This window comes from Lytechinus variegatus, chromosome 5, assembly GCF_018143015.1.
Source record: "Lytechinus variegatus isolate NC3 chromosome 5, Lvar_3.0, whole genome shotgun sequence".
NCBI classification, from domain to species: domain Eukaryota; kingdom Metazoa; phylum Echinodermata; class Echinoidea; order Temnopleuroida; family Toxopneustidae; genus Lytechinus; species Lytechinus variegatus.
In genome coordinates, this window is record NC_054744.1 from 13,982,647 (window position 1) to 14,097,006 (window position 114,360).

The following is a 114,360-nucleotide window of genomic DNA, read 5'->3' on the forward strand; positions in this document are numbered from 1 at the left end:
GGAGCATCAAGAAAATGCAACTCCTAAAAACGTCATTAATTTTGAACTTAAAATCGATATACAGTTCTGTTAAAAAAAACAAAAACAAACTTAAAAATATGAAATTCTCATGGATTCGACAGGGTATAAGGGGTTTAAAATTCGTTGGCCGAATGTCGAGTTTCAAACAGATGTCCTAATCTTTTGATTGCATCATTCTCCATGATATACACATACATGTACATAGAAATATTATGGAATAGTTAAGCCTCCACATGGTCCAAAATAATGTGCAAAGTTCATTGCTAATCACACTGAATCTACTTTTACTTTGGAAACGCACCTCTTTTAGCCACTGGCTTTTAATGAATATTCTCATTATCATAATGTATAAAAAATATTCAGTTTACTCTTTATAAAAAAAACATCATCAAACTAAACAAAAATAATAACAGATTTTCACATAATTGATGTTTTATTGTTAACCATGCATGCATGGGCAATGAGCTTTGTTACAACTGTCAAATTAAGTTATCAATTATAAACTTGCTTGTAACCACCCCCCCCCCCCCCATAATGATTTCTTGATTACAATCTTCAATATATTGGCCCGTATTCTGAAGTCGGGTTTAAAGTTGTGGTTTAAGTATGGATAGCCAATTGTTACATAAATCACTAACAGTAGAGATATATTTGAGCCCATATGGCTCTCAAATCAGTCATACTTGTCTAGAAAGTATAAATAGATGATTGTCTTTACCATTGAAGAATCAGGAAAGAGCACAGTAAACATTAAAGAAACATACAATTTAATAAAAATTTTGACACTTTTGGCTTCCCATAATTTTAGCACAGAGTTAGACCATGGTCTAAGTTAAACCTGAATTCAGAATACGGGCCATTGTGATCATCAACTGGTACTCATGAAATGAAAATCCAGAATAACTCTAAAAATATAAAAAGAAGTGTCAAACAAAATGAATAACTTTCGTAACAAATTTACTTACAAACAAGAAAGGAAAGTCACCGCGTGTGACGGCTGAATTGAAATACCCATAATCAGAAAATGGTTTCTTACATAAATTAATAATAAAGAAAAAGAAAAAAAAATAGATATAAGAATGGTAGCAATGCAGAAAAGGACATTTATTATAAACATGATATTTATTGATGTGTAACACTGTCCTTGGTGCAATTGCTCAAGTTTACTTTTTTTAAAATTGTTGTATGGGTCATGATGCATCCCTCTTGGACATTGTTTGTGGAAGTACCCCCAAAATCTAACAATATCACTGTGAATAGAACATCACAACATAATCATAACAATGTGTGTATGACGTAATTGTATCTAAAGTACAAAAATACAAATTCTCTAATGGAAAACAGTCATCTTAATCAGTCCCTATTCACAAGCCCTGTCAATGAAAATAGAGTAGTTGACTACATAATTCTGTTTCTCGCTTTAAATTGGAGTTTTCACGTCCAAGCAAATATTTTTTGAGGAATGCAGATGTAGTCAAGTTATATGCATAAAAAAATTGCCAAATTTGGGTGAAGGTTTGGAAGCGTTTGTCAGTCATTATTCAAGGAATATAGAAACCGGTAACAAAAATGTCATAGTGAAATTCAGCAAAACTTAAGAAAACAAAGTGATATTTCTGAAACCCAACGTGTTCAGCAAACTTTTTGGAATAGAAAATGTGAATGTTCATTTTAGAAGATTCTTGGCATTCGCTTCCTTCGCAAATCATGTGCATGCACCGTGAAAACTGAACCTTAGGTTGGAACTAGTCACTCGTAACTTACAAACAGCTTTTATGAAACACCCACCTGGATCCTGTAACAGGAAAGATACAATCAATCATTTAATCGAGCATAACTTTAAGTCATTATTGAACCATGTACACAAGAGTTACAATGACGGTAAATATTAATCATATCTCTTTGTGTTACGTCCCAGGTGCACGGAACAAAAGACCTACTCGAATCTGATTTTATAATACAGTATGAATTGTCACCAAAAGGGCAAGATATGGCTGACCTAAATATTCATACACCACTTTGAAATGACAAGGAAATGTGAAACAAAATAAATGCATTATAGCCACTACCATAAATTTCCACATTCATTTTTTTCAAGACGGAATACTATGTTGTGCCATGTATGTGCATGGTGTAACGAAACAGGAGCCCACAAGAAACATTCCCAATTTAGTTCTCTTTAACAGAGTTTATATGGAGACTGTAAACGGCAGCTGAATTTGACAAAATCATATCTTTTTTGTGTGTTGAACTAGTATAGAACATAGAAGAGCAAATAACAACCTAAGTACACATAAAGTAACAAATAGCAATTACTACAGAAAGTGCCAGACACAATACAAGTTCTTGTTGCATATTCATGGCACATATACATGATAAAGTACCAGACATAGACACAACATTGTATCACCCCTCAACTCTCGCTTCAATATAGCGCTTAATATATCAGAATAACATGTCTAAGCTCTTTACAGATATATTATTAACCCGGTCATTTTATTCAATTAGTCATTCCTGCACATGATGTATGCACACCCTCCACTCCCTGAGGAGTATTCCAGTCAGTCACCGGTGAGGCACGCACAGTACTGGACAGGCTACAATGACTTTCACATCCTACCGGGTACCCATTTAGCACCTGGGTCGAGAGTGGCAAAGTGTGGATTAACGCCTTGCCAAAGGATGCCAGACCGCGGTGGGATTCGAACACGGGACCCTCTGTTTACAAGGCGAGAGTCAGAACCACTACATCACAGCTCCTCCACTTGTGATTGTTGCTCAAATCTACGAGTATGCCAGTGAGTAGAGTTGTAACTGATTCAGACAATACACAAATCATTTGGCCCTCATCAAAATATAATGAAAATCATCAGTTATTTATCACACTAATTTATCAAACTAATATAGCAGTTTATGTTACTCCGGTCATCATATTCAATCAATCTTGCCAACATTAAAATACATGCAAATACTCTACTACTTCGGGAGTATCCAGGCAAGTCGCCATGACAGGGCTGGTCAAAAATGACTTTTGCATCTTTCCATATACCCAAAGAAATATGTATGTCTAAAGATACATCTCAGTGTAATGTACTTCATTGTAGCAAACTTTACCCCACCCCCATTCAATACCCTCACCAACATTCACCGAGCTCATATTTGATATCCAAGTTGAATAAACACTTATTACAAGTACATTTAAGAATTATAGTTTACAACAACATGCAGTATATAAAATGCCTAATACACTGTTTCTAAACACTGCATGTTATTGTCCCAGCTTTAGCAAGCTTCCCTGATTGGGTGCTCCAGCATTAGAGGAATTTCTTCTTCCCAGATACACATTTCATACACCCGGGTGGACAGAGGTAAATGTATTTCAACGCCTTGCCAAAGGACACAAGTGCTGTGACAGGGTTTGAATCACAAACCCTGTATTTCATAGTCTGAAGACTTATCCACTGAGCCACAACACCTCTACATATTGACTGATTAATCATTTTTGCATTCATTAACAATGCAAGCATCGATACATGTACATTGCACATGTAGTTCTATAGAACTACCTTATCCCCCCCATTGGGCAGCCAAATTCATGAATTTGTCATTCCGAACCACACTTGTGGGTTAATTACACAACTGTCATTGTTTGTTTTAACAAGATAACGACCATCAGGTTCGTAACAGACAATGCAGCTAACCTGTATACATAGTATGACAGCTACAGAACAAAAATGTGTCCAAGCCCTCAACAGTAGTTTCCTTCACCATGTTCAGGGGCCTACATGTATTTCACCAAACTAGTTATGATAACAACTTGAAATAAACAGTTTAAAGCTACTGAAATAATTAATTTTGATTGGTGGATGATGAACTTGTTATAGGAATTGTAATTATTGTTCTAACAAGTCTGTATGAACCAGGATCTTGGTCTGTGCGAAATATACCAGTGCTCACATTCTCCACCCCTGGTAGAGTGTTTGATACTATCTTTATAACACTCACACAATAGTTCTTCCACAGGTGAACTTAAGATCAAAGATAAATAGACAAACCAAATGCAATGAACCACCCCATCTCCCCCAAAAAACCCTATACAGGGGGCCGTTACATGAAGCTGTTCGTAAGATAAGAGCACTTTAAAAAACGACTGGTGAACCTTTCTTACGCGCTAAACCAACGCCAATGAATATACCATTTACCACAAGAAAGGATCCCCAGTCGTTCTTTAAGTCGCCCTTAACTTACGAACAGCTTTATGAAACACCCACAGGGCATGTTATAAAGTTATATAGGTCCATTGCACATTAGACTAGTCTACAAATGTAGACCCACATCTGCAGTGTGTGTACCATAGCTGATTCAAAGAGTCTGCATAGCAGACTAGGTCTACTGTGGCTGCAGATGTGGATTGTGTCGCGAGCCTTTTCAGGCTGGTTTGCGATGCAAACCAGCAGCAGCACACATAGGAGATCCCACCATACGAGCCATTCAGAGTCTGCGAAGACTAGTTAAAGACCATCCTGACCCCACATTCTTGATGTTTTCTTTGGACACCACATTCTTTGGATACCACAATACTTATAATTCACACATTTTACTTTTTCATAATAATTCTTGTCCTTATTATTATAATTGACTTTTTATAATCTTTAAAAATAGCATACCTTTATTTCCCTTTAAACAATTCATATCTTTGGCTAATTTCCATTTTCTAGTACATACAGCGAGGGCTGAAATAATTTGGTCACGCCCTGTGCAGATATACCAACTTATAAACATCTTAAAGCCAATAATGTCACAACCACTTTGAACAGCACCACTTCAAGGCATAACCTATTCATATATAGTTCTTGGATAATTACCCAGAAGCCACACTTTTATCACGTAGACTTTTAATATATGCCCACTTACCAAAAGTAGTTTCTGCTACTCTTTGCAACATTCATACCAAAATATTTGTCACAAACAAAAATGTTGTACAGTATGCCTGGTTTTCAAAAAATATTGATCGGCCATGAATTATTTTTCAACCCAAATTCACAATATATTTCAGATTGTTTCTTAATAGTTATCAAGATTTTTTTTCTAATGCACATACTAAAGGTCATTGTCAAATTTACTGTGAGATAAAGCTGCATTGATTTCATTTCCCTTAAAAAGGCTCTTTCTGTTAACGTAATACATGCACTTAGAAAAAAATCCTTTTCAGGATCTTATGAATTGTAGACCAAGTTTATTATACCTTTCCTGGCTAACATGGCCAAAGATTTCAATTCCAGTAGTATTTTAAACCACAAATGTTAAGCCAATGATAGAGCTCTTTGCTATAGAATCACAGGCCAGGGGGGCATTTTTCATAAAGATGATCGTAAGAGCGAATTTAAGAACGACTGGTGATCCTTTCTTGTGGTAAACGATATTCTCCATCTAATGTTCAATGGTGATTATTTAGCGAATAAGAAAGGTTCATAAGTCGTTCTTAATGTCGCTCTCAACTTACGAATAGCTTTATGAAACACCCACCTGGAATGTATAGACAATGGTCCCTCACATATAATTAAAAGTGGCAGTGATTTTTTGCCAATTTCAGACATTCACTCATACCTGACACTTCATTGATTCAGATAAATGCTCATCTTGCTTCTAAAACTGGAGTTGCACTGCAACAGTTGAATGAAGTGAACAGATTCCTTGGATCTATTATATTGTTCCACACATTGAGAGTTGAACTACTTTTTTAGCATAAAAGTCTGTACTGCTTGGCTAAAACTCTTGTAAATAATTTGGTATATTATTGCACTCATTCATCTCCATTTTCAATTGGAATGTTTAGAACACTGATGTTATCAACATTGATTACATGAGCAGATGGCCAAAGGAGCATTCTTGATCAATACCCAATAAACCCTACATTTAACCAGCCCTGCCCTACAACTCACACGACGCCCCCACCCCTCCCCCATTACCCGTCGAGCCAATGTATAAGAAACAATGATAAAATTCATGGTACCACCATCACCATTATCATTGTCATAGTATAAGAAGATTCATCAAGGATTCACCATCATCATTAGAATAAAAATATAATAACAATAATTATAATAACAATAATAATAATAAAAAAAAATAATAATAATAATGATATTATAACAACAATATAACAACAAATAAATAATAACAATAATAGTAATTATAATAATAGCAATAACATCAATACAATAATAATAATAATACCATGCAACATTTATATGGCGCTTAATACAAATGTTTCTAAGCGTTGCATACTATAACCCTGGCATTAGCACGGCTACCCTGATCGGGCGCATCAAGCATTCAAGGAATTCCTTCCTACCAGGTACCCATTTACTACACCTGGGTCAAGAGTGGCAAATGTAGATAAACGCCTTGCCAAAGGGCACTAGTGCTGCGGTGGGATTTGAACCCCGGACCTTGTGGTTCAAAGTCCGAAGACTTATCCACTGAGCCACAACACCTCTACAATAAACAATTTTACTGTGCTATAAAATGACTAAAAGTCATTTCATAGCACTATGCAAAGGAGTTACATACATATATGCATATTCATTTGAGAGATTTCTTGCATATTTTCATTTGAATGTTTTGTTTAGATTTCATACAAAAAATATATATCAAACTTGAAAAAGTTTTACTCATCAGAATAAGAGTAAGTTATCTTACAATTACAATTACATGAAGGATTTGTACATATTTTTTTAATTCACCACAAGTGAATACTTGTACATCCATAAGAAATCCTACATGTGAATCATACTAAGCTAATGAAAATTTAGCTCTTTTTTTATTTGAAAAAAAAATAACTCACAATAATCTTTTAATGGCAATAACAAATATAATGCCCGTTTTCAGCCACAAAATTTTGGTATTTAATTTAAATTTACGTGAATACATGTAAAGAATGCATTAAAAAAGGCACATTCTTCATTTTTTCCATGCCTTTTAAAAGACCATAATGACCTTCTACATGTACATCACATTATGCGAAAATAGCATACGGTACTAGTTGTTTCCAAAATAATCCTTATAGAGTTCAAATGACACTCTTCTAACATATAATAACTGGGCAACAACGAAAAAAATAAATGGTTAAAAATATCTTACTTAATATTGGTTGCTTTGGCATCACCATAACACATTTTTCTATAAGCAAGATTTTTTAAATGACAAAAAAAATATAATCTGAGGAGATAGATAAACATATCTCAGGTAAGGGAGTCAAACAAATTCAAGAAAATTTCAACTTGCCTATAGACATTTAGCTTCAAGTTCAAGATTTTTCCATGCACACTAATTTTGTTATAGTTGAAACATCAATGCAGAGCTTGAAACAATGTGGAGCTTGACCCCCCCCCACTCTCCCCCAAAAAAAAAAAAAAAATCAAACAAAAAAAACACTGACACAAAGCTCTATTTCTCACTGTATTGAACATAAAAATGCAAGAGAAAAATAACTCCGTATATCTAAAAATATAGTTTGGAGCCTTTATGGTTGACAAACCTCATTTTGAAAATGCAGTATTATCAAATATGTAAACACACTTCTCTCCAAGTCAATTACTGTTTGAAATGTTAAGGTGTAATTTCTCCAACATAACTTGCTTCTCTCTCCTTTATTGGATTAATATACATTGTTTTAAAAATATGATTTCTGTAATTCTCGATTTGTTTTTCCTGGAAAGGAACATGCATTTATTAGAGCAGAATTATCCAAAACCCTGATAACGGGGTACTGTATATCACTGTGTATATAGCAAACGACTATTATTTAAAAAAATATATATATACTGACGGAGGCATGCTTATGCTACAAATATTTATCACATCACTGGTTATTGGGCGATGTAAAATGTGTAAACTTTCTAGATTTATAGGAAAAATTATAATTTCCTTTTGTAGCAATGAGAATAAATATCATCTTTGATGATGAAGAATAGTCAATAATAGAGAGGGGAAAAAAGAAGAAAAAATGGGAATAAAATAAAGTTACTAATAATACTAGCCTCTCATGACTGATTATGATTTATAGTAAATGCATTTTATTTTTACAAAGAACTTTCCATGCATATTTAAGCTATAGACATGTATCCTTTAACAGAAATAGCCAGATTTTTTAGAAAGGAATATAGATATATCACAGAACTAAATTATTGATATCCAGGTGAAGATATACAACAAAGTAAATGTAATAGACTTTCTGTCTAAAATTTCACAAAAATTATTCTTTGACTTTGGTCACTGGGAAATATTGATTTAATATCTCATATGAGCTTTCACTGTCCATGCAATTTAAGCCTATTGAAACCATGTATCCTTATAAAGGCTTACATGAGGGGGGGGGGGAATGTGGCTTATACACAGTGATTTACAGCATCCCCATGTTTTCCCATTGCACGCGAACATATCTCACATCAACTGCTAAGAGACATCCAGGTGAACAAAGAGTCCCCGGCTAAAGGGGGACATGTAACGGACGCCGACATCGTCGAACGCCTTCTTGGGAATACCTGAACTGCAGAGGTACAAGTCTCCAACCTTACTGGTGTAGTCAAGAGGAAGACCTACTGCGACACCCCACTGGCTTGGAAATGATTGGGTGTTGGAGGGGTCTACGGAGAGGATGGGCGCCTTGTTGGTCTCAGAGAGCCACTGCAGGATACCCCTATACCAGGCTTGGTCCTGGGTGATGGTGTCATTAGGAGTATCCAAAGCACAGATCACCATGTCAGTCAGGTCAGTGCTCTTGGGAAGATCTGAAGAAGGGATATACAATATCATACACAAGAGTAAAACTTCTAGGGAGTGTTTCACACAGATTGCACGAATGACTTACAGTTGCACTTAATTCCCAGTATAAAATGCACCACCACTTTGGACAGATCATGCTAAGAGGATGCGTGCTACTGCGTATTGGGTGTTTTATATATTATTAGGGGTAAACTGCCATCCCAAAACCAACAATAAGTCAACCAAAATGAATATTGAGATTTTTGTTAAACTTGAAAAAAAAATCATTTCCTAAGCATTAAAATGAAATATAATATGTTGAAATTGACCAACAATAACCATTACAAGTACTTGATTGAATGCAGAGGAAATTAAGCAAGAGCTTTAAAAAATAAGGAATAAACAAGGTTTGAAGTTTGGGGTTCACTCAAGCATGAGTCTGAAAAAGTAGTGTCCAAGAAACTCTTGTATCTTCTCTTTTATTCAACTTCATAACTTCAAATTTTCACAAAATGAAGAAGAATTGCTCTTTCAGGTAAGTTATTTTTTAATTTTTGGATTTTGGAGACTAAATTATTATTTTGGCTATTGACAGAGAACCTTACCTGGCGACTTATTGGTGGTTTTGGGGTGGTAGGTCACAGATAAACGTCATCAGTAAAGCTTGACTCAAAGTCATACTTATCTCCTTGTGAAACACCTACCAGGTGGATGTTTCATAAAGCTATTCAAGAGATACAAATGACTTTACGCACAACTGGTGATCCTTTCTTGTGCTATGTGATATCACTGTGTAATTGATTTATGACCTAAGAACATGTTCCAGTCGTGCGTAACTTTACGAATGGTTTATGAAACACCAGAGCAACCAAGTCTCACGCATTGTGCGTGAGACTCACGCATCTAGGGTCCATCTCACGATCTCACGCATGGCACCCATTTTTCTCACACATCGGGACCCAACAGAAAAGAAAAGAGATAAAGTAGCATTATTCACTAGATTATATGCACTGGCCGACCGCCCCCGCACACCGTTGCGTCTACCCCTGTGGGCATGTGAGATGAATCGAGAGTGCAGTCAGCACACAGCTAGTAAGTGATACGATGAATCGCGTGCGTGCATCGCATGGTTTTGTAGTATGGATCGATATCATGATGAAGCCCATTTCTCACGCTCCCCTTTTCAAAACGTACAAGTGTAAGTACTAGCTGCGTGCGCGCAGAGACGCCGAGTCAAGAAAATCGCACGCATTACATTTTTTTTAACTTGGCATCTCTGGAAACACCCACCAGGTTGTTTGAATTGTGAAAGGCTCTCTGAAACTGATTAGGAAAGGATATACAGGTGTATATCATGCACCCATGCACCAGTGTTTGCTGTAAATTATTTCAATCACTCAAATGATAATGACTTGGCGAACTGCTGCAGTTACATACACTGCACCAGTAATGAATGTATGGGACTAAATACAAATTACCCATCAAATGGTCTAACCATTATAAATCAAAATATGAATTTGGCAGCATATCAAGAGTAATAGAGAGCTCATTTTCTTTATTTCCCCTATTAAAATGTAATGAAGAGAAATTCAAGCTAACAAATTGTTTTTAAAATATCTTTCTAACTTTAAAGTGAAACCATCTTTATTAGTTGAATCTCATTAGAACTCAAAGGAGTTTTCAATACTCGCAGAGATAATAGGCAAACGTATCTATTGCTGAAAGTGATAGGATAAACTATCATTTGAGGCGATATGCATGTAATTGTCTTTTCAATGTAGTATCCATTGTGAGCTGAGGATACAGAGCATCTACAGATTCATATCCCAGAGAAAGTGACTAGCTTTTCTTATCCACAAGAACTGAAACATGATAATCTACTTTATATTCTACATCAATAATACAAATGCCAAATGCCTCTGGCATTCTCAACTTTGAAAAGAGGCAAGATGATTTTTTTTCACAATGAGAGAACAAAAAACACTGTGGGAGTCTCCATGCCACAGGCATTAAGAAAGGGGGGGGTAGAGTTTAAAAACATCATGTACATGTACCTTTGTAGCTCTGTAGTTTGAGCCCATCGGTTGCATCAAAGAGGTCCATCTCCTGCCTCAGTTCTTCCAGCATCTTGACAAAGTTGGGAACAAAGAGGGTCACAGTACACCCATGATAGGTAAGATGACGGGCGCAGCTTACCCCCTGGGCACCTTCAAGGTGGGGGCCACATAGGACTACTACCGATGGTTCTGTGGCTCTCTTCTTGCTATGTATTCTGAGATGATGGGGAAAAAAGAGACAGGTAATAATCCAAAATCAAGCAGGATATGGATGTTTCTGATTATTTACAAGTTGCTTCAAGTTATTCATACCTGGCTTTTAGAGACATGTTTAGCAATTTCAGGGAATTTGCTTGGTAAATTTGATTGGCTATTTTGGTTATAGGAGAAAAGCTCTGAACTAAGTTCTGTACAGTCCTATATAAAAATCTGCTTCACAACAGTATTTTGTATTTCAGTCTTTTATTATTGAACATGTAAAGAAAATAGTGATGCGATACCACAACCAATTAAACTTTAAAAAACAACGTGGGAATCTGAGGAGCAATTGTGGAATCCCAAATGAAGAAATGCTGCATGCAACAAAGCTAGAGTGTATATCACACAACCTTTGTTAAGCAAGGTGTCATGAAAAGAGGTGTGAATTATTCAAGGACAACATACTTGCATTATAAGTGACCGAAAAGAGTCTCGCAGGTAACCTTTAACATTTGTGATGGACAATAGACGGATGGTGGATCCATTACTACAAGCCAGTTCACGGTTAGCTCATAATCAACTTTTCTCAAATAACCTTTGTGACTTTTCATTAGGATTTTGCGTAGGCTTTATTGGTAGAGTATTCAATTTCTACGAACAAAAGGCATTGTATAGACCAGGTGACTAGAATAGTACATCAGGGATAAAGTTTGGAAATCTGTTTTATTGCCTGCCTTTGGCACATTGTTTAGGCTACTGTCAAATACCAGTGATTATGAAGGCTCTATTTAGTACTATTCAGCTTGGATGTGATAAAATGAATATTTTGAAAGGAATACATGAATAATCATCAAATCACAAATGCCTATGTCAGTGAATTTGAAAGCCACCTTCATGATTTATCTCAAATGACCCTTTTCTGCTCGTGCGCAGTTTACAACAGTAAACAGGCTTATTGCTTTCACATCCAGTGGGAAAGACAAAATTAACATTCTGATTCAGGTAAGAATAGATCTGAGTTTTACCGTCTTTGTTTATCTAGTAGCTGGAGTGCTACCTGAGCTGCACACAGTCCAACTGATTCAAGTCTCCTCTCTACAGTATGGCCAACCTTCATGGCTGATGACATCAGTCTGGCCTTTAACTCAGGTGATATCCCAGGAATCTGCATGTCTGTATCTGCAAAAAAGAAGGATACAAACGATGATTTACTTGGAATTGCGCACAAATTAAGTAAAGCCCAATAATGGATACCAAATTGATTTCTCATGGCGGAAAATGCCATATTTGAATTCTTATGGTTGAAAAAAAAACTATTCAATGACTCCTTTACTTTCGTAATAGTGGAATGTTGGACGATACTGGAGTATAAGTCACATTACTGATCCTTTACGAAAGGCTACAATGTATCACTACAAATTCTAAAACAGTCTATTATTTTCACCCATTTATAGACTTGCCACTGCTCTTGTTGCAGGATCTGTATACTTTATCTCTCCAAACTGATTAATTTCTCTTCTTTCGAATAAATGCTATTGTAACCTAAGAGCGATCAATAGAATGCTGCATGGATTTTGTCTCTCTCTCTTACCTGTATGATACCACTTGCCAGTTGGGTCAGGACATGTGATCCTCTTCCCCTCTTCTGATTCCCTCCTCTCTAAAATGTTCTCATCGAAGCGAAGATTCCTAGGTCCCGGTCTCTTAGGCCGATTATCCCCCATGGCCTCCAACTCTTCATAAAAGTTCTCCTTGTCAAACAAGGCAAAGTTGGAATCAAAGTCAAAATCATCGTTGAGGAAGCTTTCCACAGGGGCACTGAAGCATTCGGCGTTGCGCGAGTTGAATCCTCCTCGGTTGTGCTTGCGGGTATTGCCTCCACTGATCTTGACAGGCGATGATCGTGTGTGGTTGCTCTCGTGGTTCCCTATATCGAAGCCCAACATATCAAGTCATACAATTAGTATCATACTTTTGCAATGTACACACTAAAATAACTTTCAAAGGGGATTCACTAATCAGGGATGCCAGTGACATATGACTTCAGGGCCTGAATTTCTTTTCTGATCAAAAATTACGCATGCAAAGTCCCTATAGCCATGAATCCAGCTCTATGGTTATGGATGCTCTCTGGCAATATGAGCAATTTTTTTGTATTTTAATTTCCAGCTAATCTGTGGTGGGATCAAAGGGAAAAATGGAAAATGCATAGCACTTATGTTAAATTTGAAAGGGACAGAAAACTGGCATCACTGACTATTGATTTATTTATTTATTAATTAAAAAAAAACAAGTGCACATCTAGTAATCAATCATGCATAAAGCATTTCCATTTATTTGAAAGCAGGATAAAAGAGCATTGTAGATTAATGACTTGCTCATGGGCATAGGTGCCACGGCCCGGGGATCGAACCCTGGACTTTCCATGTATAGCCAGGCGCCTTAGACCACTCGGCCATGGAACCTCTTATGCAACGCTTTTGGGATCACTGTGCAGTCAATCATCATGTCGATTGCATGATTAAGATTACAAAGCACTTTCAGCAGCAAATATGAGCATACTATGGATGCCGACTTTATCAGCAAACTACAGTGTAGGACATGAAAACAAATCACTGATTGAGATCCAGAGGTAAAAGTTGTTCAATATTTAAAGACATGATTTGTTGGGGGAAAAAAATCTATGACTTTTTCATTTGTTTTTAATGCGTACAAGTTCCCTGGTTTCTAAACCAGTATGACGCCATTGGCATCAAAGCAAACAAGAAAATTTCTGGCATGGTATAGCCCAACAAGAGAAAAGATGCATTCTTACCAGAATGAGTTCTTCTCCTTCCTTTGTCTCCTCCTTGTCTGTATTCTTCCTCATCTCTACCTGCATTCTCATTCCCACCTGATCTACTAAGTCCATCCACACTATGGACCCTCTGAAACCCTGGTCTACCAGGTCTGCCACTATCATCCCCTTTGCCCTGGGGCATCGAAAACGACGCAGAGCGCTTTGCTTTGAACCCAACCCTCCCTTTCTCCTGGGAGTCTGTTCCTGTGGTTTCGTTGCGGTTTGGTGAGTGGAAGGCAGAACGTTGGCTGTGATTGAGGTGGTTCTGATGTTTGTTTTTCTGTCCACCTTCTGTACTTGATTCTTTGTAGGTTCCTGTAGGGGGTTTTCTGTGGGGTGACTTGCTGTGAGCTCTTTCTGTATTTCCTGATCTCCTTACTGCAGTCAGACTGGGTTTACTAAGCTCCCCATTCAGCTTGTTGGTAGATGTGTCTGCAAATTGAGCAAAGACAGTTTTTATATCATGGTATACTCCTTTTCAATTCTTTCCCAATAAAAAAAACATACCATCAATCCGAATGATCAGATGAATAACACTTTTAATATTATCACATTAAATTAAATCTCATTAACAATAATTTATTTGCCATTTTAGTCATAAACATGTGAGTAGAAGCAAATATATTTTGACAGTTCATCATATCAATAAAACATTTGAGAATCCTACAAGTTTTTAGAATAAGTCCACAATCTGGACAATGAGAACAAATATCATTCAGTAGTCAATGAAAATCAAGGCTTTTGTAGAAGTAACCATTACAGGATCATTTTGGCGAGATGAACTGAATTCATGTAAAAACAATCAGCCTTAATCCATGAACTAACAAAAAATCTTCTAGACCTCATTTTAAACTTCAAACTGCATTTAAATTCTTACATGTACCCCACAACTGAATTCAAAACAGATAATACTGTAAAAAAAATCATTTTCTATACATAAGATTTACAAAATAACTATGTACAATGTACATACCTTTGTTGTTAGAGACAGCGTCTCCATTTACTGCTTCAGACTTTGATTTACAGCTGACTGCTTTGATGATCGCTCTATTTTTCTCTGCCTCTGCCTTCAAATCAGCACTTGTTTTCAGGATCTTTAGATCTTTGATGTCTGAAGCTCTGAAATAAGAGTGTTTATAATCAGACTATCATTCTAATATACCAGCCTCGCAAATGCGTACTGGGAGTAACCATTACATCGTTTTACATATGTACTGTACATGCGGATTCTTTGTCTAAATTAATAGTCAGCATCCTTTCTATGTAATGTTATTACCTTCCATAAAATCAAAGGACCCTTTTAGAATGGAATAATGTAAAGGACCATTTCAAAATGGATTAATTTATCAATCAGTATGCTTTATTTGTATATACTGTTGGAATTTCATCAAATGGTTGAGAAGCGATATTATATCAAAAAGAAAATACACATTTTAAGCCGGAACAGGATTTCTTTTCATTCCTGCAGTTGATACTGAATTTTACTATTGAATATCCAATTTTAGATCACATTTTCACACATGTGCTTTATGAAGTACACGTAAGTTTTAATTGATAATGAATTCAATCTTATAAACGAATAATCTTTAGATTTACCAGTTTACTCCATAAATGCTTTAGAATAGTATCATCTTCACAGTAAATGATTTCATAAATATCAAGTTCAACACACTAAAATGTTATGTCAAATGATATCAAGTAATTTTTTTTATCAACTTATATGTATAAGTTAAGTGAATCAATGGAAATAACTATTTCAAAATTTCACAAACCAATGGAGATTGCAAGCCACATTGCACAAAAATGAACATGTCTCTTCAAAATGTTAAAAGTCATTTAATATAAAGCAAAGAGACAGAAATTTAGAATAAAGCAAAGAGACAGAAATTTCAATTTTTCTTTAAGGTCTTACAACGAACCTCATTGTTACTTCAGGAACACCATACTTGACTCCATTCCTGAATGCATTCCTAAGAGAGATAGTTTGTCCTTTCTTGCACACAGAAGAAACTTCACCTTGGAATGTCCCTAGGACCGGCCCGCAGTCTAAGGACAGATAGTTCCCAATGAAGCTTTCACTAGCCATACCTTCTTCCAAGTACCAATTGACTGGGAATACTCTAGATGAATTCAAGCTCTTGTTGTCTGGTCCAGAAAATCTAGAAAATATCAAAGTAATTGAATAGAAATACTGCATTACTTTGTAGTTTCAAATATGATATTTGGAAAATGTACATATTGCCGGGTAATCTTTGTTATCCAAAGTTTTTGTGTATTAGAATCCTTACTTATAGCTGTTATTTTAATACACAATTCCCTCATTCGTCTATAACATTGATATTACAGTACATTGCTATTATTCATAATGGTCCAGACCCTTTAATATTTCATAGTTAGACACAAGTATCTTTAGTGGTATTCTTTCATCCAATTTTTTATTCCCCTGACTTGCCACAAATTAAATTCATTTCTTTCATTTTTAGTGTTTTTTTTTTATCAGTGAATAAATTATACAATTAGTAGTTTATATCTGTTCCATTCTGATAATTGCAGGTGTGTTTATGCTTCCATTGCGGAGACAGAATCAGTGTTTTCAAACGTCGTTTCAAAACACTGATCGCAAACATGGTTCTGGGAGTGCTGTTTATGCTTCATTTTTCAGAGGCAAAATCGCTATCGATCTGCAGCTGGTTTCGCACCGTAAGTTTGGTTGAGCAGGAAAGTGAGGTCAAATTGGGTGCGTCCTTTTTTTTTACTTTTGTTTCTAAGATTTGTTATGATCAACTATTATTTCAACTTCGAACAATTTTGGATCTTGGAGCTACTTGACATACATGTAGCCATAGAATTTCTACCACGGTGAGGATAATAGCAAGACAAATGAAAATAAGTTTACATAAGAAAATAATAAGACATCAATTTGTTTATGCTACATGTACTGCAGGGCATCTGGCTCAGCGATGACTCCCGATGACTCCCGATAACTCATGTTTTTAATCCTTCAACATTCATCGTGTTACCAGAGCTGCCAACCAAAAAAAGAACATTTCAGATTTTTAAAGCTGAAAATCAGTATTTCAGTGAGAAAATCAGTATTTTCAAAGAATACCATTGGACCGCACGTAAAGCTGAAACTTGAGAAATCAGTATTTTACATGAAACTATCAGTGTTCTTCTCATTTTTCAGTACTAAATACTGAAAATCAGTACTACTTGGCAGCTCGCCTCTGTGTTACCAATAGTACCATATTTAATATTCTTACATAAATTCAAGCATAAATATACCAATCAACCAAAACTAACCTAAATCACTAGCACCTAAAAATACTTATAAAACATGTCCCCCGCTGATCGTTCATTACCCTGTGATCTAAGAGAATTATTTTCATTTTATTTTCCTTTGCGACTTTGCTCATTAGATGTGTCATTTGTTTATCTTTCTAGTAAAAATCACTTGGTTTATTTTTAGGCAGTAACGTCTCAAAACCCTTTTGTTAAGTTTTAAAACATGTTCCAAACGATTGCGCATGTTGGCGACTTCCATTCCAATGCATTTGTCTTTGTGACTTTGTCAGGAAGATGTGCGCAACCGCAAATAAAATTTTAATGTATTCTTTTGTTTTCAAACATCACCAATTCGATTTCGATTTTAGAAGCAACTGCCGATCTGATTTTCGATCTAAACACATTGGATGATTTCGAGTACGGTGTTGAAATCTGGTGTTAACACCAGCAACAACACTGTACTTGAAATCAGGCTGGTGTTGGGATTGACCTCGGAAAATATGACGTATTTCCGGCAGTTCGCGTTGAAGGCTGGTGTTGAATGTCTGCTGAACCGAGCATTACAGCTGGTGTTGACGATCTACGTGCAATTTCCCTATTCACCAACACCAATCCCCAGGGATTGGGGAAATCGTGATTTCAAGTTCGGTGTTGATGAACTGTAGTCCCGGGGGGGCCACTTACATTGGCGAGTGGATACCATGCGCGACCAAAAAAACACGTAAAAAGGATGTCTTTTTCACGCTAGGAAAATTACGTGTTTTACTTTAGGGTCGAATTTGCGGGGATGATAAAACAAAATTAAAATGTTTTAAAAAGGATGTCCTTTTTGCCCCAAAACTTCGTGTTTAGAGTCCGATTTGCGCGAGGTGTAGAAGGTGGGGTCGTATACTAAACCAAATAAGGTTAAGCCGACGACCGAAGGACCCGTAACAATAAAACATTCCTGTACTTGTTTAGGGGTTCATTTCGTGGAATATTTGCCAACTGGAGTATCGTTTTGTTTCCAATACTTGTTAAGGGTAGGGTTTCACACGCCAATACTTGTTAAGGGGTGCATTTTCAGAATATGGAAATTACGTGTTTAGGGTGCTTTTCGAGACCCCATGGTCGCGCATGGTATCCACTCGTGAATGGAAGTGGCCCCCCTGGGACTGTAGTTCATGAACAGGAGGGGAACACGATGAAACACCCCCATATAATTACAGTTAAGATGAGCGCAAATCATTACAGTTTTACACATTTTAATGAAATATAATATTTATGCTTTCTGATTATTGCAGTGATTTCATTTTAACCTGTGCATTCTATGATAAGAATCTCCCGATTTCACTTTCAATCGTCGAGAATTTCTCGCGTGAAGTTGAGATGATCAGCAGCGCAGCGCAGTTGCGTGACGTCATAGGATATTGATAATGCGATCGGTATCGCTCCTCTGAACTCAGCTCGGTTTAGCAGCCTTTTCATGCTCTCAACACCAACACCAAACACCGTATACCCAGTTGTTGTGTGTCCGGACGATCAATTTTAGAAAGTCATGATTTGGAAAAAATTACAAGCAAAGTTTCATCAATTTTAGCACAAAATGTTAGGAAATATTATAAAGAACAAAATAGAAGATGATTACAAGTATTTAATTCATATTTTTAGTGTAATCCAAAGACAAAAAAGAAGGCTTCAAAAAGATACTGTCCGGACACCCGACCCCCATCCTACTTTAAATCACCCAAGGCAATGAAATGTACGGTCTACGGTGCCCTCACAAAGTCACACTCACAAGGGAAGGGACGTGTAAATCAAATGGCAACGCCACTAGCCTCTAGGAGAAAATACTTCATCAAATTTATGAATATACAACGTTAAAACTCATTCAAAGTAAACAGGATAACGAAGATGGTGGTTTCTTTTAATAAATTAAAAAAGAGTTTCCTTACCGATAATCTCTGAACTTTAAAGAAATTAGGGCGAAAGAACACTGCTGTCGTGAAATCAGTCTCCGTACGCGTACAATCGGTTCAGCTACCTGTTCGATAATCGAACGTAGAGGGCGTCATGTCTACTTTTTCTCTCGGTGCTTTTTCTGGTGAGAACCAATTAAAACAGTAGGCATGGTAGGGGAAGGCGGGGTAAGTTGTGACACTTTTTGCATGTTAGAATTGATATGACTAGTAATATTGTAGAAAAAAAGTACCTTGCCTTTTAATTTGATTCTTGGGAAATCTTTTTCACCAATATATAACTTTCTACCCCCACACTGAAAGTCATCGTGACCTTCGAAAACTTGCCCCATCTGTGGGGTAAGTTGTGCCACCGTCTGGGGTAAGTTGAGCCACAAAAACTGTGTACAAAATGTATGCGAGAAGAACCAGGATGTCAATTTTTCATTTACAGTCTTTTCACTTGCTAATTCTCTATAAATACCCCGGGGGGGGGGGCACTCAGTATATAATGCATAGTGGGAATGTGCCGCGGAGGGGACCCCCATTTTTACACTCAAATTTCCGTTCCGAGGCATCATTTTTGTCTTGTTGAGAAAAAGAACAAAGAAAGCCGCTCCAAGGCATAGCATTTTCTTCTTATCGAGAAAAAAAGAAGAGAGAAATTCGCTCCAAAGCTTCTGTTTTTCGTTACGCCGCTCCGATCGCATCGATCTGCTACAATGAGCTACAATTTTTGGTGAAAAGCGGCCGCAGAGAACCCGGCGGAGGCCGCGGTAGCTGCATCATGCACGCATGACCGTTCTATAGGGATGCATCCGCACTAGCTCACACGCTGGTTTTGGAGGGGGCGGTAAATGCACGCGAAGCGTGCCAACACTTAAAGAGCGCGCGAAGCGCGCTCCCTAGGGGGTGGGTGCAGGGAGGGGGAGTTTCCCCCTCCCGCGCGAAGCGCGAAGCTTTTGGTGTTTCATAAATTAAAATGAAAAGGAGCCGTCTCTCTTGTCTCTAGTGCCTATTTCAGCTCCAATTCATTTGACTCATTGTGATTTTGAACATTGTTTTCATGAACCTTAATTTGTTTTCAAAAAGTGATTGTGAACGCACAAAAAAGGAATACATTGGAGGAAATTAAAATAATAATACCCTCGCGCGAAGCGCGGAAGCTAAAGCGTTTTATCAGTTTTTTTGCCATGAAAAGGGTCCCGACTAAAGGGTTTTCTCAGAGATATATTGAATACTTCCCTTGGAAAGATCAGATTTGATTACAAACAATTTAGCGACAGTGCATATCTTTAACTCGCAAAACAGAGGAGAAGAAGTGTATATATGCCGGGAGAAAGATATTCAGCCCCGCGCAGAGCAATGAAACTGTGAAATTTCAAAGGGCGGACGTTTCATCAAAATAATGCAGATACGTCTAATACCACCATCGGCTCTAATTAAAATGATTTTCTAAGATTATTGAACTTCTTTATGAGGAAATAGTGCGCAGAAAGTTGAAACTTCTGTGATTTATTGAAATTAAATTAAAAAAAAAGAGAATTCCTAATTTCTTTGACTTATCCTGAAGTGCTTCATTTTGAATAATAAAGAAACTTAAGTGTCATTCAACATTTCAAACTGAGGGCGCAAAACAGGGCAGGAGATGAATGTGAAGGGAAATGACATGAAGTTTAATAGAATTTGATAAAAAAATTATATTGTACTTCTTTATCTAATACGACGCGAATTTTAGGAACCTGTTTGCCCCAGAATTATGGTTGTTTGGTAATGAGCTGAAAAGCAGGAGAAGTTGACTTTATGGAGGTGGAAATTGATATAAAATTTTACCCGCCCGGAGCCGACCCGACCAGAAGTTGCGCGATCAATTTAAAAAAAGATAACTTCATATACTTTGGCGTAGCCTTACTCTAATTCCATGCCCTAATGGATACATTTAAACTTTAACCGGTAAGAAACACATATACCTGAGGTGGAAAAACAGGGTTAGAGAAAGGGTGGGGGAAACAATGGAGAATTGCAATATTGTCATTTAACCGCGCGCAGCGCGGAAGAAAAATTCATATATAAATTTAGAGCAAGAGTGATAGAGTTTCTCTTTTAAGAAAAAAAAAAGAATTAAAAAAAAAAACCACAAAGCTACCTTTGTCCCCTTTCCTCCCTTCCCTTCTTCTTTTCTCCTCTCTTTATTCCCTTCTTTTTTTTTCTTTTTGGGGACGTTTTGGGGGGGGGCGACCGCCCCCACCGCCCCCCTGGCTACGCGCCTGCTGGTGATCCGTTCCAAGGACCCCCGTTTTCACAAACATTTGTCGTTCCGAAGCCCGTTCCGAGGACACTCCTTCAGTTTACAATAAGCCCGCTCCAAGGCCCCCGTTTTTTGTCTCGCCCGCGGCACACCCCCACCACTTTTTTGGTCGAGTGCCCCCCCCCCGGATAAATACTAACATCTTCTAAAGTAAAAGAATTGTCACGTGTATTTGTTTTTTCTGCCTGCATATCAATGGCTTTTACATTTTTTAATTTTTGTATTATACATCACCATAAGAATTACCATGGCTCAACTTGCCCCATGTTGATTTGGCTTAAATTACCCCAGTCCAAACTTATTGCGATATTTTCACATCCACACATTTCCTATGCATTCTTCTTCATGTAAAAGAGTATGACAAGAATGAGAATCCATACCTGGACTAACAATATTGTTCTTATTTCAATATATATTTAAAGACGTGTGTGGGTAAAAAGCACTTATCTATTTTACACCCTTTTTACTTTTTTGGCTGAAATTTGTATTTTTCCTCTAAAAAGTACTTTTTGTTTCAAAGTTGAATACAAAGTGGTGGGGTTAGGGGTTATGCAATGGGTCATCAATACATGACACCACCACAATGTCTGACTCATTCATTATTAGCCTGGGGGTGGTGGCTCAACTTGCCCCTATGCTCAACTTACCCCGCCTTCCCCTACTTAAAAAATTTGTTCCCTGGCAAGATTTTGCAATTGTTTCTTTTTGTTTTTGTTCTTTAAGATAGGTAAATATATGGGGTAATATTCTTATTATTTCATATACATTTTCTTCCAGTAATTGTCGGCCCAGTAAAATCAACCATGCAGCATTAGGTGTTCAACTTACCCCAGAGATAGAGCAGGTTTAACATTACGGAAAACTAGACTAATTTGTAGAAACAAAATGTAAAAGGTGGGTTATCTTAGCTGACTTTGACTTTCTACTACCGCCAGCACTCATGAACATCCGTCCCATTCCTTCTCAGCTCTTTTTATTTCAGCAAAGGGCAAATAAACATAGGGGGACAAAGGGAGCTCATAAAAAAGAAGGTATAGTCCTGGCTATATCTGTCATTACACCTGGTAGGGGGAGGGGGCCACTCACATTGACCATGCGCGACCAAAAGGTGAAAAGTGAAAAGGGTGTCAAAAACACTAAAATAATAAAAAAAGGGTATCTATTTCGCTAGGAAAGCTACGTGTTTAGGGTCAAATTTGCGGGGAGGATAAAACAAAATTAAAATGTTTTATAAACAATGTCCTTTTGGCCCCATACGTGTTTAGAGTCCGATTTGCGCGAGGTGTGGGGCCGATGTGTAAAGGTGATACCGACGACCAACGGACCAGTGACATAACAATAAAATATCGCTGTCCTTGTTTAGGGGTCCATTTTAGGGATTACTTCGCAAGAGTATCATTTTGTTTCCAATACTTGTTGAGGGTAGGGTTTCACACGCCAATAATTGTTAAGAGATGCGTTTTCATATGGAAAATAAGTGTTTAGGGTGCTTTTAGATCGAGACCCCATGGTCGCGTATGGTATCCACTCGTCAATGGAAGTTTCCCCCCCCCCCCGGGTCATTACAACCATGACAACCTGAACATGGAACTGGGCAGCAGGGTCCGTGAAACTTGCCCTAATAATGACGGAGATAACCATCGAGGGGGCGGAGTACTCACCCCGGTGATTTTTTAATGAGGTATTTTAAAGGTAAAGAGAGTAGTCGTACCAGACAATTATTATTTCATGAGTGAGTCTTTTAAATCAAGATTAATTGTCGCCATCATTATCAAAGATCTAGATTGGTAGGCCCTAGCTCCTTATCTTTGTGAGTCATGAAATCTTAGCTCAAAACCGACAATTCTGATGATCACTATTGACTATACAGTGCGTCCCAGAAAAAACGAAACTGAGATTTAGCGATCATTTATCATTACTTAATCATAGATAAAATAGACAAATGACCTACCAATTTAAAGCTTAGAATCTCCCCTTTCATCTGATATTACTTAGGTTATTTGTTATTCACGCATGAGTGAGCAAATACAATTTGAAGAAAGGATACCAAAAACTCATTTGGCGAGGAGTATCTGGGTTTTAAAAAGAAAACCACATTTTTTAAAAGTTCAATATCTCCTCTTTAATTTGATACCTAAATTACAGAAAATGGTCAAGACATAACAAAGTTCTGGTCATTTGAAATAAGGCTTGAATTTCAATAATTTCATAAAATGAAGAGGTTCTCCAGGCTTGCTTTCAAACTTACTCAACACTCCGTTTTTGTTGACGATTAGTCATGCATTAAATCTTTTGTTCACCATGCGAAAGCTTCTGTGGGAAACCGGTGAAAACACATTTATCTCATGAAATTATGGAAATACAAGCCTTATTTCAAATGACCAGAACTTTTTTATTTCTTGACCATTTTCTGTAATTGAGGTACTAAATTAAGGAGTAGATATCGAACTTTTCAGAAATGTGGTTTTCTTTTTGAAACCCAGATACCCCTCGCCAAATGAGTTTTTGGTATCCTTTATTCAAATTGTTTTTGCTCACTCATGCGTGAATAAGAAATAAACTAAGTAATATCAGATGAAAGAGGAGATTCTAAGCTTTAAATTGGTAGGTCATTTATCTATTCTATTTATGATTAAGTTATGATAAATGATCGCTAAATCTCGGTTTCGTTTATTCTGGGACGCACTGTATAACACAGAAACGCATTATGTGGACAGCGTATGAATATCGCTTGAAAAATACCCGGCATTTGATAAAATTCCATGCTTACTTTGCTCAAAGATTTGAAAGCAATTACACATTTTCTTCCGGCTGGCCATTTGGCACATATTTTTTTCTTCAATCACTTCGGTGGTAATTTTATTGCATTCGGTTTTAGTTACGTGTATTTTGACATTGTTACCAGAACTGAAATTTATCTTAAATTAGCCCCAAAACTTTTATATCTTATGTAAAGAAATAATTTAACGCAGCTTATACTTTAAAGAAAATGATTTTTTTCCCTTATTAATTCATATCTGCTTTCATTTGCCCCTATGCTGTTTACTGTGCCAGATTAAGCGGCCCTATTTTCATTAAGTCGAAATTACCGGGAACGAAACATACCCCCCTCACCTTCGGCCTGCCAAATGAAAAAAAAAAGACAAAAACAAAATGAGTGTAAATATAATTTTCCGAGAACTGGAACGTAATATTGTTCATAGATCTATATGGCATAGTTAAATTAGAATAAAAGGAGTGATAAAATTAGAACACTATGGACAAAATCAAGCACGGCAAATAAGATCAGAGGTTAGTGGAAGAAGTAATCTGAAAAAGTTTTTTTTTAATTTAGAGTTTTGTGTATGAGCAGGGGATACTTCATGGCGTACCCGGAGAATCTTGTCAGGATTTCCAAGGGGTGTAACTTAATTTCCTCATCATTATCTTATTCAAATTGGTGTTTTTTTTTTACTAGAAAACAGTTTGTTGATAAGATAATATATTTGTCTGGGGGTTGTTGGAGTTGAGGCAGGTGCTCTTTAATCTAATTGGTAACAGATTATCTGCGCTAATAACTTTCCGTTCTAATATTGTCAAACTCTTTGCTAGCTCATCTCTGTAAAAACAAATAGTTCCCCATCAACTTTAATTAGTTCATAGCGTGTTGTATAATGTAAATCTTCTTATCGAACATGATAAAGATGTAAAAATCATTATCTTTTAAAAATAAAGTTACTCATACACCGTTCTTTCAGTCATGTCATTCGTCTTTGTTTATTGTTTGTGTGCGCGCAAGGGGGTCGATTCCACATACCAGTAGAGTCAGGATGAATTCGTTTACCCTAATGATTCAAAACACCATTTAGTTGTGATGGCGTCATCTGGACGGAATGAACTCCTTTCGAGTTCAAAACTTTCAATGGTGTTTCTCATCCTTACCTCATTTCCAAGCTTCATACAATGCCGTAAGTCTCAGATGATATATCCTTAGTGTGTAAATTATATTTTCAATCAATTGCAAATTTCTGTTGCATGCATTTTTATATTCTAAAGATCATCTTTTGCTGTAGCAAATCAGTTTACGTTCCTGTATCAGGAATCAAATCTGCAATCGATTGCAAATATTGTGATTGAATTTAAGACTTGAAATTATCTTATGATTGCAATATCTTGCAACGCCTTATTGGCTTGAGTCTAATATGTATATACATATTATAATAGGCTATCTATATATGTGTATATTATACATTACAACATGTTTACGTTTTTTACTCACTTTATTCATATTACTTTCAGCCGAATATTGCAGCTAAAATGCGCTGCAAAATTATTTTGATATAACAAGCTTATGAATTTCCTCGAAATAGCTCGATCTTAATGCCAGGTCATCCATTGACCAGCAACCTCTTTTATTTTCAATTTTCAATAGAAAAAGTTTGTAAGGTATTAAATAAATAGCAGGTTTTATTTTCCTTTCTCAAAATCCCACATCAAATAGTGCTTTGTTGTAATCTAATGTGATACATAGGCGGATCCAGGGGGGGTCGAGGGGTCCGCCCCCCCCCCCTATTGGCGGAACAAAAAAGGGTGAAAAGGAAAGAGAGAAAAGGGGGAAAGGGAAAAAAGAGGGAAAAGAGAGGAGAAAAAGAAGAGGAGTGAATAAAATAAGATGAGGGGAAGACTTGGAAAAAATAAAAAGAATCTTCCATGTCACTATATAAAATTTTCGCTCGCGCTTCGCGGTCGCATTGCCTGTTAGGTGATTTTCATATCTTGTCAATAGTCAAAATTTCATCTCGGAAATCAAACTTTCATTATTTTGTGTGATCTACAAATTGATTTTGAAAAAGTGCTCTGTAAAAAGTGTTAGTGTTATGATCTGAATGTTAACACTTTCTGCTCGTAAAATTTTGATTTATGCAGGTACCTATTATTTTCATGTATTCCACTAAGTTTTGAAAATATCGCTTTTCAGGTCAGATTTTCAAAACGTATCAGCTAGCGCTGCACGCTCGCAATTTGACTGGCGAGTTATGTATGTCTCAATATTGATTATTCAACAAACTACTTAAAATCCCCTTTTCATGACAGTTTATCAAAGATGTTGGCTCGAGATTCGCATTCAGTGGTTGAAATATATTAACTGATGCATCCTATTTATAATTAAAAAAAGTGCTTGAAATGTCCAGTTTTCAGGCCATAATATCATCAGATTTTGCGCCTCATTAGGCATTAATGAATAAGATATAAATTTAAGAATCAAATTGTCCCTTTTGTTTCATCTCGCTCTTAGCAATAGGAATAGGAAGATAGTTATCATTTTCATATGCATGTCCTAAGGCCTAAGGATGTCCCTGTCCTATGTTAAAACTCAAAGTAATAATAATATGCGATCCATATCCATTTCACAATATCCTACAAAGTGCTTGAAATATAGAGCTTAGATTGACTTTTTTTCAGATCGGAATATCAAACAGTTTAACGATGTATTTAGAATGCCTAGATTCTAGGTCTAAATATGAAACATGGGTGCATGTTTATTCAGATACTCATCTTGTTCTCTATTTAAATGATTTTCCAGTTTCAGATCACAATATCAAAAAATTTCTGCTCACACTGTGTGCTAGCATTATTAATGTATGAAGATCCCCTATATTACTCATTCTTTTCATGATTTACAAAACATGAATAGAGTGTCCCGTTTTTAGGTCTAAATTTCTTTTTTTTTCAACTCGGGCTTCGCGCTTGCATTATTTGATTGTTGAAATATGTAACGTCTTCATCGCTAAGTGCATGCAGTCCATAACAGGTACCTTTTCGATCAGTTCAAAACGTACATGAAATTTTCTGCTAGCGCTCTGCGCTCGCATTATTAATGTAATTAATTATATTAATCCTTTACATGATTTACAAAACTTGAATAGAGCGTCTCGTTCAGTAGGTCTAAATTTTCCTATCGCGCTCCGCGCTCGTATAAATTATTCAGTTATATACCTATTCTGTCACAAAAAGTGCTTAGAATTTCCATTCCTTAGGTAAAAATGTCAAAAACAATTTAGCTCGCATTATTTGATTTTTAAAATATGTTACTTCTACATGGCTAACTGCAAGCAGTCTTTAACAGTACCCTTTTCCATCAGTTCATTTCTGCTCGCGCTTCACGTTCGTAATACTTATTCATTTGCATACACATCTTTTTCAGGATAACACACACTGCCTAGAATGTTCAAAATTTCAGGGAAAAAATACATTATGTTTAAAAAATTAACTCGCGCTTCGCGCTCGCATTATATAAATAAGGATTATGATATAATATATTTATGTTTACTCATAAGAATAAAGCTAAGAATTGATTATTAGTAATACCACTTAAAAAAAATCATCTTGGAGCGGCTGATCGGGGAAATATGGCTAAATATAATTCCGCGCCCCCCCCCCTATATTGGCGAAGGCTGGATCCGCCCCTGTGATGGTTTGACTTTACATGGCAGAAAATATTGGAAATCTTATATTAAAATTACGGTTGAAGGATAATGGCTAGGCTCTTTGAGGACATAACTTTGAAATTATTGGACACTAGGTAAGAAGTTAATAATTCCGTTGTGATAAAAGAGTGAAACTTGAGTGTAAATTATTTAGTGGCAATGATGGATGTCTACAATAAACTTTCGTTTAGAGTTCGATTGCTACAGTTCGGCAAATCCCCCCCCCCCAAAAAAAAAAAAGAAGATCAAACCCAAGAGTGAATGCTGCCGAACAATGTTTAGATAGAGAGGATGGCGAGAATTAAATGACCTTCCTTATAAAATCAAATCAAATAATAGCCTATATACTTTTTACAAAATCTGAATAAGAAAATTCAGTTTTGCCCTGATCTGTAAAGAATGGTGTGACATGGCGGCTTTGGGGTGCAGGGATGGGTGGAGGGCAGGTTTCGGGACGGGTGAGGGTGTCTTACCAAATATATATAAAATATTAATTGTTGTTTTCGGGGTTTTTTTTAAATACTTTACTTGGATTTGGAATTCTATTTTTGTCATATACAGTAACTTTTGCTGAGTACTGTATGCTCTGGACCCCAGGGAAAAACCGCTTTGTTATATTAAAAAAGCTGAGTAGATTGCTCCTGCCATTTCACTATACTTTTATTATGTACATACATTTACCTTGTATTGTTTTTTAACATAGTGGTATGGAAATAAATACCAATCCCAAAGGAGTATAGGGAACGCAAAAACCTAAATATCCCTTTTAGGCATATCTCAGACTTTTTTGTGATGACTCTTCGGGCCTACTTCGAAAAGTGCTTCTCGATTGAGGTTTTGTTCAAACATGCCTACTGAATACTCAAAGAATAAATTTGAAGTTTAAAGTTATTGAGTAAAGCAAACAACTTTAAAATTTTGGAAAAATTCGGCTCTCTGGCTAGGGAGTAGTGATAAAATTTGTTTGTGTGAGAAGAAATTTAAAAACTTATTGCAGTTCTTTGCTTTTATTCAAAGGAAGGCGAGAATAGCAGAAAAGGGGAGATTACTAATAATCAAATGAAATAATTGTTATTGCTGTCTTATATTAGTAGATTACGTTTTATACGTCTATTATGAAATTTATAAAACTAATAAAATTCCGAAGATGTGTCAAAGGAAATGATTTTATGAAAATCAACATTAACTCGTCATACCCTTTCCCTAAAACATGAGGTATATTACATACCACCCTCCTCCCTGAAATTAAAATTATATCGATCGTTATCATCCAAGCAAAGGTTCAAGTATTCTACTTTGAATGTCATTGGAATGTAACAATCCAGAAGTGATTCAATATGATGAAATCTATCTCAATCTTGATCGTGGTGATGCAGTGCTTGTAAAACAAGGTCACATGCACAAATTTATCCCGACCACTATGGGAAATAACGTCTAAAAGTATTTAAGGATATATTCAGTTGATTGATTAATAACTATAAACATCAAAACAGCTAACAAACTATCTTCTTTTTTGTTCTTGAAAAGCATGTGAGTGTGTGTGTATATGAGTAATAGTCTACGTGCCCCATTCCCCCTTCGAAAAGTGAGGGGGTAAAATTCGCCAATCGCAGCCCCCCCCCCCCCTATTTACGGCAGTGGCAACATCTAATGTATAGAACTCAAATTGAACTCGGACTAGGGAAGGTCTGGTTCAATTTCAACTCTATTATGGGAAATTTTATATCTAGTTTTCTAAATACATTTGAACAATTTATCTGGATTATTCGCGTCCGCCCCCCCCCCCAACTCCACTGCACTGCTTAACATGATCACAGATTTTATAAATGAACCCACTGATTGCGGGGGACAATAATACGTGTTTCATTACTCTAAATAAACTTACTTCTTATAGATATGACAACAGAATATGATAAAGGTATCTCTTTTGACATGTTTGAAGTAATACAATGTTCTCAGCGGGAGTAAAATGGGGAAGCACATGTTTTGTTTTGCTCTTTAATTCCAAGTGAAGCTAGGTGACATGGAAAGAATCATTATCTGTGTGCATTGTGCATGCAACAGAATGTGTCCATTGTGTGTAAGGGTGCGGGCGTGAGTGTGTGGGAGCAGATATGGGTGTAAGTGTAAGTGTGTGTTTGTTAAGAGAGAACATGGAGAAAGGAAGGGATGAAAGTTTGCATGTGGGCTGTTAAATTGTACGAAGCACTATCAGGGGCCGCGGAAGCGGGGGGGGGGGCTGGGGGTTCAGCCCATCCCCCCACTTTTTTTCCGAAACCGTGTACAAAAACGTAAATATGACCATTATGATTGTGATTTTCTGCATGGTCAGCACCCCAACTTTTGGCTCACCTCCACCCCTTGAAAACCGTTCCGCAGCCCCACTGCACTATAACGGTAGTGACAAAGGTAGGGGCATTAACATGACTAATAGAAGATGTTTGAATGTCATAATAGACAAAGAGATAAATGCATCGTGGGGGTTCTTGACTTTATTTGATTATCATTTCAGAAGAACATTTTTGATATAAAAAAGGAGCAAAATTGAAAATGTTTACGGTGACGTTAATTGTAGTGGTGTTGGTGTGGTGTTCGAGGCAATATTTGGCTTGGACATATTTTCTTGGGCAATATCTGGTTTGATTTCGTTGATTGTGGTGGTGGTGATGACAATGTTGATGACGATGATGAATAAGATGATGATTATCAAGATAACCATGATTTTTTTCTCAGAAGTTACCGAGCGATTAATAGATATCTTTTTAGTTGGCTTGGACATATTTTCTTGGGCAATATCTGGTTTGATTTCGTGTAAAAATCTAAAGTAGATATAAAAGTATCGATTCATCAGGTGGTTGTTACAATCTGAATTTTAATAAATTTGTTTGGATGGTCATCCACACATCCAGACCTATGATCATGGGTATCAGCATTTGTGAAGGAGGATTTCTAAGAAGATTTTCCAGGTAAACAGAAAGAGAATTTTCCAGGCAAGCAAAAGATTATTAGCTTTGATTTAAACAATGAATGCCTGTTTAACAGTTGTTTCGATAAATGGAACATTTTAGATTTAGGGTTTAAAATGGGGGAGCTGAATATGCAAAAAATCGCAGACTGTCATTTTTGCGTTTTAGAATGCGATTTTAGTGGTGCAAGGTAAAAATGGCAAAAGTAAAAATGGAAGAGATAATAACGGCGGAGGTAAAAATGGCATATGTAATAATTACATAGATAATATATTTTACATCTGCCATTTTAAGTTCTGCAATTTTTTTAACTTATAGCCATCATTACGTCTGCCATATTTATCTCTGCCAATTTTACCACTGCCATTTTTACACCGAACCATTTTAGCCCTCACCTCCCGGTTCCGCGGCTCCTGTTAAGGTAAAAAAAAATGCTTATCAATTCGCTTCGATATTGTAAACTACTATAAAAACGAAGTTTTAAATATTTCTAAGGAGACACTGCCCCACCCCCCCCCCTATTACGGTTACACAACCCCTTTATTCTAGCTTTTCTCCTTTTGTTGCTGATCTTTTACAATATTTTTGTTAATGTTTTATCTACTTCATCTTCTAATAAAATATTATACATCTTTTTTTTGCTTGTGAATATAGAGTTGTACGGAGATGTTCGCCTTGTTGATGGATACACCTCATCTGGTCGGGTTGAGATCTATTTAAACGGTCAGTGGGGTACAGTCTGTGATGACGACTGGGATGACTATGATGCACTGGTAGTTTGTCGACAGCTTGGATATTCAGGATCTGCTTTAGCAACGACCTATGCTTACTTCGGCCAAGGTACTGGCCCAATACAGCTTGACGATGTTTCCTGCGCCGGATATGAGTCTTCCTTGATTGATTGCAGTCATCGTGGTGTGGGATTCCATAACTGCTTCCATTATGAAGACGCAGGGGTTTATTGCTTGAACAGTAATTATTGAAAAAACTTTGTACCTTTTTATAAAGAGGAACTTTACGTCGTACGTTTCAGTACGATCTTATACAGTACGATAGTTTAAGGCATTGATGTTATTGGTTGTGACTCTAAGTATTTTTGATAGTGGGAAAGACGACCAAAATGTGATGAAGTGGCGTCAATCATTTGCTCAAATGGGTTTGCTTCTCTTTACATCATTCCGGCGCCAAAAGACGGAAAGTAGGCCAATGTTAAATCAGCATTGCTGAATTTGCTATCCTCACATTTTATACATTATAATTTGCCATTCATTTTTGACTTGTCACGGATAATTTGCTTTAATCGCGTTTATTTAGGTGCAACAGACTTTATCGAAATTAGTACACATATGTTCATACTATACATATTCCAGATAATCTTGATAATTATGTATCTCCATTAAAAGAGACTACTTGATTCATCAACCGGGAAGCAACATTCTCTTTGGCATGTACATGATATAGTAATTGTTTTGAACAGTAATGAAATAAGTAGACAGAACGTTACGTAAGGGGAAATTTATAAGTATTTTTATTATCGTTATTAGTGATATTGGTATTATTAGTCCTATTAATTAATCAATTTATTTATTTCTTTATTGATTTATTGATTCATATGTGATGGGAGGGGTAGGCCCTAGGCCTACAACTTTGTTTTAATGAAGGTCATGACTACTCCCCATGCAATGATTACAAGACGTCTTTACAGCCAGTTATTTCATTCATTACACTTTTGCAAAAGGCAAAGAACATTAGCTGAACAGATTAATTGCAGTTAATTTGTGATTCAAATCGGTTATTCTTTATCGTAGTGTTAAAATAACTTATCAAATAAATAAAAGTTGACAATCGCATGTAAATAGGCTGAAGGCCAAACCTAGGTGGTTCCTTACTGGCTCTGAGACAGAAACAGGCTGAAAATCTTATATCTTACTTTCTATTTCCTTTGTAGCTGGATTAGAAGGCGATATTCGCCTTGTAGGTGGATGGGCGTCCAACCAAGGTCGTGTTGAGATCTATCACCTTGGTCAGTGGGGTACTGTCTGTGATGACAGTTGGGACGACTATGATGCGAGGGTTGTTTGTCGACAGCTAGGATACACGGGCAGTGCCGAAACCAGGAGTCTTGTTACATATGGAGAAGGATCTGGGCCAATCCATCTTGATGGTGTCAGATGCTTTGGAACTGAATCCAGATTGGCTGATTGCAATCATAATGGTTGGGGTATCCATGATTGCTTACATTATGAAGATGCTGCCGTTTATTGCTTTGACGGTAATTGTAAAAAAAAAAAAATCTACTTACGTATGAAAGAAAAGAGGGACACCGTAAAAGCTGTCGAAACGAACAGTGGTTCAGTTGGTTGAAAGAATGAGATTGTATTTTATACTATTATATCCTCGATTTGGCTTTGTTTTGTGTATGTCTTATTGGTGGCGATTTTCGGCAAGGGTACGTACAATATAATCTCAATCTAGGGATCCGGTACTAATTTCTTGTATTCGTAATCATCTTATTTTCAAAACATCGTTACCAGTATCAATTTGAACACTTTATTACTGCATACTATGCCTATAAAATCTTCAACACAAAACATATTTATTGCTCTGTATTGTATAAACTTTATTAGCTAGATTGTTCTTACTATTTTTTCATTCTTCTTATGATATATAATTGCATTGATTTAATTATATTTAATGATATATTGATTGTATTGATTTGACTTGACATGTATGTTAATTTATATTTAAATTAATTTCAAATATGTATTTTTTTCCAATATTGAATTTTGTTCATGCTATTGTTTATTCAAATTGAATCAATCTATCTTGTACTTATTTGTATCATTTTTGAAGAATGAAAATAAATTTGAATTGAATTGAATGTGAATAAGAAAGGAGGACACACAAAGTATCAATGAACATTGGCTTGGAAATATTTTGTAGGTTCCAATTCATCCATGTTCCTGTTGCTATTATAATATACATAATTCTATAAACACATCAGTATAGTTCCCCCTCCCCTCAAAAAAAAATGCTCCCATCGAAAATTCCAGTGCATAGGATAAAGCTGGAATTTTAAGAGGCGGATTCTCGAAAATTAGTGACGTCCATCAGGTTCATGATTTAAAGTCTCATATTTTGTCATCTTTATAATTTGGGATTTTTCCTCTCTCTCGTGATGTAAGATCTGAGAGCACAAATCCGCCTGGTTGATGGGTCCACCCCGAATGAAGGTCGAGTTGAGATCTACTACAGCGGACAGTGGGGCACAGTCTGTGATGACGGCTGGGATGACAATGATGCGCAGATAGTTTGTCGACAACTTGGATATTCAGGCTCTGCTGTGGCCAGGGGTGAAGCTTACTACGGTCAAGGATCGGGGCCAATACTCCTTGATGATGTAAGCTGTTCAGGATATGAAAGCAGGTTGATTGATTGCAGTAATAGCGGATGGGGAATCAATAACTGTGGACATTCTGAAGACGCTGGAGTAGAATGCTCTGACGGTAAATTGAATTAAAACTTGTACCTTTTGATCAAGATGCAGGAAACGTTATAAATTTCTATGTACATTATTCCTATGAATACTGTACGGGAGACGGGAGAACAGGGATACCTATTCTCCATATTCATGATATTCCTTTAGTTGAAAATGTCTTTCTTATTGTTACGTTCTCATTTCTTCTGCTGTGTACGTGGCTATTTTGGTTGGGTGCGGTTGTACTTTTATACACTTGTAAGATTGTGAGGGTGGATGGGAGGGTGTGTGGGTGAGGGTGCACTTACCTATATAACAAAGTTTGTTAAATGAAAATTTTATTGCCGTTAAGGGACCCAGAACGTATTCGTTGTATTTCATTATCATATTTGCCTCAACGTAACCAATTGAACGCCTTAAAAAACACACACACATACGAGCACATCATGTATGTTTCCTACATCGTATAATGATCAATAAATTTCCTCAGCCACCATTGGTAATGAAATAATAAGATACATGGGAACGAATCAGTCAGTATTAATGTTGTTATGAATACTAAACTCCGGGACTAAATTGTAGATTTCCGTGAATACCTACCAGTTTTTTCCGGGCTATTTGCAGTTTGTCTATCATGAAAGGACACTTCTCAATTTCAATACGAGACACAAATATAATATGCATTCATTAAGATCAATATCATTAAAAAGATTTGATTTTTATGTCTTTTGAAAAGATATCTAGCCGTTATAAATGTCAGAGCCATAGTTTTTGCATTTTTGTGCTTATCTCTCTTTATATATAAGATGGAACGGTACAAATTCGGCTTGTGGATGGTGCTTCTTCAAATGAGGGAAGGGTTGAGGTATTTTACTTCGGCCAGTGGGGGACAATCTGTGATGACGGTTGGAGTAGCGCTGATGCGCAGGTTGTTTGTCGACAGCTTGGATACTCAGGTGATGCTTTCGCCAGGAGTGCTGCTTACTACGGACAAGGGTCAGGTCCAATACTCCTAGATGAAGTTAGTTGTTTGGGATCTGAATCGACACTGAGTGAATGTGGCCATCTCGGTTGGGGTACCAACGATTGCCAACATTCTGAAGATGCAGGAGTGTCTTGCGATTGGCTTGATTGGGGTAAGTTGAAATTACCAAACTTCACTCTCTGTAACTGAAGTGACAATCCGTTTCATAGACTCGATGGAAACTGTCCGTCGAATTTCTCCATACCATTTAAGAGAGGAGTATAAGCAATTGGTCTTGAACGGATGTACTCTCAAAACATATACCCTTTACTCTTCAACTGATTGTGAGTATAGTACTTTCAATGCTCCATTCTAATCAGTAACCTATAATGTGCATTGTAATTTGGCGAATGAAACTATCTGTATTTGAATTTTAGTATCTCCGAAGAGGTCAGTTAATAAAGTTTTCGTTCCTTTTGTGCTTTGATGGATTTTGCCCAATTTCGTTATTCCACACTGACCTGCAGGTGGCAGCTACGTCTCCAACGCGTTCGGCTTACTATGTTGTTTGGATGAGCGTGGGATCCATAGGTGCATTCTTGACCTTGATGGCTGTAATTGCAGCGATATGCTACGCTTGCAGTAAATCTACACACACTGTGGGACCAGCAAGGAATGACATCCCCATGGCGGCTACGGCTAATGATCCCTCGGTCACGGTGTCTCCATAATAGCTCGATGGTGTATCCAACTCCTGCGCCCAACTTGTCAACACCTGTTTACACCGTAAGTGCAAACATTTTAGGCAACATGGCTTCTGCATCGATGGAGCCACCCCCTGTGGTATATAATCCACCTCCTCTCTATTAGCCAACTCGTGACTTTAAACACCATTCGTGAATCTCAAACATTACAATCTTCTCAAGAACCCATCTTCCGATACGCAGTAACCTTTTTGTAAGTATACTTGCAATTGTCAAATAATTTCAAAATAACCGATACAAAGTATGAACACCCCCCTCCTCTCCCAATTAAAAATACCACCTCGAATCACCCTATTATTTTATCTAGGGCAATCGCAAGATTTGAAGACAATTCATGGTGACACTCGATTCACCGTATGGAGAGACCGGATTAAAATCCTGAGCAATTATCTCTTCTTAACCAAGAATGTGGAATCCGCCAAAAGAATTACTCACATGCACTATTTTTTCGATTTGTTTTTTAATTTGAACTTATTTTACATATTTCATGAGTGAACATAATACAATAAATATATATCAAAAGATTCAACATGATATATAAACCAGACATCGCATCATTAATCTTAATTAATTCAGCAATTAGAAATCAAAGACAATTTAAAATATGGTAAAATACGAGGGAACTTCCATAAAAAGCAACGCTGGTTCACTTAGCAGGATCCAAATTAGATTTTGATTAGAGTCATCCTCAGAACGCCTTTCACATTTCAAAGAAAAACTGCTTCCGTGTTTTCATCGCAAAGATTCGTACTAATTTACACACCCGAGTGTCAAATGTGTGATTTTCCTTCAAGATCTTCATGATCCGATCAAGGTAACGCAGTTTCCATATCCTTAAGGTACGACGCTGAACCTATAGCATCAACCTAAATATAAGAATAAATAACCCCTTCTCCGAAATGAAGATACAAACTTTGAGACTATATCAGTTTGAAAATTCAGTATTCATTGAAGATTATTTTCGTAATCTCATGATAAAATGGGGAGAATTTATGTTCAATGCATCCTTTACACATGTCAAGGTCCCTGATATAAACAAATCGTAAATGATTAAACAAAAAACAGAATCATACATTAGTGTTGAAAAATTAAATGTAAACAAAGAAATGGCTTAGCCAATAGTAGCATATTACGAGCTTAGAAAACGAGAAGTAGACAATGCAGTCAGTATATGTCAAATGGTGAAGTAAATTTTGTTAAATAATACCAAACTTTTAACCATTGAGCAATATTTGATTAACAATCGTTCGCTCGATTATATAATTCAGAGAATTTCAATTTAAAATATTACAAAATATACTATACACAAAAAATATTTATATTTATTTGAAATGACAACAGATGATTTATGTTCATTCTGCAGTAAAGAAGAAGAAACATATGATCATATATTCTTTTCATGTGATAAAATAAAAACTATATGGAAAGAATGTGGGAACATGCTTCAACTCCCTATCATTACAAATATAGATAAAAAAAAAGGTGTACACGTAGGCGTGGAAGGGTCAACTAAAGGAGAGGCTCAATTATTAAATCACATAATAATCCTCATAAAGTATATGATTTTAAAAAATAGTAGAAACACAAAAGATCCACCGACCCTTAACCATATTAAGGAAAAAATACAAGAAGATAGACTTGAAGACAGAAAACTAGCTGAACAGAGAGGTCTATTAACAAACTATTTCAGAAAATGGGACAAGTTTATTTTCTAGGGATGCTGAGGCTAAGAAAGTTCAAACATACAGTTAGACTGAAATGGAGGGTAGGGTTGAGGGAGGGAAGCAGGTCGCGCTTCCTGGGCTTGGATGGGATGTGGGGGGGGCAGTTGGGATGGGAGGGCTTTACTTTGTTTACTCATTCAGTTCAATTGCGTCACTATAGATTATTTGGTTATAACTATTTTGTTCCTGATGACTAGAATGATAATTTTTATATTCTGTTTTTTTGTGTACAATTCTTTTTGTATTGTGAATAATTGTTTATTTGACTATGTGAACAATGTTTTGGTGATATACTATTTTATGTATGATTTTGAACTGAATGTTTTAATAAATACTACTTCAAAACAAAAAAATAATTCATCAATGTCTCAAGAATCTTATCTCTAGACTTAATTTAAGCAAAATATGGTCCAAAAGTATAATTCTAAAAAAAAAATTGATTATTACAGGTAGCTAATCTCCCTCCCTATGAGGTACAATATGAATATTTCGAAAAATGTGTCTGTACAATTGCCGCCAGAACTAAAAAGGAGTTACGTTAAAAGAAAGAGATGAAACTAAGATTTTTTTTACCGAACAAGACTGATAAATATAGAGCGTATGATTATGAAATTACTATGAAGTTAACAAAGTAACATGGTAATGAATGTGAATTACTGTATGAAATTCTCAAAGTAGGACTGAAATTATGTACTCATACTTCTAACTTAGTGTGACTTTATCTGATTTTTTGTTCAATTTCATTCTATTTCATAAACTATAAATTTTGTATTCGCCTATGTACTAATTGTCTTAGACACGTTTTCGTATGTTAGTATTGTTCCTGCTGTTTTTTTTTTTTTTTTTTTGGCTTTTGCTGATGTGAATTTTGTTGCAATACACAGAAGAACGTACTGAGCAGAAAACGAATATTACACTGATTTCATTTTGAATAACATAAATATGTCAAAAATGTCATCACTATTATCCTGATGTGTAAAACAAATATGAATTCTGCGGGATACATTTGAGAAAAGCACTATCATGAATGACCACCGTTCTGAGTCCTAATGAAGCTCGCTCGCAAGTTCGTATTTTATTAAATGGTAATCGGTCAGCTCTAAAGTTCTACTAACGCAAGAGCAACGTGATTTCTGCACTTAAAAAAGCCCTGAAAGTTTGCTGTGTTTCTTTCAAGAAGAGAAAATGTATATCTTAAATCATACTTCAAATCTGTAAATTCAAAATGAAAAGTGTTTCAGAGTTGACTTAGCACAAAGATTGTTGTTCCCGAGGTATTTGTAATATGCACCTGATAAGTTAATGTTGGATCTAACCAACCTTCATCAAGCTCTATTTAGGCAGACTAAAATGCCCAAATCCAGGTATTCTGAGTTTTTCATGATGATTTACATTAAGATTAGGTAATATGATTTGCAAAAATGATGTAAGAATTCAAAATTATACAAGAAGAAGAACGCAAATGAGAAGAAAATCAAGAGCAAAAAAGGAAGAAGATAAATGGTGAAAAATGATGCTATGATGACAAAACAGATATATTGTGTGTGTGGGTGTGTTTGAGTGTGTAAAATCAGTCGTACAAACGTGTTTACGGCTTTTTAACACTGTTAAAACAAAACTAGAATACGTCGCATTAAAACTGTCGAAATGATCGTTTACCCTTATTGCATATTTTTACACCATTTTGATGCTCTCTTAACGATTTTATTGAGACGAGTCACTCCTGACATTCCTGTACGTTTGTTGATACCCATAGTATTTATTCTATTGTATCTGTTAGTAGCAATCATGTGTTTATGTTGCTATGTATAGAACAATGGAGATCGTTTTTCACTTTTGGTTCTTGATCTGTGTGGAATAAAGCTTATAAATTCCTTTGTAAAACACCTGTGGTTATAGTATTTTCAATTCCGATTTAAACTGAGTATTATAACGTTATTAAATAGTTTACATGATTATATAGCGAAATCTGGGCGGTAGAGAATCTACTGATAATCAGACCTAGTTTAATGCTATAACTTCAAGATGTAGACTGTTGGTGTAAATATGCAAATCAAATTAAGAGAAAAAAAATCAAAGAAAGTAAAGATGAAACCCCATCCACGTGGCAAGTAAGGTGGAAATGCTGTTGGGCATGGGCGGTCATCCCTGGGACTAGGGAGGGGGGGGGAATCTTAATACAGCAGCCTATGGTAGAGGGTTGTCTTCGTTGTCAAGAAGGGATTAAGCGTCTCACAAAATTGCCGTACACGTTATGGTAGTAGGTAGTTTTCGCATTCACTACGGGAAAACTATCTGCAACGCATGGAAATGCAATCAAAATCACAATGGAGAGCTAAGAGGCTTTTATCGAAAGTTGGTGGAGTGGGACAGCATATCATCCGAAGATTTGCACCGGACAAACAATTTCATATAATGTCGTTGTCCAGAGTCGGTAGATTCCGATACTGTCCCGCTGGTTACACTTCGTAATTCCGAAGCTTCGTAATTTCGAAGGTTCTTTATTCCGAAGGTTCGTAATTCCGAAACACGTAAATTGCCTATACCTCGATGTTCGTTAATCCGAAAACGAAAAAGGGTTCGTTAATCCGAACATTTGTGGCGTTATTCCGACGGTTCGTTATTCCGAAGGTTCGATAATCCGAAAACGAAATAAGGTTCGTTGTTCCGAAGGTTCGATAATCCGAAAACGAAATAAGGTTCGTTGTTCCGAAGGTTCGTTAATCCGAAAACGAAATAAGGTTCGTTGTTCCGAAGGTTCGTTAATCCGAAAACGAAATAAGGTTCGTTTTTTCCGAAGGTTCGTTAATCCGAAAACGTTTTCCGAAGGTTCGTTAATCCGAAAACGAAAAAAGGTTCGTTAATCCGAAAACAAAATAAGGTTCGTTAATCCGAAAAATGAAAACCGTGAAAGCAGAGGCAGAGGCAAGGGGAGGGGGCGGGGGACACTGTTGCCGTTCAATTGTTTTGAGGATGGGAAGGCAAGGGCGGCCGAACGAATTTTCGTTTGGGGGGTAAAGCCAAAAAATGAAACTCATACGTCAAAATGGACACTTTGGTGATATTTCCCCTTAAGATTATCATCTGCTTGAAGTCATTGTGTGTTTGATAGTGATTAAGTAGAGAAAAACCTTTTTTGAAGTGATTTCTTATTATGGCAAAACGTATGTTTAGGCTTTATTTTTTGGGAGAGTGTAATGACCGAGCGGCTTGGTAAAACAAATTCAAAGGTGAAGTTGTAAAACTTTTTTGGGGGGTCAATTATTCTTAAAATGGCATAATTGCGAGGTGTTGCGAGCGTGAATCACAAGCTAAAACTTTAGGGTATTTCAATAAAAAATGAAAATAAGTTTTTAAAAATCCGAGCAGATTTCTGCTGTCATTAAAAAGATGTGCATCTAACTAAAAAATTAACACGAGCGCAAAACGCAGCTTAAACATACTGACCAGAAAAGGAACCTGTTAAAGAAAGCATTCACCAATCGAATGAGAGTGCGAAGCGCAAGCTGAAAATTTGCAATATTCCAGCCTGAAAACTTAACTTGTATACTTTAAAAAGAATATTTTATTTTGAAAAAAAAACACGAAAAACGGCATATTTATTTTTGAAAAAGGAACTTTCCCATTTTGGAAAATATTCATTTCCCTGTTTTTTATATCATTTTTGGGTGCAAGTCCCCCCCCCCCCCCCCGAATCACGTGCTCAAACTTTTGGAAATTTCATGTAGGCCTAGAATGATAATGATATAGATAGTATTTACCCAGGGAAGCCACTTCAGTTCTGAAAACTGTTCTCCCAGCTATCATTTTTTTTTTACAAGAATGCTTAGAATGTCCAGTTTTCAGGTTGGAAAATCGGAAAATTTTGGCTCACGTTTCTTGCTCGCATCAAGTATTATTTATTGACAGTGGCGGACCGTGACCCCGAGGAGACAAAGCATTGGGGGGCACGGCATTGTTCACAAACAATGCAGTGCCCCCCCCCCCCCCAATGCTTTGTCTACTCCGGGTCACGGTACGCTACTGTTTATTGAGGAACTCATTCTATTCCTGGTTACAAAAAAAATGTCCAGTTTTCAGGTGGAATATCACAAATTTTAAGCTTGCGGTTCGCGCTCTCATTATTTAGTTCGTGAGACATATATTCTATTCATGAGTCACTAAATGCAGTCCTTAAAAAGATTACTTAGAAGCCTGTTGCATAAAACTTTTTACCTGAGAAAACTCTGGTAAAAACTGAAAACTAAGGTTAGTCTGATTTCCGCCATTGACTTTAGCACAGGGCAAAAACTCCGGTAAAAACAACCTGAGTTTTCTCAGGTAAAAGGTTTTATGCAACGGGCCCCAGGTCAGTATATAAACAAATTACAGCTCGCCCTCGAGATAATTCTGTAGAAAGATACACATCTTTCTCACGATTAAAAAAAACTGCTCAGAATGTTTAAGTTCACGTCTTGTTACATGAAATGTCTACAAGTTTGAGCTTGCGATTCGCGCTTTCAACATCTCACAAGGATCATTATTATAGTATTATTTTTATTACAAGCAGAAGCTGTTATTAAAAATGACATCATCTCCAATACAAATCCAGAGGTTACTCGCACGCGACCAACACACTTGATCCCCTGCATCTTTAAACCATTTGCTTAGGCAGCAATTGCTCAGATAAAATCGAAATTAGCCTATGCTTGATCAGGGCGCCTATTCTAATGAAATACGTGCTTTTGGCCACAACACATGCATGCATCATCGATCGTCATTGCATAATATCGTGTAATCTTGTAATGACAACACCGTTTTTGTTACCAAAATGAATAATTTTTCATTTTCGGAAATACGAACCTTATTTAATTTTCGGATTAACGAACCTTATTTCGTTTTCGGATTAACGAACCTTCGGAATTACGAACCTTATTTTGTTTTCGGATTAACGAACCTTCGGAATTACGAACCTTCGGAAATACGAACCTTCGGAATAACCGAACCTTCGGAATTACGAAGCTTCGGAATTACGAATGTATGCGGTCCCGCTCCACCAACTTTTGATCAAGGCCTCTCAGCTCTCCAGAGTGATTTGACTTGCATTTTCAAAGGAATTGGTGCGTTGTAGAGAGTTTCCCTGTAGTAAATGTGAAAAGTCCGGATTATCGAAATAAATGGAGTGAAAGTGAGATGAGATTTAAGTGGATGTATTTGTCATGTAAAGTGGGTGGGGGGCATGGCAGAAATAGATAAAGTATGAAAATACAGAGAAGTAAAGTTATAGACATTTTTGAACCATTTGGGACGCCAGCGCCACCTGTCCAATACTTTTGACGAGGCTTTAGCCCGATAGCTAGCTGGCTATCGCAGTGGTCATCATTATTCCATGTGATTGAAATCATCTTATTGTATTGCATTTTAATAGCTTGCTTATACTGATTTTGGGTTGAATTAGATCACACTTTTATGGAGTTCCAAATATACCCTTGTCTACCAAGAATTAACAAATTATTTTAATCCTGCAGAGAATAAGTTTAGGCATTTGAAATTTTCATGAGAGTTAAATAAGCAATCGTAAGTAAACATTCATGCTGTTTAATCTTGGTTGAAGTTCAGGTCTAATTATGATACCAACCATTATGTTTAGCCACCTGATTTCATCAAAAATCAAAGATTGTAGTGAAGATTGAAAGCTTGAAACCTAACCCGGGAGTAGGAGTGGGAATAATTGTCTATAGATTTCCATGAGCTTATAATCACGACATAGAATTAAGTCCAAACGAGTTTAATGAGGAGCTAAACGAGAAGAGAGCCCTTAAGGAGTTCATTATCCACTGTTGTAAGCCCTTCCAAATTATTCAGGAGTGGTGATGAAGACATTGGTGAGTGAGATAGAAATTGGACATATATTCTTAATGTTAAAGCTGGAATACTGATATTTTATTCATCTTTATTTCGTTTATGGGCCTTGATTTTTTGTTCATATAAAACAAAAGTTCAAATGCAAAGAATGTAAATACACGACACCTTTTTGATACAATTAAGTACATAGTAGAAGATTTTTAGGGATGACAGTATGACATAAATCATGCTGAGTGGCTGAGTGACACCCTTTCAAGTTTTTGTGCTTTGGTCATGCCTTTATAATTGTTTTACACTTTGCCACGTTCCTCTCATTGTTTAAAACTTTTTAAGTATTTGTTTATCGAAGGTATTGCTAGGTACAAGTTAGAAAATATCACAAAACAGGCTGGTGAATTCACCAAACACCTATTGGCACAATGCATCAACATATATTGAAGGGTAGGACATGGCACTGGCGTCATAATTTCTGTCAATGCGAGCGAGTTTTCGGTAAGATTTTTTTTTAAGTGAACATGACTGTAATTCATAACAGGTCCGGACATTCAAAAGGGAAATAGTATTGATAAAAAGAATATGGCATTTTGTCAACAATTTCTTAAGCCCCAAAATAATTTTAAAAAATTGACATTGTCACCTATTGTGATTATTTTCACCATAATAGAAATTACCATATTTTCAAACTTTTACAGAGATCACCAAATAGAAACACACTTCTAAAATATGTTTGCATTTCATGAAAAATGTAATTCTTTTATGGTGGCTTTTTTGGCATCATATCCAACAGGCAATCACATTGTAGAAATTATTGCATTTTCGAATGATGTGTAGATATTGTCCTACAATTACGAACCCAATGTTGATATTTATTGGCGGACTCATGCAGTGTTCTTTCATAAAAATCGTCATACTTCCTTTTTCATTTACCCCTTTTCCGACATTCTATATGTCCACTTTGTCATTTGTGTTTATGCACGTACGCGTTCGGTTGCATGGCCATTTCATGCACATCGTGACTTTGGACCAAAATGCGTCATTGGTATTGCACTTGAAATATGGCGTCACCTGCTCTAGCAGGTAAACCAGTGTGGAGTAGTAATGTGTGGATCACATCTATCATCCTTCTCTTCGTTCCAACCTTGATACAATGTCGTAAGTATATTAAATCTTTTTGTTTCCTAGATTAAATTCATGCACATCGATCTGCTACACCATGTCAAGTTAATCCGAATGACAAATGTATCGCATTTTGATCTGTGAAAACGGACCCCAGTGGATATGGTGGAAGGGTAGGTCCAAGCATTAGGATAATTTCGACTAATAATTTCGAATTACCCTCTCTTTAAACAACCCAGATCATTTGGTACTAAGGTACATTCAACAACCTTTTAATATTTGTCGTTTATATACATAATATATAAAGAGAGAGCAATTATTTTAATTTAGATAGGTAAGATGAAGGCCAAACAACGAGAGAAGTGAAAAAAAAAACACTGTCGTATCCATAGCAACGTTTGTTCATTATCCTCAGCATGAGTATTTTTTTTATAATATATTTATGTATGCGGATAAACGGCCAGGAAAGCCTTGAAAACGATGAAATCATTGAAAATACATTCGAATTTTAAACAGATTGATATGACATCGATCCACTATTTTGGGCTATCACTGTTCTTTGCTCATAGGTATATGCTATATTTTCTGAACCCAAATTCAAAATATGTACGATACCGCGCGATGGAATCCAATTCAGTGGATGCAATTTATTCGAAAATATGAGACCATTCAATTCTTTTCCTTTGATGGAACCTCCTTTACGCTTGAAAGAATTTATATCAAATTTTCCAAAGAAAAATCTTTATAAAAGAAGTATTTCGTTAAGCATAATTTTTGAAAAGAAAAATAATCATTATGCCATTGCATCTGATATATCACATTTATCAGAGAGTAACCCACACTTCTGTTTATGGTTCGATTTGCCGACATCGTCATTGCTATATATAGCATGATATATCATCATGCACGTATAATACTCGGTTGCATTCGCGATTGTATGTTCCACGACAAATATTAATTGAGGGGGTTTCGATGACGACACAATAAATACGGATTTGCTTCGATGGCAATAGTACAATGAAGTTCTCAGCGGGAGCAAATTTGTATTATACTTTTATTGTGTTCGATTTTAGTCATTATCATTAATTGATATAGCAGGCTAACATCAAGTTGCGTTTGAAGTGTGTTGGGGGAGGTATGCTTAATATTCTGTGAACTGGTGTGTGAAAGAACGGAGATTACCAAGATCGTTTATATAATTAGTTGGGATTTTGACATGATATGTTTATGGTACATGATAATAATAATAATAATAATGACAATGATGATAATAATAATGGTAATAATAATAATAATAATGGTAATAATAATAGGCATTTATATAGCGCCATCTATCTAGAAATATTCTATTCCGAGGCACGTTATTATTATTACGACCACGGCTTTAGCTCGAGCTGTCATTCAGCGCTCATGCATTCAAGGAAATAATCCTTTCGGGTACCCATTCACCTCACCTGGGTTGAGTGTAGCACAATGTGGATGAATTTAATGCTGAAGGAAATTACGCTATGGCTGGGATTCGAACCCACGATTCTCTGTCTCAAAGTCAGAAGACTGACCCAATGGGCCACAACGCTCCATAATATATGTGTGTGTGTATATATATATACATATATATATATATTGCAAACAGGAGGATATAAAAGGAAAAGGGGAGAGAGAGGGTGGGATTTTTTAAAAAAGCAGAGGGAGGGAGATACATACAGAGAGGGGGAGATAAAGAAATACTAAATGGTTATGAAACAGAGAGAGGGGGAGGCTTTTATCCTAATTGATTCTCGACAGTTAACGATAAATAATTGAAGCACAGACCTGTTAACACTGATAGTAGCATGTATGAGAGTTTGGACATGTATAGTGCAGGTTGACCTTATCATAATCAGCTAATAGATAATCATTCCTAAAAGCATAATAGCAGGGCAGCATAAAACAACGGGCCATTTTTTAATTAGTTAAGTCTATGGGTCGAGTACAATTCGCTGTCATCCGAAGCATTTTAGCGCTATAATTTTGATGAATTTAATTCATCCTCTAAATATTACAACATCGACTATACGGTGCATTCATTTGCATGTATATATATGTGTGTATATATATATTTATATATCACGAGGGACCTTTCTAGTATTCAATGTTTGATTTTCCAACGGTTTCCTCATTTTTTTTTTCTTATTTATGTAATTCATGAAATCGTTCATTATGTCACTACGAATTTCCAAATATTGTATTTGTTATGGCTTACGTAATATCAATCTGCATATTTTCCACTGCCATATTGCTGTTTTCTTACCATAGGAAACAAACATTCAGTTTGTATTATGTTGAAGGCAAATAAACTTGCACTTGCAGAGAGATATAGAATAACGTAACTAATACACGTTGTATTACCATTCTAAATCAAGTAAAGAAATATGTGGTAAATTAATATTTCAAACAACAAATGTAATTTACATGATATATTATGTCCAGGCTATACGATTCATTAAAAGGGTACCCCGGGTTGAAAACATTTACATGTATATCTAATAAATTAGAGTTGAATATAAAGAGAAAAATGCCGAAAATATCATAAAAATCATCAAAATTTTAAATTTTAGCAATGTTTTTTTGAAAACAGTTATATGCACGTCATCATGAATATTCATTAGGTGGGCTAATGATGTCACATAGCCAATCTCCTTTTTCTTATGCTATTACATGAAATCATATTATATTTGTTCATTTCATACATGTGTGAATGATACGTCTGTCTTATAATGAAATAAGCTGCAGGAATGAATATCTAATGCACAAAATCACTTGACAATCCGATTATTTGATAAACCTATCTTCATGCAATAAAATATAAAAAAAAACAAGTGGGGATAAAACATCAAATTGCTCAATGAATATCCATGAAGACATGCCTAGAACTGTTTTACCGGAATAATGCAAATCTTTAGAATGTCTTAACTTTCTTATGCATTGTACGATTTTGATCAAATTTTCAGTGTTGTGTTTGTCTGATTTTTCTTTATTTATTCAAATTTTATTATCTTCAGCCTGGAGCATTCATTTAAGCATCCACATGAGTTCATAGGACTATAACATTTATTATAATGGGCAGAACTACTTTAAACTAAAAAAGAGTCGCACTTCTTCTTTAGATCTTTTTCTCGGGTCACTACATAAGGCATGTGATTTGGCTTTGGTCTTTAACAGTTTCCCACTGTTAAGTAGTATCACTGATTTTATGACAATGTTCTTCTGTCTCACCATTAACTGTGTATTTAATTGTGTTTAATTAAGAGTCTGTTACCGTAAGTTTATTCGTAACTTGAAAGCATTTTGAAGCAGCCTCGTGAGGTTTTTCAGTATTAATCGACCTGTCAGAAGTGTATAGTAAGATATCACAGCAGACTGCATTTGTGAATAGTGTTCAAGCCCTGCCGAACATGTCGAAAAGACTAACAGGGGTAACTTAAATTTGTATTTAACTCGCAAGGTCGGGGGCAAGGGTTCACCTTTTTTTCCAGCAAACTTGTACAAAACGTACAAAATACCATATGATTTTGGTTTTCTTTTGCATGATCAGCTTCCCCCAAACACACTCACGCACACATGCACATTCTTTCGGCTGCTTCCCAACCCACATTTTAAAAGCCGTTCCGCAACCCCTGCATGGGTGACAGCAGCCGAAATAAAGAATGGGCCGTCAGTGACAAGAATCGATCATTCTCACAATCATTCATAGCCTCAACCTACGTCAAATCAATCCCTCTATTTCTTGACTGCACCTGTCTCTGTCAGAAACGGATGGAAGCATACGCCTTGTCAATGGCCCCGATGCACACCAAGGTCGGGTTGAGATCTACCACGATGGCCAGTGGGGAACAGTCTGCGATGACAGTTGGGATGTCAATGATGCGAGGGTAGTTTGTCGACAGCTTGGATATTCGGGCAATGTTGGACTGGCCTGGTCTAATGCTCACTACGGACAAGGATATGGTCCCATATACCTTGATGACGTAGCCTGTTCAGGATATGAGTACAGCTTGGTGGACTGCAGTAGTAGCAGTTGGGGTAACCATAACTGTGGACATCATGAAGATGCTGGAGTTGACTGCAGTGGAGAGGGTAAGCCATGATCCACACAATATTTTAAATTTGGGTAGGGGGTGATCTATCTCTCTAAGCCTGGCCTTAACGAGAATTGTCCTTGTTCTCACCCGTCTCCCAATCGTTAAACCAGTCATGGTTTAGTCGTGCACTTAGGCGTAGCAAACGATCGATGTACTAGGAATAAGAAGGTCGAAATTTTGTAAATTCGGAAGAGGGCTCCTTAAAAGCCTCGCAACAATGGGATCGTAAACATTATTGCGTTCATTTGATCATCATTTCATTGTCTGAGAAATTATTGATAGGCCCAACAGTGGATGAATAACAATACTATCAAATAGATGATGATTCAATTTGTTATATGTATATTTGACATGGTAATTTATCTTTTTTAAAAATAAAGGTGGCTCAGATGGAGACGTCCGTCTTGTTAACGGTAACACCGACTACGAAGGTAGGGTGGAGTTTTACTTTAATGGTCAATGGGGTACAGTTTGTGATGACCTTTGGGATGAACTCGATGCAACGGTAGTCTGTCGACAGCTTGGATACACAGGATCTGCTGTAGCCAGGACTAATGCTTACTTCGGGGAAGGAACTGGACTAATACAGCTTGATGATGTCAGCTGCGACGGATCAGAGTTTAGGCTGACTGACTGCAGTAATGCTGGATACGGCGTCAACAACTGTGGCCATTCTGAAGATGCTGGAGTTAATTGCGAAGGTAATTCGAGAGTCAACTTAGAGCCCCTTTGAATGAATTCAGAGATATTATTCATGTCATTTGAACTTAGTGTTGTCAATTGGCCTCCAGATTTGATATTTACAACGGGAGAACTATCTAAACCCCTCAAAAAAAGTTTCGCAACTCGGTTTGGGCGGATGATATCTTTTTGGTTAATGAAGTATAAAAGATGAAACTGGTATCATTGGAAAGCTGAATTATTCGTCTTTACAATGACATGCCATTTGCTGTGATTATGTAATCATGGAATATGCAATCACCCTGAACATCGAGAAAAGTCAGAAGTGAAATGTTGCAAAATGCATTGATTTCCAACAAGAGTCTCCATTTCTATAGAATTTCCAACATGCACATGATGCAGGTGACAGTGAATGTACTCGGTCCATCCTCGAAACAATTGGAAATTCGCTATTGCAAACGACGCATTTTGCAACATTTCATGTCTAACATTGCTGCGTATTATCATGTCTGTGTATTTCATGATAACACTAGCATTACAAATGACACATGATTGTAAAGGAGAATAATCATGCTTTCTAAAGATATCACTTTTACACATGATGATGGCATAATAAGAAATTTATTAGCACTCAAACTTGCAGTTTGAGTTGCAGAACTCAAACATGACATGGCAACGAATTTTTGCAACATTTCATTTTTTACATTGCTGCATATTTATCATGTCTGTGTATTTCATGATAACCCTAGCATTACAAATGACACATGATCGTAAAGAGGAATAATTATACTTTCCAATGATACCACTTTTACATATGATGATGGCACACTAAGAAATTTATTAGCACTCAAACTTGAGTTGCGGAACTTTTTTTGAGGGGTTTACAATGCACTAATTCCTTTTAAAATGCAAGTCAAATCACATTGGAGAGCTGAGAGGCTTTTGTCGAAAGTTGGTGGACCGCGGCAGCATCAGAATCTCTCGACTCTGGACAACGACATATTTACAATTATTCGTCCGGTTCAAATCTTAAAGTGATCAGTTTACCCTGTCCACAAATTTTCGACAAAAGCTTTCTGCTCTCCATTGCGATTTTAATTGCATTTCCAAAGGAATCGATGCGTTGCAGAGAGTTTCCCCGTAGTAAATGCGAAAACTACCTATTAGTTTAACGGGGAAAACTGATGAGCATATCAATCAATAATACGTACCTTCCATCTCCTTTCAAAGATGTAAGAGACGGAGATGTCCGAATTGTTGATGGTCCCACTGAAAACCAAGGTCGGGTTGAGATCTTCTACAATGGCCAATGGGGGACAGTCTGTGATGACCACTGGGACAACGTTGATGCGAGGGTGGTTTGTCGACAGCTTGGATACTCGGGCAATGTTGGTATAGCCAAGAATGGTGCTTACTATGGTCAGGGATCTGGAGCGATACACCTTGATGACGTCTACTGCTGGGGATCTGAGTCTATGTTAAGTCATTGTGGTAATGATGGATGGGGCATCAATAACTGCGGGCATAACGAAGATGCTGGCGTGAGCTGCGAAGGTATCCGACTTGCAAACTTCCTTACTTTCTATTTTTTTTATATAGCAGATAGGAACAGAACTCATGTTACATAATGTTATACCTCCTCATATTTTAATGCATTTTAAGCGTATCCTGTGGGCTTATTTTCATTTTGAAAATTATATGGAAATCCTTTCACATATCATGATCCATCATAAAGATCTATGAATGATGTATTCCACATACACAATCTAATAGTGATCTTATATCATGTATATCCTGGGCACAATGACACAACATTCATTAAACGAGGTTTTTTTTTTTATAATGTTTCATTTTATCCTCCCCCCCCCCCCCTCATAATGACCTGATCGGTATTGACATCTTAGTTATTGATATAGGTACTAGTTAAGATATGTTCTTTGGAAATTATTGTTTATTTATTTAGCTATTTGCTTTGCTTTGCTCTAATGTGAATTTTGTCACATTCTACCATTATAAGCAGGACCCAAGAGACCAAATTATTTGTTATGGAATTTCATATGACAAAGTGACACAGTAAGCGTTAGAAAAGGCGAATGTGGTATCTTCGGTAGTATATCTGAAAAAAAAAAAGAATTCAGAATAGCCGACAGTATCAAACTATTGGTCGTCATCTATTTTCTTTTTTTTTAAGATGGTGCTGATGGAGACCTACGCCTTGTCAATGGTATCACTCCTAACGAAGGTCGGGTAGAGATCTTTCATGATGGCTTGTGGGGTACAGTCTGCGATGATAGTTGGGATGTCAATGATGCTAGAGTAGTTTGTAGACAGCTTGGATACTCGGGTGATGCTCTGGCCAAGACTGGAGCTCCCTATGGACAAGGATCGGGGCCAATATACCTCGATGATGTTGGCTGTACGGGATCTGAGTCAAGCTTAATTTATTGCAGTAATCGTGGGTGGGGCACCCACAACTGCGGGCACTCTGAAGATGCGGGAGTTTATTGTATTGACGGTAAGATTACAATCGGAAAAAAATCTAAGACACATTTAATATCCTTTTCTTCTTCACTGCGAAAAAGTGGAATATTGAAATATAATAACAGCTTAAATGTATTCAAAGAGGTGAGTCAATTAAAGTGTCCGTCTTTTCATTGCGCTCACGTGATTAATTTGTGGTGTTATAGTTTCCATTCATAGGACTAGTTTTTTTTTTCTCGATTTTCATTCTCGTTCCTATAGTCATATTACTGCAGAGACTGCATCCTCATTATGTCACTACGAAATTCAAAATATTGTATGACTAAATGATTTTATTTAAGAACAGCATTTGAAAATGGTCTTCTTCTATCATTCTTATTATCAATTAGAGGCATGTATCAATCAGAAATTTATAGCTACGCCTGGGGCCGACTTTTACATTTTAGCTTTACCATCCGAAAGACTTTACTCGGAGCTCGGACCTTCGACTCTAGATCAAGTTGTAAATATCTTTATGTTTCTTGATCACAGACGCACCTACGATACCCGGTACTACAGGGTAGTGACGTTTCTATAAGCTCCAAGTTTCATGATTTATAGTTTTGCGTCTTTTATGTCCTTTTTTGTGAAAAGCTGTCATAGATGGACGCATTCGCCTTGTGGATGGCTCTTCGTCAAATGAAGGCCGTGTCGAGATCTACTACGCTGGCCAGTGGGGTACTGTCTGTGACGACTACTGGGACGACAATGATGCCATGGTGGTTTGTCGACAGCTTGGATACTCGGGCGTTGCCCTGGCAAGGACAAGTGCATTCTATGGGCAAGGTTCTGACCCAATACTTCTTGATGATGTCAACTGTTCAGGTTTTGAGTCCAGGTTGGATGAATGTAGTCATAATGGCTGGAGTAGCAGCAATTGTGGTCATTCTGAAGATGCAGGGGTTTACTGCTATGACGGTAAGACCTTACTGATATGTTTTAGACCACCAAATTCATACTTCTGTCTACACGCTTTAATTGTGGGACCTACACATGGAAAACTCTCATGAGAATGATTCCTATACGACGAGCGATGGAATAGTACAAGTTTAAGTACTATAGCCAAGCAACCCTTAATGGTTAACTCCACATTAAAAAAATGTATGTTAATGGAACTTGAGAAACGCGTATCGATCTGTGTCATATTCCAGAATAGGAGATAAATACGAAAAATAACCAGTTAATCTCATACGACCATCATGACAAATTTATCATCTCATCTTAGCTTTCCCTGGTAATCTGAGATTATGATTATGATTAAGATTTATGCAGAGTTCGTCTGACTCAGAATATTTATGAGTAGCATAAATCGAATATAAATCTTCCTTAATGAAAGGCTTTTTTGTATTTTTGTTTCCTTATCGTAAGCTTCTACATCATGTAGCTGTCAGTATTGGAGAAATGACTGCTACACCCAGCTCTAATTACTTGGGACACCTGCCAACAGAATTTTAAAGGGAATACAAAATTCGTTAGAATTAAGAATTGAATTTTAAATTCGTAACTCATTTTCATACTTTCACTGCTTCAAACTAAATAATGGTATAATAGACAGCATTTCGTACAACTATCTTTACATTTTAATAAATCGAAAAGGACCTATCAAATTAAGTACATATTTAAAATCCGGTTTATTTTTATTATTCTATAATGTGGAACAAATATAAGTCATTCAAAGTTCTATAGATAGTAATTATTTTCTATACCTAATTTCTTTCTGCGATCAGAAGGAACAGATGGACGAATTCGACTTGAGGGTGGTTCTTCAGCAAACGAAGGCCGGGTTGAAATCTTCTACGGTGGCCAATGGGGGACAATATGTGATGACGACTGGGATGACAATGATGCGAGGGTAGTTTGTCGACAACTCGGATACTCTGGTTATGCTAAGCCATTGACTGGGGCTTTCTACGGACAGGGATCCGATCCGATCCTTCTTGATAATGTCGACTGCTTCGGATATGAGTCACGGTTAACGGAGTGTAGAAGTCACGGATGGGGCGTCCATAACTGTGGACATTACGAAGATGCAGGGGTTTATTGCCATGACGGTATGATACAATTACAAAGGTCTTTTGACCATGTTGACCTTCACATTTCTATCTTTATAACTATGAGATGTACATTTAAAACACATTTCCAAACCCCTACGGAAATAGATATATAACAGACAATGACAAAATGAATAGAAATGCTTTATTGCAGTATGAATTACTGTAATATAACCAAAAAGACATAAGGACTTTTTAGACGTGTATCCTTTGTCGTCTATCTTTTTTATTTACTCCTTCAAAGTATTTAAAGAGGGAAAATAATCGTTTACATCATTATCTTTGATTGCTGTTTCAATGTATCTGTAAACTATTATAGTTATAGTAAAAAAATTTCCTGCCAGTTTCCATAACAAGTGTATAGGGTTCAAACAATCGCTTATAATATTGAGGCGCCTGTGTATCAAGCGATTTTAAGAAAAAAAATAAACAATCTATTCAACATCTTACAAGAACACATTGCCACCAGCCAAAGATAATTTTTTTCTGAAGTAAACCTAATATAGTTTTCAAGTCATTACTCTGGATCAAAACTATCTCGTAGTCCTACCCCATTGAAAATACTTATGCTTCGGCTTATTTTTTTCAAATTTATTTAAGATGGTATGGATGGACGAATTCGGCTAGTGGATGGTCCTTCTTCAAACGAGGGCAGGGTCGAGATCTTCTACTTCGGCCAGTGGGGGACAATCTGTGATAACAGTTGGAGTACCGCTGATGCGCAGGTAGTTTGTCGACAGCTTGGATGGTATGGTGATGCTGAGGTCAGGAATGGTGGTTACTACGGACAGGGGTCTGGGCCGATATTCCTTGACGAGGTTGGGTGTGACGGTTATGAAACCAGTTTGATTGGATGCAGTCATTTAGGATGGGGTATCCACAACTGCGTAGGTCTTCATTCTGATGATGCAGGAGTCTACTGCTCTCCTGGTGAGTCGCAGTGTTACAAAAAAAAATATTCATATTTTGGAGGAGGGAGGTCATGATTCACATCTTATTCCCTTTCACCTGCCCATCCATGTACCTATAACCTAATTATCAATGCCATGCTGGACCCTGGCATTTCTGTAAAGGCATTGGTCAAGAATACAATGTTCTTACTGTTGTATTTAATATTTTTCATGTGGATTATAACACTCAAAAAACACTGAAAAGGAAATTTCGTGCAGACACTTTCAAAATATACAGTGCGTCCCACAAAAAACGAAACCGAGATTTGTCGATGATTTATCATAACTTAGTCACAAATACAATTGACAAATGACCTACCATTGTAAAGCTTAGAATCTCCTCTTTTATCTGAAATTACTTATTCCCCATTCACGCATGAGTGAGTAAAAACAATATGAAGAGGGTATACCAAAAAGTCATTTGGCGGGTTGTCTGGGTTTCAAAAAGAAAACCACATTTTCATAAGGTTCAATATCTGCTCTTCAATTTGATACCTCAATTACAGAAATGGTCAAGAAATAACAAAATTATGGTTATTTGAAATAAGGCTTGAATTTCAATAATTTCATAAAATTAAGAGGTTCTACAGGCTAGCGTTCAAACTCACTTGACACTCCGTTTTGGTGACGATAAGCCATTCATTAAGTCTTTTGTTACTGTGGGAAACCGGTGAAAATACGTTTATTTAATGAAATTATGGAAATACAAGCATTGTTTCGAGGGAATAATGGTAGCCCATTTGTCTATTGTATTTGTGATTAAGTTATGATAAATCATCACTTAATCTCGGTTTCGTTTTTTCTGGGACGCACTGTATATTACTAACAAAAATTATTTGATTTATCTCCTGAAAATCTAATTGTGACAAAATATATGAAATAAATTTGGGATGGAATTTTTAATATTTTTTTTCACTTTTGGGGGAAACAATTTAAATTTTGTAATAATATTATTTTAATGGGTGCAATTATTCAAGGCATCATTTTGACATCATTACAAAGATACTTTCAAAAGAAAAAAAGGAAATAACATATGTTTACTTCAATTCTATTCGAACCGATCCGAATATATGACTTCATGTGTCGTCTGTCTCCTTAAGGATTTGATTGATTTATTACATTGTTGACCTTCTTGGCAGATTCTCTAACTACAACTTCAGAGTCTACGGCGCGGGATGAACCTACGGCGAGGATTGGAGCTGATACTGTCTTTGCCGTGATGTGCGCTGTGGGTGTGTGCTTGGTCTTCCTCACTGTGGTTGCTATCATTGCGGTCTGTTGCACCTGCCATAAATCAAAACCTTCTGTGATGCCAGAACCATCAGAACCAGCGATTCCTCTCAACACCATGAACGCTCATAACCCTACAGGCACCGACGTCCCAGTGGCTTCTACCACAAATGCAACATCTGGTGTGGTGTACCCACCTCCTCTGCCTAACCTACCACCTGTTAATATGTACCCACCACCTATCCCTCCTGCTGCACCCGTGCCGTAGGCACCTTCTCAAGAAAGAACCTCCGCAACAATGTATTCTATTATTCACTAACGTATTTAACAATGCATAAACTTGTGACGTGAGATTTCCGACCCTCCATCCAACACATACCCACACACATATATGCCGGGGCGTCGATCCATTCTCAGGTGGGGAAATCATGAATCAACGTTACAAAGGCGCTCAATCACACAAAACAAACTCACGCACACACACACACTCACATCCACACACACACATATATAACTAAAAATGGGGCATTGCATTCACCTATTCAAACATGACAAGTATGGGTTTTTGCTGCTTTTTTTTGAATGGTGCGAGTGCGAAGCGCGAGCTGAAAATTGTTGTTTTCCAATCTGAAAAGTGGACATTTTGAGCACGATTTTAAATAAAGAGCAAGTTGTGTATCCCAAATCTCGCTTGCCGATTTCTGTTTAACTTTACAATTTTATTATATTTTTGCACATCCGGATTTTTTTATGTTTGCCCCTCCCCAATATTTTCATTGGTGGGGCGATCACCCCCCCCCCCCCAGGGTCGACGCCTCTGCATATATGTCAATAGGGGAGGATAGTTCTGCGGACCATTTATTATAGCTACGTACGCCTGTCATTCTGTATTTACATATTTTCTAAAAGAGTCGTCTAAGCTATTTTATATGTGATTTACACTTGAATATTTCTTCACATGTGAAGGATTTTGGTTTCAATTTTCGCTTGTGAATCATCGGGATTTCAATAATAAAAGTGGGGGTTGGGGCCCAGTCAATCCCATCCCCCCAAAAAAAAAAAATTATAATGAATAAATAAATAAGTAAAAGAGGAAATGCAATAATAGGAAATTGTAAGATAGATGTAATATGAATTTTCTGAAGTGCAATAACAGAAAATGGTAAGATAGATGTATTATAAATTTTCTGAATATCTTGTCAAAATCTATCCAAATCTTACTCTTTTATTAAAACCAAAGGGCAATTTTTTTTCTCCTAACTTCTGCTCCATCCGCCATAAAATTATATTGCCCCTCCCTTTTTTGGCTCATATACGCCACTTTCATAGTTTCAAATGCAATATATCGTGTGTCATCTGGTCTTAAACTGATGAAAGTATTGCATGCCTGAATTCGAATGTATTTTAAATACCCGCCAGATGCATGTAAACAGTACTTTAGAGGTAATGCAAATGTTGATACAATATATATAGGCTATGTGTGTATGTGTGTGTGTGTGCTTTTGATATCGGAAATAAAAGTGATTCTGTCTCTTAAAAGTAACCTAGTTATTTCAAAATTTCAAATTACTAACAATGAAACATTCATTGCAGAATGATCTATACGATATTTACACTGATGACTTTTGACTGTCCACAATGAATTAGAAAAATATATTATTCCAACCATTACCGATATCAAATCAATTATTAGTAGATTTGAAATTCATTCACAAGTCCTATTCATAAATGTCGATTTGCTGTGTATATAATAGTGTATATTCATAAATACATTTTAGTTTCAGTTTCTATTTTCTAATTGAAAGGTAATAAATGACTAAAAAGTAATTATTCTTGTTTTCCCGTGCCAATTATTCAATCTAAAGGTGGTGTCACACCTTGGCGTTTTAGACAGCGTATGCCCGACGTATCAAAATTTCTCTAAAACGTCGGCATACGCTGAACTTTGATTTTTTTTTCAACTCTGGGCGTATACTTAGCGTATTCATAACGAGTTGGACGTATACATAACGTATCAGTAACTTATATCGAACGCTTCGTTAACTTATAAGTAACGTATTCCAACGAATGCTTAGCGTATTGCTAGCGTACACAACTTATGCCCTACGATAGCCTAACTTACGCATAGCGCGGCAGCGTATCGCTGACGAACACGTGTCGTAGCCTATAAAAAGGCTGCCCTCGACTATTCAAATCATAACCGCACGATACATCACCGTATCAACACCACCGCCATGCCGAAGAAAACTCCTGTGAACCCCACCTTTGTATACCAATCCCTATAAACGTTGTCAATACGCCTTTATACGGTAGCTGTAAGTTATAAACATGTTCAGTAAGTTTTGTGGTCGTCCGGAGCACGTCTTCATACGTCAATATACGTTGGAGTTAAGTTACACATACGTTCAAAGCACGTTACTCATAGGTTAGAAGTTTCAGGTACGCTGGACATTATCTCGACGTACATCGACTTATGAGTAACTTACGAGTAACGTGTGTCAACGTGTATCAACGATCGCGTAACTTGCCTACAACTTATGGCCCGCTTATGCGGGACGTATGAGCCATACGCTGGCATACGTCGAAAAATTTTGTGCTTGCACAAAATTTTTCGACGACCTCGCCGTATGACGACGTATACCAGCGTGTTTTAGCGTACTCTTAACGTATGCAAAACTTACCCGTAACGTATTCGACGTTCGCCAGCGTATTCGCCAAATTCCTCATACGTCGGGCATACGCAGTCTAAAACGCCAAGGTGTGACAGCGCCTTAAGATCAGATAATGTATCTGCCTTGTCACTGATTAACAAAATGACTTACAAACCATCATAAAATGTAGACCAAAAAAACAACCACCCCAAAAGTATTATCGTTACCTAATATTGCGAGGATTCATTCATATTGTTATTATAATATAATGTATATCATGCAGCTAATCATAAAAGAAAGGGGCTCAATGTTCAAGAGGATCATTATTCATAAGCATATACCTTTACATGATACCAGAGGACTGGAAGTAGGATGCTATCCACAATCGACGAAGAGCATCACTAATCAGATTACAAGAAAAAAAGTTTGGAAGCTATATTATAATTGTCTATATTGACGATATGGGCAACGGATTATGCACAAGGTTTATGCACCAGGTCCCCATTCATATTGGATGTTAGGGGTTTTAATCATAAAGTATGACTATTCATAATGAAATTCACCATACAAGCTGCCCTTTTTCGCATAATGACCAGCGATCCTCTTTTTATGATAGGCGAACCCGTTCTCACCACTTTGATTGTGATTATCGATCCTCTTTTTCGCTTATATATGAGAAATAACAATGTTATGTTTCGTCATGAAAGATTGGCAGTATATTGCTTAGATATACAGTACATATATGGGACAAATTATTAAGATGTGAGAAATTGGCAACAGGTTTGGCAACTCACATTTGTCACACATATATATCACATGGCGTTGATTTTGTGTGTGTGACATGTGTGTATGTGAATGTGAGGGTGAGTAGTATTTTGTGTGCTGTGAAGAGATATGTTTGGATTAGCGGAAGAAGTAGGTAAAAACTCAATGCATACTTTGGCAATAAAGAGAGGGGGGGTTAAAAGCGAGAATGGAGAGTGTGCCTGAGTTTGGGTGGGTGTGCATTTTCAAAAGCATATTGTAGCTCAAAAAGGGTTTCTTGAGAGGTTCGCCCTTATTTTCGAGTCTTTTTTCAGTTGTATATTCGAAGGACATTCATAAATAAAAACAACATATCCTCATACAATCCATACACAAATTTCTAGAAATGTTCTATTTATTACAATAACAAGAAATATAATATAAAATTTTTATTCATGGCTATATATAAATACCACATATGTATGTGAACAAATTAATTATGCAGCAATGAAAAGAACATGACGAACATCGTTGAAAGACTAAAACCCTTTTTTAGCTTTGTGATTACAATGTATATCAAAATTATTATTGAATATCTATAATCACTATTTGGTGCTAAAAATGCATAAGAAAGATCTGTGAATGTATGAAAGACTCTATACATGTATATATTTGTAAGTTGTAAAGATTATCATTTATATACATGTATTCAGAATATATCCACAGCAAAACAATTCTTCTTAACACACTAACGAGCTACATGTAACAACTAAATCATGTTAAATGACTTTCATCTTTGCAAACAGTTACTAGCCAATAAGAAAGGAATATACAGTTGTACGATATAATTTCGTGAAATAATTGATACATTATTGTGATAAAACATAAATAAAGGGGTACTCCAATAATATAATACGGGACAAAGAAAACGCTAATGTGAACGATCAGCCCATTTAATGAGAATTCATGATGACGTGAATTAAAGTTAATAAAATATTGCTAAATTTTAACAGTCAATAACTTTCCTTTTTTTTACTGCAAATACATTTTCATTAATTCAATGTCAACACTTTTAACAGCTCATCAACGCGATGCAATTTTTGTTTTTTGTCTTCAGATTTGGATGAAATATTTAGCGTATTGGTTGATGAATTTTACTCAGTTTATTTAGAAATAATTATTTTCAGCCCGGAGTAACCCTTTAATGAATGCACTGTACAATTAAAATCTTTTCAGAATGATCATTGCAACACACACATAGAGAAGGCACTCATATAAAAACCATTTAGAAACCGGTTTCACTGTAAATTTGAAATGAAATTACAAAAAAAATATATGAACATCAAGGTGCATATATCATTCCTCGATAATGCGTATATTTTAACACACTACTACAGTAGTTTCAAATTATATAAAGACATATAATGTCAGAAAAGAACATGTTGTTGTGATAAGACTTCAAGTTGGAGAAGTAGAAAAACAGGAAATTTTCACCAAAAAAAAAATTATACCATGTTACAATATTATATATATGATTAAGCAAAAAATGTATGGGTAAGCTAAACATCATCGTAGATTCGAACCGTTTGTTTTTTGATAATTAGAAATGTCATTGTTTCATTTTCAAACCAAGCTTTTATGTACAAGTCTTTTCATTTGTTTATATTCATAAAAGAATGTACCAATTGCGTTATATAATCGTGATTTCATGATGAAAACGAGTAACAACAGGCAAGAAAATGGAAAAGACTGGATTAAATGATGAAAGAATCTGTAATTACATTACTGGCATGGGTTTCATTCTATCAGGAATCATACGGACGGGAAAACCTGGTCAGCTGATCTAGTTGAAGCGTTAAGAATTTTAAAATGGCATTCAGGAGGTTGTGATAAGAATAATGCATTACGACGCTATGTAGAAGAACATTTTTTTTTTTTGGGGGGGGCTCTAGTGTTATTCTAAACTGATTGCATGGATACATAGCCACCAAGATACGCAATTGTGTGGGCAGTGGCTTATCTCTGTATCCTTGAAATTACAACCTTTCAATTATAGTGTTTTTTCCACATGATTAAAAACTTTGTCAAATACTTTTGCGGGCCTTGATGGTAAGGCCCAGCCCAGGTAACGTGTCCCTCCATTTCTTCTTCTTCTTCTTGCATTGGAGTAAAAGATTGTCGCAAAGTAGAATGTTTTAGAAATCTGAACAATAATTGACGCTGAAGCTGACGCTGAAAAAATGTATGGGTAAGCTAAATGTCATCGTAGATTCGAACCGTTTGTTTTTTGATAATTAGAAATGCCATTGTTTCATTTTCAAACCAAGCTTTTATGTACAAGTCTTTTCATTTGTTTATATTCATAAAAGAATGTATCAATTGCGTTATATAATCGTGATTTCATGATGAAAACGAGTAACAACAGGCAAGAAAATGGAAAAGACTGGATTAAATGATGAAAGAATCTGTAATTACATTACTGGCATGGGTTTCATTCTATCAGGAATCATACGTACGGGAAAACCTGGTCAGCTGATCTAGTTGAAGCGTTGAAGTTGAAGCGAACACTGAAGCTCTAGTGTTATTCTAAACTGATTGCATGGATACATAGCCACCAAGATACGCAATTGTGTGGGCAGTGGCTTATCTCCGTATCCTTGAAATCACAACCTTTCAATTATAGTGTTTTTGTTTTTCACATGATTACAAACTTTGTCAAATTTTTTTGCGGGTCTTGATGGTAAGGTCCAGGTAACGTGACCCTCCATTTCTTCTTCTTCTTCTTGCATTGGGGTAAAAGATTGTCGCAAAGTAGAATGTTTTAGAAAACTGAACAATAATTGACGCTGAAGCTGACGCTGAAAAAATGTATGGGTAAGCTAAATATCATCGTATGTTATCATCGTAAAACATCATCGCATATATCGTCGTAAAACATAGAATGTTTTAGAAAACTGAACAATAATTGACGCTGAAGCTCTAACATAGCCCCCCCCCCCTTTAATCCCCAGCAAGGAAGGTAAAGTATATTCCCCGACGGACTCAAAACAATAGAACGTCAACCTCTAGGAGCGTGGTGTCCATCTGTCTTATTTGGTGAGCATATAATGTTGGTCAAATCAACAATGGCAGTATTTCATTTCGTCATGGAAGATTACAGTTAAACCAGATACTGTTTTCAGCAGGTTGTTGATCACTCAACCTATCCAAAGCAATCTCTGAGTCCTGTTCCAGAGGTGAGTCGTGTACCAGAGTTATGAATGAAAACTGACTCTTTGATTTCCTACAGGTCCAACACACGGCTCCGATGGCAAGCAGCGTCAGCAAGAAGAGACACACACCTACGGATGCCAAGACACCCACGACACTTGCAGATGTAGCATACCGTGGCTTTGTCGAAGCATGGACGCCAGGGTCCGTGGTCGAAGGAACTGCAAAACCAAGGCAGCCATTAGTGATTCTTAGGTTGTCTTTTTCTTTGAAAATAGGTTGAAGATGAATTAATGAAGCTACAATTTGCGTAATGTTTAAATAAACGGGATTCAGAGTTGTATTTTCTTTGTCAGATGAAAGTAGTTAGTGCTCTTGAATTATCATAGCCTTGGCAGTTCATGAAGTAAATGAAATACGAATGAGGAATAAAAAGTGGGACTGGGCGTACAAAGACGTTTTGATTATTTTGAAATAATTGCCGATATGAATAATTTCACATTAATACAAAAGTTTGAACATAAACTATTTTATAATCTTTGGCAAGGGGAAAAATGATTAATCAATGAATGAAAAATGAATTGTCTCTATATACACTAACCCAGGGAACTTTGGCCCAGGACCTTACCGTGTAATTGACCATACTCACAGGACTAGCGTGAAGTATGGTCGAAATAATTCTCCGAATAAATAGTTAAAACAGAAATCAAGCACTTACCACGATTATATGGATGAAGGTCTAACGAGTGGTAGTTTCCTGACATCTGGGCACAAACTGGAACCTCAAAAAAAGAAAAGTTCTCTCCTTCTACCCCCGTCTCGATCGGCCATTTTTGTTATGAATCGTAACAAAATGGCCGATCGAGACTGGGTAGAAGGTTCCAGTTTGTGCCCAGATGTCAGGAAACTGCCACTGGGTTATATATACACCAGATGAAATTTATACATAATAAAGGGCAAATTATGAAATGATGGCACGTTCTTTCACGTTACTTCATCTAAACTCACCATAACAGTAAACTCCAGCATCTTCAGAATGTCCGCAGTTGTGGCTACCCCATCCGTCATTACTACAATCAGTCAATCTAGACTCGGATCCATAACAGCCGACATCATCGAGGTATATGGGATCAGAGCCTTGTCCATATGTGCTACGACCTCTGGCCCCACCAACATCGCCCATGTATCCAAGTTGTCGACAAACTACCCTCGCATCAGCGTCATCCCAACCGTCATCGCAGATTGTCCCCCAAAGACCATTGTGGAAGATCTCAACCCGACCTTCGTTTTCAGTCGAACCATTTACAAGGCGAATATCTCCATCATTTGCACTGATTGCTGTAAAAGATGAATAAAAAAGAAAATCAACATTGTACATTGATGAAACTGTTAAAAGAACATGTATAGCCAGTTTTCAAAAGAAAAAAAAATATTCATAATCCCCTCCCCGTCCGATCCAATGTGGTTCTGTAATTTGCAATGCTCAAGATGTCAATGCTGAAAGAATGGAAGTGATTTAGATTTCGTTAACAGGATCAGTCTTATGAAAGCGTGAGATAAAATGGGTGGATTCTCTTTCTATTTTTTGTTTATAGTTTTATTAGTTCATTCAGAATTTCAACAATCACATGCACGAACTTACATAAGCACATTGTGCACCCCATCCATAATTTCTGATACACAAGTCAAACGATAGTTGGTATATAAAAACAATGGACGAACAATTCCGGAATAAAAGCGGCAGAAACAAGAGTCATTTAATTCCAAACATACGATAATATATCGGCCTCGGATCCCTGATCCATCCGGAGTTGTTTAAATTATGTTTTTCAAGCTTTGATCTACACTTAAAAATTTGAACATTCTATGTAGCGATTCCTTACAATAGCATGATCACAACTTGAAATTCATCACTTCGAAACAAGAACAAAATTAAAAAGATATAGTGATCCAAACCGTAACGTAACATCTCTTAGATTTCTAATCGTATCGCAATAGCACCATCCCTAGTTAATTCTTCTCCTGAGGTAACAGAAGTGGACCACTTACTTTCACAGGATACCCCAGCGTCTCTAGAATGTCCACAGTTTTGACTTATCCATCCCTCAATACTGCAATCAATCAACTTAGACTCAGACCCCTCGCAACTGTCGACATCGAGTATTGGGCCAGATCCTGGTCCGTATGTACCCCCAAGCACAGATGTGCCGACATCGCCTTGGTATCCCAGTTGTCGACAAACTACCCTTGCATTATTAACAGTCCAACTATCATCACAGATTGTACCCCACTCGCCGCCATGAAAGATCTCGATCCGACCTTGGTTTGGAGTGGGACCGTCGGCAAGGCGAATCTCTCCCTCTTTACCATCTATTGAGATCGAGAGTAAAAATAAAATGCACTTAAGTACTGTACATTGAATTAATATGGTCTTTCAATACACGATAAAAACAAATAATAGGGTCAGCTGGGTGCAACTCTTATTCTAGTCATACTTGACTATTTTCTAGTCATATTTTACTAGAACAGAGTTATTTCTGACTAGAATATATGTCAGAAATGTGAACATCAGTGATTGCCATATCAGTTGCTCCCAGCTGACTACTGGTCTAGTCAATTTAACTGATTTGTTTTAAGAGTGTACCCGAAAGGGCTAAAGTGGCTATGATATTTTTATTTCATCAAAAGGTAGAAAAGTTGAATAGTTCTTCTCAAGGGACATTCTCAAGATATCTGCAACAGTTTTAGGGAGTTGCTTAATAAATACATACCACCAATATTGCAGTAAACTCCAGCATCTCCAGAATGTCCACAGTTGTGGTTAAGCCAACCGTTACTGATGCACAAAGTCAATCTGTCTTCATTCCCCTCACAGGCAACATCATCAAGGTATATTGGACCTGATCCGTGTGGGTATTTACCACCACTCCAGGCTGTACCAGAAATGTATCCAAGCTGACGACAAACTACAATTGCATCAGCATCGTCCCACTCGTCATCACAGACTGTTCCCCACTGACCATTATAGTAGATGTCGACCCGACCTTGGTTTGCAGTAGATCCGTTACGAAGACGAATATCTCCGTCATTTCCAACTTTAAATATAATGTGTAATTGAGAGATTGACACGTAGTTATACACGACAAAGAGAGCTCAAATAAAAAAAATATATATGTTAGGTCAATGAGATGTAATTGTATAAAAAAAAGGCAACTCTTTTACACTTCATGTGAGTTTTCATACAGCTGTTCGTAAGTTTAGAGTGACTTTGAGAACGACCGGTGGTCCGTTCTTGTGTTAAATGGTATACACCAAAATGTTCATTGGCGGCAATGGTTTAGCGCGTAAGATTGGTTCACCAGTAGTTCTTAAAGTCGCTCTTAACTTACGAACAGCTTAAGGAACGGCACTCAGTCTAAAAGAGCAGATACATTCTGAAAGTCATTGAAGGAAATAGTAGAAGCATAGACACAATGCTAAAAGATTGAACAGCTGCGCTTATGCACAATTATTATCATATTATTATCATTATTATTATTATTATTGATTGCTCTAGGTTTCCTGAAATTTTCCCTTTAGCGTACTTGATATACTGACTTAATATTCGAGTTTCGTTTATACAATCTAAAGAGAACCAACACGATACTTGCTTCCACGACTCAATCAATATCTTTGACCGAAGTATCATTCTCGTGAACATGCTGAAAAAAAGCGACATTCTATCGGTTGGGTTCTTGCATTTATTCTTATCTTGAAGGTGTCCCATATTTTCGAGACCTTGATCAATTTATTATCGCCATTAAAAAATGTCAATGCTGTTCAATTAATATTTTTTGTATTAAGAAATAGGAACTATACCGATAATTTTACTGTCAACTCATGATCTTGGTGGACATTTACAAAATGGATCTGTGAAACAGAACAGAATCATTAAGGGTTTAAATGTGTTGGAATCGAGAAGGACTTACCATCTATGCCGCAGTAAACCCCTGCATCTTCATAATGCCTGCAGTTGTTATTACCCCATCCACCATTATTACAAGTGACCAGCCTGGATTCAGACCCAGAGCAGCTGACGTAATCAACATGTATCGGTCCATGTCCTTCTCCGTATGGACTCTCAATCCTGGCCTCGCCAACATCGCCTGAGTATCCAAGTTGTCGACAGACTACTCTCGCGTCAAGGTCATCCCAGCTGTCATCACAAACTGTACCCCACTGGCCATTGTGGTAAATCTCAACCCGACCCTCATCAGGAATGTCTCCATCCATAATGCGAACGTCTCCTTCGTTTTCATCTACATCAATTTAAATGAAATACGATATTAACCCTAGACTACTGATCTAGTTAGAGGTCCAATAAGACTGGCCAGAGATTAAGGTTAAGAATGGGATCATTCAGGGTTTTCTGATGATATCGTTGAAAACATAACATGCAACAACATCATGCTAAATCGGCCCTGTTCCGGATGCAACATTTAACTCACATTGTGTATTTTTCTTCTGGTACACTTGAATGTAAAAATTGCAAATATATACAGTATATATGTGTGTGTGTGTGTGTGTGTGTGTATATATATATATTTCTGATTTGAGTGAAGATATTGTAAATTGGATAAATGTTATATCACTGCTGCCTCACTCCATTATACAAGAAGGAACAAACTCACCATAGCAGTAAACTCCAGCATCTTCAGAATGTCTGCAGTTGTGGTTACCCCAACCGTTGCTGATGCACAAACTTAATCTGTCTTCACTCCCCTCACAGACAACATCGTCAAGGTATATTGGACCAGATCCTCGTAGGTATTTACCACCACCCAAGGCTAAACCAGAAGCGTATCCAAGCTGACGACAAACCACACTTGCATCGGTGTCATCCCACTCGTCATCGCATACTGTTCCCCACACACCTTTATAGAAGATCTCAACCCGACCTTGGTTTGGGGTGGAACCGTTAACAAGTCGAATATCTTCGTCACCTAGAAAGAGAAATAAAGATTAACCATTCAATTTACAATTGTTCTGTTGAATAATGAAAACTATCATACCCTTTCAAAGAAATAAATCGTGAGCGAAGACGCATTGGCCTATTACAAACTGACCGAAGAATTAGTCAAAAAGAAACATAAAAGCTATAACAGTTTGGCCATATTTGCAACAATTCTTAATATATTATATTATTACTCACGAATGACATGGCAGTAGACTCCAGCATCTTCAGAATGTCCGCAGTAATCATCGACACCCAAAGCGTTGACGTCGCATGCATCTAATCTGGCTTCATTTCCCGCACAGTTAACTTTGTTAAAGTATATCGGGCCAGTTCCTTGTCCGTAAGTAGCACCGCTACTGGCCACAGCGTCAACCGAATATCCAAGTTGTCGACAGACTACTCTCGCGTCAAGGTCATCCCAACGGTCATCACAGACTGTACCCCACTGATCGTTGAAGTATATCTCAACCCTACCTTCGTTCATTGTGGGGCCGTTGACAAGACGAATGTCTCCAGGCTCATTCGCAACTTACAAGGGGAAAGAAATTATAAACAGAAATTGTATAATTCATTCCATTTTCGGCATTAAACGGATTACTGTTTGACATCTTCCTGCAATTTTTTTAATGGAGATAAGGTGTCAGCAAATAACTTTTTGAAAAAAAAATATGAGATGTAATATTTGTTCCGGATTCATGTACCGCAATATGATATATACTTATCTGACAAGGGTTTTTAACAAAGTGTTATCAATCGGGACGCATGACCTATACCGTAGATATTCATGCATCTTCAGACTATTTGCAGCTATGTCTACCCCCAAATACTTAGATCCTGAAAAAAAAATGATAGCATCAGGGGTATATTTGGCAAGACACTTGGTAAGTACCCTCGCTACAGAGTCATCCAAACTACTGTATCTAACAGTCCCAACTGGCCGATATTTTCGATTTCAGCCAGGTTTTGGTTGACCTTGATCCATACATAATGCTAATTTCCGTTTTATTTTTTGACGAAGAAATTAATGTTTGAGAATTTCTTGAAGTCATATTTTAAGCCATTAAATTTTTTTCTTTTGAAAAACAAAATATTATTAGTTTTGTACATACTGTTGAAAAAAGGGTCAAATGTGCCAGAGACGTAATAAGAGCCGCTTTATAAAATATTGGAAGATAAGCCTTGTAAGATTTTTTTTCTCTTAGCAACAATGTGAAGACATTCCATTGCATACCGTTAATATTACAGTAAACTTCAGCGTCTTCAGACGTCTTTTAAGAAGTTGGTGGCAAAGGATAATACCAGCTAAGATAAATTCCGCACACCATTTTCTGACAACAAGTCAAGGGTCAGGAAAGGTATTCCTTGGAAATATCTAATTAGAACGATTCAAAATACTTATACTCACCATCAGTAGGGCAATAAACCCCGGCATCTTCAGAGTGCCCACAGTTGCTGATGTACCAACCGTTGCTACCGCATTCATCTAACCTAGCTTCATTTCCCTCACAGAGAACATCGTCAAGGTATATCGGGCCGGTTCCTTGTCCATATCTAGCAAGACCATTGGCCTGACCAACGCCTCCCAAGAATCCAAGCTGTCGACAAACAACCCTCGCATCATTGTCGTCCCAATCGTCATCACAAACCGTACCCCACTGAGTGTCGTGGAAGATCTCAACCCGACCTTCGTTTGGTGTGGAACCGTTTACGAGACGGATTTCTCCTTCATTTCCAACTTTCAAACAAAAAAACACACGATACAATACGAATAATTTAAAAGGTAAAAGGCTGTTTGATCCTGGAATAAGCGACAAACATCCTCTTCAAGCAGGGGCGGAAATCTCTCCCAAAAGGTAGGGGGACAAGGGGCTGGAAAATTTGACAAGCAAAACAAAAATTGATATCACCCAAAACTTAAGGTCATTTCGACGAAAATAAATTTGACAAGCAATAAAAAAGAAAGGTTATCATCCCATCTCGTCCTAAAATACATGTTTTATTTCGGTTTTGAATGATGTATTTCTTACCATGTCCCCTGGGATATCCGCCCATGTCTTCAAGGTTAAAGATTTGACCGATACTGAAGATTGGATCAATCAATTTTGTTTAACTTTAAACCCCAAACTGTGGTGATAACTGATAACGGTCTGCAAACGTAGACTATACTAAATTATTACTCGTGAACACTTCTACCAAGAAGCACTTTCTTATACCAAGATGGTCGGAGTAATGTTGTTGCAGCTAACCTGATAAAGGTCTTGCATCCAGCCTAAATTTGAAATACTTACCACCACCCCCTTAAAATATTAGCAAAGTGAGGAATACCTTCATGGCCACAGTGAACTCCAGCATCTTCAGAATGTCCGCAGTTATGGATACCCCAACCGTTATTATCGCATTCATCTAACCTGGCTTCACTTCCCCCACAGAGAACATCGTCAAGGTATATCGGGCCAGTTCCTTGTCCGTATCTAGCAAGACCAACAGCCTTCCCATAGTGGCCCGAGAATCCAAGTTGTCGACAAACAACCCTCGCATCAGTGTCATCCCAATCGTCATCACAGACCGTCCCCCACTGACCATTGTAGTAGATCTCAACTCGACCTTCGTTTGGGGTGGAACCGTCAACAAGACGTACTTCACCATTCATTCCATCTATTGAGAGAAATAAAAAATATAGCATTCGCCGGGATTACTCTCCTTTCTTTCAATACAAATTAAAAGTAGAATGGATAACCATTTCATTTTATATAATTAAACGGGTTCAAGAATGCCGCCAATGGTGAATAGTTTTTTTTTTCGCTTTTACAACCTCCCAGTCGTGCATTGTTTGAGCAGCATGTGCATTTTGGGTTTGAAAGTTTGAAAACTTTATTGAAACTCAAGACCCTTAAGGGGTATGACAGGTTACAGGACATATACACATTAAGTATCAAACTAATACTGATGGCAATAAATAGTAAGTGATAATTAAGAAACAGTGATAATAATAATAATAATAATAGTAACCATCACCAGCGCTCAGTGCATGCAAGGAATTACTCCTGCTGGGTACCCATTTACCTCACCTGGGTCGAGTGCAGCATAGTGTGGATAGATAGTATTGATGGTGATGATGATGATGATGATAATGATAACAATGTAATAATAATAATAATGACAACTTTAATTATAATAGGTATAATTTAATGATAATATTGTATAGTAATAGGAGAAATCACAACGAGTAAAGGTGAGAGTAGATAAAACTCAGGCACATCCTGAGAACATGGTTGTTTTTTTCTCAAAACAAAAAATAAAGTTATAAAATAATAAATAACAAAATACAAGAGAAAATAAATACAAAACATAAAAATTAACTAGATCATAAGATATTTCATTCAAAGATTTAAATGAGAAATAATATAACAGCCAATTTTGAAAGCACGCATTTTTTCTTGGTATTAAACAGTTGATTCACTTTACAAGTATTGGGATCAATCCTGTAGTAGAGTCTCAATTATGGATTTCGCTGCGGAATTTTGTGATACAAACAACGAAATTTGCACAAGGATTTGATTTCGGAGTCACTCAATATTTCAAAGTATTTCTCATGGTGGTTTGATTGTTGAAATCCGATAATTCAAGCATTGTGATTTTTTGTTTCAACCATTTCATTCTTGATTTGTGGTATCATTCATCCTTAGATCTATCATCTTTTAAAAATTATTCAAACACAAATCTGATTGATCTGGTTGATTATTCTAGGTATAGCTTAAACCCAAGCGATCGAGCAGATCCTTATTGCTGAGCGATACAAAAGAATTTTCCTGTCTTAACAATGGATATTGATAATGGTACAACACATTAGATATTCTAGAAGTTTTACTATAACAAGTCGGTGACAAAACATTAGCATAAGTTAAAAAATAACATTTCCAATCTTCTGCCTACCTAGTTCTCCATATATCATACAATTTACTGAGATGCCATCTAAAAAACGGGCTCTTTAAAATGTGCCGGTGTAGCAGCAGATATCGTTCTTTACTCAGAACCATATCTGCCGAGTTCACGCTGTTTAATTTCATTATCTATTTTCCAATTAAAAATGATAGATAAATAATGGTAGGTCCTAAATATAATTTTGGAGAGAACGGGAACCGTGTGCATGCAGATCGAGAAACGACAGCAAGAACGATATATACCGAAGAGAAATTGGTTCTGAAACCGCTAGAGTTGTAACACGATCCGCCGGCAGACAGTCTTCCTAGAACCGTATCTACAACGGCGATTACTTAGGCGCGCGCATATTATATAGATACGTCTTTTATGTCATAATTGAAACCTGGAAGGTGGTGACCTCAGATCCGTCTGTGCGATCCTTCGAAAATTTTAAGGAATTTGAACAAGCTGTCCACTACAAATTTACACCGTCGACCTGTTTTCTAAACAAATAGTTCAAATTTGTTTAAATCAATGGTGTTATCGACGATGCAGGCATCTTAGGTACTTGTAATAACATGCAAAAGCACTCGGCGCAAGCGCTTCATGCTTTCGAATATTGCAATACCCTCGAATGCGATGCATCTCTACAACACGCACCTCATAAATCAGCGGGGGGGGGGTTTGGTATAATAATAATATTGTTAAGACTGACCATCAATAGTGCAGGAAACACCAGCATCTTCAGAATGTCTGCAATTATTGATACCCCAACCGTTGTTATCGCATTCATCTAACCTAGCTTCACCTCCCCCACAGAGAACATCGTCAAGGTATATCGGGCCAGCTCCTTCTCCGTAAGTAGCACGACTACTGGCTACAGCGTCGCCTGAATATCCAAGTTGTCGACAAACTACCCTTGCATCAGAGTCATCCCAACTATCATCACAGACTGTCCCCCATTGGCCGTTGTAGTAGATCTCAACCCGACCTTCGTTCATGGTGGGGCCGTTAACAAGACGAATGTTTCCGTCATTTGCGCCTATCAAGGTGAATAAATTACAGTCGAAAAAAAGTCATTCCATGTTCTGCAGCGTCATTAAATTGTTCATTAAATAAAAAAGCAACAACATTCATACTACAGACAAATTTTACAAGTCTCAGCAGATAGTGTTTGGAAAACAATCATAAATGATTTTTTTCCGATTACAGTGACAATGAAATAATATGAACTCATATCCTGACAAAAAAATAATATCATCGATCGAGATACAACGGGCCAGATCCTTGTCAGTTCGCCTCCCCCCCCCCCCCTTCCCCTACATTCCTGGTTTTACCAACATCGACTAGTCACCAAGGTTTATTGGCCTTGGTTGAACTTGATCCATATGCTGATTTTCTATCTTTTTGACGAGCAACACTATGTTCGATAGGAAATTTCTGTTAGGTAATATTTATATCGTTAGATTATTTTTCTGAAAAAGACCAGATAGCATTATTTTTTACACACTGCTTGGAAAAAAAATCAAATGTGCCAGCAATGAATAAGCCAGTTCATGGTTAGCTCATGATCAACTTTTCTCAAATGACCTTTGTGATTTTTCATTAGGATATTAAGCACTATCATTTTCAAATGTAGATGTTGCGTAAGCATTACCGGTAAAGTATTCTAAGTCTAAGAACAAAGGTATTGTATAGACCATATAGACCAGGTGACTGGAATATTACATCAGGGATAAAGCTTGGAAATCTGTTATATTGTCTGCCTTTGTCACATTTGACTATTGTTTAGGCTACTGTGAAATACCAGTAATTATGAAGGCTCTATTTATTACTCTTCAGCTTGGATGTGATAAAATTCACAAATGCTATATCAGAGAATTTGAAAGCCACCTTCATGGTTTATAGCAAATGACCTTTTTCTGCTCGTGCGCAGTTTAAAACCGTGAACAAGCTTATTAGCAACCATAATGTAAAATTGTTGAAAGGTATGTCTTCTAAGAAATTAAGAAAATTTGGTAACATCACTCTTTGCAACAAGTTTGAAGACATCATTGCATGCCATCAACACTACAGTAAATTCCGCATTTTCATAGCACGCTGGCGGGCGGCGAGGGATAATTCCAACTCATACAACTCTGACTAGAGTTAAGAGCATCTTTTCTCAGGAAAGGTGTACTTTTGAACCCCTACATCAGGGCGCTTCCCAATACTTTCACTTACCATCAACAGTGCAGTAAACCCCAGCATCTTCAGAATGTCCGCAGTTGCTGTTGTACCAACCATTGCTGACACATAAATCTAACCTCGCTTCATCTCCCTCACATCCAACATCATCAAGATATATCGGGCCGGATCCTTGTCCGTATATAATGGGACTCCTGGCTTCACCAACATCACCTACGTATCCAAGTTGTCGACAAACCACCCTCGCATCAGCGTCATCCCAACTATCATCACAGACTGTTCCCCACTGATCGTCGTGGAATATCTCGACCCGCCCATCGTTTGGAGTGGAACCGTTTACTAGGCGGATCTCTCCTTCCTTTCCAACTTTCAAGAAAACAGAAATAGAATGATACAAGACTAAAGTATAAGTCTGTAAACTCCTCGGATAAACAACATTCCCATAGAGATTCAAGATTTGAATAAAAAACCCTGAACCCCCCCCCCCCCAATTAAAAGTTTGATTAAAAGTTTGACTGAATTGTTTCCTCAATCCTACTTAAGTGACCACGTAATTGTGAATGAGTTTTATAGACATCTCTAACAGTTTATAGATCTATCAAAAGTTGGAATCTAAGTTTTTCCTTTACCATTGCCCTACATCATAACAATTTTCCTTACTATCAACAATTGGGGTGGTGTCAATCTTTTCCTTCACAATCATTCGACATAGATTTGACGAACAAAAACTGACGAAGTAGCATTCCTCCGAAATATATTTTTTGCTCTGATATGAATAGGACCATCTACTTGTATACCAAGTAGGCACAACCTAAATATTCACCCAATGTCATGATACAAAGCTCTCTGCCATTTTTGGCATTGTGTTAGACTGATGACTAAAAAAGAATCCCCATCTTCAGATGTTAGCAAAATGAGGACATACCATCACTGCCACAGTAAACACCAGCATCTTCAGAATGTCCGCAGTTATTGATACCCCAACCATTGCTGACGCATGCATCCAATCTAGCTTCATTTCCCTCACAGAAAACATCATCAAGGTATATCGGGCCAGTTCCTTGTCCATATCTAGCAAGATCATTGGCCTTACCAACGTTGCTCAAGAATCCAAGTTGTCGACAAACAACCCTTGCGTCGTCGTCGTCCCAATTGTCATCACAGACTGTACCCCACTGACCATTGTGGTAGATCTCCACCCGACCTTGATCAAGAGAGTACCCATTTACAATGCGAACATCTCCTTCTGATGCACCTGTAACAGAATATAGATTAAAGCAGTGGTCATGTTAGAATGAAATAAGGCAAGATTTGTTGGTCCTAAATGGTCTTGGTAATAAACTTTTTTTTCATTGCAATATTAGAAACAATGAAAAGAAATTTCATATGGATAATATTTTTATTAAAGAAGTTTTGCAGTCTTGGTGTGAGTTAACTTTTAGTGAAAATCCTCCTGCTGAGTTTATTCACAATCAGGTTATATGGAATAACTCTTGTATCAAGGTAAATGGTTCTTTACTTTTTAAAAAAGATTGGATAAATAAAGGTATTATTAGGTTAAATCATTTGTTGAAGCAGGATGGTAACTTTCTCTCACATTCTGATTTTGTTTGTAAGTTTGATATTCATTGTAATTTTCTTGATTATTATTCTGTTATATCTGCCATACCAATTGAATGGAAAAGAACCTCCTAAAAAAAAGTGAATTACCAAGAGGAAATTATATATAACATAAACAAGGTAACAAAAGTGTGTAAATATATTCATAAAACGTGTGTTGAGAAAATTTTTTAAATTCCTATTTCACAAAACAAATGGAAAAGTATTATTTCAGATCCAATCGTTACTTGGGACAAAATCTATATGATTCCTTTTAAATGTACTTTTTCAACAAAGCTTAGATGTTTTCAATACAAAATTTTTAATAATATTCTTGGCGTTAACAAGTACTTGAAAACTGTTGGTATATCACATTCTGATTTATGTTCCTTTTGTTCAGCACACACGGAAACTATTGCTCATTTATTTTGGGAATGTCCCCTTACTCGTCGATTTTTAGATGATTTTGAAAAATACACTCTTAAAAGTGAAATAAAATTATCTTTCAATGACTTTGTATTTGGCATACCAGCTGGAAATTCTTTTTTTAATTTTGATATTTTATATGCCAAATATTATATCTTTTCAACTAAATGTTTAAAAGGAAATTTATCATTCTCATCATTTCAGAAGAAATTAAAGTATCAGCATGAGATAGAACGAACTATGCACATGCAACAAAATAAGTTTATTGTATATCTTGATGAATCGAGGCACATCGAGCTTATTTAAATTATGTATTGTGTATATGTATGATATTGAATTGGATGTATCACATACATTTTGCATTTGTTTATATGCGTTGTGGAGAAATATTGAATAAAGACTTTCTTTGAAAAAGAAAAAAAAGATTTGTTGGTCCCTTTTCTTCATTTCATCTCGCAAATTTACTTTTTGGGAGTAATTCATATATGAAATCTACAATTTTGAAATATATATTCAAATATCCCTATAGTTATTCTACTATCGTGCTGCAGACAATTTGAGATTATGCCTAATAATCAGTACATTGGTTTTATTTTTGTAATAAATTACCATCAGTAGGGCAGTAAACTCCTGCATCTTGAGAATGTCCGCAATTGTCGTTGTACCAACCGTCGTTGACGCATAGATCCAACCTTGCTTCATATCCCTGACATCTAACACCTTCAAGGTATATCGGGCCGGATCCATGTCCGTATGTAATGGGACTCCTGGCCTCACCAACGTCGCCCGAAAATCCAAGTTGTCGACAAACCACCCTCGCATCACGGTCATCCCAACCATGCCAACTATCAAAGCAAATCGTCCCCCATTGACCGTCGTGATAGATCTCCACCCGACCTTCGTTTGGGGTGGAACCATCAACAAGGCGAACTTCGCCATTCAATCCATCTATTGAGAGGGATCAAAACACAGCATTTGCAAAAATTATTCAATGTATTATCAGAGAGATACAAAGTGAAATCGCTCCATTTTGCATTGTCATGATATTAATATTAACTCCCATTTCCACAGTGTCGTTTCAATCGTGAGCTGATTTTCCAAGGGCCTTGGATAACGAAACATATTGTCTTTTTCATTCAAATTCATCGAGCGCCTGCTTAGAATGCAGAAGGTCCTTCTTTTAAGCGTTAGGCATGACTCGGCCATATATCAATCTTACCTCTGCTTCATGTGGTACGTGCTCCATCCATCAGGCGCCCATTTTCGCTAATCAGGCTTTTAAAAGTAGTTAAGTTTCCCAAAGAAAGTTATTTAATATTAAATTTGAAAATGATTATTCAGCACTATCTTTCAGTTCTATGAAACCCATCCCCTCCAATTATCGAACGATGATGAGTTCTTTAAAAAAAATTATTAAGACCTACCACCAGCATCGCAGTAAACTCCAGCATCTTCTGAATGTCCGCAGTCGTGGTTATACCAACCATTACTGTTGCATAAATCTAACCTATCTTCATTCCCGTCGCAGTTAACATTATCGAGGAGTATCGGACCCGATCCGACCCCATAAACACCAAGAACCCTTGCGTTAACATCACCCAAGTATCCAAGCTGTCGACAAACTACCCTTGCGTCAGGGTCATCCCAGTAGTCGTCACAGACTGTCCCCCATTGGCCTTCATGGAAGATCTCAACCCGTCCTTGGTTCGCAGTGGAGCCGTTAACAAGGCGGATATCTCCTTCATTCCCAACTTTCAAAATAAATAATGAAAATATTAAAACCAAAAGCTTACAAACTCAAGTAACAATCTTTGCGAGAAAAGTTGCATGCAATATTAAACCAACATTCAAATAACATGAAATAAATTACTTGTGATAGTGTCGGCAATTAGCAAGCGTGTTTCATAAAGCTGTTCGTAGGCTAGGAGCGAATTTAAGAAAGACCGATGAACATTTCTTAAGAGCCAAATAATCACCAATTAATAAAAATAATGGTGAATATCATTTACCGCAGGAAAGGATCACCAGTCGTTCTTGAAGTCACTCTTAGCTTACGAATAGCTTTATAAAACGGCTCCGGGGACGTTTTAAAACGGTGATAAGTTTGAAAAAATAATAAAGATAAGATTTTGATCTGGATAGTCGGAGGAGGTTGAAGTTCAAGCGTCAAGGTGCATCAAGGTTCCTTGATGTTGCCTAGTATGCAAATGGGACGTTCTGTTTTAGTTCAAACGGAAAAGGGAATTGGAGTAATAGAGGAATAATGAGAGCGGCATATTAATTTTTTTATGACCAAGATATGGAAGCTATTTTGAGGAGTTAAGACCGCGGATGTTTGGCTTGAGTGAACATGTTTTGTTTTTTTTTACTTTCAGATGAATGACCAGAGTAGACAAGGTAGAAGGGCAACAGAGGAATACCGGTACATGAAGAGACAATTTGGAGATTACGACGGTTGGGTTGAAGAAAAAGGGGTACACCAATTTTTTTTTTTTTGAAGTGGAGGAGGTAACAATAGTTTTTCAACATTGAATCAAAATTGGTTTCATAAGATTTGATGAGAGTCTCATATCTGAAGAATGTGATGATTAAACATGCTTAATCTGAAGAATGCAACAATTAAACATGCTTGCAAAGAGACTTCCTTCTCAAGATGCTACATATCGGGGACAATGTTACTGATAAGAAAGAAAGTGTTTATACGTGCGAAAACTTTCAATTTGCTTCTTATATTCTAAAAAAAAGGGAAATGAAAATTTTCACTCCGCACATTATCAATACTTACCGTCATTACCACAGTAAACTCCAGCATCTTCAGAATGTCCGCAGTTATTGTTACCCCAACCGTTGTTGAAACATGCATCTAATCTAAGTTCATCTCCCTCACAGCCAACATCATCAAGATATATTGGATCTAATCCACGACTATACACACCGCCATGCCTTGCAACACCAACGTCGCCTGAGTATCCAAGCTGTCGACAAACTACCCTGGCATCGTAGTCATCCCAGGCGTCATCACAGACAGTACCCCATAGACCATTGTGAAATATTTCAATCCTTCCATCGTAAGGACTGAACCCATCAACGAGGCGGATATCTCCCTCTTTTTCACCTTTGAACGAAACGAAAATACAGTGCTTATTACTGATGTTATCGGTTGTGATGCTTTTTTTTCTTACTGATATACTGTTTGTGTCATTGTCGTAATTAATGGTCGGAAGCAAATAGGACTAGCAGAAATAAGACGTCAAAATAATTATCATGGACCTCCCAAAATAATGCTCAATAGGATCATAATTCTACATCTAAATGGAAAATGCTCTAATCAATCAAAGATTATGGCTACGAATGTTTCACCATAATCGGATTACTTAGAACATACCAATAAAATCACAGAAAACCCCTGCATCTTCAGAGTGTACGCAGTTGTGGATGCCCCATCCACGGTTACTGCAGTACATCAAGCTAGACTCGGATCCCGTACAGTCGACATCATCGAGGTATATTGGCCCTGATCCTTGTCCATAGTGAGCATAACTCCTGGCCAGAACATCACCTGAGTATCCAAGCTGTCGGCAAACTACTCTCGCATCATTAACATCCCAACTGTCATCGCAGACTGTACCCCACAAGCCATCATGAAAGATCTCTACCCGACCTTCGTTTGGAGTGGGGCCATCAACAAGACGAACATCACCTTCCGTGCCATCTTTGAAAAGAAAAAAAGAATTGCCATAAATCCGTGTACAAACGCAGCATATAATATATTCTAATCAAAGATTCATAATTCACTTAACATTTTGCCTTCCTCTCCCAAATCCCTATCAGTTTACAAGACATGACGACCGAATAACTTAGCTATGGCTTTATACCTAACGAAGCCATGTGACAAAACCACTTGTCTAAAAACCGTCCCGCTACGACAACTAGACATCATGGAGCAATTTCCTATGATAAACTACTACAGTTGAAATAATACGTGAAGGAACACCCCTCCCCATTTTTTTTTAAGAAAAAATCTAAATAACAAACAAATAGGGACACTGAAAAAAAATATGAAAAAGAGAGTCAGTTACAAACCTTGAAATGATAGTTTATTGAAAAGAAAGATCAAAGTACAAACCTTGGCAGATAACACCAGCATCACTCTCGTGTCCACAGAAGTTGTTATCCCAACCGCCTCTCTGGCATAAATCCAGCCGAGTTTCGTTTCCTTCACAGTCAACGTAATCAAGGTGTATAGGACCAGATCCTTTTGGATATTTTCCACCATCCAAAGCTCCCCCAATGTTGTTTGAGTATCCAAGCTGTCTACAAACTACTCTAGCATCATAAACATCCCAACTATGATCACAGACTGTACCCCACAGGCCATCGTGGAAGATCTCTACCCGACCTTCGCTTGGAGTGGGACCATCAGCAAGGCGGATATCCCCTTTTGTACCATCTTTGAAAAGAAAATGATCAGCAGTATATCCATTCATAATTACGTCTTTCACTGTATTCAAATCACACGTTAAAATTACCTTGTTGTGATAAGAAAGATGGGCATAGATGACTAATAATGGCAAACATGCATACATGAAACCGATCTTCCAAGGTGTTGAGGATTATTCATTGTATAAAGAATTATGTCTGCATGTAAACGAATCATGATGAATACTAGTCTCACACACACATAAACATTGCATAACTTTTCAAAAAGTCAATCTAATGTTGAAAATACAATGATCTTTGATTCCGTCCCAATGCAATTGAAAAAAATGGTCTTAAAACAAACCTTGGCAGATCACACCAGCATCACTCTCATGTCCACAGAAGTGGTTATCCCAATCGCCTCTCTGGCATGAATCCAACCGAGTTTCGTTTCCTTCACAGTCAACGAAATCGAGGTGTATGGGACCAGATCCACTCGGATATTTTCCACCGTTCAAAGCTCCACCAATGTTGTTTGAGTATCCAAGCTGTCGACAAACTACTCTAGCATCATAAACATCCCAAATGTCATCACAGACTGTACCCCACAAGCCATCGTGGAAGATCTCTACCCGACCTTGGTTTGGAGAGGGACCATCAACTAGGCGGATGTCACCTTCTGCGCCATCTTTGAAAAGAAAATGATAAGCAGTGTTTCCATTCATGATCACTTCTTTCAATTTATTCAAATCACATTTATAAATTGCCTCGACGTGATAAGAAAGATGGGCATAATTTGTAATTGAAAAATTGTTTTGGAGGTGGGCTTGTCAATATTTTTCTCCTAAAAATTTGCCCCCCCCCCCTTTCCGAAAATCTTTGATCCGCCCCTGAAAAAGATGGTCTAAAATCTAAAAACAAACCTTGGCAGATAACACCAGCATCACTCTCATGACCACAGAAGTTATTATCCCAACCGTCGATCTGGCATAAATCCAACCGAGTTTCGTTTCCTTCACAGTCAACGTAATCAAGGTGTATGGGACCAGATCCACTCGGATATTTTCCACCGTTCAAAGCTCCACCAATGTTGTTTGAATATCCAAGCTGTCGACAAACTACTCTAGCATCATAAACATCCCAAATGTCATCACAGACTGTACCCCATAAGCCATCGTGGAAGATCTCTACCCGACCTTGGTTTGGAGTGGGACCATCAACTAGGCGGATATCACCTTCTGTGCCATCTTTCGAAAAAAACGATTAGCAGTATATCCATTTATGATCATTATTTTGTCCGTATTCAAATCACACTTATAAAATTTAACATAATGTATGCATTATTTAGAATTGCCTTGATTGCTTGGAAGGTAAGTTGATTAAAAAATTGGGCAGAAGCACGTCAGCTTTCGGAGGTGTTGTACAATTGTTTTTTTTTCTTTCAGTATCGATATGACTACATTATATAGTAACTTTCAGGTATACCACATAGTTGAATATGGAATACCTGCATTGATTGAACATTACCTTTAATCAGACGATTATAAAGATCCTGATCGTAAAAAAAAGTATTCATCGGTCAACATAAGATCTGTGATGTATAATAGTAACAATAATGATAATATACAAGACGTATTTAGAGCCCTTTCCATCTTGATTAGATGCTCAAGCTCTTCAGAGCGTTAGAGAAAGAGCAAAAAACAGCAACAAAAACTAACTTACACAATACAAGTCATATTCGAACTTTAAACAATGAAAAGAATAAGTCGATGTCTGTCAAAAAGCACTCTTGCAGGTATGTTTTCAGGTTGCCCTTGATGGGGGTCACTGATCTCTGCGATTTCAAAATCTATGGAAGAGAATTCCACAGGTTTGGCCCTGCATGAGTCAAGTCCCCCCCCCCCATGATTTCTTAGAAACTGGACCTTGTAAAAGATAACATGATGCGAATCGTAATTCCTATATAATCCGATAGACAAATGACAGAAAATGACAATCGACTTTTCGAAGGTATCGAAAAAGGAATGAAAATGTATGACAAGCTAAAAACAAACCTTGGCAGGTAACACCAGCATCACTCTCGTGTCCACAGAAGTTATTATCCCAACCGTCGTTCTGGCATAAATCCAGCCGAGTTTCGTTTCCTTCACAGTCAACGAAATCGAGGTGTATGGGACCAGATCCACTCGGATATTTTCCACCGTTCAAAGCTCCACCAATGTTGTTTGAGTATCCAAGCTGTCTACAAACAACTCTAGCATCATAAACATCCCATCTCTCATCACAGACTGTACCCCACAAGCCATCATGGAAGATCTCTACCCGACCTTGGTTTGGAGTGGGACCATCAGCAAGGCGGATATCACCTTCTGTTCCATCTTTGAAAAGAAAATGATAAGCAATATATCCATTCATAATGGGCATTAATGACTGAAAATGGCAAACATAAATGCATGAAACCGATCTTCCAAGGTGTTGAGGATTATTCATTGTAGAAGAATTATGGTTAAAGTCTCACACAACATACATTGTATAAGACTGCACTAACGTACAGTATCTCTTTTCAAAATAAGAATGAAAGAATATTATAAGCGTCAATTAAAGTGTAGAAGCATAATGGTCTTTGAATCCGTCCCAAGTGCAATATTTGATCCATGAAATGCAATGAACTTTAAAGCGAGAACAAGATGATACAGAATGAATGATAATTTATGGAAGGAAAGAAGCTTTAAAACAAACCTTGGCAGATAACACCAGCATCACTCTCGTGTCCACAGAAGTTATCATCCCAACCGTCGCTCTGGCATAAATCCAACCGAGTTTCGTTTCCTTCACAGTCAACGTAATTAAGGTGTATGGGGCCAGATCCTTCAGGATATTTTGAACCTTCCAAAGCTCCACCAATGTTGTTTGAGTATCCAAGCTGTCGACAAACAACTCTAGCATCATAAACATCCCAACTGACATCACAGACTGTACCCCACAAGCCATCGTGGAAGATCTCTACCCGACCTTGGTTTGGAGTGGGACCATCAGCAAGGCGGATATCACCTTCTGTTCCATCTTTGAAAAGAAAATGATAAGCAATATATCCATTCATAATGGGCATTAATGACTGAAAATGGCAAACATAAATGCATGAAACCGATCTTCCAAGGTGTTGAGGATTATTCATTGTATAAAGAATTATGTCTACATGTAGAAGAATTATGGTTAAAGTCTCACACAACATACATTGTATAAGACTGCACTAACGTACAGTATCTCTTTTCAAAATAAGAATGAAAGAATATTATAAGCGTCAATTAAAGTGTAGAAGCATAATGGTCTTTGAATCCGTCCCAAGTGCAATATTTGATCCATGAAATGCAATGAACTTTAAAGCGAGAACAAGATGATACAGAATGAATGATAATTTATGGAAGGAAAGAAGCTTTAAAACAAACCTTGGCAGATAACACCAGCATCACTCTCGTGTCCACAGAAGTTATCATCCCAACCGTCGCTCTGGCATAAATCCAACCGAGTTTCGTTTCCTTCACAGTCAACGTAATTAAGGTGTATGGGGCCAGATCCTTCTGGATATTTTGAACCTTCCAAAGCTCCACCAATGTTGTTTGAGTATCCAAGCTGTCGACAAACAACTCTAGCATCATAAACATCCCAACTGACATCACAGACTGTACCCCACAAGCCATCGTGGAAGATCTCTACCCGACCTTGGTTTGGAGTGGGACCATCAGCAAGGCGGATATCACCTTCTGTGCCATCTTTGAAAAGAAAACGACCGGGAGAAAACGATTAGCAGTATAATGCAGTATATCAACTCATAATCACTCTTTTCATCGTATTCAAATCACACTTTAAAATTGCCTTGTTGTGATGTGATAAGAAAAATGGACATCAATTATTCAAAAATGGCAAACATGCATACATGAAACCGATCTTCCAAGGTGTTCAGGATTATTCATTGTACAAATAATTATGTCTGCATGTAAACAAATCATGGTAAATACAAGTCTCACACATACAAGAACATTGTATAACATACAGTATCACTTTTAAAAAATAAGAATGATGGAATGTTACAAGCGTCTATCTAAGATTTGAAATACAATGTTCTTTGATTCTGTCCCAAATGTAATATTTTACCCATAACTTGTAATTAGCTTTAGACCAAGTATAAAATTTTAAAAAGATGAGGTGCGGATCCAGGAGGGGCACAGCGGGTACTTGTCAACCCCCCCCCCCCCCTTGAGAAGGGAAATTGAAAATTTGAAATGTAAAAATGCCTTTAAAGCAGAGGTGAAGACCTTTTTTTCGGGTAAGAAATATTCTTAATTTCTAATTGAAAACCTGTTTTGGAGGTGGGCTTGTCAAAACTTTCCTCCTAAAAAAATGCCTCCCCCCCTTTCCGAAAATCCTGGATCCGCCCCGGAAAAGGATGGTCTAAAATCTAAAAACCAAACCTTGACAGATCACACCAGCATCACTCCCGTGTCCACAGAAGTTATTATCCCAACCGTCATTCTGGCATAAATCCAACCGAGTTTCATTTCCCTCGCAGGCGACGTCATCAAGGTGTATGGGGCCTGATCCCCTCGGATATTTTCCACCAGCCCAGGCTCCACCAATGTTGTTTGAGTATCCAAGCTGTCGACAAACTACTCTAGCATCATAAACATCCCAACTGTCATCACAGACTGTACCCCACAAACCATCATGAAAGATCTCTACCCGACCTTGGTTTGGAGTGGGACCATCAACTAGGCGGATATCACCTTCTGCGCCATCTTTATAAAAAAAAATCGATTAGGCGTATAATCGTTTACAATCTCAACATTCCTAATAAAAAGATGATTCCTGATTCACTTGAAATTTTGCCCAAGATTGCCAAAAGATAGAGGATAAATCAAGTTCCTTTGTTTTTACAATGATGCGATCAAAATCCTTCCCCCAAAATCACGTTCAGACAAAATGGAGCAATTACCCATGAGAGACTACTAGTGTTGACGTAATACGTATAGGAGCACCGAAACCCATTTTCAAAGTACGAGTTTTAGGACAGTTATAATCATCCCAACCATAGGCAACAAATAGGGAACTAAAAAAATAAAGATGTATGAGAGTCAGATACCAACCTTGACAAATAACACCGGCATCTTCCGAATGTCCACAGTTCTGAATATCCCAGCCGTTGCTCTTGCATAAATCCAACCGAGTTTCATTTCCCTCGCAGGCGACGTCATCAAGGTGTATGGGGCCTGATCCCCTCGGATATTTTCCACCAGCCCAGGCTCCACCAATGTTGTTTGAGTATCCAAGCTGTCGACAAACTACTCTAGCATCATAAACATCCCAACTGTCATCACAGACTGTACCCCACAAGCCATCGTGGAAGATCTCTACCCGACCTTGGTTTTGAGTGGGGCCCTCAACAAGACGGACATCCCCCTCTTTTTCAAATTCTGAAAAGAAATTATAGAAACCTGCTTTTCACTGCATACCTTCTCTCAGGACTAAGAATTTTCCCATATCAAAATATCCTGGTGCAGCACCTATCAAAATATCATGGTGCAGCACCTATCAAAATATCATGGTGCAGCACCTATCAAAATATCATGGTGCAGCACCTATCAAAATATCATGGTGCAACCCCCTATCAAAATATCCTGGTGCAGCCCCCTATCAAAATATAATGGTGCTGCCGCTATCAAAATACCCTGATGCTGCCCCTATCGAAATACGTGCTGCCCCCTATCAAAATATCCCGGTTCTGCCCCCTATCAAAATATGTTAGTGCAGCACTACAACAGAATATCCTGGCGCCACTTCCTTTTTGAAGGGCCTGTTACAACAGATAACGTCGCAGCAATGCATAAGTTCACAATCGAGGTCTACGGTCGTAGCTTGAACTACTAACGCATAACGTCGCAAGATTTAACGCAAAATGTCTCAGCGGTATTCGATTCAGTTAAATACAGATAACTCAGGACTCTATAGTTAAATACAGATAAGATATAAAATATGTTTCCTCTCAGTATTTTTTAAGCTCGGTCATCTGAACATTTTTAAACTGTTGGAGGGGCAGACGCAGGTGCAGGGGAGGGGTCAGTATCGAATTCATTATCTGGAGGAGGCGTTTGACAAAAAAAACATGTATTAATGAAACGCAAGTATATGCATACCACCGTTTATCTGCACATATCGTTATATCAATTTTTATGTAATTAAAGCACCTTTCCATGTTTTTTACAGACAATTTCAAATACAAATTTAAATACATTCATTGTTCATAATATTTTAATAAAGAACTTATATTTCGTATGGTTACTCGGAATTAACCATAAAAACTTCAGCACGCGATTCGCACTCGCATATATTTTATATAGGTCTATAATGCCCCAAACTGCTCAGAATGTTCAATTTTGGGGTCTAAATCACGGGCGTAAATCCCGGGGGATGGGGGATACATCCCCTCTCCAACACTTTTCGGAGAGGGGGATGGCATACAAAATTATCCCCCCCCCTCCCCTCCACTTTACAAGATAGAAAACTTTTTTTAATTATCAAATCGTTGATGATACTGTTGATATGTGAATTCATCTTTAAATGCTATCAGTGCTTAAAATATGCAAAGTTATGCGTTATTTTCTCTGGCTAAGACGCGTTGACTGTGACATCATGTGTTGGATGATAATCGCATAATGTTATTTCCTGCGACATCATGCGTTGGTGTGACAATATGCGTTATGCAGTTGTAACAGGGCCTATCAAGGATTTTTTTTTACTTCAAAGGTAGGCCTAGTATGAACGATTTTTCTTTTCCTTCAAAACTACGCCTTCATATGAAATCTTCTTAGAAGACATTTTATTTCAGTTGTACGCGCTATGTAAACCTATAAATGTTCCACGTTTATTTTTGGAAACGATGCAATTGCAAATATAATTTAGGTTACTTTATAAATTTCGTTATTTTTCACTCGTGCACAAAAGGACTTAATCAGCATATATGACATTGCAGTGTTTGTTCGCAAACATGCATGTACAAGCATTCATTGACATGGTTGATGATCTTTGACAAAACACATATATATCCCCCCACTGACATTGACTGAGTGAGACCTTTATCTGTTATATTATCTCTCTCCGAAACGGGTCATTACATCAAAGTCAGTAACTACAGTATTTGTACATGTATATGCAAAGACTAACTTTGATCATCTAGAGGGTTTTCATGCAGAGAAGCCTGCACGGAGTTTCCTTTCGATGGAGAAGAAGAAAAAGAAAAAGAAGATTGTCTATCTTCTTTGATAGACAATCGATGAAATAATGTTTTCATTATTTTATTGAAAATAAAAGGATCTGCTTCTGAAAATATTATGTATCCCATATTAGTGTGTCCATATAGATAGAAATCTTCATCAATTAACATCGTGACGCAAATCATGTATGAATTGAAAAAAAAATGGTAATCAAAACAATTCCAAAAGCCGGATCGATGATTTACCGGACTCTAATTCGACAATAAGCTTGGAAAGGAGAAGATCCACATCCTGACAATATAGAGTTTTCACAACTGCAATGGAGACGAAATCAAGAACGAGGTAAATATATTGGGAATGCCCGTCAAATGACAAAAAACACCTGGAAGGTCTTTGTCGAAAACTGGTGAACCGGAACAACACTTTTGTCCTAAGTTTTGGAAATGATATGACGAAAAACAGGAAATATGTCGTTTGTCCAGAATCTATGACAAAACTTCGGGGGGGGGGGGTTATTCACCAATTATCGACAAAGATTTTTGGTTCTGGCATCCGACAATGAATTGTCTATTTTTTATTAGTTGTGAATCGTAAAAGCAAAAAAAACTACCTAATCTTAATACTTCGTTTCCCCGCAAGGAAAGGTACGCAGGTGACGCCGAATTATGCTTGCATGAACCCATGAATTGAATGAAAACGAAAGCTTGTACGAGCATCCAAGAGGAATTCAAAAATCAAAAAGGGGGGAGGTGGTGTTTTCAATTTAGTTTTTGCACAATGCACATATTCATAAGCAAATAGACAAAGTTCAACCAAATATTGATACATGTTAATGATGCTGCATGCATTTGTGCAATGCTGAACGTCATCTCTAGAACTATGAGTCTCTGCAACATGCAATAATTTGAAAGAGACCTGAAAATATCGTTATTTCAACGAAATCTAGTAGGTACCATCCTAACAAGTGTTGCGAGCTAGCTTAAAAGAATTGCTGGGGGAGTTTCAAATTAGGGGAATTATTAGGAAGGGATGCTTAGAAGGAAAATGATCAATGATGACATTTAGAGAGGGTCATTGACTCACTCAAGATCAAATGGAAGACGACAGACCCTACATACTTTGAGAATGAAAGATTGGATCTCATTACCAAGAAAAGGGAGCCCCTATTTGATTATTACTGGGCACTAGGCATTTGGGCACTTATATAGAGATCACAATATAATCCTGGAAGGGTGGGCGCTGCACCCAAATTACAATTAAATTATAGCTCAACTATACGAGTGTAACACGTAAGGAAGCATAGGATATCATGTCGAAATAAGTTGCATTTTATCGTATCTAAAAAATGGACACTTAAAGCTGCAGGTGATAGCTTTGATATTAAACGAAAAACAAAATGGTCGAAATGAAGAAGATTGTCGAAAGAATGGATTGATAAGAGGTTTTGTGCATGTGAAGCGAAAGTGACAATGGGGAAAATAATATCAACACTTTCGGGAATATTGGTACACATAAATCTATTCTCATGCTTCTTCAATCTTCGGACGGAAAGTCATGCATATAATCAACTTTCTTCCCAAAATAGTTATACAGAGGATGAGTGGTATGAGACTTAATGATTACGAGGATGTCTCGGTTGAACAATTTCTTTGTCGCTGACACAAAAAGGATTGTATTTCTCTTCCTGATACCATTAAGTTGACCTATTTAACTTGCAAAAATGTCAAAAATGTGATCTGCTTCACTGTCTTTTAGGTCTATTTAGTCGGTCAACCATAAGTGGTACAGTTAACTACTATAAAATGTAAATTAAACATGTTTAAGAATTTGATCTGCCACACGGTTGTAGATTTAACTATGAATTTCTACCCTCTATGTAAATTGCATTTTTGTATCTATATCCATCTCAATCTAACGTGTAGTCTGAAATTTTGTCTTTAAACAAGTCCACACCTAGATTTCCAAGAATGCATATAACATTTCCATTTAGGCCCTATTTGAACATGCAGGATGAATAGCACTGTCGATTAAATGCCTTGCTCATGGATAATACTAGGTTCCGTGGCCGGGAATCGAACCTCGGGTTTGTCCAGTGGGCGAATTAAACCCCTCGGCCACGGCACCTCCGTGGCGTTTTATTTTGGTGGAATTTTTGGGGACAGTTAAGGAAGATCTATCAATCGGCTCCTAAATTTATGGAAGTGATGTAGCGTTTTCGTTTAAAAAGGAGCAGCACGACATAGGCCTATATAACTTGCTACATTCCAGTCAATGTGAATTTCCCGTTCTTTTATAACATTCTATTTTATCAAATGCTGAAAGGTCTCCCAAGAAATTGAACTAAAATACCAATATTATCAGAGCAACCTGAATATTAGCATATATCTATTTTCATAGCAGTATAAATTAAATGATAAATTGATATATGACTATAACAGGTCTCCATGGCGATGCTCATCAGGAGATATCACTATAAATGGTACTGTAATTCAATAAACAGCACAGTGAAAATTAAGTGAATTGTGAATCCAACAGACCTCAATCCAGTTAGAAACTCATATGTTACTTACGACATTGTATGAAGGGTGGACAGAAAACAGCGATAAGAGGCAATATCCATAGTTTACTTCTCCACACTAGTTTCCCTCCAACGGCAGGCGACGCCATCATTTCACGTACAATGTCAATGGTGCCATGCGATCAAACCCGTACGTATGACTTAGGCGAAAATTAGCTCTCGTAAATACTGTATGGGATGGTGCATGCACATTTGCAATAGAGAAATGAAAGAGGGAAGCTGTCGGTCGATGTGTTTATACAGTAATCAAAGCATTTTTTCAATACTGAAAATATTCTGGTATTGTGTGACGTCATAGATTTCACGGTTGTTGGTTCCAAAACGGGGACCGTCATGCCAAACTTTTTATCTCATTACAAAGGCGTTGGTAAATAATGATGGAATATTCCTTCATCATTCTCTGCCATTTTTCAGAGTCAATGTGCCTACACTCAAAAAAAGATTTGTATAAAAATACTGGTAATTTAGCTTGATTTCTTTTTATGAATGCCTAGGAATGTCCCCAGCTTAAAGCAAAAAGGAAATATGGCGTTACAATCATGGTGATAAATACTCATATTTTCAACAAAATCATAAAGGAAAGTAAAGAGCAAAATGATCATTTGATTGTGAGTATAATCAGACACCCGGGGCCACTTCCATTCACGAGTGGATACCATGCGCGACCATGGGGTCTCGAAAAGCACTCTAAACACGTAATTTCGATATAGGCCTTCTGAAAATGCCACCCCTAACAAGTATTGGCGTGTGAAACCCTACCCTTAACAAGTATTGGAAACAAAACGATACTCTTGGCAAATATTCTCTGAAATGAACCCCTATCAAGTACAGGAATGTTTTATTGTTACGGGTCCTTCGGTCGTCTTTACCTTATTTGGTTTTGTAGGACCCCAGCTTCTACACCTCGCACAAATCGGACTCTAAACATGAAGTGTTGGGGCAAAAAGGACATCCTTTATAAAAACATTTTAATCTTGTTTTATCATCACCACAAATTCGACCCTAAATACGTATTTTTCCTAGCGAAATAGATGCCCTTTTTTTCAATATTTTAGTGTTTTTGACACCCTTATCACGTTACGTACTTAATGTGCAATATCGTGAAAAAGACATCCTTTTTACGTGTTTTTTGGTCGCGCGTGGTATCCACTCGTCAATGTTAAGTGCCCCCCCCCCCCCCCCAGATCAGACAGTTTATTTTACAGTATCGGTTTCCTTCATAATGGCGCGAAGCCATTTTGGACACTCTTGACAAAAATTGAATAATTGAGGGCGCTATATTTAGAAGTAAATGTTACAGCATTGGTCGTATATGATACCGGTTAACAAATCCAGCGAAGTCATACATACATGTACATTCAGGGGCCGCGGAACGGTTTTAAAAGTGGCGAGGGGGCTGACCATGCAAAAAATCACAATCATATGGTCATTTTTGCGTTTTTGTACACGGTTTTGGAAAAAAGTGGGGGCTGAAGCCCGCCCACCCCCCCCCCCCCCCGCTTCCGCGGCCCCTGTCGTTCCATCTGACAGAGAAGCGTAATAAGAAAACAATTTTGAGGGGGCCGGGTGTATGGGGCAGAATTTCTGAAAACCTGCCAGTGAGCGAAGCGAGCGAGCAAAATTTTTTACCTTTTCAATACAAACATCTAATCTTGTAATCCTATTTGTCTCCGTGTGTAGGGGGTACTCTTGTGAGGGTGTGTGCGTGTGTGTATGTGTTAGGGGTGATTTGCCTCTACGTCCAATGACCATGTAGTGTAATGCCGTTTGGTCCAATATCATTTCGTCCGAGAGTCAGTTCGTCTATGAGCCACTTCGTCCACGGAGCCACTTCATCCAATAGCCATTTCGTGCAAAACCACTTCGTCTAAGAGCAATTTCGTCCAAAAGCCACTTCGTTTAATAATCCCTTTATGCATAGCCAGTTCGTCTAACTCCTTGCCTGTTAGTCCAATTGCAATTTGGTCCAATACCTCTTGGTCCATTTGACAGTTGATCTAATACGCACTTGGTCCAATTGATAGTTCGTCCAACTAATTCACTTGGTCCAATACCCATTTTGTCTGGTTTTCACTTTGTCTCATACCCCTCCCCCGTAAAAAAAGGTTGGAAGAATAAAAAAACACCACATTAGAGGATGATTTTATTACTTAGACATAAATAATAATAATAGGCATTTATATAGCACCATCTATCTAGAAATATTCTATTCCGAAGCGCGTTGTTATTATCATTATTACCCCGGCTTTAGCTCGAGCTGCCTCTCAGCGCTCATGTATTCAAGGAATTAATCCTGCCGGGTACCCATTCACCTCACCTGGGTCGAGTGCAGCACAATTTGGATAAATTTCTTGCTGAGATTTGTTAGCCTGATTTTGATAGCAGTCTCTGTGACACATTCAGCTTATACCCAGTTTTCTCAAATGTAATCACTTTTGGTGTTGCAATTTGTTCTCATCATGAATATAAAATTATTTGAAATTCGTCTAACAAGTTAGTATGAAACCAAACCTCATGCTTTTGCGACTTTGACACGTAAATTGAGTACCTGAGGCTTAACTCTTTTAATTTGTTGGAACAATACAACAAACAAAATAATTTATGTGTTTTCATTTCTCCCCCTCCTCTTTTATTTCTTTTTCAGAGTTCTCCAATGAATGTAATCATTGGAGAATTTTATTATTTGTTTGCCTCATTTAATTTCTTTCACTATAGGGGTGTATTTTATGACACTAATATTAAAATAAAACCAATGAACTTGGGCAGAGTAATGTTAATCAAATATTGAAGGGCTGTAGTTTAGGTCTCATTTGTTTTGAATTTTGCGGATATTTGTTGGATTTTATTGCTCTCTTGGACGAAATGGCTCTTAGTAGAAGTGGGTTTTGGACGATGTGGCTTTAAGACTAACTGGCTATTGGACAAAATGTTTATTGAACGAGAGGCAATTAGATGAAGTAGCTCTTAGATGAAATGGCTATTTGATGAAAATAATGGCTCTTAGACAAAGTTGCTTTTGGACGAAGCGAATCTTAATTTAATTAGACGAAGTGGCTCCTGATTTAATTATACGAAGTGGCTTCTGGACGAAGTGGCAATTATACTAACTGGTTATTGGACGAAATGGCTGTTGAATGAAAATAGACGTGATGTTCATTAGACGAAATGGCATTGGACGTCGAGATTGGACAAAATTAATGGTAAACCATGGTTTAGAAAATAGGGACGAACTGAAATGCCCTCTTCGTGTAGGCCTATATATATATAGTTATATATTTAAAGTAATGAAACTGAGCGAATGATTCAGAAGTTACCAAAATGTGCCTTCAATGTCCTGCTCATGTTCGTAAATTGACCTAAATGTGTTGTTACCAAATGTGCCGTAAGAAGATATTCAATGCAAGAGTAAAAAGGTTTCTGGAAAAAAATGTAGGGCTCGCTTATTGAATCATAGAAAAACGTAGGCCATTGACGTACGTAGGGGGCAGGAGGCAGTTACCCCCCCCCCCCCCCTCATGAGTAGTCCAGCATCACAAACGCCAAAAACAAATATCACTGCTATTTTCTTTAAACTTCCGTTGACATGCTTTCCTCAAATGTATATCAGTTATTTTTAGTTCCCCTTAACAGCTTAGGTTTTTTTTTTTCAATCTTCACACACGCATTAGCGACGATTGAATAGGAGAGAAATAAACGCATTTAAAGATCTGTCTTGCGACTTTCAGTATCAGAACTGATTTGGAAAAAAAATCGTTTCTCACTGATCCCACATTTAGAAGAGTAACTATATTATGTATCAGTACGAAACATGTAAGGTAACTTCAAAAAGCCATTGGCCTAATTTTGGGCAAAATAATCTCTTCTTCATCTCATATATCGGATATTTTGATAAGTACTTTTAATGTTATTGAGGAGCCGAGAGTTACAAGAGATCCGTGTATAATTATGCATGTGCATTTTGTCATTTTGGTTAATGCTTAATCATAATTGCGTTCTGTAATATGTTGGTCTCCTGGAAGAGACTGTTTTTTGAATATATTTCGTTTCTTTCTTTCTTTTTTAGTGGAATGTGTACTTTCGAAACAGTCATAGTTTTCGCTAGTAGGTAAAACAATTCATAAAAACATACTCTGAATCCAAATTTTCTGATATCTCTAGGGCTTTATTTTCTTCCAATTGTCTCCAATCGTTTACAATCGTGTAGACTGATAACCAATGCATCAATAGTCACCTCTCTTAGGTGATCCGGATGGTTAATAAACAAAATATCTGAGAGTGGCATTTCAAGTTCATCTTTTGACGTTGCAATAGAAAAAATCATTCTACTCCAGTTATACCAGACTGATTTCATATCACTCTGTATGAATACCAGCAGCTCATCTGCATATCAAAAGGACCCATCGCTTGTTCATAATTTGACAGAAGCTCTCCTATTCATGACGCAACAATAGCAGCGACGTGAAAGGTGCGATCGAGAGCTTACAAGCCGAGCCCGCTGCCTTGCATTGAACAACCCTTGAACTGGAGGGGACCTGGCATGCGTGAAAAGAGGCGAGGACAGCGAGCATCCTAGCATTAATGCAGCCGCTATATGGGCGGCGGTTACAACTCCCACAACTCCATCGGAGCGTAACTAAAAAGCAATTGCTTCACACTGGAAGACAAAAAGAACACAGGCATGACAGAAGCCCGTAGATTATTATACATCTTCAGCGTTTGGATAGCTTCTTTAATTATCAGGTTTTAATACATCCTCACTAGTGAAGGTAAGTTATACTTTTCTTGGAATATTACTGTGATTTAAGTACAAACATATATATATATCATTGCTTTTGAACACTTCGAAGAATATCACAAATGGATGTTGGCAAATATGCATGTAGGATTATATTATGGTCAGGCTGAATGGAATGTCCGTGAATAATTGTGCTTGAATTCAGTCATTAAATAGAAAGTACTAATGGATAAGCAAATGATGTTTCCTACCTCTTATACCAATCGAATCATATTATTTACCCTTCTACGATGAAATATTCACAGTTTGTAATTATGTTTAGCGTATCGTTCAACAATGAATCAGTATATATTGGTCATGAAATTACATTTATCGTCAGTTTAATGTTATGATCGCATCTCATTTATATTCTCTCCCAATGCAACAGATAATAGTGTTTATCCGTATATTACCACCTGCAGTAGTACATGTACATCCTGTGTTGATGCGTAAAAGCACCTGTTGTACTGCTACGGTGACGCCAGGCCATCTCACCCAGTGTGGCGGAATTGTAGGGCTTCAGCGTTAGAGGCGCCATGTACCAGGGCAATAGCCGTGGGAAATAGGTGTTGAGGTGTACACTGGTGAGTATTCGATCATGCATGGGTGATGACTTAATTTGACTGTTTTGATGTGGCTTAACTTGGCTTGTTTTAACATTAGCTTTACTAATTTGCTACAGTAGTAACATACCCCCCCCCCTCTCGCTCTCTCTCTTTCTCTCTCCTACCTGTATTACACCTACTTCAAACTTAATGTTGTTGATATTGCAACCGATTTTGTATAAATGGAACTGTAAATGCAGTTAATCACTTGGCCAAAATATATATCTAACTGTTCAATCATAATAAAACCATTTTTTAATCCCACTGCATATATTCATGCAGGTTAAGAAGTAATCTTCAATTCAAAGCGGGAACAGGTAAGAACGCCAAAATAACTATAAGCTTCGTCGTATTTTAATATTTCAGAGGCATTTCGGTGGCCATACTATTGAAGCCTTCGTTCAGAGTGATGATCTTACATGGGAACCCGTCTTCACATTTATGAAATCATACACAGCGTTTACTCAACATCGCTATGTGCTGCTGATATCTTCTGAAGAGCATTATTGGATTGTTGAACCCCTGTCCCTCCGATGAACCTTACAAACGTCTGTGGTTGAAACAGTGAATCGGCAACCGTTTGGGGGCATTATTAGTTTAGTGCCACTGCCATTGGTACAATGGTATCAGGAACCCTCATCTCCAGTCCTTAGGCCAGTTTTTACCTCTTCATCAGTATTCAGGCCGCCTTGTATATAGGAACAAAGTTACAATCCGATGGCGTCACTTGTGTCGTTCAGGTGAAGACACGAATTAACAACAAATTCATTTTCTATACTGATTGACAAAATACCGATCTATATTCTGCTAAAACCATTTTCAAATCGCACGAACTCTTAGTTTGGATGTGATTGATAAGAGACTGATCACAGAATGGAAGGAGCCGGTGGCGAGACAACATCAGTAAATGAAGTGGATGTTGGTGTCAAAAGGACGTACCGTAAGAAGAGTGAGAGCAGGAAGGTATCAACGCCATCAGTAGGAACAGCAGCTGTGGTAAGACTTTTTTTCTTCACCCAGTTTATGAGCTTTCTAATAAATACGCAGTCTCTATCTATTTTATTTTGTATCATGTCCAAATTTACATCCTGAAATCCATGCGAATTCCATTCATTCGAAAAATTATGTCCATTACACACTCTTGGTTCTGTCACGGGAACGCCCCTCTTTATTCTCATCATGTCTAATAGGAAATAATAATGGTGCCTTACCCCTGGTTAGGTTGAGAATGGATTCTTGCACTTATTTATTTAGCTTTTTTACATCTTCATAATTATTTTTGCACCATGTCTGTCCCCCGGCCCTGCTAAGGATTTTCATTCTGAATCAAGAACTCTTATTTCTTGTGTTTATATACTTAGAAATCATGATCGACATTAACATGCTGGAGTACGTCAACAGCGTACATCCCGTCTTCAATTGTAATCGTTCTTCCAAAACTTTAATTAAAAATCATTTTGTCGTCATGAAAATGTTGATTTTCTCAGTCTAAACTAACCTGTTAGACGAGTATGTGTGTGTGTTTCTGGTATTCAAAACTTTTTAACAATCACACGCTATCTTCTAAATGATAATAGTTCATTTTATGGTCTATCCTCCCTGTATTCCCGGAAGCCATTGCCGCACCCTTCCCATTTGAAATACATCCATCATTGTGAAGCTATTTCAGAATCAATAAACACATACATTTGCATCGACCTGTGGAAAGAATAATGAATAGGAGGTGCCCTTGACGTTCTTTATTAGTGTCTCTTACTGCTGCGATAGGAAACAAGCATGGCTGCCATTTCGGTTGAAGTAACAATATCGGGATAATAATAATATTGAAACGTTAGTGTGATTTCTCTGTCTTGTTTTGGTGGGTACGCCAAATAGTGATTGGCGGTTTTATGGCGGGGTTTTAAGAAAAGAAAGGAATGAAAGGCGCTAACAGCTGTGGGTTATGTTTATGGATTTTCGAGTTGATTGTTGTCTTTGAAAGTTCCACCCTCAATTGCCTATTTTTCTTTTTTTTTTCGGGGGGTATGTTTGACAAACAGGCCTTTCTGCCAAATCTGATCCCTTATCCAGTTTGGTATTGAGTCAATGATAACTCCATCGATCCCAACAACATGTTAAGTTCAATATATTGAGAAATCAAACAATCATAACACTTTTTGTTTTCAAAATCGGATGTAAAATGAGAAAGTCGTGAAATTTTTCTATTTCACAAACGATGCATGAGGTACATGTACATGATTGGAGATATGCAAATGAGGGATCAAATAATTTGACATAATTTTTTTTTGCATTCTATGATATATAAAATATATTATTTTTATCTTAATGATGGTTGGATTCGATTTCTCATGGAACGTATCGAGTCAATACTAATATCATTCATTTTACAGAGCTTCTCTATCACCAAGACTATAAAAGAAGTACAATATTTGACAAAATACAATACAAATAGTATGTGAAATCACCTGCTTAATACGTTTATTTGCATACCGTCTACGATGTCCATATGTCACTGTTTTGTGCATAATAGTGAAAAATCATACATTTCATATTTTCATCTGATTTCGATTATTTCTTTAGTATAATGTGCTCGCTCGATTTTTCTCAAATCATTCAAGACAAGTTTTTTTAAGGGTGGACTTCACCACTTCACCATGAAAGTGAAGCAAAAATGTCGAAGAGCGAAGCATGCCCGTTTCTATACGTGCATTCCACTACCAGAAATCAATGAAAATAGGCGTAACTTTAAGACACATGCAAATATGACCTCACGGCAATTGTATTTTTAAAACAAACAAAAGGAAGATGTTTGTGTGATTTGAGATCTGTTACCTCAGCATGTATGTCAAAGATTGAGAATATGGTATCAGTGTTTGCTTCAATACTCATTTGTTGTGTAGTCCAAAATTTGAAACCAAGACATCCACGAACTTTTTTTAGGATTCGTTTGATAGAATGAAATTTATGCTTACTTTTAACAATTTTCAAATCATCTCTCAAAAGAATGTTCTTTCGAAGAACAAGGCCCTGTACTTTAAACGGACACAATAAGGACACTATCTTGTTTTGTACATAATTATGATTCGTCATTGACATACAAATACACGTTTCTGTCAAGCCATCATTTTGGCCGTTGCAGTAGCTGTCCTTTTTACTTCTGTCAAATCAATTTGTTATTAGTGAGTGGAAACCTTGCGTAAATGTACGCTCGTAGTAGTAGTAGTAGTATAGTGGTAGTCGTAGTAGTAGTTAGTAGTAGTAGTAGTACTAGTAGTAGTACTAGTACTAGTAGTAGTAGTAGTAGTAGTAGTAGTAGTAGTAGTAGTAGTAGTACAATAGTAGTAGTAGTAGTACTAGTACTATAGTAAAAGTAGTAGTAGCAATAGTAGTAGTAGTATAGTAGTAGTAGTACTAGTACTAGTAGTAGAAGTAGTAGTAGAAGTAGTAGTAGTAGTAGTAGTAGTAGTAGTAGTAGAAGAAGAAGAAGTAGTAGTAGTAGTAGTAGAAGTATAGTAGTAGTATATTCTATAGCTTATTTTTCTCTATATTTTAAAGTGGATTCAACTCATAAAACAAGTGATTCGATTAGCGATTCCAAAATAAATTGATTTAAACTTCTCCGTGCCCCTCTTCAAAGGATAACATGAATAAGGCTTGCAAGCTCAAACCAAGGAGCTTCAAAAGCTCCTTGCTCAAACTATTTTTCCTTAAACTTCACATGGTCCACGCCCACGCTCTGAACTGAAATGGTCGTTAATGAAAATAAAAAAGGAAGAGAAGGGAGTATTGAATCAAACAAAAGAGAGGTCCGTTCCATTGAGCTGAAAAGCCTTTCTTTTATTCCAAACTGTGTCTGGTTATGTAACACATGGTGTATCACACGGCTACAGAATAAAGGGAAGAGGGGTGGGTACACTTGTGATTCTTTTGTCGAAACACGTGTTTAACTGAAGTGTGACACGATACTGTTTTATTAGATTTTTACATGTAAATACAACCCACAACTTCATTTAAAAATGATGGGACCCAAATCTTATGAACATTGCGGCCTGCAATACGCGGTCAACAATATCGTCGAATACGCATACATGTGTGATATTGTGATATAATGCAACAAGTCATGACGATGTTCAGGCAAGATATTGATATGGTATTAATGTTGACATCTTCAAACAAATATAAGCCATGAATTTATCCTTGGTAAATACCCCAACACAAGCTGATCAGATAAGAGTACTAAAAAACTCCCTTTCATGTCTGTTTAAAATGTAAACTAAACCTGTACACTTTCAAACAGAAGTTGCATTCTTGGTGAGCTAAGCAATGTTTGACCAGTTTCTGTTCTGAAGTGCTCTTCGACAAGGATTTACATATTATACCACCCCTCCCGCCATTATAGTCAACCAGCAGTCATTCCGTATACACATTGTACATGACTGTATTTTGAGGAATTCTTCAGTTCAGGTTTTCACACCCGATTTTACATAAGGTACACAGTAAATTGTTGTAATTTGGACACATTGTCGAAAAATTACATAGACCGTTATTATAGCGACAATATTTCCATTATCTTCAAAAGGTGAGTAACTAAGTTAAGGAATGAAAGCATCGTACTATCGCTGATAAGTGGATCATATCATTTTGATCGAAACTTTGACTTAAATTACGCTGGATGGGAGCGACAGCTGATCGATAATTTTGTGATTTGGCGATTATCTTATGTTTTACTGTTTATTCACTATTTGTGTCGGCTGATATTGTTTTTATTCACAATCAGTATTAAAGTTGGTATTTTGATTGGATTGAACATGGCCAGAATCGAAATCCTCTCGATACTACAATGTAACTTGTGAATATCGGCTGTCCATGCATGTTTCATGGTTCATAGAGGAAAGCTGTTGGGAATGAATTATGATAATACGGATAATGAGCACTAGCCTTGCGCTCTATTCGGTCAATAAAAATAATTCATATATCATATAATGCATAGGCGGATCCAGCTTTTGGCGAAAGGGGGGGCGCACTGCCGAGCGGCGCACATATTTTTGCACTTCACCGGCGCCATAAAAGAAATTAAATGTTGAAAAAGAAAAAGGGGTAATGCCTGACCCTGTCAAAACACGCACACGCACACACACACATGCATATATATATATATATATATATATATATATGACTCATATCATATAGATATATATGACTCATGAGATAGAGACACATATTTCACCGACAAATTAATGCGAGCGCGAAGCGCGAGCTGAAATTTTTAAAGTATACTGACCTGAAACAGGAAAAAGGTGCCTGTTTAGGACTGTTTGTAGTAACTCATGAGGAGGATACATATCTTACTACACAGATAATGCGAGTGCCGAGGGCGAGCTGAAATTTACTTATATTCTGATCAGAAAGCTTGATATTCTAAGCATTCTTGGTACCAATGATTAAGATGGGTATCTAAAAAAAATGCGAGCGCGAAGCGCGAGCTTAAAATTTTGATATTTCGATCTGAAAACATTACAGTTTAATGTACGTTTTAATAAAGAACAAGTTTATATCCAACAAAAGATTATTGCAAATCGAAGCGGGAGTTCTTTTGAGGTTCAGAACTAAAAACGGGACATTCTATTCACCTATTTAATCATGAAAAGTATGGGGTTTAGCTACAGAAATGATGCGAGCGCGAAGCGCGAGCTGAAAATTGTTATGTTCCAATCTGAAAAGCGGATAATTTGAGCACGATTTTTAATAAAGAACGAGTTGTGTAGCTCAATCTCGTTTGCTGATTTCTGTGTAACATTACCATCTTATTGTTTTTGCACATGCGGAATTATTGGGGGAGGGCAAAACGATCATTCTTGACCGCGGCGCCGATCTAGATTTGGTTAGCAATAGGCCCTTCTTCATTATTCTACCGGCGCTTATTTATTGAAATCAGGGGACGCTGATCATTCTTGACCGGCGCCGATCTAAATTTAGGTGGCGCCGGTTAAGACAAAGGCAGCGCCGATTTGTCTTGACCGGCGCCGATTTAAACAAGTAGTACTGATTATTTTTTACCGACGTTACGTAAGATTCATGCAGCGGCAATCCATAATCGACTGGCGCCGATCTAGAACCAGGAGGCGCCGATTATTCTTGACTGGCGCCGATTTATAACCAGATGACGCCGATTGTTCTTGTCCAGCGTCGATTTAGATTTAGGTGGCGCTAATTATCCTTGATCGGCGCCGGTTAAGACTCTGGCAGTGCCGATTTTTTTTGACTGGCGCCGATTTATAACTAAATAGCGCTGATTATTCTTGTCCGGCGCCGATTTAGATTAAGGTGGCGCTGATTATTCTTGATTGGCGCCAGTTATATGCAGGCAGCGCACTGCTACCGGCGAAGTTGTTGGGAAAAGGGTAGTTAAAAGAAAAAATAAGGAAGATGATATGATTACGCTTTGCTGGGGATAGTCTTTCCTTTACTGTTGCTAATGTTATATCAGTGTACATTTTTTTTAAGCAGCGCCTTTTCCCTTTCTTTCCTCTATTTTTAATTTTTCAAGCGGCGCCTTTTCTTTCTTTTACTTTTTTTTATTTTTTTATTTTGAGCGGCGCCTTCGGCGCCGCTCAAATATTAGGGGGGGGGGCGCACGCACCCTGCGCACCCCCCTGGATCCGCCGATGTAATGAAACGCCCTTTCCTTGAGCGATTCGCAATTTGATCCACTCTCCACCACTACATACTGTACAAGTTGAGCAATAAAAATATTCAGTCATGGGGTGTTCAAGAGTTTCTTGAATTGAAAGAAATTAGAAGGATTCTAAGACACAGAATGTGTCATCAATGTTCATATACCCAATGTTATTTTTACTAAAGAATTTTTAGCACAACTTTTATTCGTAATATGAAGGCGGTGGATATTGTAAAAAAAAAGAGTTCAAGGTAGAATAAACACCTTATTGTTGTATCCCTATTTAGGGAGTAGGTCGGAATACCGATCTATTCACGAAAACAAATAGATATCTATTGAATAAATTTGAGATACAAAGTTATGAAAAGAATGTTATGAATTCACATTTGCCCTTGACCTTCGAGGTTAAAGTCAAGACCAAAAGTGAAAATAGATTTGTATATGACTGTACTGTTATATCTGCTTTTTTTTTTCTACACAATATACGGCTGTTTAAGTATTGCAAGATGCTTGTTAATTAATTGATTTACAAAATCGACAGGGATTTTGTCATCTGTAAACTAGACTATTCATAGTAGTAGTAATAGTAGTATAGTTATAGTAGAAGTAGCAGAAGTAGTAGAAGTATATTAGTAGTAGTAGCAGCAGTAATAATAGTAGTAGTAGTAGTAGCATTGGCGGCGGAAGCCAACAAATTTAGGGGGTGTCCACCTGAAATTTTGGGAAGGACACAGGTAAAAAATTGGACAAGTGCCCCCCAAAAAAGGTCATCAACGCTGGAAAAAAATTTACATGCAAAAAAAAAAGGTTATAAAAAAAAATGGGGGGACCGTCCCCCACCTAAAATTTAAGGGGGAACACGTCCCCCCCCCGCTTCCGCCGCCTATGAGTAGTAGTAGTAGTGGTAGTAGTAGTAGTAGTATTATAGTTGTGATAGTAGTAGTAGTAGTAGTAGTAGTAGTAGTAGTAGTAGTAGTAGTAGTAGTAGTAGTAGTAGTAGTAGTAGTAGTAGTAGTAGTAGTAGTAGTAGTAGTAGTAGTAGTAGTAGTAGTAGTAGTAGTAGTAGTAGTAGTAGTAGTAGTAGTAGTAGTAGTAGTAGTAGTAGTAGTAGTAGTAGTAGTCATGGCCGGACCGCAAAATAGAAGGGCTTATACCCCCCCCCCTTCAATAACGATCATTAAAAAATGATTTAAAAAACATTGTTTTGCGTCCTATGATAGTTGTAATTTTTTTGGTAGTATGACGATGGTGATTGTGGCGGTAGTGTTCGTGGTGGTGTAGTAGGATCGGTAGAAGGCAGTGGCCTAATATCCGGTCACTGCATGTGTGATTTGGTCTGATGATCGTGATTTTCTGACCACGTTACACGCGGACATCATGCATGAGGAATTTATACAGATTATTTTTCTTTACATCAACAGCGAGTTCAGCTCAATAAACTAAGCGAGCAAGATGTCGCCGACGCGAAAATGGCCTCAGTCTTCGGTGACACGACTTCGTCAACGAAGGCGCCAATGAGAGTCAATCCCCTCTACGAGAAGAACGGTACCGTGGAGGTCAACGCAAGCGAACTAAGAAGAAAACGCTTAGGAAGTGAGTCGAGCTCGACGACGAACGGGAGTGTGACGAGGATTGGTCCACCGCCGAACGGTTCTGTCAGCACAGTCTCCCAGGTTTGGTCTCTTGTCTTAATATTATTCCCAAACTGTATAACCTCATCGAAATCTTTTTGTAAGCATTTACTTTGTTATTTTTGTCACATGCTATTGATGCTAAGGTGTGGTTATTGTGCCGGGTGCATGGCGCCAAAAGGGGAAGGGGTGAATACCCGCTATATTTGTTTTCAAGAAGTGAATAATGTGAAAAGGGAGAAATAGGCAGAAAAGGGTAGAGGAAATTTCAGAAAGAAGGAATGAGCAAATATCCAGGCGCCACCCCTGTTTTAATATAAAAAACGAAGTTGAAAGAATACACATTTTGTTTTTATTTTTCAAGCCGGTTCTTCAATGGACGGATTTTTGATCGCATGATTTCAGCGCCAAATAAAGAAGTGGGATTAGTATACATGTATATTCATTTAGTATATACAAACAGTTTTTGTCTCACCTGTATAGCAGAGTGAGACTATTATAGGCGCCGCTTTTCCGACGGCGGCGGCGGCGTCAACATCAAATCTTAACCTGAGGTTAAGTTTTTGAAATGACATCATAACTTAGAAAGTATATGAACCTAGTTCATGAAACTTGGCCATAAGGTTAATCAAGTATTACTAAATATCCTATTAGAGTTTCATGTCACATGACTAAGGTCAAAGGTCATTTAGGGTCAATGAACTTAGACCATGTTGGAGGAATCAACATCAAAATCTTAACCTGAGGTTAAGTTTTTGAAATGTCATCATAACTTAGAAAATATATAGACCTAGTTCATTAAACTTAAACATAAGGTTAATCAAGTATCACCAAACATCCTGCATGAGTTTTACGTCACATGACCAAGGTCAAAGGTCATTTAGGGTCAATGAACTTTGGCCGATTTTGGGGTATCTGATGAATTACAATCAAAACTTAAAAAGGTTTTGGATCTGATTCATGAAACTTGGACATAATAGTAATCAAGTATCACTGAACATCCTGGGCAAGTTTCAGGTCACATGGTCAAGGTCAAAGGTCATTTAGGGTCAATGAACTTTGACCTAATTGTTTTTCTTTGTTGAATTACCATCATAACTTTGAAAGTATGTTGGTCTAGTTCGTTAAACTTGGACATTAGAGTAATCAAGTATCACTGAACATCCTGTGCGCATTTCAGGTCACATGACCAAGGTCAAAGGTCAGTGAACTTTGGCCGAATTGGGTGTATCTGTTGAATTACCATCATAACTTTGAAAGTTTATGGATCTGATTCATGAAACTTGTACATAAGAGTAATCAAGTATCACTGAACATCCTGTTCGAGTTTCAGGTCACATGATCAAGGTCAAAGGTCATGTAAGGTCAATGAACTTTGGCCATGTTGGGGTTTTTTGTTGAATAACCATCATATCTCTGTAAGGTTATTGGTCTAATTCATAAAAAGTGGACATAAGAGTAACCATGTATCACTGAACATCTTGTGCGAGTTAGAGTAGTTTTCAAAGTCAGCACTGCTGCTATATTGAACTGCGTGATGCAGGTGAGACGGCCAGAGGCATTCCACTTGTTCTTCTTCTTAGACAGTCCAAGGTAACTCCTTGGTTGATCCAATCGCCAGTAATCTATATTTTCCATTTTCACAGATTCCATTCATGGTCAATGACCAGTAGATCAGTACTTTTACTTTTCGTAAATTATATTAGGAAACACATATTGTATTTTGAAAAGGGAACGAATTTCAAATACAACTGCAATGTTGCTGTTATGAATACAATACATTAAATCAATACAATCGATGAATCGAACAAAATGCCTGCATGGACACAATAAATGATTGTTTTACATCAAACCGCTCTTTGATGGCGTATAAAAAGAAAACGCAAGGTTAAAACACGAACGTTTTCGATTTCAATGTGTCTACAAAAGTAAAAGTAAAAGACCTTCAAACTTCATCTATTCAAAAGGTATCCAGCTGTGCAGTAGAACTAATGAGTTCTTGAAATAGAATCAATGCGATTACAATACGGTGGTGCCATTGTGGGTGATTATATGGGTATTTTCAGTTCAATAAAAGGTAACATATCCATCCATGCACACACTGCTCCGATTTAATTGCACTTGTACATCTAACTGGAAAAGAGTAAGCTATTACCATTTCAACGTTGGACGCCAACGAGTGATAACTATTTTACGCTGGGAGTATACATCTTTGGATTTTTTGAAGTGGTAGTCTTCCAAATCAAAGAACATAATATTGCAAGTTTGTTTCTTTCGGCGTCAATAATGACTCTGTTTGCGTATTTGTTTGACTCGAAGAACGTACCGATGGAGGACTCGAGGGGTGCGCAGAGCCCCCCTCCGATCGCTTACGGGGGTAACTTCCAGTTGAGAGGGGAACGTGATGGCGCCGCACCGACCACACCCAGGAGTAGTGTAGGGGGTCCAGCCGATCAGGTGGTAAGCGAAGCATTTTTAAAATGATAATCATAATTCTAGGCGTAGATGGATATTTAAAAAAAAATAATAATAAATAAATACAAGATTAAAGCTTAATTTGATAATGGAAGAACTTGCATTTTGCTATCAATGAGGCAAGTTGAGTATACTCAGAGACGCAGTTATATCAAAAGTGCTTTGAACATGTCGAATACTTGAAATATTTTCAACCATATATCTTTAAGGTTTCTTTCAAGTGCATTATAAATTGAAGGGTGGTCCAAAGATAAAATATAAATCGCTTAGTTATTTAGGCCTACGTTTTCCATTTCTTTTCTAAACTAAGCTTACTTCCAAAAGAAGATATAATAGGCCTGCTACGATTATGATATTCTATTTTCATATTTTATATATGACCGACCAGTCCCTGTCCGAATTCATTATTCATTCCTTTTCTTGCATGTACCTCGGGTACACAGAAAATATACATTCATTTAAAAGTAGTGTGAAATCGCTGCATTGAAATTTACCTGGATAATAATGTAGGCCTACTCTTTTTTCGCCTCCAATATCGTTTCAAAATACAAACATGAAGACGCTTTTCAATGTAAACATGGTCAGAGCGCTTTGCAATGTGAAATAATAATGGATAATTCTACTCTTCAATTGTTTATAATGTATAGAGAAAATAATTTGGTTTTATGGAGTTTTATGTGATATAAACATTAAATGATGTCTTCAGAATTAGGTTAACTGCAATGTGTATTTTATTTTCTCTTCTTTTTCTCCATCACCTCCTCCTCCTTCTCCCCCTTATTCTTCTTCCTTCCCTCCTACTCCTCTTTCTCCTCCTTGATCCTTATTCTTCTTTTTATTTGTCTTCTTCCTTTTCTTCTTCTCCTACTCCTCTTCCTTCTTCTTCTTCCCCCCCCCTCCTCCTTCTTCTTCTTTTTATTCGTCTTCCTTTTCTTCTTCTCCCACTCCTCCTCCTTCTTCTTCTTCTTCTTCTCCTTCTTCTTCTTCTTCTCCCTCTTCTTCTTCTTCTCAGACTACCACGGCGTAGTTATGCCTGCAAGGGTCCAGAAGGTAAGAGAGAATTCTATCTTGCCACTTTAAAATATTAATTGTATATATGCTTGCGAAAATTACAGAAAAAAATTCCCCTCATATCATCATGATCATAATATAACCAAATATACACAGGTCTTTCCTCAAGTTCACTTTGTCAGAATTAAAAGACCTATAATTAAGAGCATGAACCATTGTTTCCATCTTCTATAGGGCAATTCCACAGGTTGGGACAAATCATGTAACGTGAGTAACCGACACATTCCAAAGATTTGCCAGGAGCATAATAGAATTTCCCAAGTTTTGTTTTTATACAAAGGATAGTCAGACTGTGTACTTTGTGGTGATAAGGAGATGTTTAGTTCCTATCAATAATAATGGAGTTACAGCTCAAAGTATGAGTCAAGGTGTCTCCAAATGTAACGTGAGTAACCGTGGAATAGCCCTATATACTAATAAAGTGAATCAATATACCTAATTGAAATGTAATACAAGTAACTTGAATAGAAATGTATTTTTAATCAGATTTTAGTCAGATAATCTTTAACTTTCTAAAAATTTAGCAAATGTGTTACTGAATTTCTGCATCCTTTTGTTTGACACCGTGGTTTGTAATGTATAACAACAATAAATATGTTATTAAGATCTCGAATATAGGCCTATGCTTGTAAAATCACTAAATTTATATTTTGTGGTTTTAAGAATTGTTGGAGATTTTTTTTGTACTTCTTGTATTTGTTTAAAGAAGAACAACTTTCTATCCAGAATGCCTACTAACCATGTTGATTTTGTCGACTTTCCCCTTCAGAATACCTTACCACGGAGTTACCTACCGCCGACCATTCCCTCAGCCAGCCCGTTCGTGACACCCCGACAGTCGGTTACAGACATCACACCAGTCGTATCTCAATCAATCGACAAGGCCGAGGTCGAACATCTCATGAGACGGGCTCGAATACGACGATGGTGGCGCTGCATTCTTCTTGCAATCCTTACCTTTCTCGTCTTCGCCCTCATCATCATCCTCGTCATCGTCTTCTTAGCCAGATGATCGAACGACCGCAGTGCAAAGTTGCCAAAATTGAAATTGTATACGGAAAAGATAGAGACTGAAAATGGACAGAAATATTTTTATGTTTATTAGACATAGGCATTGATATAAACTTCATTGATGCCCCAAGTCTATGCCATGCCGGAATCGTCTCCAGTATGACGAGATCTGCCATGTGTGAAATTACATTAATCGATGACATGATCTTGTAGAAAACCCACGAAGACATCCTTCACGGCCGGGCCTTCGCGCTGATAAATGAGTTTCGCATTTACTACGGGGAAACTCTCTACAACACATCAATTCCTTTGAAAATGCAATTAAAATCACAATGGAGAGCTGAGAGGCTTTGTCGAAAGTTGGTGGACTGGGGTAGCGGATCGTCCGAAGAATATTGTACCGGACGAACAATTGCAAATATGTAGTTGTCCAGGGTCAACAGTTTTCGATGCTGTCCCGGTCCACCAAATAAAGCATCTCAGCCCGGGGGGGGGGGCACTTCCATTGATGAGTGGATATCATGCGCAACCATGGGGTCTCGAAATGCAAACACGTATTTCCCATATTCTGAAAATGCACCCCTTAACAAGAAATGGCATGTGAACCCCTACCCTTAACAAGTATTGGAAACGATACTCAGGCTAAGTATTCCCTGAAATAAACCCATACACAAGTACAGCGATATTTCATTGTTATGTCACGGGTCCGTCAGTCATCGGTTTTACCTTTACACACCATTTGATTTAGTAAGGCCCCACCTTCCACACCTCGCGCAAATCGGACTCTAAACACGTCGTGTTGGGGCAAAAGGACATCCTTTATAAAACATTTTAATTTTGTTTTATCATCCCCGCAAATATGACTCTAAACACGTAGCTTTCCTAGCGAAATAGATACCCTTTTTTCATTATTTTTTGTGTTTTGACACCCTTATCACGTTACGTACGTAACGTGCTCTATCTTGAAAAAGACATCTTTTTTATGTGTTTTTGGGGTCGCGCATGGTATCCACTCGTCAATGTAAGTGCCCCCCCCCCCCCCGAGATCTCAGCATCTCTTGACTTGCATTTTCAAAGGAATTGATGCATCGCAGAGTCTCTCCATAATAAATGCGAAAAGTTCAGAAAGTATTTTGTTGAACATCTTTTTTTTAAACCTATATCATAACCAAGACATTTTTTTGGTAAAATGTATGTACATGTAGAGGCCTATGCATCGGTAAATATAAGATAAGATACGTTTGCCCGATCTACCAACTACTGATTTATACGATTTACATTCAGTATAACTGCAGTGTGATTTTTAATTGGCTTTTAACATACATCTCAATTTATAGTATGTAATATGATAGGTACAATCTAAACTTATTGTCGAGTTAACTTCCATGTCTTTTTTTTTTAAAGAGGTGCATTTTGTAGAAAATATTAATACTGGTAGTCGAAAAAAAGACAGTGGTTATGCCAAAGACTTTGGAGTCAACCTAACAATTTTTACAAAAAAAAATAAAAGCTCATATATGCCCTAATGTGTATAAATAGAAAGACGGTAGTAACTGTTTCCAAAAATGTGGTTGATTTTTTTAAAGAGAAACAGGATATATAATTCAATACATTGTTGTTTTTACAGTTGACTGTACATCTTATCACATATGCCTGGACTTCTACAACATTTCCTGGATTTATTTTGTGTTTTGCATATTTCTTATTGATTTAAGGCATATCACTGTGTTATATGAATGACAATATTTTAGATGTACAACTTTTTTCATCTTTCAAATTGAAATCATTTATTTCATCAAAATAATGAGTAAAAGATCATGAAAAGGCATACAATTTTCTTTGTATTTTAAAACAATCTTAACAAAATACCTTCGCATGTATAGAAAAGTAAGCGATATATTCTTTGCAAATAAAAATCATTATTCTCATCATCCCTCGAATGACTGTATAAATATAGGTCTAGCATATGCAATAAGATATGAGTAAAGATGTATTATGTTATGAAAATATATGTTTTGTTATATATCTAGGAGGTCGATTCAGATATATTCATATCTTTTGAAAGGTTGTGAGAAGTCGACAAGCACAAGACTCTGTAAGCTATTGCGATTTCCAATTGACCATCCGTACAAATGATGTCACTGTTATGTAGGTGAAGGACAGCTCCTCCATTTGCAACAATCAATAAAAAAGACATTTTCATTAAAGAAAAAAGAAGCTTTGAACATTTTGCTATTTTCTTTGATAAAGATATATAGTACTAGTAATATTCTCTATATGTATTTAGATTACCATCGGGGGCACGAAGTAGCAAACCAGAAATTTCCAATGATAAATTATAATTAAACTACATGAAAAAATGGAGTTGTCCCTACCATTAATCTTCTTACCTAAGTGTCAATTTAACACTTCAAAAGTACGAGAAATCCCATTTCTGAAATGGCTATAACTTTCTTGTACGTTGCCCGGTTTCTTTTAACATTTTTAGCAAAATAAGTGTTTTTCAATTGTTTGTATTAAGAGGGCGGCAATTCTTAATTGATTTGAAAATATTTATATAATCCTCAAAAACAAGTGATTATTTCTGCCTTCTTAAAATACAAACCATTGACATGACTTTAATAATTTTAGTTATCTAACATATTTATAATCATTCTCAAAGATTACCAAGAAAGACATTAATGCTGCTTTCTTAACAGTCGAGTTATGTAATTATTTAATGTGGCAATAATAATTGAATAACTCAAGAGACTTTTAATAGTAAATTGTAAAACGTTATAGAATATTAGAAAAGAAACTTTCAACTGGGATTTTACTTTGTTATAAGTCATTAATTTGCTGGGGTTATTTTTTATTTAAAAAATGCAATGTGCCATTGTTACTATGAAAATACTGTTGTCTTTCACTTATTTTCAAAAATTTAATAGTGCCTTTTCAAGTTGATTTTGTACCATGTCTTTAATTTACTCTTTTCTTTTTTCTCTCTCTCCCTCCCACCCATCTTCTCTCTTACTCTCTCCCTCTATTTCCCTCTCTCTCTCCCTCTATTTCCCCTCTCTCTCTCCCCTTCTCTCTTTCTCATGTCTCTTTCTTTCTCTCTATCCTTTTAGCTTTCCATTTTTCAATATTCTCTTTGTTTTCTCCAATCCATACCTTACTGTTATTATGTAATACAAAGTTATTTGAGTAATGTGGTAGATAAAATCATTTAATATTCATATGGAAGTTACTTGATATTGACGATGATACATCTAGACTGCTGGTTACCATAAAGATGAAGTTCACCATTTGTCTTTTAATGTACATTTTTTTTATACATTTAGAGAAAAATTAATATTTTCAAGTGAATGCAATATCAAAGAAAATATACATTGTGTAAAAAATAAACTGTATAGAACTACCTTATAAAGAAAATGTATCTTATAGTTATCATAATTATCTTTTATCAGTTTCCAAGCTTAAAGATTCATCTTCATATGCAACTAATACAAAGTTTTATCCATACAGTAGGTAAATTCAGTTAGGTAATATCTCACATGAGATAAAGTACCAAAAAAAATGACAACTAATTGTGGATTCAAATCGAACAAAGAACCTTATTTTCAACTGAACAGAAAAAAGAATGTGAACTTTGATGGACAATAAAGCTTCAACTTGATCACAAGGGACAATTGTTGAATGAAAACACAGAAAATATTAAACACAAACTTTTTTCATTTTGTAACTATTAGCTTAAATTGACAAAATTTGGTTATTGATCACATCACTTATTCAAATGGTTGATTGCAGACGAATTCGAGCAAATCAACCCTACAATCAAGCACTAATTTGTGCCAAAGGTCAGAAAAAATGTTGATTTGAATCAATAGAGAAAAATCAGACAAGCACAATGCTGAAAATTTCATCAAAATCGGATGTAAAATAAGAAAGTTATGACATTTCAAAGTTTCGCTTATTTTCAACAAAATAGTTATTTGAACGAGCCAGTTACATCCAAATGAGAGAGTCGATGATGTCACTATTTCTTTTGTTTTTTATTGTTTGAATTATACAATATTCAACTTTTTACGAATTTGACGATTAGGACCTTGCCTGAAGCACAAAATGTTAAAATAATGGAATTCCATTCGTTCAGGGAGGAATGAAACTTCATTTCACATGACAATGACGAGAAAATAAAAATATTTCATATAATGAATTACAAAAGAAATAGTGAGTGAGTGATGTCATCAACTCTCTCATTTGGATGTAACTGGCTCGTTCAAATAACTACTTTGTTGAAAATAAGTGAAACTTTAAAATGCCATGGATTTCTTATTTTACATCAGATTTTGATGAAATTTTCAGTGTTATGCTAATTGAATTTTTCTCTTTTTATTCAAATCAAGTTTTGTTGGGGTGGACTTGTCCTTTTATTAAAGGAGAATGAAACGGTTTGAACATGACAGCTTGTGTGAAAACAGAAAAATCAAAGAAACAGATCTACAAAAGTTTGATAAAAATCAGACAAATAATGAGAAAGTTAATGAAAGTTAATGAAAGTTATGAGCATTTGAATATTGCGATCACTAATGCTATGGAAATCCTCCTATTGGCAGTGTGACAAAGATGTGTGATGTCACTTGTGAACAACTCTCCCCATTACTTTAGTATACATTTCACTTAAACTGCATCTTTTATCACATCTATCAGTAGATCATGTGTTCTTTCTATTGGAGAACATGAAATACAGATGTTTAAAATTACATCATGGATGAAGAGTTTGTATCACATTAAGAAAAAGCAAAAAGATACATTTTGCGGGTATTTTACAGTCGATCAAAGGGAAATTTATTCACATGTGACATCACACATCCTTGTCACATTGCCAATGGGAAGATCAATTTCAAATGCTCATAACTTTCTCATTATTTGTCCGATTTTTCTCAAACTTTCTTTGTTCTTATTCTTTGATTTTTCTGATTTGACACAAGCCAACTTGCTCCAAAAGTTTCATTTCCCTTTAAGTTAACATCAGATCCATGTATTGCATTTTACACATAAGACTTCCTCTCAGCTAACTCATACAAGCCAAAAAAAAAAAACCAAAGGCTACCAAGTTAATAGATATGAGGTCGATCATTTGTAATTATAAACTAAAGCTGACAGCTCATACAAATAAATCTTATAGGCCTTGATATGAGCCAGATAAAATTATATTAATACAATGAGAGACGGTATTGGCATTGCATCAAGTACATGACATCACAGTGTTGATCAATGCGAGAATTTGGGCTTAAATGAACTTGGTAAGTGTAATTCTTAGAATTGAATTTAAATATGCTTGAATTAAATTCCTTGGCCAGCAAAAATGCGAAGATCTATTCTTTATCTTAAAACTCCAAGTATCATTTACTGAAAAATGTACAATAATTGGATGATGTACAGTGAATATGATTTAATAATATCACATAAGAACAGAAGAGTAGGTAAGACAATTAAATTTATTACTGATAATTTTATTAAAATAATTTTTATAATTACTAAATCAAGAAAACTTGACTCTGCAGGGATCAAATTTGCCCCCAAAAAATATTGTTGCAAATACTGCACTTTTTCTTCTACTCAGAGTAAACAATTACTCTGAATAGGAAAATGTTAATACTCAAAAATATGACTGAGGAAGGGGGAAAATGTTTTAAAAAATAAGAAATACATTTCCCCCTTTTAAAAGTATCTCTTTAGTTTGTAAATGGAATCTTGTCCCTATATCAATGTTATTATCTTGATACAAGATCATTACAGAAGATTTAAAGAAAAAAATGAATAGATCAAATGTAATCATTTACGGTATT

At 37.0% G+C, this 114,360-nt stretch overlaps 5 protein-coding genes and 1 long non-coding RNA gene across 17 annotated transcripts; 4 read left to right on the plus strand and 2 right to left on the minus strand.

Annotated features, from left to right (window-relative positions):
- Positions 1–7,036: 7,036 nt before the first annotated feature.
- Positions 7,037–19,182, minus strand: LOC121415502 (enhancer of mRNA-decapping protein 3-like). Of its 2 annotated transcripts, none has more exons than XM_041608708.1 (8): positions 19,101–19,182; positions 15,801–16,040; positions 14,860–15,000; positions 13,858–14,315; positions 12,634–12,969; positions 12,068–12,221; positions 10,842–11,059; positions 7,037–8,813 (listed from the first exon to the last, which is right to left on the minus strand). In XM_041608708.1, the coding sequence occupies exons 2-8, from the start codon at positions 15,965–15,967 to the stop codon at positions 8,479–8,481; spliced, it is 1,809 nt and encodes a 602-aa protein (XP_041464642.1). In that variant the 5' UTR covers positions 15,968–16,040; positions 19,101–19,182; the 3' UTR covers positions 7,037–8,478. The 2 variants fall into 2 exon arrangements, with proteins under 2 accessions (XP_041464642.1, XP_041464641.1); XM_041608707.1 differs by having other exon boundaries at positions 13,858–14,313; positions 14,855–15,000.
- A 10,993-nt stretch (positions 19,183–30,175) lies between these two features.
- LOC121414895 (neurotrypsin-like) lies at positions 30,176–35,598 on the plus strand. Its single transcript, XM_041607944.1, has 5 exons — positions 30,176–30,287; positions 31,499–31,684; positions 32,793–33,116; positions 34,030–34,350; positions 35,129–35,598. Exons 1-5 carry the CDS (start codon positions 30,176–30,178, stop codon positions 35,494–35,496), a joined length of 1,311 nt encoding a protein of 436 aa, XP_041463878.1. The 3' UTR covers positions 35,497–35,598.
- An 8,971-nt stretch (positions 35,599–44,569) lies between these two features.
- LOC121415503 (deleted in malignant brain tumors 1 protein-like) lies at positions 44,570–56,758 on the plus strand. Its single transcript, XM_041608709.1, has 9 exons — positions 44,570–44,770; positions 48,524–48,850; positions 49,236–49,556; positions 50,767–51,090; positions 51,728–52,051; positions 52,651–52,974; positions 53,784–54,107; positions 54,708–55,037; positions 56,197–56,758. Exons 1-9 carry the CDS (start codon positions 44,674–44,676, stop codon positions 56,553–56,555), a joined length of 2,730 nt encoding a protein of 909 aa, XP_041464643.1. The 5' UTR covers positions 44,570–44,673; the 3' UTR covers positions 56,556–56,758.
- Positions 56,759–61,370: 4,612 nt separating this feature from the next.
- LOC121415506 lies at positions 61,371–62,538 on the plus strand. The gene is made up of 2 exons (XR_005970015.1): positions 61,371–61,635; positions 62,262–62,538. It is a non-coding gene; the product is annotated as an uncharacterized LOC121415506 (long non-coding RNA).
- An 87-nt stretch (positions 62,539–62,625) lies between these two features.
- Positions 62,626–90,485, minus strand: LOC121415504 (deleted in malignant brain tumors 1 protein-like). Of its 11 annotated transcripts, XM_041608710.1 has the most exons (25): positions 90,276–90,485; positions 85,582–85,908; positions 84,910–85,233; positions 83,887–84,210; positions 83,180–83,503; positions 82,495–82,818; positions 81,364–81,687; positions 80,805–81,128; positions 80,148–80,471; positions 79,407–79,733; positions 78,807–79,136; positions 77,446–77,772; positions 76,631–76,969; positions 74,922–75,251; positions 74,033–74,362; positions 72,525–72,851; positions 70,214–70,543; positions 69,294–69,623; positions 68,084–68,416; positions 67,563–67,874; positions 66,861–67,190; positions 65,664–65,987; positions 64,942–65,262; positions 63,901–64,230; positions 62,626–63,113 (listed from the first exon to the last, which is right to left on the minus strand). In XM_041608710.1, exons 1-25 carry the CDS (start codon positions 90,373–90,375, stop codon positions 62,827–62,829), a joined length of 7,902 nt encoding a protein of 2,633 aa, XP_041464644.1. In that variant the 5' UTR covers positions 90,376–90,485; the 3' UTR covers positions 62,626–62,826. The 11 variants fall into 11 exon arrangements, with proteins under 11 accessions (XP_041464644.1, XP_041464645.1, XP_041464647.1 ...); XM_041608711.1 differs by lacking the exon at positions 84,910–85,233; XM_041608713.1 differs by lacking the exon at positions 82,495–82,818.
- Positions 90,486–94,706: 4,221 nt separating this feature from the next.
- Positions 94,707–109,050, plus strand: LOC121415507. The gene is made up of 7 exons (XM_041608721.1): positions 94,707–95,053; positions 95,453–95,641; positions 96,029–96,658; positions 103,760–104,011; positions 106,289–106,433; positions 107,457–107,494; positions 108,285–109,050. Exons 3-7 carry the CDS (start codon positions 96,536–96,538, stop codon positions 108,525–108,527), a joined length of 801 nt encoding a protein of 266 aa, XP_041464655.1. The 5' UTR covers positions 94,707–95,053; positions 95,453–95,641; positions 96,029–96,535; the 3' UTR covers positions 108,528–109,050.
- Positions 109,051–114,360: the final 5,310 nt, after the last annotated feature.

Bases quoted from the DNA above. Each gene is read 5' to 3' on its own strand.
- LOC121415502 (XM_041608707.1), bottom strand. From the start codon at position 15,967: ATGGCTAGTGAAAGCTTCATTGGGAACTATCTGTCCTTAGACTGCGGG. The intron at 15,001-15,800 runs GTTCGTTGTAAG...CTCTTATTTCAG, and splicing joins GTTCCTGAAGTAACAATGAG to AGCTTCAGACATCAAAGATC. The intron at 14,314-14,854 runs GTATGTACATTG...CTCAATTTGCAG, and splicing joins CGCTGTCTCTAACAACAAAG to ACACATCTACCAACAAGCTG.
- LOC121414895 (XM_041607944.1), top strand. From the start codon at position 30,176: ATGACCATTATGATTGTGATTTTCTGCATGGTCAGCACCCCAACTTTT. The intron at 30,288-31,498 runs GTAGGGGCATTA...TTGTGAATATAG, and splicing joins CTATAACGGTAGTGACAAAG to AGTTGTACGGAGATGTTCGC. The intron at 31,685-32,792 runs GTACTGGCCCAA...TTTCCTTTGTAG, and splicing joins CTATGCTTACTTCGGCCAAG to CTGGATTAGAAGGCGATATT.
- LOC121415503 (XM_041608709.1), top strand. From the start codon at position 44,674: ATGGCGTCACCTGCTCTAGCAGGTAAACCAGTGTGGAGTAGTAATGTG. The intron at 51,091-51,727 runs GTATCCGACTTG...TTTTTTTTTAAG, and splicing joins TGCTGGCGTGAGCTGCGAAG to ATGGTGCTGATGGAGACCTA. The intron at 54,108-54,707 runs GTATGATACAAT...AATTTATTTAAG, and splicing joins AGGGGTTTATTGCCATGACG to ATGGTATGGATGGACGAATT.
- LOC121415504 (XM_041608710.1), bottom strand. From the start codon at position 90,375: ATGATGGCGTCGCCTGCCGTTGGAGGGAAACTAGTGTGGAGAAGTAAA. The intron at 70,544-72,524 runs GTCAGTCTTAAC...TTCTCTCAATAG, and splicing joins TGTTTCCTGCACTATTGATG to ATGGAATGAATGGTGAAGTA. The intron at 69,624-70,213 runs GTATTCCTCACT...TTTGTTTGAAAG, and splicing joins AGTTCACTGTGGCCATGAAG to TTGGAAATGAAGGAGAAATC.
- LOC121415507 (XM_041608721.1), top strand. From the start codon at position 96,536: ATGGAAGGAGCCGGTGGCGAGACAACATCAGTAAATGAAGTGGATGTT. The intron at 96,659-103,759 runs GTAAGACTTTTT...TTACATCAACAG, and splicing joins CAGTAGGAACAGCAGCTGTG to CGAGTTCAGCTCAATAAACT. The intron at 104,012-106,288 runs GTTTGGTCTCTT...TTTGACTCGAAG, and splicing joins CTGTCAGCACAGTCTCCCAG to AACGTACCGATGGAGGACTC.